The 107284-nt window shown below is 39.8% G+C and overlaps 5 protein-coding genes across 9 annotated transcripts; 2 read left to right on the top strand and 3 right to left on the bottom strand.

Annotated features, from left to right (window-relative positions):
* Positions 1–7909: 7909 nt before the first annotated feature.
* LOC134541007 (E3 ubiquitin-protein ligase NRDP1) lies at positions 7910–25689 on the bottom strand. 2 transcript variants are annotated; one of them, XM_063384129.1, is made up of 6 exons: positions 25441–25689; positions 23985–24085; positions 22294–22436; positions 18016–18304; positions 15262–15408; positions 7910–9206 (listed from the first exon to the last, which is right to left on the bottom strand). In XM_063384129.1, exons 2-6 carry the CDS (start codon positions 24072–24074, stop codon positions 8937–8939), a joined length of 939 nt encoding a protein of 312 aa, XP_063240199.1. In that variant the 5' UTR covers positions 24075–24085; positions 25441–25689; the 3' UTR covers positions 7910–8936. The 2 variants fall into 2 exon arrangements, with proteins under 2 accessions (XP_063240199.1, XP_063240198.1); XM_063384128.1 differs by having other exon boundaries at positions 15253–15408; positions 25441–25688.
* Positions 25690–26029: 340 nt separating this feature from the next.
* On the top strand, positions 26030–36939 carry LOC134541006 (zinc finger CCCH domain-containing protein 3). The gene is made up of 7 exons (XM_063384127.1): positions 26030–26204; positions 27981–30206; positions 31630–31766; positions 32957–33188; positions 34331–34486; positions 35135–35330; positions 36308–36939. Exons 2-7 carry the CDS (start codon positions 28117–28119, stop codon positions 36596–36598), a joined length of 3102 nt encoding a protein of 1033 aa, XP_063240197.1. The 5' UTR covers positions 26030–26204; positions 27981–28116; the 3' UTR covers positions 36599–36939.
* An 11608-nt stretch (positions 36940–48547) lies between these two features.
* LOC134540727 (lipopolysaccharide-induced tumor necrosis factor-alpha factor homolog) lies at positions 48548–51508 on the top strand. The gene is made up of 2 exons (XM_063383624.1): positions 48548–50253; positions 51113–51508. The coding sequence occupies exons 1-2, from the start codon at positions 50123–50125 to the stop codon at positions 51213–51215; spliced, it is 234 nt and encodes a 77-aa protein (XP_063239694.1). The 5' UTR covers positions 48548–50122; the 3' UTR covers positions 51216–51508.
* An 8056-nt stretch (positions 51509–59564) lies between these two features.
* Positions 59565–82014, bottom strand: LOC134540909 (lipopolysaccharide-induced tumor necrosis factor-alpha factor homolog). 4 transcript variants are annotated; one of them, XM_063383978.1, is made up of 4 exons: positions 81363–82014; positions 67476–67603; positions 62458–62599; positions 59565–61380 (listed from the first exon to the last, which is right to left on the bottom strand). In XM_063383978.1, the coding sequence occupies exons 2-4, from the start codon at positions 67600–67602 to the stop codon at positions 61278–61280; spliced, it is 372 nt and encodes a 123-aa protein (XP_063240048.1). In that variant the 5' UTR covers position 67603; positions 81363–82014; the 3' UTR covers positions 59565–61277. The 4 variants fall into 4 exon arrangements, with proteins under 4 accessions (XP_063240048.1, XP_063240050.1, XP_063240052.1 ...); XM_063383980.1 differs by lacking the exon at positions 81363–82014 and adding an exon at positions 75327–75418; XM_063383982.1 differs by lacking the exon at positions 81363–82014 and adding an exon at positions 75336–75360.
* Positions 82015–87402: 5388 nt separating this feature from the next.
* LOC134540910 (lipopolysaccharide-induced tumor necrosis factor-alpha factor homolog) lies at positions 87403–106231 on the bottom strand. The gene is made up of 4 exons (XM_063383983.1): positions 106129–106231; positions 95474–95556; positions 90185–90326; positions 87403–88814 (listed from the first exon to the last, which is right to left on the bottom strand). The coding sequence occupies exons 2-4, from the start codon at positions 95553–95555 to the stop codon at positions 88712–88714; spliced, it is 327 nt and encodes a 108-aa protein (XP_063240053.1). The 5' UTR covers position 95556; positions 106129–106231; the 3' UTR covers positions 87403–88711.
* Between the last annotated feature and the right edge of the window lie 1053 nt (positions 106232–107284).

Genomic DNA, 107284 nt, shown 5'->3' with positions numbered 1-107284 from the left:
TGTTCCCATGTGTGCTTGAAATGATTGTCATGTATTGTTAGCCAGCAGTTACACATGTTTTACACGTGCTCATTTTAATCTGAAAAAAAATTCAAAATAATGATAGAAAAATCACATCCAATAAAGTATAGAGCCAGCATAATTTCAGTGTTGCAGATTTTCAATCCAGTTCACAGGTCGGAAAATATCTGACCGTATGACAAGAATGCTTGCTCGCTGTCCACACTTGAAACTGTACGCACGGCACTGTGGACGTTTGTGGCACAAAGTTGCCGTGTGCAGTTTGCAATCCGTGCAAGACCTGGCAGACATCAGCAGAGACCCTTCTTTCAAAACATTGCAAACTTGCATCAGCAGTGCAAGATAACCTTTTAGAAATACTTTGTTGGTAACAGTGTTGATGAGAAGAAGATGGTTTGCCGTTGAGAAATGCTTGTCACATTATTGCCTACAATGTTTCGAGCAGCAAACAGTGTCCCAACAGTGAAAAGAAATTAATTTCACGTTGTAGTTTGGACTATGACAGACATTTTAAGAATCTACGAGTCCTACCGCAGTTGAAACACTGTATGCATACTTACCAGATACATATTCTTGAAGCTAAGCACGGACTCCTGGCATGTTGGCATCTAGCAACATGTTGGTGATGTACACGAGTGCTTGTTTATTTCCGTGCCGCTCCGTCTGTGTTCAGTCGCACTGACAACGCTGGGATGGTCGCGGGCGTGTTTAGTTTTATTATCTGTTGTTGCTTGATGTATGTGCTATTATTTAAAAACTGTAAAAAGAATTAAAATTGTAAGATACAAGGTGTATGAACTGAACCCACTCACTTGATAGTACCATGATTAAATTTGAATGAACAAGAAACGAGATAAAGTAAAAGTTCTTTCATGCCACACATTTAACTTACAAAGTTCCTGCTGTACACACACAAATGAAGCTGTAATAAAATGTGTGGAAACCAATTTTATTTCATTTTTGCTGCTGAATTTTCTTCTAGTGAATGAAGAACAAAACCTTTTTCTCTGCGCAGAAAATTAAAATCTATTACTTGTAGTAATCAAATGAATAAATTGATATTCAATAATTATTTCCAGGAGCCTGAACTATGTTCCTCCTCCCGACCCAGTAGCCCGCCGAGTCAGGGCTCCTACGTAGTCAGCGGCGGCCAATCAGGTGGTCCGCCAAGCGCGGCTACAACCCTGACCACAGCGAGTGTGCCCAAAATATAGTTATTCCTGCCAAAAAAATAAAAAATTTGAAAACAGTGGTGAAAGTGGTTCTATTCCTCCCCCCCTCATGGAGCAAGGACTGCCAGTGGAGTCTGGCTGCGTGCATGCGGACATCAGTGATAGTCGAAGCTGAACCTTAACGACACCCAGGTAAGAATCCAGGCTGCATGTGAGATTCACTCCCCGAGACGTCAGAGGGGTCTCTGCCTTGTGGCAGCGTCCAGGACCTCGTTGTTAAACCCAGGAGGCACGGCAGTCATGTTCTGCCCATGTTTAAACACACAGTGGAAGACTGCAGGGCTAAGAACCTAATTCAGGCAAGTTACTGCCTTGATTAAAGTTTTAAATAACTGGTTGGCGTCCCTAAATGTTTTCGGCATTATTTAATAGCAGATTAATTGGAGAACATCTTCTTAACTTATGACTCCCTGGTAGAATGAGAATGAAATAGCTGAATTTAAGGCTCTGTTCTTATCAAGTAAGTGCTGCCATCTGTTGAGCATATTGGAACTAACAGCCACCTCTTACTTGCTCATAACTCCCTGGTAGAACAGGGGCAAAAATGGCTGAATTAGTGGATCGGTTTTTAGCAAGTGCTGCCATCTATTGAGCACTATTGGAACTAACAGCCACCTCTTACTTGCTCATAACTCCCTGGTAGAACAGGGGAAAAAATGGCTGAATTAGTGGCTCGGTTTTTAGCAAGTGCTGCCATCTATTGAGTACTATTGGAACTAACAGTCACCTCTTACTTGCTCATAACTCCCTGGTAGAACAGGGGAAAAAATGGCTGAATTAGTGGATCGGTTTTTAGCAAGTGCTGCCATCTATTGAGCACTATTGGAACTAACAGCCACCTCTTACTTGCTCATAACTCCCTGGTAGAACAGGGAAAAAATGGCTGAATTAGTGGCTCGGTTTTTAGCAAGTACTGCCATCTATTGAGCGCTATGCAACTAACAACTACCTCTTTCTTGGTCATAACTTCCTGGTAGAAGGAGGCGAAAATGGCGGACATTGAATTCTGTCTCTCTCTGGCAGAAGCTTTTGTCTCTTTCAGGCTAGTGCTGCCATCTATTGAGCACGATTGGAACTAGCAGCCACCTCTTACTCGCTCATAACTCCCTGGTAGAACAGGGGAAAAAATGGCTGAATTAGTGGCTCCATTTTTATCAAGTGCTGCCATCTATTGAGTGCTATGTAATTAACAGCTCTCTCTCTGGGGCTAGTGTTGCTATCTGTTGTGCGCTATGCAACTAACTAAAAGTTAATGGAATTGCTATTTTTATACAGATGCTGTGTTATTTCTGCATTCATCTGACGTTTTTTTTTGCACATTAAAATAAATAAAAATTACTTATTTACAAGTTTATTAATAAGATGGAATCATTATAGTTGGCATTAATAAACGCACTTCCAACTGCCAAAAAATTGCTAAATTTAATGACTGTAAGCATTGGAAAAAAAAATTAAAAATAGGTAAACAATCTAAATCTATTTTTAAAGCTACATATTTACTTAACTATTAATCCTATGATAAAGCGCAATAGATAGCAATTATTACTCTATTTTATATTCGCGTCACACTTAGTTTTAAATTAATTATAAGTTGATTGAAAATCTAAATAATTTGATGTTACCTAAAATGACAAACGAAAAATTAGAATATATTTTAGATTGTAATTTTTATTTTTAAAAATTTTTTTGCAAACACAATTTGTATTTTTATTTAACCATTCATATAATTAAAAATTATTTTATATATAATAAATTTAAACTATCTGTTTGGTCCAGGCCAGAGTTAAAGAGAAAACTGAACTAGGTCCTTGTCGATTTATTCACGTGTACTTATGACGGAACATGAAGGATGAAACACCTCCCCGTCAGAGCGGAGTGGCCTGCCCGCAGGTGCACTACGGCTACAACCTGGGCTCGGGCCCCGCGCTGCTGACCAGCCCCGGCCGCTACGACGACGGCGCCTGGCACACGGTGGAGCTGGCACGGCAGCAGCTGCACGGCACGCTGTCCCTGGATGGTGCGGTCGTGGCCAAGGGAGACTCCAAGGCCCCGGCCAAGACCCTGAACCTGGTCAGCCCCTTCTACCTGGGCAGCGCGCCCCCCAGCGGCAACCTCAGCCTCGTGGCCAAGATCCACATGAAGGTGAGGCCCCGTCTTCATTACCTGCACTTGTGGTTCGTAGGCAAGTGCGCTGGAGAAACTTGTGTCAGCAAATTTTCTTGCAACCAGGGGCGTAGCCAGGGGGTTTTTTTTTTTAGGGGTTCCCCCCCCCCCCCCCCCCCCCTTTGCACCAAATCTTTAATTAATTTCTTATTCATCACTGAATATTAAAATTAATAAAATTTTTACCATTACAATATTTAAATTTAAGTACCGGAAACTGCTAAAATAGCACTATATTACACCTTAAAATCCAAATTTTTCCCGGGGGAGGACCCCCGGACCCCCCGCTTTAATACGGACGGTGGGGGGGGGGGGGGGATGCTTCTTAACACCCCCCATACACAAATCCTGGCTACGCCACTGCTTGCAACTACTTATGTGTTAATCATAAAGACGTATTGAGTAATGTATTTTTAACATTTAGATGTTTCAATTAAATGGTCTCTAACCAAAAATTTTATTGGACTGCAAACATGGCCGGTAAATACCAACAGCAGACAAGAATAATATTAGATAATTCACTATAATCGCTAATCAACAGGGAAGTGGTCCCTGGAGCAACACGGAACGCCCAGGTTGCGGCTGGAAGCCGTGTGTCTGACTGTCGCAGGGCATCAACGGCACGTTCGAGGGCTGCATGAAGGACGTGAGGCTGGGCGGGGAGCCAATAGGCGAGCCCACCTCCTCGCACGGCGTGGTGCCGTGCTCGGACCGCGTGGAGCCCGGCGCGTACTTCTCCGAGCAGGGCGGCTACGTCAAGGCCTGTGAGTGCCGTCGGCCGGCCCCCGCCTCTGGCAGGTCTAGTAGTCTCCTGTCCGTTTTCACGAGTGTGATTGTGAGGTTATGTTCCCGTATGTATAGTTTATTTGCATTACAAAATATTACATTACTAATAAATAAATTAGAATAAGCATTAAGCATTTTTTTTCATTTTCACTAATAATTAAAATTTCTCTCAAGTTATCTTACTTAATCAAGGAATAAAAAAAAATTATTCCAGTCCTTTTATTAATTTATTTGTATAAAATTTTTGCACAAAAATACTTCAAGAAAGTATAACTTCTAATTTGCGTACATAAGTAAATGCACACATTTTTTTAAGGTGTGTTAATGTATGTACTAAATATTAAAAAAATTCATTTTAACTTTATTTGAATTATAAAAATTGTAATGAAATTTTTATAATAGTTTTGTTATGCAAAAACTTGTTATTGCAAAGCGGCAAAACTATGGTCCCTCCAGGTTTGTAATTGAGGTTTGACTGCAGGTGCGTGTAGAAAATTGGATTACCCCATGAAAATAATTTTCTCATAAACTTGTGCCTTGTGTCTAGTCCACTATTTGTCTTGCATGGTATTTATAGCGGCAAGATTATCTGGTGAATCAAAATACCACGACACGGAAATGGAAGTTAATTTACCACATTGCACTGAAATGCAAGTTATATAAGGGAACTAAGCAGCGTTTAACCAATACTTAATTCAAAACATTAAGAAATAAATAAATAAATAAATAAATAAATAAATAAATAAATAAAAACCTTTTCATGTTTGAAATTCGAGGAATGTCATTATTTCCAGACAAAATGATTGTACGAAAGTGCATAGACCAGAAAAATTAATTTTAATTTGTTGTATTTTGCATTTCTTACTGAATCACTTGTAAACAACAAATGTTCGCTGATATATTTTTGTTTGAATACGTATATCTGTTTTAGACAGCTTTGTTACATATTATTTTATCATAAAAAAAATTGCAAAATAAAATGTCTTCTATACGCTTTACCTAATCATATACATTATGATTGTACAGATATTATGCATTCGCTTCATTAATTTTTTTGCCACATACGTATATATAATTCAAAGTAATAAAAATACTTTTCTCATAAACAATAATTAACAAAAAGAACATGCACAATCGTAACGTAATATAATTTTACAAAAGTTCAATAACTGAATATAGGGAAATTTTACCTTACTATTTACAATTATCACTGTAAATAATTAAGAATATATAATAACACTTAAATCTATGTACGTATTGAAAAACTGTGATAAATAATTATCTGATGTAAATTGGTTCATGTTACCGAGGTAATGCAAGTAGGGTATTAACGATGAAATCCCTATGTTATAAAAATAAGCCCCTTGATTTATGCATCCACTTAAAAGGACTGACTTTGTAGTTGAATTGTAGGTTATAGAGGGAATTAGCTGTAATTTTATATTATGTTACCACAGGTATGTCATGTGACACCTAGGCTATAGTGATGGAGGTCACACTTTAACTTTAAACTCTCTGCGACATTGAATGCCTCAAACAAGTGTCAGCAATTCCACAGACTATGATTATTTAATTGAAGGTGTATAAGGGGTTTACATGAAAGTTATGACATAAGCTGTATGAATTCAGCAGTTCCCCCGCCACCACACTTTACATGTCATGGCTAGAGACCTGTAAAATTCGCGGATTCATTTCGCGATAGGATAGAGTCCAAATACTTTTGACATTATTTTGCTTCAGTGATTGGGCCACAGTTTATCTGAAAGACTCTGGGCCAATGAAAAATCTTTAACAGAAGAATTAGCGAATCACGATCATTCCAGTCGACAGGTGTTACGAGTCGGTAACCAATCAACAGATGTAATTTGCAAGAGTGCGTAGAGGATCATGAGTCTAACCTTTAGGGATTTGAAATCGCGAATTTTATAGGTCTCTCATCTAAAGCTATGAATTTATTTTCAAATTTTTATTACTGGAAAACTGGAACATTCACCTCATATAACATGCTGGAAAATATGGTAAATTTTCAACCAGAGACAGTAAATGATGGTTAATAAGCCCTATCATTAAAAAAAGCAACCGGAAATAAAGAAAAAAAAAAAAAACCTTGCCAGGTATGAATTAAAATGTCTGTAAAATAAAAATAATAAAAATATCCTCATATATTTAAAAAAAAAAAATAACATAAGAACAAAACATAAAATTTTGGCAATAGCGAATGAACAATAACATGAATCATGTATCACAAATGGTGCACAAAATACCTTATCACTTAGGGTATGGAATCACATTAATAAAACAAAACTTGAAAACAAACAACATATTAGAAACAGTTCGTGGCAAGCAGTGATTTGCTTTACACTTTAATTTTTTTTTTGCAAATAGTTTCTTTGTTTTGGAATCACAGAACATAACTTCAGACTTAAATACATATCCATATATATTTTTCCACAAATGAAAACAGAAGGAAGTTGTGATTCTCAATACAGAAGCAAGTTAATCACACCGAAGCAGTCCCCACATTCATGTCCCGAACACAAAGAAATGTTTGCAGCACTTGAACAGCGAAGTGCCCAGAGCAGTCTGAATCTGGAGTCGCAATGCCACGACGAACACCACGTGGCAAATCACAGCGTTAATAGCGTAGGGTCATATTTCCAAGCCAAATGTGTTTATAAAATGCAGTATAGAATGTGCGACAAACAGAATATAATTGAAAAAGAACATGCTTTTTATTTATTTTATTTTTATTTGGCTGATTTCTGTAGTCCTTCAACCCAATGTCACGCAAAATACCACCAGCCGGAACTGTATTGACTAAGTTCTTCCCTGAAATCATCCATTCTTAAATTAAAATCTGGACCAATGTACGACGTAAACACTGAACATGAGCACGGGCAGACGAAGGCACGCTACAAATGTGAAAGTGTACCCCACACGTGAAACAAAAAATTTTGCATATCATCATGAAGATTTGCCAAGTAGGTCAATATTTTTTGACGTCAGGTTTTGAAAGGTTTCCGTTTGGCAAGACGCGACAAAATTAGAAACACAATCTATTCCTCGGGGGCCGCCGGGGTGGATATTTTGTCTGGATGACGAAACTGCTACTTGTATTTCATTGGCTGCTCCGAGTGTGGCATTGTGACCCCCGCTCAAGACATTTGACGACATCCCTGACACCACGACACAGCGCAACTCGCCGGTGATTCGGGCGCTCGCGCAGTGCAGTTTGTGAGGAACCACCGCTCCCTTCACGCAGAGAGCAAACAGACTGGTGAGGCCAGGCGTCGCAGTCAGTCTGACGAGCGCTCGCTGCACCTCCGACCCCACGAGGTGAACCAACGCCCGACGTGCCGCGAGCGTCGTCTTGACGAGACGAGGCATCTCAGCGATGGATGCCAAGCACTGTAGCACTGCTGCTCGATTCTGTAGCGTGACTCATCCTTGGATTGCAGTGTGCATTCTGATGCATGACATATACTATTAGCGCTGTCCTTAGTTTAAGTCTGCTCTGTTGCCAGATATTTCCAAACAGCACAAAAGTTTTAGACACAACTTCATAATGTATTGTAAATTTAAAAAAAAAGTATATAAATATATATTTTTTAAAGAAAATTTGGAATGAGCATTTAAGAAAAATTAACTAAAGATTCCATTTTAATTAGTTTTCCAACCAATTTTTTTATACCATTTAATATTAAAACTTTTTATTTTTTTTTGTTGAGAAAATAACATTATTTATTGAAATGCTTTTTTATTAGGAATGGGCCAGTTAAATCCTCAAATACCATCACATCAAATCGAATCAATAGTATTCAAAAGATTCAATATTCAAGGAATATGTATTTAAAGGAAAAATAAACTAAAGGAAATAAAGTAACTTTAAAAATTCAACAATATTATCTGAAGTTTACTAGGTCAGTTTTTTTTCTTCATACCTAACCTGTTACCATTCCCCAAAAAATTGCACTTTTAACACGTAATTATATAAATACAATTACAATTTGTACTGATTCACAAAACTCAGTTTGTCAAACAACCATTTAAAGGGTAGAATGTTTAACAACATAGTTTTTTTTTTTTGACCATTGACACCTAAATTTGGATCTGAGGATATATTGGAGGTACTCTTCGGGGATTCAAAAATTCGAGAAAAACTAAAAATTCGACTCATCACCACCTCTTACTAATACTGACCAACTGAAACATAATAGTTACTCTTGTGAAATAACAATCGGTGTTCAGCATTGAATTATTATTTTCTCAGAATGACTTCAAAAGTAATAATGCTGTTAATAGACATTATTTTATGGTCTGAGAAACATCGTCATGTAGCGAAAATTAAAAAAAAATATTACAACTTATTTAATGTTAACACGCTGAGTGGCCTTTGCTCTGAGCTGCAATCCAAGCACGAGACGGGCTACAGGTGCAAAGGTGAAACCTGGAGTCGGAAAACAAGGGTGGCACGGCTATTGTTTCACGGATGACTCAAAGCCGTGCACAAAGACGGTGACGAGGCACGTCGTAACCACGCGGTACTCGCTGCACCGTGGTTCGTTCATCATTCGTAGCAGCGACCCGACAAAGCAGTCGAACGGGCCGGGAGTCCACTCGAGGTGACGAGGCCCGACAATGGCTCGGCACGTCGCACCACGCGGTTCGTTCGTAGCAATGACCCAACACGCTGAGCGTTAGGAAATCGTCCACACGCATCGCGACACCGGGCGCTCACTCGATGCCGTGCGCGAAGATCATGACGAGCCCCGGCTCCACCATCATGTCGTCGCTCATGTGCGTGTTGTCGCAGTGCAGCACCACCACCGCCTGCTTGCCGGGAACGCGCTTGCACACGTAGTTCTCGTACTGGCGCCGGTTGTTCTGGCGCGTCTCCAGGGAGCACAGCCCCGGGGGCCAGCGCCGCTCATGAGCGTTCTCCATGAGGTCGTCCACGATGTGCGGCGGGCAGCCCGACTCGGACAGCGTCCGCTTGATCACCGCCTGCAACACCGCGCGCGCACGGCCGTGAGACGCCACCCGGGTCCCACCCAGGAGTCCCCAGCGGGGTCACAACGTTCCCTCGGGGCAGACGTTACCGCGAGCCGGTGGGCTTCCGGAGACAGCAAAGACAAAGATCCTGAATGGTACTGAATACCTCGGAGTTACCGGGGTAGTATCCTACATTACGTTGCTTCAACTGGTGTTCTTTTATCCCACATGATTTTATAAATAAATGCATAACATAACCACACTTAGATTTTTTTTTCATAAAAGGTTTACTAAACAAGTCCTTTATGGACATAAAGGAACATTACTATGTCAGTCCTAGCATGTACCTACTAAAAGCATGAAAGATTTTGAATGGTATGGAATACCTCAAAGTTGACGGGGTAGTATCCTACATTACATTGCTTCAATTTGTGTTCTTTTTTCCCACATGATTTTATAAATAAATGCATAACATAACCACACTTAAAATTTTTTTTATAAAAGGTCTACTAAAAAAGTCCTTCATTAAAGGGTTTTTACGGACATAAAGGGACAATTACTATGTCAGTCCTAGCATGTACCTACTAAAAGCATGAAAGATTTTGAATGGTATGGAATACCTTGGTATTAAAGGGATATGTAGTATCCTACATTACACTCCAAATGATGTCTTTCCCTCCCCCCCCCCCCCCCCACAAGATTATAAATAAATCCATAACATAACAACATAAATTTTTTTTTATAAAAGGTCTACTAAACAATTTTACGAACATTAAGGTTTTTTTGAACATATAAAGGAACATTATTATGTCAGTCCTAGCATGTACTAAAAGCATGAAATCGTGTGATATTTAGTTTTTGATTGACACATTTTTTTATAGCCATGGTTTTGTGAAAATCAAAATTTTTTATTGATTCAATTAATGATATGCTAATAATAAACATAAAAAAAAATTTGATATGGAGGCTACCTACGAACTGTCAATGAAAAAAGTGGATTTCATGCTTTCAGTAACTGCTAACACTTCATAAAGATGCGTCTTTAAGTTCATAACAAACCATTATTTTAAACAAACGTGGATATATTAAGTTTATTTTAGATCATATTCAAAAACACAAAAATATTAGAACCTAAATAATTAAATGGGAAGTCCCAAAATTTGAAAAATTATAGGCTCTAAAATGCTATTTCAATGCATTTGACATACATATTTAAAAATTTTGTTATTGTAGCTATGAAGTAGTTGTCTGTTTTCTCTACAGTTTTTTTTTTTTAAATTCAAGGGGGTTTTGTAGGGAAAAGGAGGAAAGGGGGCCGAACCCATTCATTTCATTGAAGCATTATCATTGTATCATCATCATCATCATCATCATCATCATCATCATCATCATCATCATCATCATTTCACAGGGCCACAGCAGAAGCAACTACATAACGACCGACCACTAGCTACTGGTTCTCTGAACCTCTGCTACCACCAATATTAAGGTTTTCAATATTTTTTTAAAACACGCAATTTTTAATTTTTTAAGATACTAGATGCTCTGCTTGCCATATACATTTACTACTTCCAACTTTTTTTTTGCCACACATGCATTGAAGTTAACACTAATGACTTAGTGTGATTATTACAATGTCTGCACTCGCTTGCATAACATAGTGATATTCTCCCGGTGTTCTTACATGCTCAAGTCCATTAAATTAATACCACATTAGAGCATTGTTAATTAGATTATAAATATTTGATGTATGCTTTGCCATTCCAATAAAGTATAAGCAATTTAGAATAGTAATCATGACATAGAATGATACCTGATAATGGTATCGGGTATCAGTTCTAAGCTGATACCAAGGTATAAGAGTTATTTAAAAAAGTATTCTCAGAACTTTGATTTTTTTTAATAATGTTTGACTTAGGTTTAAAAATAATTTTTATATTTTTTTTTTGGCATTTTTAACTAAATTTTAAAAATCAAATCATAAATATTAAGAACTTCGGCACTGTTTTGCTACAAGTAAATATAAATGATGTTTATCTAAAAAAAAAATCAGTGAAGCACAATTTTCAATAAACTTGCTTTGAAATTTAGGTTTCGGTACATTCTCTAACATTTTCATAAAAAATTGTGTTTCCATTATTTATTCATGTAGTCTCTAGTCTGGCCAACAATTGTAAAGGTTGATTGCACTGTGAGGTATCTGGGCATCTGGGATTGGTATTGGAAAAGGAGGTATAGATCAAGATGTATGATCTCTCTCGAAGTCTCGTGATGGGATGGTGATGTCAAGATGGAGCTCTAGGCAGGGAAAACTCACTGGAAACTCCGCCAATTTCCTCGTGCCGAGAATGAAACCTGGGTCCAGGCGGGATGCCAGTGACATCACGTCTCTGCTGCAGTCTACCAACAAATACTGGTTTTGTAACATTGTTGCACGATTCGGCGTGTCCGAGTATGAATTACTACACGCCCAAGCCAACTGTGATCCAGAGGAGGGGAGTGACGGGAGCGCTAGTGTCGCAGTGAGAGAGGGGTGGGGAATGAGGAGGGGTTGGCAGTAGGGGAATACGGTTAGCTGTGGAAGCAAGGAGTAAACACATGCGTTCATAAGTGTACGCTACATGAAAGCATGATTACCTGGATGAAACGATGGTCGTAAAGCGCAGTCGTGCAGTAAGAAATGTTGTGATAAGCTGAAGGTACAGTCGTATGAAACAGCGAAACACAGTGTCTACGAAGATGTCACAGTGTGTACCAAAGTGTGTCACAGCATCACATCGTACCATTTGTGTTATAATAATTATTTCACTTAGCACCATATTTAACATACATGTCGGTATACATTTGCCTATAATCAAAGAAAATATTGTTTGTGTGATTAATTAATGAAAAAAATGCAAGAAACATTTCAACACAGTTTCGTGCATAGTGCACGTAACAAACGCCCACTCAGCCATTTAGTTCTTCAATTCCTGATATGTTACCATTGGAATATGTGCTGCTGTTGTCCGAAAAGTCCCATTCACTGTCTGAGCTGGACTCGCCAAAGTTAACAACAATTATCTCAATTTCGTGCTCCATTAGACAGTCACCTGTCCAGTACTCTGCTTTTGTATGTTTTACATGTAAAATAGCATTTTGCCATTCTTCTTTGGTGATGCTATTGATTGCTTCTGTTGTGATGTTTTCAATGGTACGTGATGATTGAGCGACATTTTTTTCAGCAACACGTGATTTCACAATGTTCCATACATACTCAATAGCATTAAGCTCACAGCGGTATGGTGGTAATCTTATTACTTCATGCCCATGTTCTTCTAACATCTCATCTATGCAAAACCTGGGAGGTGGACGTCGACCACGAACGAGCTGGAGGAGTTCACATTTTGTCATATCATTGTCATGCGGAATGTTGTTGTTCTGTAACCATTGGATGATATCTTGTTTTCTTGTACCGGCTGTTGGTGGCTTATTTAACTGAACGGAATGATAAGGGGCATTATCCATTACAACCAATGAATTAGCAGGCATATTTGGAATAAGCTTGTCTTGCACCCATCTGGAAAAGTAACCGGCTATGTAACTGGCTATGTATAGTTTTTTTGTTTTGTTGTACTGCCCGATGCCATTTGTCAATACACGTTATATTACAGTCACGCACGCTTCGAAACCTTGCTCCGCTTTCAAAGGATCCGTGAAATACTTGAACAGCGATACGTATCAGCGCACTGTGTCGTGACTTAGGATAACAACTCTACTTGCCGTCCCACCCGCGACATGACGCGCTTCGAACCTTGAGGCGGACTAGGGAAAGGGAGGGGACAGTGTGGTGGAAGGGATGACGGCGGAGGGAGGGGTCTGTCTGACCTTGGGTAGTTCACATTTTTCCCGGGACCACAGTTGGGTTGGGCGTGTAGTACATATTTATTCCTATTAAAAAAAAAAAAAAAACCTTTCGTAACACATGATATACGTACCGTATTTACCTGAATAAAATATTATCTTTGAAAGATTTGTGCAATGGGAGTGCATGACTTGATGTAAGCTTTTGGACATATGCCATTGCTGAGCAATGGCGTATGTCCAAAAGCTTACATCAAGTTACCTGAATATGATGCTATGAATTTTGCCAAAACTGTGGAAACCGAAAGTAGGGGTTGCATTACAATCAAACTCTTGTATCTTGCCACTGGGAACAACTTAGCTCTGCCTGTGAACTGCGTCACTTGTGCCACTCTAGCCCGGGCACAGGCGTGACAGAGGAGAGACGCAGGACGAAGGAGAGTGTCGCTGGGTTCTCCCTGCATCTCCTCCCGTAGCTCAATTAAAGTTACAATTTACAAGCATGTCTTAAAGACAACATACCATGCAGGAAAATTATGTCATGACAATTTTTTTTTTACTTTTAAAAGTAAAAATTGGTTAGTATTTAACCTGAGTTGACCCAAGAAATATTGTTACTTTTTATGTAATGTACTTTTAAAAAAAAAAAAACCTTGTACTAGAGGTGGGGAAATTCCGCGCGTTCATTTGGTCGCAAGCTAGATGCTAACCTTCACGCTCTCGCAACGGTTCATGTGATTGGACCGCAGTTTCTTCGACACATCCCTCCACGACTGTGAACTAATGATTTCCCGGCTCAGAAGGAAGCTAGCCAATCGGGTAGTGCCGATTATCAAGAACAAAAAAAAAAATTTATCTCGCTGAGAAATCATAGCCAATGTTTGAATTTAAACATAAGGCTTTTAATTTTAGCCATGCTCCAAACGAATTCGCGAAATTTCCAGGTCTCTAACCCTTATGCAAGAGGAATTCTGACAGAAGAATTTGAGTCCAAACAAAGCAACAGCCCTGAGGAAAGTATGTGTACAATAATACATACTACAAAAAAAATTGAAAAGTACATGAAAAAATACATAAAACAATAGAGAATGAACAAAAAAATGTATATTAAATTTTTCCATGTTGGTCTTCATCAAGAATACACAAGACAATTAAATTGTTCACAATTTTTTTTGCATACTGTTTCTAGTGTGTTAGTGTTTTTTTTTCTTTTTCTTTTTTCTTTCTTTCTTTCTATAAAGAATGGCATACAAACGAAATTCTGCATGACTTGATGTAAGCTTTTGGACATACGCCATTACTAAGCACATGTATGTATGTAGAAGAAAACTACAAAACACCCAAAAGACAAAAACACAAATTAAGCAAAAAATTGCTGTTGTCAACAGGATATAAACACCACATAATATTCCATAACAGGAATATGGTCAACAAACAAAGAAAAACAAAGAAAAATGGACTAACAGAACAAAAAAAACCTCACAAACGTCACAGAACAAAAATATTGAACCCAAAAAAAAAAATTCAGCACAACAGTTGAAACGAGACAAAAACATGACAAAACGAAAAAACCACACAAATGATAACAGCACAAATATATTTAACCCAAAAAAAATTCAGAACAGTTGAAACGAGACAAAAACACGACAAAACGAAAAGACGAAACAAACACAGGTGGAGCATATAGCAGTTCCCGAAACGTCGCTTCTTTCTGTTTTGGAAAACTATTGTTTGTTTCGTCTTTTCTTTTTGTTGTGTTTTTGTCTCGTTCCAACTGTTGTGCTGAATTTTTTTTTTGGAGTTCAATATTTTTGTGCTGTCATCATTTGTGAGGTTTTTTTTTGTTCTGTTAGTCCATTTTTCTTTGTTTTTCTTTATTTGTTGACCATATTCCTGTTATGGAATATTATGTGGTGTTTATATCCTGTTGACAACAGCAATTTTTTGCTTAATTTGTGTTTTTGTCTTTTGGGGTTTTTTCTAGTTTTCTTCGACAGACATACATGTGCTTAGCAATGGCGTATGTCCAAAAGCTTACATCAAGTCATGCACTCCCATTGCACAAATCTTTCAAAGATAATATGAAATTCTGCAAGGTTTTATTTTTAGCCCCCCCCCCTTAATGGTGTGAAGGCAGATAACAGGTCTGATGTATAGTACACAGGGCACACAGGCAGCTAGAGAGAGTGCAGAGTGCGGCAGCCAGCGGGCCTACCTGCAATACCTCGTCCGGCGTGGAGATCATGCCCCCCCAGCGCGTGACCCTGGCCCGGGGCAGCGAGCTGGACCAGCGCAGCACCTCGTCGCGCTCCATCTGGTCCGCGATGGCGCGCATGGCCGGGTTCGAGGTGCGCATGGCGCGCATGAAGTCCTGCCGGGGGCACACACGCCGGGGTCACCCTCGTCTCCCCAGGGCCATTAAGAAATTTAGAAATTTTCTAACTACTCTAAATTAAGTATACCTAGGCTTACACCGCGTCCACAAGGGAAACAAATATATCATACCAACTTAGGCAAGAAAAAAGTACTAGATTCGAAAAAAAAATCACTGAGAAATTCAAATTAAAAAAAAACAAACTACTAAACTATAATTTATTATGGTTTTTAAACGATTTAGGAAGTTATTATGACATTGCAATGCCCGAACTTAAATATCGCACCACACACACACACATATGTTCCATAGTTTTTTTAAAAAATAATCGGACGTAGTTATGCAAAAAAGGAACCAACCCACATGAAACCTGTTCTGAGTATTTTGAAGTTAAAGTTAATCATAAATTGTGATTCTCGTATAACATAATGTGGGTATAATTTCAATGGTCTAGTATAAATGCTGATATGATAATAGCAACGACGGTACGATCAACCTTGTACTATTTTAATTTATTTTCAAATAAAATATAACAAAATTGTGGGTTGGTTCCTTTTTGCATAACTACGTCCAATTACGCTTAATGATAAAACATGTTGGAGTTACTATAATATTATTACGTATATTAAAGAAAAATGTACTAGATCTGAGCGTAAATGTACAGTGAGCATAATTTTGAGTGGGGAAATGTAATGCTCTAATCTACCATCGTCCAGACTGTGACAGAATGTACGGGCCTTCGGTGGAGACCATGTTTTGTTATTTCGTTATCAATCCAATTTTGTCTTCAAAAACAGAAAAACTGAATTTTGTTTTTGTCTTCAAAACATAAACCTTTAAAAAAACACCCTTTAATTTACATTGAGTTATGTATTATGTAATTAATTAGCATGCACTGCGCTCAAGTAGTCAAGACGCTAGAGCTAGAGTAACCACACGAGAGGTCGTTGGTTCATTACTGCGCTGATGCATTCACATTAATAGAAGAACGTTTTTTTGAGCAGTTAAAAGTTTAACTTTATAAATTATGTTTTGCAACACTTTATTTCACCAATATTGTGTAATGTCGACATGCTGCAGTTTTGTGATGATAAATTTTTATTTATTTTTCATAATATCATCTAAAACTCATACTTCAGTACGATAAAAATAAATGAATGAGCATTTGTACTTTAAAAGTGATTCATTGTAAGAGAAGCACAATGAAACTAATTAAATTAATTTTTCTGATTGTTGATTACTATACAGTGCCGTGTGTTTGGTCCGTGGAGAAAATGTAGGAAAAGTTTTTTTTTGGTTCCCGAGAAATACAAGTTGACGAACTACGTGTAATGGATTGTTACATATTGTAATGTTTTATTGGCATGCAATAAAAAATTTTGGTCAAACATCATGGCTTAGCATAGTGGTTTTCAAAACTTTTTGAAGTCGGATAAATTTAAAATTAGTGATGAGTTGAATCCCAATTTTCTCTAATCCAAATCTCGAATCCACCCCTTGAATACAAATCTAGGTTTCAAGAGTCAAAATTTGAATAATGTACAAGAAATACAATTTTTTAACAAACATAAAAGAATTCTTCACAGCACCTGTTTGTTTCTGACATTGTTAGCTACATTTAAAACTAGTAATTCATAATGATTTTACAGTATTTTAAATGTCGCTAACCTATAGCAAACCCATGTTACAAAATCACGTAATTAAATTCTTACCTAATTTAAACATTTGATAAAATGTAAAAATTACTTGAATCCCATCTTGCAGAATGATTTGAAAATGTGCCCGGAAATTACGACAATAATGTTTTTTCAAGGTTTCCCCTTCTCTCTCTCCCTCCCCAGAATTACTTTTTTTTACAAAATAAAAAAGGTTTTGGGTTTTAGAAACAATTTCTTAAAATATACATACACCATTTTATAGTGTTTATGACTATTCAATAAAACAATATCCGGAAAAAAAAAAAATGTTCACACAGTTTGGATGATGGTTGATTAAAGCATGACATTTCCCACTCAAAATTACTATCACTGAGAAATTCCAATTTTTACGAATTTCCCGAGATTTCAAGTAAATTCCCTGTCTTTCCCTGACCAAATACAACTTCCCTTGGGACTTTCCCTGACAAATTACAACTTCCCTGACTTTTCCCTGAGCAATTACAACTTCCCTGACTTTTACCTGATCAATTACAACTTCCCTGACTTTTCCCTGACCAATTACAACTTCCTTTGGACATTCCCTGACCAATTACAACTTCCCTTGGGACTTTCCCTGACAAATTACAACTTCCCTGACTTTTCCCTGAGCAATTACAACTTCCCTGACTTTTACCTGATCAATTACAACTTCCCTGACTTTTCCCTGACCAATTACAACTTCCTTTGGACATTCCCTGACCAATTACAACTTCCCTTGGACTTTCCCTGACCAATTACAACTTCCCTGACTTTTCCCTGACCAATTACAACTTCCTTTGGACATTCCCTGACCAATTACAACTTCCCTTGGACATTCCCTGACCAATTACAACTTCTCGGACCAATTACAACTTCCCCGACCAAGCACTGCCTCCCCGACCCTCCAGAACGTGTACGGCGCGGCTACCTTGAGCAGCTGCATCTCGCGCTTCTGCTCGTTGATCTGGAAGCGCTGGTCGGCTATCTCCTGCTGGAAGTCGGCCATCTTCTGCTGCTGGGTGTGTATGAGGGCGCGCAGCTCGCGCACGCAGTTGTGGTCGCGCAGCTCGTCCTTGGGGATGACCAGGCCGCAGCCCTGCTCGCACGGCACGGGCCGCTTGGGGTTGTGCTCGCACTCCACCAGGTGCGACGCCAGCGAGTCCAGCTTCACCACGCAGCCGCAGCCGTGGCCCGCGTTGTCGCACGTGATGCACAGCCTGCCCGGCGCACCCGTGCCATTCAGCGCGGCCCGCTCAGCACACCCCCACAGACGCTCAACTCCCTTCGCTGTGCCTCCTCTCACGACGCCAATTCCCGACACAAGGTTTACATATTCCCATATTGCTACTTTAGATACCACCAGTAGCGTAGCCAGGATTTGTGTATGGGGAGAAGGGGGAGGGGGGGGGTTTAAGAAGCATGGTCCCCCCCCATTAAAGTGGGGGGTCCGGGGGTCCTCCCCTGGAAAAATTTGGATTTTACGGTGTAAAATAGTGCTGTGTGAGCAGTTTTCTGTACTTAACATTAAATATTGTAATGGTAAAAATATTATTTTTTTTAATAAAACAATTGTTTGAGCGATGAACTAAGCAATTAATTAAATATATTTTAATCAATCCACTAACCCACTCAAAATCATAAATCATGCTCGAAGCTCGACAATACAAAAAAAAAAAAGAATAAAAATGGTTGGGTTTCGGCAGAACTGGCCTATTCCCGGAAACGATTAGCTTTAGCTTGAAGAGTTAGCCAGTCACCACCTGCTTATAATTACCGCGCTGGTTAAATACAATAGATGTAAGATATTTGAAAGCTTGGGACCCATCACTGTGTCAGAACCTCATAGCTTCTGCTCGCGACAGGGGTAGGGGAAGGGAAGGAGAATCGGTAGGGCTCGCTCACTCTTCCCCTCCAGTGCAGCGGCCGGTGATAGCAGTGAGACACCCAGGCTTTTAGCTAACCTGCTTTCAGATAATAAAAAAAATATTGGCTAGGGGGGGGGGGGGGGGTTAGAATCCCTAAACCCCCCCCTGGCTTCGCCCCTGGATACCACTACCGACACCAGCACCAATACTTTATACAAGGTTTACATATTTCCATATTCTTACTTTAGACAATTTTCCCCGAGTTTCCCCAGTACAAACAAAAATTTTTTTTCACTCATTAATCAATTTTTAAAAAATAACATAAATATAATAAACTGAAAAAATATGCATCGAAACATGTTTCAGCAACATGTGACACGTCAAAATTGACCATAAAATCATTTCTCCAAACCATGGTGGCCACTCACAGTCACCAAAAATATTCCCTGATTTTTCCCTGATTTCCCTGATTAAAAATTCAAAATTTCCCTGATATTTACAATTACAAAAAAAAACATACTTTTGATGAAAAAATATAATATTATAGAAAGAGATTACTCATATTTTAGCACCCTGCTGTATTTTCTTCATTAAATAGTACATACAGAAGTTCGTTAAATAACAAATACATTTTAAATATGTCACTTTACATTATAGCGTCCCTTTCAATGACCTGCAGTCTGTGTTTTGTTTTATGTCTAGAGACCGGAAAAATTCGCGAATTCATTTCGCGATAGGCTAAAATACAAATAGTTATACCTCAGTGCTGCCTCTGCTATTGGCTCACTACTCATCTGGATGACTCTGGGCCAGTGAGAAACACTCAACCGAAGCTTTATCGAATCTCAGGCTGCTACGTTGAGACGTCTCACAAGACAGCAGCCAATGAGTGGGTGGCATTTGACCGAGAGTACGCAGAACTATGGAGTTCATCCTATAGGTCATTGAACCCGCGAATTTTTCCTGTCCCTAGTAATGGGGTATTTCAGTGGCGAGCGCTCAAACATTTTTTCACACACCTTTTGATAAGTTTTCTTACATTCATTTATTAAGTGTAACATTTCTAGTTGTGAAATATTCTTAGTCTTAGTACTCTCAACAAGGGATAACAGTACAGTGCAAATTTTACCTTGTGTTTGATTTAAAAATGAAACAACTAATAGATAAATCTTCACTGCATTTCAATCAGTACTCCCATCTGTAGCTAAAGCAAATGGTTCACTTACTAAAGATTCAACAGTTTCAATTTAGTTTCACCAGCCATATACTCCACTAAGGCAGATGTTTTTGCTCTCGCACAGCTGTATTTCTGTGCAATTTTTGAGTCCGGAAACATTGCTCTATACAAATTACCCGAATGATCGGCTACTGCTATCGGTAAATTGTGTTCTACCAAAAAACTTTAAAACAATAACTCTGCGTTTGTTACTTTTGTTTCTTCAGATGTAGCGAAAAACGGCGATATAGATTTATTGCTCGCCACGGCTTTAAAATGTTCTGCATGTTTCTTTGATTCAATATGCCGTCTACAGTCATCCCTTCCACCATGTGCAATCGAAAAGTTACACGTGCATACATTACAAAACGCGTGGCGTTCCAAAACATTTGAAGATGAAAAGCATGGCCATTCTTTTGAATAGTTTGGTCGAAAGTTCTGAAGAATAACGTTCTTTTTTTTTTTTTTGCTCCAGATACACATTTTTTCTGTCACACGCTTCATTTCTACAACCGGCACTGAAGAACACAACACTATCGAACAACATAAAATGGTTTCATGTCTGTAGACACGACAAAAACACTTTGATGAAAAAAATGGCTTTCAAGAAAGTAATTAACACAACACAGGTTAGCCAAAGTACCGTAAAAAAATTATTGTGATGTAAGTAGCTAACAAACGAAAAGTCCGAGAATATGTACTATTTGTATCGTACAACGGACGTAATACCGTACCATTTCTATTACAAAACAAAAGAATTAATCTACTTATTTTGACAGTACATGCGCACATTTATTAGTTCCGTTATGTGCGCAACCACGTGATGTATTCGAACTGCGTTCACAAAACTCGCACACCAGAAACGAAATTTTTTTCCGTTACCCAGCAGCACAAAGCCTCCTTTCCGTAATAAACCAGCGATGTGTGTTAAATCTGTAATAATTACGAAAAATCCGTAATGGTTGGCAGCTCTACGGAAATATACATGACACAAAAAATTCCCGGTTATTAAAAAAATTCCCTGAAATTTCCCTGATAATTCCCGATCAACGTGATTTCCCTGATAAATCCTGGTTTTCCCGGTTTTCCCGGTGAGTGGCCACCCTGCCAAACACAATTTTTTGATATTATCGTTCCCAAAGCTATTGCAATGCAACCAACGCTATATGGTTTGTAATATAATACCATTATATTTGTTCAATGATAAGGTCCATTTCAAGAACCATTCCATGTTTCTTTCCTAGACATTCATACTGTTATGATTTACAATGTGGGGAGAACTGGGTTCGTAAGGGATAGCCCAATTAAGTTTTATTACAGTATTTACTCGCATATAGGTAGCGGCAATTTTACCAGATTTGATGGGGGGGAAAATGAAATGCGACCTATATGTGAATAAATTTTTTTTTAAATTTTTGAGAAATTTTTTTTGCAACATTTTGCTTTAAAATGTGAAAAAGAAGTTTATGTTTATAGGTATAGGCAAATTTATTTACAATGTACATATAGTTAATTAACCAAGCGAATTTTCATAACAAGAAATCAAACACACAAAAAAAAAAAAAGGTAAACGAAGGGCTATGTTGCATCTGGATGGCAAACAAGTAGAAAAAGGGAAGGGGAGAAACAATGGTTTCCCCAGCCACTATCTTATCTGTGTCTGAAACTTCCTCACGCGTCAGACCAATCGCACGTTTAAAACGAAAACCGCTGTAGATATAAAAAATCATATCATGCCTTTTTTATTCGTAATTAAATTTACTACAACTTTTATTCTGTGCATTTTTTCAATGCAAAGCATTGTTTTTGAGTTATAGTCTACAATTAAGACATTTTAAGAAGTCAGGAATCTAACTTGACTTCAATTTTCTATATTCGGTTATTACGAGTACTTGTTGTTACAACAATTTATCACGCCATTATCAGCTCTCGTAGAAGCGGAGTTTTACAGTACCCGTTAACTCTTTCGTGCACGGCGCGCTGGCCGTTCGCGTCATTAAATTACCGGTGCGACCTATATGCGAGTAAAATACGGTACATAGTTTGAAGGTGAATGCTGCCTGCGCACGCCCCGGTATTGTTCGTATCGCCAGAGGCACAGAGGAAGAGGGAACGTGTGACGCACCTGGACAGCAGGTTGCGCAGGATCCGGGGAACGGGCCGCAGCTGGGCCGAGGTGATGGGCTGACGGTCCACGGGGCACGTCGGCTGCCGCGAGATCCACTCCTGGATGCAGCCGCGGCAGAAGGCGTGCTCGCACACCGGCGCCTGCAACGCACCGCCACATGCGCTGGTCACATGCGCTCCTGTCGTGTCGGAGCTCCGGCTCGGAAGCGATTCCCGGCGGAGCCCCCCCCCCCTCCTCCAGACCGGTGGTTCTCAAACTGGGGCGGACTAGGAGATTTCCAAGTGCTCCCTGAGGTGTTACCGAGAAATGTATCTGGACACAATAAATTTAATCTAAGAAAAAAGATTGTTTAAAAAAAAAAAAGAATTTATTAAAACGTACTGGAAAGTAAAATAGCATTATTTAAAATACATCATGAACGTAAAATATATAAATTCTTGCAAAATATTTTTTCCCCACGAGCAATCGGCTTTGATCCCCAACTGTAAAGTTTACAGTTTACAAGCTTTATAAATGTTAGAAATATTAAGTGTGTGTAATAAACTGGGTTTGAACTCTGGACTCCATTTTTTTTTTTTTTAATTTTCTATTAAAATTTCATCAAAATATAAGTAAATTTGTAAATAATTTTTTTACATTTTTTTTAAAAAATAATTACTGAATTTAAAGATGGTGGAAACAGTTTTTTTTTTAAAAGTTTTATTCAAATTAATTTTTTTTTATAAATTTTAAAAACTCCCCTGATTTGTTTGGATGATGATGATGATGATGATAATGATTATGATTATGATGATAATAATAATAACAAACAGTTTTTCAAGATGGCGGCCAAAATTTAAAATGGCGAAATCTTGTGTATCAAATAAATTTATTGTCAACATAATTGAACAAGTCTGTAAAAATTTCAGCTCTCTAGTTCAAGTGGAAGTGGTTTGAATTTAACTTGCAAAAATTTAACCAATAAATAGATGAACAACTCTTTTTGTTAACACATCTTCATTGTGTGTTATTTGAATAACTCTACAGGTTTTACTTGAGCAGTGATTTATTTTAGTATTTCTTTTAGTTTAATTGCTCTTTACGGTTTGTAATTAAGCCAGAATAACGAAGGTAATGTTCCATGTAATTTTTTTTTATCACATTAACCCTTTATTGTTATAATTCATTTCTCAGAAATTTACGTATGGTGTGCCTGCAATTTTTTTGTAAGATTTTAAATACACTGAGACATCAAATTCGTTAAAAATGTCAGTTAGGAGGTAGTTTGCTAATCGACGATATACTTAAGTGAGACACTAAAAAATGCAAATTAGTGAAAGAATGCTGGAAAACAAAGATTTGTCACTTTTTCTGCGACTTTCATGACCTACAGATATCCCGGTGATGTTTTGGTGGGAGGCCAGCGACCCACCATGGCTGCAGCAAGAAAGGAACGCACTGAGCCGAGAATTTAATAATGGCTTAGTGCACCACGTCAGCACTCGATCACACTATGCCGTCCATTTTTTTTCTCTTTGGAATACGCCTATATATTTTATGATATTGTTAACAGAAATGTTTCTTTTTATCAACCAATTTGATTTCGTAATAATACTGTGAATAACTTAACCTTCAAATTTCTGTCCGTCCATCCACTTCAACAGTTTCACACGAAAACAATGTGTTTTTCACACAGAAAATGTTCTCACCTGCAAGGGATCTTCCAAAACTCCCGAGCAAATGGAACACACCAGTTCCTCGTCCACTTCTCCTTGGAATCTGTTCAGTTCGAAACCCATTGTCCGTAAACCTGGTGGGAAAGAAACATTTCATTGTAACATCATCACATTTCCATTTCACACAAAAAATAAATTTATAATTTTATGTTTCTACCGAGTAGCATATTAAACAAATAAATTTATCTCTATTGTCTATTGTCTCAACCCTCATAAAAATTTTTATCGGCCAGTACTTAACAGAATTTGCCCAGGCCTATAAAGTGCAACTTTAACAGTTGTTTCTGAAATACCTCATTTACCAATCTTTTATCTGTCAGAGAGTTTAAAAAACCATTTTCATTTTCGAACTATAAATTTTGAACTCTAATTCAATTTATTGTGTCTCACTTTGATTTTAGTATACTTTTTGAGTAAGTAAACTGTACTATTACAATGATTCATGAACAAATGACATGTTCCGCAGTGTTATGGTATATACCATAATCAAAGGCTCAACGGAATAAGTTAATAAAAAAGATAACCAATTAGCCAACAGCTTAAAACTATTACTACTAGTAAGTGCAATATGCCCAAGTATGTATTATGGAACAAAGAGCAAAAATAAGTTTTTTATGTACCAAATTCATAACAATTTGCTATAATTTTGTTTTGCAATTAACTGTTTTTTTTTTTAACAGTATTGTATACACAACAGCTTCCTGTCATTGTAAAAGACCTCAACATTTCTAGCTTCTAACTGCCAAGAATTCTCAAAAATTAATGTAAAGCAAGTTGATATGAAAGAAAGTCTACGAACACTGACTTCAAGAAATAACCAAAGAAACCCAAAAAAATTGACTTTAAATGAAAATAAAAAATAAAAAATTTGGGGGCCTACTCATTCAGAAAGTCTGGCCAACTAGATTTGAACTCACTAACTTTCGAACCAGTCATGGACAAAACGGCCAAAACTGATCGTTGGACTTAAACATGCTCAAAAGCTTGATTAAATATGAGGTTTTTTTTTTTTTTTTTTTTTTTAAATATTATATGTGGCCTACAGCTCTACGCCAAACGGCCAATGGGTCAATTTGTTTCAGTGCAATCATCAATTTCAATGTGTAGGTAATCAAATATCAGCATGTAAATGTCACACCCATGCCTTACCCGGGACTCGAACCCAGGACCCCTCCCACCGTAAGCTGGTGTGCATCCGACTACGTCCGAGTAGTAAATAGAGAATTTTGCTGTGAGATTCTTAGTCTTGCTAACATGTGATATGAAATACAGGTCGGCAAATATCACAGAAATTTAATAGTAATGCAATGAAACTGAAACAGACAAAACTACTACATTTTTACTCATACATACATGACTTTATTTACATTTTACGCTGTAAAACAAATTACTTTCAATAACAAACAGTCAAGAATCGCTTTCGCCTTACCTGTTAGGTTACTGCAATTCTCTACATCCAATACATTTTTCGTGTTGCATTTACTTTAAGAATTTTTGACATACTTTATTTCTTTAAAGTTAAAGATTTTATATCGCAATAGTGTTTCCATTTTTCCGGCACAATTTTGCACCACGCACGAATGTAATGCTTTACTCAACAAAGACTACAGCTGATTCCTGCTTGTAAACATGAAAATTCTTAGTACCCCTAGCTCTCGCAATTGTGACGTTGTGAATGCCAAAGAACAGTACATACGTATATTGTAACCATAGAAAAGAGAATTGTAACCTTAATGAGCTTAACGTTTGGAGTATGAGTGTGTCGATTATTTTGGGTGAGTTTACCAAATAAATAGCTTTTTGCCAGTAAATACAAACTCACTGAATATAATCACACAAACTCAATAATTCGGCGCTCACTTTAATTGACATTCACTGAACCTGTGACGATATCGCTTAGCTATACTAGTAACTCGCTCAACAGCAAACAATATTTTAGCTGATTAGTGTATTCGTACTCTATGCACTTCATCCAAAATAATGTTCTATGGAAGTTTGGAGCAGCCATGATTTGTGTGATTTCTATGATTATCATGTGTTCTTTGATCTTTAATACTAGGAATTTAGAACATTTGTCTCTCTACGGAATGGATTATTGTAACTTGAGTGAATTTTAATTTTCATGTTTTAAGAAATTTGTTTTGTTTAATCATTATGGAGTGGATGCAGATGTTTTTAAAATTTATTTGTGAAGTAAGTCATTCTTTGTTCTTACGTTTAAAATAATTTTAGAGTCAAATGATTTTGTTGAATGTACGTAACTTCTAAATTGAGTTTTCTTTATTGTTGTAGCACAAATGACGTATCTATATAACTTTGTCCTTGCTAGGCCCGTTCTATAATGGCACGTAAACGGATATGAATCTCACGGAACATTTCGCAACCGCATTCGCTGCTTTCACAATTCACGAAAAAGTAAGAATTGACAACCAATGAGATTCCATTTCAAGGTTACAAAATATTGATTTAATTTTAGAAAACTGTTATGATTCGAAACCACAGCACGGGCAGAATTTGCGGTAATTATCGGACGCCGCGGCTTTTTAGAAGGCAAAGAAAAAAAATTCGGAGAACCTAATTTTCACACACTGCCTACGTCCCTGAATTTACCCTGAAGGGATGGTTTCATAATTCCTCCTAGTTTGTGAAAAATAATAGTTTATCACTTTCATTACTTTACCAGCATTGTATGTCGCAGCTTCAGGGAACGAAAAGTAAAAAAAAAAAAATTATGAAAATATGTTTTTCAAGTACTAGAGACATCCCTAAATGTACCCTGAAAACATGGTTTCTTAATTCTTGTTGGTTCGTGAAAAATAACAGTTTAAAGATTACATTACAATACCTGTGTTTTCACGCTGACGCTGCTATCCATTGTTTACCCGCGATTGTGTATCTCTTTGTTTAGCACAACTGTAGCCAACTACAAGAATATTAAAATGTGCTAATTCTTCCATTTCATAAATTGAAGTTTATCCCGGGATCCTGAATGCTTGATCCTGATAGCATGATCGTGTAGGCTTGTTCCTATGGTACATGGTGCTTACTGTTTTAATTCAGTACGCCGAAAGATCCTGTTGGCTTGATCCTGTGGTACATGGTGCTTGCTGTTTTAATTCACTGTCGGAAGATACTGTACCTAAAAAAAAAACTGGCATAAAATAATGAATATGATCGTAAGTTGAATAAAAAAGATTTTTTCGACCTAATCATAATTCTTTTTTATTTTGCAATTTTTTTTTAGAATTAAAATGGAAAACATGTTGCCTAGTACGTAAATTCAGTTTCAAAATTTTAAATTTTGTTAGTAGAAATGTTACTCTGATCTAGAATTACCGTAGTTTGTATTGTTAACGTTTGACTGTAAATACAAACACTGCATGTAAGGAGATTTGTCCTTTGCACTAGCTGTGGTCAGTATTGGAAAGCAGTGTGCCAAAGATTTATAATTAATTACAGGAGAAAAATAATTATTAATGAATGAATGTGCCTTTCCAAGGTCACTCAAGTCAGGCAAGTCACGAAAATGTCTCTAAATAAACAGTAACGGTGCTGGAAGTAACTTTCTAGCAGCTTTCTGCTAACGTGAATTTGGAGTGTGGACGCCTCACTACAGTTTATAGTCTCACATTGAATGCAAATAGACTGTCCACTTAAAATCATCATAGAAAATTATCTGGGAAAATGTTTTAGCTTTGTAACAAAAAAATATTGGTACGTTCCTGCAAACATGTTTCTTATTAAGTTTAATTTTGCTAATTGTATACAAAAATAACCCTGTGATATAAATAAGTTGTAATAAAACTTTATTTGAAGCTCCTGAAATTGATTCACCAGGTATTTGTGGACACACTGGTAATTAACATGCAGTTTTGTAAGTAACTCTAATAATTTTTTTTTTCAAAAATCCCTTCCACTTCACGACTAACGTTGATACAAACTAATGCAATGTGGTTTCTTTTTCTGTAGGTTTGCTGACTTGTTGAGAAGCCTGCAGTGTACCGATGTGGAATCGGTTTTGTTGCTAAATCAAGTTTCTTTGTTTTAAGCCAGTTGGGCATTTGACGTAAATGATTTGTTTGGTGTTTGCGGTAGTGCAGCTACAATGTCGCATAATTTTGTCTTCCCACACGATAAAGGTAGATTTTTCAAAATCAATCACGGAGAAAGTAAAGAGTACCCCAGAAGAGAGAAACCAGATGACGTACACGTGATTGTCTCTGAGGCACATGAAAGTACAGACTTTCTCTCTAGGATCGTGGCGGAGAGAAATAAACTAAATGACTCGGGTGCACATTTGATCCACGTCAACCCTAAGTTCCTCAACTCGAACATGCAGGGGCAGTGCATCCGTGGTGAGAGTAAGCAAAGTGTGCGTGCAGAATCACGGCCTTGTTTCCATCACATCAGTCGAGGTGTTTTGCACGGAAAACCGCAAGGACAAAACCAAAACGTCGCAGTTTCCCAGCCGCAGATCGCCGAGGATAAGATTTCCCTTTGCACTGTGAATTCAGTTAATGGTTCTCGTAAACGTCCCAGTGCCACTCAAACATCGAGCAGTAGGATAAATAATATTTTGGTTCATCCACGCAATAGTGTTGTGGTGACAAAAAGAGATTCAAATAAAAACGTGAATTTAGCTTGTAAGAACCTTCAGTCAAGGTCTGTCCACATAAATCCATATTTTACCCCAGTTCGCCCTGTCCCCGTTGAAGCGCTAAGGGTAGAAACTCGTTTGCAGGAGAACCATGCTACAAAACTCGTTGGCTCTAGCGAAGAAACAAAGATGGTTCATTTTAATCCAAGGTTTCATTATTCTCGAGTAAGATCAGAATCATTTAAATTAGACAATTTAAACCATCTCAAGACCACAGCGGCTGGAAATCTTCAAGCTGGGCGTGCAAACGTTACGCTGGGGCAGAGCACCAAAAAGTGCGTGTACGTGAATCCAAAGTTTGCTATGTTGAAGAAAAGCGACAAACAAAGTTGCCGTGATGAGCGTGTCATTGATCGGGAAAAGATTGGGCTCTTAGTCAAAAAAACAGCTGATGGGAGAGTGCTGCATTTGCCCAACGCGAAGCCGGATATTAGCGACCCATTACCCATTTCAGTACAACTGCAGGAACACACGAAAGGGGCGGACTTTTCATCTGATGGTGGGGAAAAGAGAGACGCCAAGCTTTCAGTTGCACCGCGTGCACAGAGCTTTGGCGTAGTCGCTCCTGCTAGCAGGAACCCCGGCACTAGTTCATTAGTTGTATTGAGCAAAACCAAGTTGATTCGGCGCAGCACCAAGGGTGCCGCCAAAAGTACGTGTGAGGAGCAGCGCACGGTGTTCGTGTCCAACAGCTCCAGGAAGCTCGTGAAGAGGAGGCGAACTCTGAGCTCTGGGTCCAGACTCGCGAGGAGCGTGGAGCAGCCAGCCCCCAGACCGTCGCCTCTTGCCGTGCCTGCCAGGCCACTCAGGACCAAGTACAAGCTTGTCAGGAATGTGGCTGCCCCCATCAACCAGACTTCAGCCTCGAGTGGGCCGGGAAGCTTGGTTCCCCCTTCGTCGAAGCTGGAGAAGCGTAGCTCGGTCTGCGACGTCGCCGGGAAGGACTTCTCCCTCAGGAAGAACGCTCGTCGTAGCTCGCTGGTGCTGCTGAGCAGGACGAAGCTGATTCGCCAGAGCACCAAGAGCCCGAGGAACCGCCAGACGGTGACGATTTCGAACAATGCCAGGAAGCTGGTTCGCAGGCGACGGTCATCGGCGAACGTCACGCCCCGGCCAAACAGCGCCACCCCAGGGCATGTTGGGTCCGTGAAGCTCACTCATCGGTCCGTGGCCGTACCTGCGGCGGTGAGGTTGGCGCGGTCGCTGCGGACCAAGTACAAGTACATCCGCAACTTGTCGGACCAGAAGGGCCGGCAGGTGCCTCAGGCGCCCCACCCCGGCACGAGATCGCGGTTCGTCCCCAGGCCGAGATACGGCGGGGACTGGCGGACAGCAAGAAGGCCCAGAAGGAACTACAGGGGCTACGGCAGGTCGCAGTGGCGGGGGCAGGTCCGAGTCTGCTCCCAGCCGTACCCGAGAAGGGTCGCCCCCCTGCGACTGCCGGCTAGGAGGCCGGGGCAAGCCAGCCTCGTGTGGAGAAACGCCAACTACGTCCAAGCGAGGCGAGTCGCTCGCTCTAACCGGAGACTGGGACAAGTGTAAGAGAAATTATTTATATATTTTTAGCCACGATTATGGTGTAGTTATGTTATCCTAGACATACATTATTCTATTTGGCATGCCCTCAACTTTGTTAAATATTACACAAAGTGTATATTGGTCACTAAAGTCACTAGTATCACCAAAAAAAAGGAACTAAACTAAAGAACTGGTCACTAAAAAGTCCCGAAATGAAACAGCCATGGTACTGAAAGTCGTGAAATTTTAATTTTCTGCAGCATTTCCTAACTTTTACAAGGGGGACCCAAAAGTAACCGGAATCGTAAAGTATCTCATTATGTACTTGTAGCGCCAGTTTTCGCCGCTAGGGAGCTGTTGTAGGAACTCTACCGAGTCAGTCTGCCAAGTGGCGTCACCCGATAACGACGAGTGTTGGTTCCTCTGGCAGTTCTGAGAGTGTCTTTAGCGCACTTTTGACACGGAAAAATGGCTGATTATCACGAACAATGTGCTGCTGTGAAGTTTCCGCTGTGTTCTTGCCAAGTAAAAAACAAAAACTTCACAGCCGCACGTTGTTCGTGAGAATCTGCCATTTATCATTTATTTGTACCATGAGTGCACTAAAGGCAATCTCACAGAACTGCCTGAGGAACCACATTTCACTCATCGTTTTCGGGTGATGCCACTTGGTAGATTGACTCAGGAAAGGGCCAGTAACAGCTCCATAATGGCGAAAACTGGTGATACAAGTATGTGATGCAGAACATTACAATTCCGGCTATTCCCCCCCCCCCCCCCCCCACCAGTGTTTGGTATTTCCGTTGCCTCGCTTCAGTTTACAGTCGCGCATTAAATATAAATAGTTGGAGGCTATGGAAATCATCTCTGAAAAGGATTTATTTTTTAGCGTAAAAATGGGCATGTTTCTGCAAATAGTAGATCTATCTCATAGTTGATTATTGCCTTTTTAAATAACCCTGTGATGTAAAAATGTTAAAAAATTTCCCATTAAATTTTTTCACCCGGTATATGTAGGTAGATACCCTGTTACTCTTCTTGTGCTATGCATACTTAATTTAAAATTGTGAAACGATGTTAGTTCATTAATTTGTTTTCTTTACTTATGAAATCTGTAACTTGAATTTTTTAATATTTAAAACCGTATGTCCTGTGGAGAAACATCCAATTGCAGAAATATTTTTATTAATTTAATACGTTATACAAAATCTTACCTAAAATTCTTTAAAGTGTTTCTGTGTCATACAGTATTTTGGTAGATTATAGCAGGCCTATTTTGGAGATAAAGTAGTGTTTCTGAAAGAGGGTTAATTTAACAAACTAAATATTTTTTTCAGCATCTAATAGCAGCATGTAACCGCAGGGCGATGTGCAACCCGAGAATGTGAAACTGTTTGCTAACTGTGGTTGGTAGCTGTGTCGAGTGCTGCTTGACGGTTACAGCGGCCGGCCGAGGGGCGGGGCGCTGAAGTGCCGTGCCGGCACGCCCAACATGGTGAGGATAGGCGGGGTCCTCTACCGGCGCACCCTCAACAAGCTTACGCGCACCAACAGCGGCGGAGTGGGGGCGGACGCATGCGGTAAGCTACTCTCTCGCTGAGATATATATATTTTTTTTAAGTGAAAACTTATTTTGGCGCACCGCGCACACATTTTTTCGTAGGTAGTAAGTTAGGCTGATCCGTCACGCTCCGGGGTGAAAGGCTCGATCGGGTGAACTGTGGACCGACGAGTGTACCCGAGCGAGAAGGATACAGTCAGCTGCTCTACGCTGTTGTGTCGCTGTGTTTAGTATGTTCAATTGATACGTAATAATTGTCATTATTAATTTAATATTAGTATTGGTACGTAATAATAATTATTTTAACAATTACATATTTGGTTTACATTGTGAGGTTAGTGTGTGTAGTTTAGTGGTTTATCACGCTAATATTATATTTTGAAAAAAACATTATAAACATTGATTGTGATTGCCAATGAAGTTTTCACTTCTGCCGTGCGGTCTTAAGCACACACTCTATTTTTTTAAATTTATTTCCACTTGGTTACTCTGGATTTTATTGCAAGATGGTGTATTGGTTGGGAGTTCAATCAGAAGTTTATATATATATATATATATATATATATATAATATAAACCATTACCATGGTTCGACTTATTGGAAAATTATTATTTAGTTTTTTCGTTTCATGGTCCAAACTCCCCAAAATATATATCACAATTTTGTGGACATGATAACTGTCACAATTTTTCACAAATCATACATAAAATCTAGTAGTGGAAAATCTAGGTCGAGTTCATTAATGGACAAAATCTGACCAAAGGGGTAGAAATAAAGAAAGATTTCTGCAGCTCCCATAGTATGGAAAATATCACATCCGTTTTGATGTAGTAATTATAACTCGTAGGAGTAATACCAAAATCTTTTGTCTGAGTAAGTTTTTGATATGACCAACCATAACTGCAAGGGGTTGAAAAGACGAGGGTCGAAGGACAGAAGAAAAAAAAAATCGTAACTACCTTTGTAGGCTGATTAAAAATCTATTTACACACTTTGTGAAAACGCTTGATTTAGCCCTTCCTTGCTGTACGAAAAAAAAAGTTAATGATGAAACCGTGGAAATTAAACTACAATAGGAAAGTGCAGTGGCTTTTAAATGCCGTTCGTAATTGAAAACCTTTAAGAATTTTTGAGCGGTTTGCGAAAGGCGAGCTTACACCCAGAACTCTGCGTGGCCACCTCGGAACATCTGCACCTGACGTGTTGCAGCGACGTCGCTGCGGGGACGTGTGGTCCACATCCGCGGCAGCAAGTTCCTCATGGAGGCGTCCGGGAAGACCATGCGACGCCTGGAGCCGCCTCGCGGGCCCGGGGCGGGGGCAGGGGGGAGGCGGGGCTCGCCCCCGGTGATGAGGGTCGACATCGGGGGAGTCACCTTCCTGCAGACGTCCCGCAACGTGCTCATCAGGACCGACTACCACCGGGCCCGCAGCATCTTGAGGTGGGGACCCGTGATGCCAGGTTCAGCGAGTATCATCTCGCACGACAGCTGTTTGTTTGCTGAGCAACGCTTATTCTGCCCGAAGCTGTAATGCCCTGGCACTTAATTTTGTTTTTATCACCCCAAACCTTTCTTTAAATTATATTTATCACTAGCTAATGCCTGGTATGCGTTGCAATGCTCAATCAATTTTTTTTTTTGGCGATTATTTTGAAGTAGGACAATAGGACAATAACGTAACTTCCTCAGTCGCCACACAGCACATGAAATACTGTGTAACTAATCTTAAAACCTAGAAATTTTTAAAAACTAGTGATCCAGAATCTGAATTGATTTGGGAATCGAGGTGAGAATCAACATGAGCAACGGAATAAATGAAATTGAAATATTTTGACATTCCTACTTACTACACACAAAAATGACTATGAAATAAAATAGTTTTTGTAAAACTTTATTTAAATTTTTAAAAAATTTTCTGAATTTGAATCAGTGTGTACTAGTTGTAATTAAGAACAAGATTGTACAGGGAATTGCGATAAAGCTGAAATAACACAGAAAATCATATAGCACCATATAACATCGAAACACAACAAAGAATCATGAAATTCATCAGTATTCAGTATATTTAATCAAAACTCAAGATTTTAAAAAAAATATATTATTTAATATATTAAATTCAATGAATGAAAATTATTTAGTCCAAAGTTAGTACCAAAATGTATGTAGCACCCCCCCCCCCCCTTTTTTTTTTCTATTCTTTTTTCTTTCTTTTCTCTTTCTCAACTGTTATTATTGGCTAAATAAAATTTTATATTGTGACAGTGGTACATTTTGCAAACACACGCATACTTGCTGATTTATTTATTGTTCCCGGCAGTTGGACATGATTATTACAAATTATTATGTTGTAGTAGTGCTCATACATCAGTCGAAATGTCGCTGTTTTTGGTAAAGTATATTTGAACAAATAAGCGTATTTATTAAAAAAAATGGTGCTATTTTTTATGAATTAATAAAGTTAAAAAAAAAATCAAAACAATTGCAGTGAAAGCTCTTGTTTGAAAATTGAAATGGGCCTAGATGTTGTCTCTACTTGTAAGTGCCGGTCACCGGTGGGGACGTGTGTGTTGCGTGCCGTGCAGCCAAGCCAAGCAGAGGAGCATCGCCACGCTCACGCAGAAGCTCAAGAAGAACAACCAGCCGTGCGTGTTCTACCAGCGGTTCGGCCGCTGCCCCGGGAAGGACTCTGGCGCCTGCCCGCGCGTACACGACCCCAAGAGGATCGCCTTGTGCAGAAGGTACCCGTCGCCCGTCGGTTCGTTTCGCTCGCGGTGTGTTTGGAGGTCATGACCCATTTGCCCTTGTTCCGCTGAAGGAAATCGCCCTGGCGTGACAGCATCAGGAGTGCTGAGGCTTCTACCACCCAAGGTGTTATCCTGTGTGTGACCGTACTCTTGACACGAGTATCAAGGAATATAACCACCTCTTTGAGGCCTGGTTTGTAAACTATGTAAACATAAGATGCAAAGAAAGTCAATAACGACGTTTTCAAAATCCAGTAAATTAAATTGTCCCGTAAATGCAACACAAGGATTGCCAAACTTTAAACTTCTTGCACTTCCTCCTTCCATATTTAAAGTAAAGTATTTGAAAAACTTTTAAAGGCACAGACATTGTGTGCATATTATATGTTTTCATGATAAATATAAATTATCAAAAGAAGTATTGGGAAGAAATTTATTTCTACTGTTACACAATTTCAAGTTGTAGGGGTGGTGGTTTCTTGCGACTTTCTTGCTTTAAAAAAAAAATTGTGATTTTCTTGCATGTTCCTTTCGTGGCATAGTTTATAAACCTGGCCTAAAGGCTGGCCGTCCTAGTGGGTGACTGCACCGTCGAGGTGTGTGGCGTGACCGTGTCTCGTTGCCATCGCGTGCGCTCGGCAGGTTCCTGCAGGGGCGCTGCGAGCTGGCGGGGTGCCCCCTGTCCCACGACGTGGTCCCAGAGAAGATGGCCACGTGCCGCTTCTTCCTGGAGGGCGTGTGCGTGCGCGACAACTGCCCCTACCTGCACGTCAAGCTCAGCTCCAAGGCCGGCGTGTGTGTGGGCTTCCTCCAAGGGTACTGCCCTCTGGGAGATAAGGTTTGTAGCTGACCATCCATATCCATCTCATTACAGCGAAACGGGACCACTGCCACGCCAGATTATTAAACGCCAGTATAGTTCAAACGGGAATACCAAGTGTAAAAATGTAAAATCTAACCCACTAGAAAATGGTAAACACTACACTGAAACCAATAGTAGTAATAAACTCTGAGCGAACTAAAAACGCCCACAACACAGTAATGTGACTTGCAGATAGTCCCAGATTACAAAATGTGCCGGATCGTAGGATGCTGGATTAAGTCTTTCGCTGAATTTAGTTAGAGGTCTTTTTTTTTCTCCTTTTTTTTTTATTTTACTACAAGAATTTCCGTGTTTTATTACATAGGCATCGCACTTACATAATCGTCACACAGTCATTTTAAGGCGAGGAAATTTGGAAAAATAAATTTCTGCTTAATAGTTGCATGAAGATTTTGGTCTTACTGTTAGATTCCGAGCATTTTGTGCAGGTAGTAAAAATGTCTGGTAGTTGTAATGGGAAAATACAGTAATTACAATTACGGTAAAACTTGTTTAAGATGTACCCGCACGATATGATTACCCATCCAATATGATCATATGTTTCGGTCTCACCATTTTCTCAGTAAGATGTATGTTATTTTTTTTCCACTATTTGATACATCAAAATACTGAAGTTCGAGATAAAAGTGTATTTATTAATATTTCTTTAAACATCATTTTCATGCCAGAGAAGGTTGACTTATCATATGCAAAATGTAAATTTTGGGTTTGCATGTTAGGGATGGGTCATTTTCTAAATTCCAATAAAAGCTACTTTCCAGATAACTGAAGGGTGCTGTAATCGAAAGTTGAGCGTCACTTATAATATTATTATTCAGGTTTTTCTGTTGCGATTGAAGTGTTGTGAGTTCACCCGTACAGTTAATGATAAGAAACGGAGTTGAGGCCTGTCTGCCTGGCGGAGTGAGATGCCCGTGCTGCGTCGTTTGCAGTGCGAGAGGCGCCACGTGAACGTGTGTCCCGAGCTGGACCGCGCGGGGAAGTGCACCAGAGGTAAGTCCTGCCCGTACCCCCACAAGGTAGGTGCCAGGCCCCGGGCGAAGAGGCGCAGCGAGGCCCCGAGTGGCGGCGGCGGCGGGGGGGAGACGCGGGCCCCGCCCATCCGCGCGCCGGCCCCCAGGTACTACGAGGGCTCTGGCCCGGAGGCGCCCCCCCTCGGGGATCCGCCCGTCGCGAAGAGGAGCCGGCTGGGGCCCATGCCGGGGTACATTGCGTTCAAGTAGCAGCGAAACTACGCCCACCACTTCAAAGATGTGTTCATGTGTGTGTATCATTTAGATGTGATTAAATCCCTGAGTGGCATGGGTTTACGTGCTGTTTGTATTAAAATTTGCTCGAGTGATGTGAGTACGAGATCTCAATACTTGTTAAAATATTTCTAAATTTTTTTCCCCCCCAGATAATAGTTTTTCAGAATAGGAACGTTTGCAGCTTTGGCTGAAGATGTTATTTTTTGGAGACTTTTGTGAGTGTACAGTGTTGCAGTTTATTTTTTTGTTTCCTATATTTTGTATTCCAGTTTTGTATTGATATGATTATTTTATCAATAAAAAATTTCTTGCTATGTTGTTTTATTATTTGATAATGTCTCTGTTTCCCACATGCTACACATGGTTCCCACTGACAGGATGAGTCTGAAATTAAAAGTTAACTTTATAACCTGGAAAACACAGGAAAATTATGAATATCTAAATACAATATATCAGTAATTTTTCATGCTGTGCAGTTTCTTAAATTCTTAAAATGGCTTCAACCGGTGGCCTAGATGCATGAAATTTGGAGAAAATATTTTTTGAACACCCTAGGGGTGCACTAAGATACGTAGTGGGAGTACTTGCGAGTGTTGTCTAGGTGTGTGTGTTAGGCATTGTGTTACTGTGCAGTAACTCCACGCAGTTAGCTGGTGGATGCACCAACAATAACAAGGTAGTACCAGAGGGCATCCCAGACAAATTTCAGAATTACACCAACTGTTTTTGACGTGAAGGCGTTTAAGGTTGGTTTTGTAGCCCGGTCAAAATTTATCAATACAACATAAATGATGCGTTTCATGAGATGATAAATCAGCTAAATCCAGTTACCATGTACTTGCAAATATCTGCAGGCAAGGTTTTGGTGGTGGCTGGTGGATGCGGAAGAGACTGAAGTATAGCGACATGCATAACTTTCAAACTTACTCGGAATTGCGTGTGATAGAGGTGTCGGTTGTAAGCCCCAAGGAAGCTCTACTTGAAACATGAAGTGAACAACCAAGATTTAATTAATTTGCATTTTTGAAACGTCCAAATGTGGAAAGAATGTCATAACTATGTATGCGATAAAAATACATCAAGAACGAAAGTGAAAGGCAAGCCGAAGGAAGGGCAGATAGAGGAACTCAATAAGCTCCCTCAGTCCAGGGGGTGGGGGCTATTCACTAAAGCCGGAATTACAAGTCCGTCTGTTAAAAGCGTGGTAACGGTCCAAATTTCTGTGCAAGCATTTTGCGTTTCAAATTTTTGTTAATATTTGCATAATTATTTTTTATATTAGTTTTAAACACTTTTTTAAGGTTTTGTTCTGGAAAAAAAATAAGTTTGAGTCACAAGAGTAAAGTTGGTAGAGTGTATAAAGGAAAATATGTTGGACCGACGGAGTGTGGTAAGTCGCTCAGCGATGGACGGATGTGACGGGCTATTGTAATTGTCTCTTAACTTTAGCCAGTTAACACCAGCCTTAACTTAATTTTCTCTTAACCACCACTGTTTTATGAAATAAAAGTTAAGGTCAGAGCACTTTGCAACACAGCATTTTAGCCTACATAAATATTATATAAAAGTTGGCATGGAATTTAAAAAAAAAATTCTGTTAACAAAGAAATAACATATTCTTTTTTACTTGTAATTTTATTCTTCTTTTGCAATAATTATTTCCTTTTCGTAGCTCAATAAAAGGTACTATTGTTTTGAAACACACCAAGTCAAAAAAAAGTTAATATTTCTTTTGCAAAAACTTGGAAGATTTCTCTTAGTTCATACACTTGATCATTTAACAGTTTATTTTTTTAAACACGGAAATACAAACTACTTTTGTCAAAAATATACTGAACTTGTATGAAAATATTTTTGAAACACCATTATAGCCATTAAAACTTCACACATTAAGCAATTAAATGTACTAGTGTAATTTCTCATGTGATGCGGCCCGGTCTCTTGAGGAGTGCTGAGACATGGCCGACGTCTCTCTGTAGTCCCGACACCAGCACTCTAAGTCAGTGTACCCTCCCACGTGGAAGTGAGTTGCGAACCATTTGAGGCCTGTGTGGCTTACCGAGGGGTGTCACCCTGCTGGAGAATCAAAGCTACGCAGCCGAGCCTGAACCCTCACTGACCCAGATGCTGCAGGCTTGTTGGTATGCCCTTAGCTGGCCTGGACACCGTGCTGCGGCAGCATAACGATCTGAGGTAAACAGTACTCGCACGTCAGTAATAACGTGACTACACTGACTGTGTGATGACTCTGTAATGTGTCAATATGTTGGGAAGTCAAAAGAAAGGTAGTAATAATTTTTTTTGGGCCTGTTTCCTTTACTACTTTTTTACCACAGTATGAAGTACAGTGATACTCAGATATGACAAGAAAATATATGTTAGGTTTATTTAGGGTCCGTGAAACTATAGTTAGAGACTGGAAAAATTTGCGGGTTCATTTCACAATATGCTATAATCCAAACAACTGTATCTATATTTTGCTTCTCTGATTGGCTCACAGTTTACCTGAAAGACAGAGCCAATGAAAAACCTTCAACCAAAAAAAGTATTGAATCGCGAGCATCCCAGTTGACAGGTGTCACGAGTCAGTGGCCAATAAGCAGGTGGCATTTGCCTGAGTGTATAGGGGATTGTGGATTCTATCCTAGAGGTCATCAAAATCGTGAATTTTTCTAGTCCCTAACTATAGTAGGTTACAAGCGTACTCTGTAGGGATTTAAAATGTGCAGAAAAACAAAACAACAAAATAATGGTTAGTCAGGTTTACCTACTCTGTGAAATAAGGTAAACAAATTTATATATCTGTTATTGTGGAGAGAAAATTTGGTAATGGGTGTAGTACACATAAATCACCCTTGTACACATACATACACAGACACTAATACCCTTGAACTTTAGATCATACAGTAATTAAATATTGGATTTAACAAAACAGCTTATCACAACTATACCGGACGTAGCCTGTTAATGGTCTGGAAAGATATTTAATTTAACAAAACAATGCAAAGCATGATTGTAACAGACTTAGCTTGTTAATGGTCTGGAAAGTTATGTTGTGCTCATTTAAATACACCAAAAGTCATGTGTAAAATTACCAATTTCCCTAACTTAAAAGTTATCTAGATTTCATAAATTTGACTATTTTCCAAATGTTATCACTGTCTGCAAATAATCAGTTTTAATACAAGTATAGGAACTGTACTTGGCTAATTATCTGACATCATGACTTTTTAGAACGGAAAGAAAAAACAATAGGAATACACGTTTTACACACACTACACACATCCCTAAATTTACTCCGAAGGGATGGTTTTGTAATTGCTACTAGTTTGTAAGAATAATTAATGTTTTATATATTACATTACAATCCCTGTGCTTTTACACTGCATTTGCTATTCATTATTTAACCATGACAAATAGGAATATTTTTTTTCCATATACTAGAGACGTTCCTGAATTAACCCTGAAGAAAAAAAAACAGTTTACAACTTGCATTACAATACAATTGTATTCACGCAATCAGCGACATTCATTATGATTACGTGTGTGGGTATTTTAAAAAAAAATTTTTGAGAACTTTCGTCAATGTAGGTGATAGTATAATAATGAGATACACGATCGCGGGCATAGAACAATAAGGGATCGCGGGTAAACAGTGAATGGCGGCGGCAGTGTGAAAACATAGATAGGTATTGTTAATGTAAGCTTTGAAAGACTTACTGCGTCTCTCGTTGGTCGAGCACTCCTATTTCACAACTCTTTCTAGAGTTACCCTAGCCTTAACAGTACTACGCATATAAATATTTAAAAATAGCATTTTAAAATGCTTTCTGCTGACAAGAACCTTAGTATCCGTGTAGGATGGAGTCTTGTTTCAGAAGAAAGTTATTTTTCCGAACAATTTAAATGTTTGCAAGTATTTAAATTAAATAATCTGATTGGCCGGCTGAGGCCCAAGCCAACAGACGCCAAGTACAGAAATGCTTAAAACCCAAGGTTAAAACCAGACGTGAATCAACCCAAAGATAAAAAAAATAAATATCCAATTTTAAAACAAAAATAGTTAAAACCAATAAAACAATCAAAATAAGTGTTTGTTAAAATAACATATAACTCAAATGATGCGTAGAATGCGTATTATTCTATAACATCATAGAGTAATGTACTTCAAAGAGCAGTACTGTTTCAAAGTTTTTAAATATATATAAATGAAAAATATTTGCAGACAGAATGTAATTTAAAAGTACATAAACCGTTTTGAATTGATCGCTGTGACTCATTTCGTCACAACGTACAGCTTTAATGCAGCACCCACATGTACTTACAAGTACAACTGCTCAGTACTCCACATACACATCTAGAAAAATGTAATTTATATACTTACTATGGCCCTTGCTCCTGGTTCGAGACGTTGAAGCCGGCACGCATCCATGCCGGTGAATTACGTGGGAAAACAACCGGAGTCTGTCGGTCCCGTGAGGGTGGTGCCAGCTCGCACGCCCTACAGTGTGTGGCGAAGAACTTAGTGGGAAGCAGGGTTAGCCCCATGACCCCAGCCATCATCTTGGATTATGATGCCACAGCTGCAATTTTGGATACGGCCATTTTGTTTCAATAACTTTCGACCATATTGGATTTTGACATCATATTCATCATTTTGTGTTTGTCTGCTGGAGGCCGCCATCTTGATTTCGTCTGCTGTAGGATATAATATTGGAGTATGTCACAGCCGCCATATTGATTTTTCTTCTGGAGGTCACCATCTTGTATAGTGTATCATTTTTTGCTTTTTTTTTTCTATACTAAATACACCGGAAGTGAGATTATACGAACTGTGGAGGTTCTAGATACCCAGCGATCCCCAAGTACAACGACGATAGGAGGTGATGTGCACCATCTTCGCAGTGGCTGGGTTTGACTTAAATCCGCAAAGATATTGCAGATCAACACTTTTCGTGTAAGCCCTTATTACTCGAACACAGCTGACCCACCATACTGTTTATTTTCCATAACAGCCCTATCGCTTGATCTATGCTTCCTCCCTCTATTTTCTATGGCTTAAATAAAGTAGGCCCACATTTTCCATTCAGTGCCTTTAGGTATTAATTTTATGGCATATTCTTTGGTTAGTTTACTTTCTACGATTGTATTGATATTTGGCTATGTAGTAAATTACATTTAATTAAAATTTTAGTTTCTTGCCGATCCCAATATTTTTTGACGGAGGATATCAAAATGGTATATGGTCAAATATTAACATGTGTAAGTCTGGAATTTTAATTAAAGAATTGTTTGGCTTAAAACCGCCAGAATATTTATCCAAAATTATTTATTTAGAAATGTATGTAGGGCTGATTTAGAAATGTATGTATGAACTAGTTAATAAATATCAATACGACATTGGTTTGGAATAAAATTAGAGTTATTTTTATACAAAATTATGCATGTAGGTCTACCTACCTAACTTACAAAGAAAATTCAATTATCGGCAAAGATTTTGTATGTCTACTAACTTTTTTTTCATATCGAAAAGCCATTTTATATCATGGTCCAAATTTATTTTTTGTTTTGACAGATTCAGTGCGGTACGTGAACCTGGGAGACAAGCCCGCCTGCATCAAGTGTCCGGCGTGTGACCGCATGATGCGTACCAACATTAGAACAAAGTTGCATCAGTCCGCACTTGTCGCAGCGGCAGGGTTGTGCCTTGTCGGGTAAATGTAATACCGGTACTGGTTGGGCACAACAATCCACATTTAAAAGCTCGGTGACACTATGAGGCCCATCTACAACAGTCCGAACTGGTAGGCGGTCCGTGTCCTTATCTTAATATGAATAACGTCACACTGTCACATGGGAAACAGCCCTGTCTACACCTGCGATGTCCTATGTCCGAATATTCTGATTTATTAAGTAGGTAGTCACCCGAGTGCAGTAAATATACAGAGCCAAAATATATTTTTTTGTTTACTTGATTATTTGTAAATGTGTATGTGGCTAAGTTTTGAATATTTAGTTAACTTGTGAAATTTGTGGGAGTTAAATAATATTTATTTATTCTGTAAGGCAAAAGTAAACTAATAAATGTCCATTATTTTCTGTTTACATTTTGAAACTGGAATCGGAAACAGCAAATAGCACAAATGTTCATTTTTATATTCTACCGGAAGACACAGATTGGGACAAAAAGTTTAAGTTGACCAATGTTTTATGACCAGTGAGATTCGGACCATCGCCCACACCACGCATGATGTCGGAGGGTCACATGGGCCAATCATTGATTAGTGTCTGTCGGTCACAGGTTAGGACACTGTAATTGTAGTCGGGCCTTTAAAACGCACTGGGGCTAGATATGCCAGCAGAATCATGAGGCGAGTTCTTGCTGGGGAAGAGAGGAGGGAGGCAGCACGAGTCATGTGTAAATGGCGAGTCCGCTACGGGATTCAGGATGAGGTGCGAGGTGCAAGACAATAACCGACAGCCATCTTGGATTTGTGACGTCATTGCAGCCAAAGTTTCCACAAACTTCCTCAAAGGTTATTCAATATGACTAACAAATTTTCCCTATTTCGAAGGAAAAGCTCTCGTTTCAAGATAAAATTTCCCATTTTATTAAAAAAAAAAGTTGGAGGTTGGAAAGAGGCTCAACATTCCTCGAAAATTTTTAATTCAATTCTCAGAGGTCTGATGTTTACCTTAACATCTAACCATATCCTTGAAATGTGAGACCTCGAGTATAATTTAACTCGATTTCAATTTTAGATAATTTATTTAAAAATTTATATATCTAATATAAATTGCTAAAATAAAAAAGGTCTTACATCATTGAATCAGGAGTCCATGGTTCGATTTCCAGCGAAGTCAATTAAAAAACATTAATTTTTCAGTACCTATGAACTTATTTGTCTCAGTCGACTGTTTATGTTCGATTTGTTTTAAATTATATCATAGAAAACCATGGAAAGTGTGTAAATAAATAGTTTTGGGTCTAGGCCTCACAATAATATAAATCTCAAACACATACTGCCATGAAAAGTACTTGAAAATTGCGTGGTGTCAGTAAAAAGTGCCGTAACGACTTTTTAAATATGCCCTACCTTAAGCAGGATACCTTGACCATAATAATTTCGCACACATTTTTTTATTTTATTTTAGATTTTTTTATTTTCCTCTTTTTTTTACACATTGATTACAATTCAGTAAATTAAACAGGAAAATGTAGCATTCACAAAAGCAAGCTTAAGTTTGAGTGCATCTAGTAACTTTATACAATTAACTGTATTTTGACTAATTTAAACATATTAAAAATCGTAAAAATTGACAAATAAATAAATAAAAATAACTTAAGACATCTGACATAGTTAATAAGTATGGGTTAGAATCTCCGTTTTTTTAAAACAAGTTACTTTCATAAAATAAGTCATTTAGAACAATTACCACACTGCAATCACTACACTCCAGCCAATTGTTGGGGCGACTAACAAATATGGCCTCAACAATTAGCTGAAGGAAAAAGAAAGAAAAAAATGGCCACACATACTTACCATGCGGTTACCCCCTGTTTCCGAGGTTAGATGTTTACACATCTCTGGCAAGAATTGGAAGACTAGGGGCGCAGTTACACGGGACCCTGAACTACTTCAGGTGAACATGTTTAAGTAAACACGGTTACAAACGCGAAAGTGTACGGTTACACTGTAGTTGCTGAAAAGTGTGTTCAGCTCTAAAACCGATTGTCTACTGTCAACGAATGATTGTTGTTGATCTTCTCCATTTTGTATCCAGAACACGCGGAATTTTCTCACTTGTTTATACAGTATTATCAGCAGAAATGGAATGAGTTTTCATATTGCTCAATATTTTTTCTTTTACAAATCGGGAATTCAAACAACATGCACATTTAATTTCTTAAACTTATTTTTTATTATTTTTTGAGCGAGAGTACCTATCTGAGTTTTAAGAAAATTAAGGTCAGGATCAATTTAAAAAAATATATAATTACCTATTGATTTTTTTGTTGCATTCGGTAAAATATTACTCGAACTTGTGCCAGTAACACTTTCCATCTTCAATTTCTGTAAAGGACTGTTTATATTCTAAACAGCCAATCAGAGGCTAATGTAGAAGATATGTCGATCTGAACTACTTTGCCAACCTGTTCAAGTTAAATGGGAAATGGCCTCGAACGAAACATGTTCAGACTGTGTGTAACCGCACTCAACAGCTGAACATGTTCACCTGAAGTAGTTCAGACTCCCGTGTAACCGCGCCCTAGCTCACTTTATCTTTTTTTTTTTTCAGTGCGAAATGTTTTTGTTGCAGATGTTTCCCGCTGGCGGCGCTGCAGTGCTGCAGCCCGATAAACTATAAGACGAAGCACTTCTGCAGCCGCTGCGGGAGCCTGGTGGGGTATGGCCGTTGCTGATTAGCCCTCTTGGACCCGAACACGTGCTGCTGCGTGGGTTCAGTGACTAAAATACCTTTCGTTTTCAAACGCGTAAAAAAAACAACACATAAACACAAGCACTGCTACTTATTACTGTATTTCAGGAATCACAATGGAGTGTTTACATCTGAGGTACATGACTCGGTAAATAACAGAAAATTAAAACTTTTTCTTCTTTGATATGCCTACGAGTTTTTACATGATACTAGGAAATTTGCTTGAAATGAATGTACAAACTTGGCAAGAAAAATTATTAAGGGACTTGTGACCGGAAAACACAACCCTACAACGTCACAGACGTGAAACACGCAAATTTGAATTTCGCGTGCAACAGATATGTTAACCCAAGGCGTTGGTGTCTGTCAGTTGAAGTCAAATGCTTCAGATCTCAATACGTAAAACTCTCTGCAAATCGCGGAAATAAATGCTTTTAACGCTCCTAGCGACGGTTGTTTCGTAACTAGCACTGAAACTGACTTGCGACTGTAGTGAAATTTAGAAAATATCAAAAAAATTACATTACACGTTGACACCGTCCTCATTGCCTGTTTTAATTTTGAGAAATTAGATTGTGAAAGTTAGAATTTGATCTCGAGGGTGGGGTTCTTTGCCTCGTGGCTGCAGGCAGGGACGCGTCGACAAAGGACTCCCCGGGCTGTTTAGGCCACCCAGGATGCTGCATGATTAAAATAAAACGTAAATATAACTGGATTTATTAATACGTCACACGGTACATTACGTCACTTGATACAGAACGACGTCGCATAACTGGCCGTATCATCATCTACCTTCTCATCTCCGCACACACAGCCCTCGAATGGCGGTACTGATTCACGTCTTACAGAATTCCTTAGAAATACCCCACCAAGAGTTGCAGGCTACCCAGAGATTCTTAGTAGCGGCGATGAAGGCGCATAGCGCATCTGGGCGTTGCGGTTAGTGATTTACAAAACGGTGAAGCAAAGGAACACTCCAATTAATTAATTAATAAATGACTTAGTTGAACCACTGGAGTTATCCGCACGTGATTGGCTGAGGGCTGAAACCTAATACTAACATTGATACCGGTGGAAAGAGTTTGACCTGGAATTGTCCCGTTGGCTGTAAGAATCTGATACAGGAACACTACTCAGATTAAATTAATATAGTTACCGAGATTCCATCCTCGTGGTGGCGTGGCGCCACGTAATGCTGGGCGCGGGCATGGCGGTACCGGGGCACGGAAACTCACTCACGAACGTGGCAAGTCCCAGGAGCTGATTCGTTAGTAAGTCACAGTTCGCATTTGGCGCAATGCCGCCCTGCGTGGGCAAATTTCAAATCTCCTGACGGAGGTAATATGGCGTGAAGCGCGGGCACCTCGGCGTGCTGCCCAAAACGACAAAATTACGTATTACGCGAAACGACTCATGGCTGAGTCACATATTATTAATGAAAAACCGCACGACACGTCGTACGGTTGATTTAGGGCTGGCCGTGGAGCGGATGAAAACGGATTGCAAGATATACCTATGGAAGCTACAAGTTGGTTTTGGCGCGAAAGTTGAAGGCCCCACGTGCGCGGAGCTGCCGGCCCTGGTGAGTGCTGGAAGGCTACTGACGATTCTCCCAGGCAACCCGGCCAGGGAGGGGATGATTTCCCACGGAAAGATACGGAGCGCGGGAAGATGTTTACGGCCAGTTTTATGACACAAAAGTATTTGCGTTAACATGAATTAATTATTTAGGAAGATTAATTACATAAAAAGTGTTAGTTACTTTTCTTAACAATAATTGCATGTGTACTGTGTTATGATTGCGCATTGCCACACCCGGCCGGGCGCTCGTGCAACACAGTCGGCCGTGACTTGCATCATGTTGTTTGGTGCACTGCTCTACCCTACTCTACTTGGCACGTGTTGGCGTGTTCATTACACTTGCACTAATTTGAGGTGTTGAGGACATATAACGGCCTGTGCTCTCAGAGGGAGCACCGACAGGCGGCGTCAACGTGTTTAAACTGATTTGTAAAACTGGTTTCCGACTTCATAAGGTCTGGTGCAGAGTAAAGAAAAATGTGTTATTTGTAGCCAGTTGCGAACACGCGTGTGTTTTTGTGTGTGTCACGATGATTTAAAATTTACATTAAAATCAGTTGGGATATCTTAAATGAACCATTTGTTACGGAAGATCAGACAAAAAGTACAATTTATGGCTTTTATAATCATCGCGTCTAAAAGAATTCGTTATCCATTTACTGTGTCGTGAAAATGTCTTGTCGTGTGTTAGTACTAGAAACACTTTTCTATGACGGCTGTGTATAATAAAAAGATTCCATGATGAATAGAAAATACATATAGTTTGGTAGGATAAATAGTAGGTAATAGGTTATGTGACATCGCTGTAGCTATATGATTCTAGTATGTCTAAGAGGTTATGAATGTTATAAATAGTTTGGTTAATTTTCTGCACACACAACGTTTAACAACAATATAAATCAACAATACAATTCTTTCAAAGATAATAACAACAATATATTTCATAGTTATAAGTACATTTTTGTTTTACTTGCAAATAGACTTTTATCGAAAATGTTGGAGATATTATAATGTAGATTGCTGAATTAGTTTGTTATTAGCCTTCAATACGTACTTTATAATTAAATTGATTTTTTGGTACATTGTTTCACTGAGAAACGCACATCCTTACAATGATAGCTGTGAAAAACAATAATAAACATGTTATTGCAGTATTTTAGTTCATAACTTTTATTCCAATTCTTAATCGTGAAACTAAGATCCAAATGCTTAATGTTTTGAGAGTAACAAAACCTATTAATTATTATCTGTAGTAAAATGTGACCCGTACAAAATATATTTTTAGAATGTACTAACGGTTTAGGGCGGTATTCCAAGACATTTCAGTAAGGTAGCGAATATGCACTGCCTTGTTGGGCAATTTATTTATAAATATTTGATGGATCTCACCTTTTTATATAATCTCTATTTTAAAAGGTAAGTTTTGCAGTGTGTTCTTCCACTGTTTGAGTAAGATGTCAAATACCTGAACCCTCCAGTTTTACAGGCGGGAATATATCTTGTTTATATTGAAATAAAAATAATCGGATGTCATAGATCTTGAACATTTCGATATTGACATAAAAAACTCGTCAGAAGGTTTACCAATTTATACATAAATTACCTTTTCCACCTGCTATAAAGTACTTCTTACAGTTGCTCTGGGTGTCGATAATTGTGGTTTTAAAAAGAACCTCGTTTTTGGTTCTTGTAAATATATGCCAACTAGATAACAAACTACCCAGTGTCATGCTTTAAAACACAATTAGTGGGGAGTATTACCATTGCAAAGATTGCACACAAACTCCCTTTCTTCTTACCTCCATGATTAAACCACTCACTTTTCTTCACCTGGGTTTCTGTGCATAGACGCATTTAACATTTTACACACTGCAAATGCATTTATACTCTATGGATTAGAGTGTGTTTACAAATATGGATAGAAAGGTTAAAATCCCTTCATAGTTATTCAGCAAACCCTTCATCACCTACTCACCATGCGTAAGTTGACGATTGAAAGTATTCCAATTTATAATATTTTAACAATACATTAAAAGGGTTTTTATTTTACAATTAATAATTTCGAGCCTACATGTTAAAACAAAGTATCATCGCTTTTTTTTTCGTGATCGGTTCAGTTTCTACTGTTGGCAACCGGTTCACAGCCACTCAGTGTGGAAACGAACTTTATAGTTGTCTGCTGTAGGGGTGCCACTATAAAAATAAAGGAAAACTCCCAAAAATTGATTTATTCAGTTCCTTTTTTTTTATAAGTAATGATTTTGTCGACGCGCATTCAGATATTTTCAAGAAATTCACATGTAATTAGCTAGCATTTTATGTTCGACTGAGCTGTGTCTCGGTTAAGGTAAATGGTTAGAGGTGTTTTCGGGTTGAGATGGTAGAAATTTATTTTAATCGTTACCTGTAATTTAAATATAGTGGTATAAATTTGTTTTATGCTTTAATTGCTTAGCTGAGTCTGTTTCCAACGATATATATACCTGATCCTGTTGACGCTGCCTTACTGTTTACTTGATACTAACTGCGACATGATCATGTGATGCTCCAGCGATCGTTAGGGATATTCAATGTCAGTAGTTTATGGCCAGGGCCTAGACTGTTTTCCACCCTAGTTACAAGTATATATTACTAGATATTGTTCAATATTCACTTGAAATGGAAAACCAATTAGGATGGAAAACAGTCTTGGCTCTGACCGTAACATACCTGCATTAAGGTCTCTGTTTTTTATAAATCAGTCTCGGCTTCGCTGTATCCCTAAGTATTTCTGGAGAACCACAATATCACGTTGTAGCTAGTATCAAGTAAACTGTAGTGCGGTGACAACATGATCAGAGATATTTCATGGTGAAAACAGCAAAAATTTACGTCCCTACATTTACATTAAAGGTAATATGTCCAATAATTTTACACTACCCTTTAAACCAAAAATGCTATTTTTCACATGTGGCTGGAATGGTAGTAGTAGTAGTATTCAACATTTGCCTGGACTCAACATGGCGGTGGCCTAGTCACCGCGCAGGAAAACACAGCATGCTGCCATCTGTGGCAGATGGCGCGAACAACATTTCGCAAAAGACAGAGAGAAACTTTATAGTATTAACTGTTTAATGAATTTGATCAAGATGGGCAGTATTTGAATAAAACTCCAACAAAATGACAACGGTTCCGAAGCAGGGATGCATTAGTGAATGCGAGTGTCGCATCCCTAGAAATCTCGAGTCAAGTTGACGTAATGGAAATCCCTCGTGAGAATTCGGAAGCAACACAAAGATGGCCGCATCCACTACGATGCACGTCTAGAGGATCCTTTAGCTGAGGGATCCATTAGGCTGGCATCTGGATGCAGCTGAAATCTTTCCTGCGGCACTGGCAAGTGGCTTCCGAAGGAATCCCCCGTGAAGGCGGAGGGCGTTGTGTCTGTGAGCCACTTTGTTGTTGTGGCCGTGGCGCTGCGAAGCGGAGTACGTGATGTTCGTGCACCTGGGCGAGTGGCCGGTGGTGTTGGAGTGCCCCGTGTGCGAGCGACGCGTGACGACGCGTGTGTCCAGGAGCATCAGAATGTCCACGCACCTCATGGCGCTCTGCTGCTGCGTCATCGGGTGAGCCCGCCCTCTAGCGGCGCTGCTTCCACGCACACACACACACACATACACACACACGTACTAGCAGATCCTTAACAGACGTTGTCCTGCCATTGTTTTCTTAGCTACCCCGAGAGTTTTGCATGTAAGGGTTAACTGACACGTCATCTCTGACTACGGTACTTGTATGTTGTATACTGCTCATATTTTTGGCCTGCATGCATGCAATAAGCAGAACCCATTAATGTGTACAGAAAGCTTCCCATAAAACACAGTTTTGACTTTTACGTAACAATCACATTTCACAGTCCCAATTTTTAAAGCGCAAACGGGCCCCCTCAGTGAGGGGTTTCTTAAGACCCCTGTCTGCCCAGAAACACACACGGTGCGCAGAGCTTCAGGAAAAACAATGTGGTTCGAAAAGTACTCAAGATATCCGAGTGGGGTCTGCTTACCAAAAGCATTTAAGTTTTCGTTGAGAGCCGAAAAGTAGTTTTAATTTGGCGGGTTAAGTTTTTAAACTGTGTTTTTAGACGAGGGAAAATGGCTGAAAGGCTTTTTTTTTTCGAGGTAATTTTTGGGTGTAAAACAACCGGTGCAGATTGTTGAAAGCACTCAAGAGACTTGCACTACACATTTATCTTCATTTCTCCGCCATGTGATGTCACGGTCACCACTCAATGCATGACGAGAAGACTGCGCGCCAGTCCAGAAGAGACACCGCGCTAAAAGCACCAGCTAGTCCCGCCTCATCCCGACCAAGGGGGTCCCCGCCCCTGGGGATCCACGTCCATGGCGTAGACCAATGGTGGCGCTATGCCCGTGGAAATGTTTTAGATGACGACCGGACGGTAAGAAGGTGCGACACGTGCGGCAGGTGCTTCCCGCTGGCCGTGCTGCCGTACTGCCTGGGGGGCAGCTACAGGGTGCGCCACTACTGCCCACTCTGCGGCGCGCTGCTGGGCCACGCCTGGGACTAGCGCAGCCTCTCAACCAATCACGAGCCGCGGATCACCGCTCCACTGCAAAACAACAATAAACACGGCTCTTCAAACTACTTCGCCCGCCTCTGGATCATTACTCTGCAAAATGTTTTTCATGTCACTGGAACAAAAAAAGATAGTTTCTGCAGTAATACTGGGTTCTGATTCTTACCCGGGCATGTATTATTTGTGCTCAGAGTTATTTGTAAACCGTTCCTTGAATAGCTTTCCAGTATTAACTGCACACACTAATAAGCCTGATAAATAAAATAAAGTCAAATTATTGAATATTTCACGATCTCCTCATGTTTTAGTGAAACATCAATCAAAATATAATATATTGCGCCAATTTTCGTAAGAAATACTCAGTATTATCTCGAAAAACGTATTTAATATATGTAAAAAAAAACATAGGCATGTGTTGTAGAATTACAAACTATGTCTTTGCAAATGATTTCCAAAGGAATCTTCTATATAAGTACAGTGTGGGTAGGGATTTGAAATTTTGCACTATTATCTGGCCAGAGTCTAAGACTTCAAATGCCTTCAAATGCCTGAACCACTGAATGCAGACCCGGAAATTTCACGGATTCATCGGATGTCAGTCTAAAATTCACATTTCTGTGTGTACTCCACCCACATATGCTTCACCCTTGGCTGATTCCCTACTGTGCAAACCTCCCATTTCTTTGGAATGGGTCGATGTGTTTGGCCACTCCCCTGCTGGCCGTTACAATTGCCTGGTCCGCAGTCGCGGAGATACAATCATCAGAGCCACACAGAGGTATACATGCTTGCAGTTTAATTTGCGATCAGAACAATCCGTGATATTTCCGTCTCAATTTGTGTCTCAATGAATGACCACTGTCATTGGATAACTGCCTAGTTCACACATCTTGGATGAATAGAAGCCAATGGAAAATTCATTGCCGAAGAATGTGTGACCCATAGGCGTCGCCAGGGGGGTAGGGGGGGCAGTTGCCCCCCCCCCCCCCCAGAGCACTAGAGATCCCCCCCCCCCCCCCCAGAGCACTAGAGATTCAAAAAAATGTAGCCAAATGCAAAGAAATACATACTTTTCCCACAACTTGCCCCCCCCCCTCCCCCTAGGCCATCGACTGGCCATCGGCTGGCGACGCCCTTGGTGTGACCTGTAGAAGATGTTAACTGCGACAGTAGCAAATCCTCATCTGAGAATGACTTGCTGACACAAACACTATTCGATCCTAACTTGGTGATAAAAATTAACACGAACTTTGCATGTCCTGATCGCTGCACATTTCGTTGCGCACTGATGAGGCATCGTCTCTACTTACCCTACCGGCTGTAGTGAAATTTCACTTCAAAACAGAATATCTTGAAATTCTTACACATTTTATCCCCGCACAGCATGTCACAGGCAGATTTTTTCCTTGATTTCGTAAAGACGTACCATGAGTGAAAATATGTCCAGATTTTGTTACATTTAGACCAGAGATTGGGGAAATATACAATTCGTGGTTAAGGGCCGATTCAGGGTTTTAGGAATTGGGGGGCGGGGGGGGAGGGGTTTAAGCCCAAAGGTGAGAGGGGTTTAGTGACTTACACGAACCAATATAGGGGCCATTTTACCTGGTTTAATTTTAAACTTCAGTTACAGTATAGGATGTTTAATTTATTTGGAAGATGTGCCGTAATTGAAATAATTGGCACAAATTTATTTTTCACCTAAAACCTCTAATATTAACTTTGATTTGATTAGTTACATACCAAGCACCCAAACGAAAAAGAAGTTATACAAACCTGGAAAAAAAATAATAATTCAGGTGGAATTAAAAATTACATAATATAATATATAAAACTTCCATTTAAAACTTGTCAATAATGGGCTCATTTACTACTAACGCTGTTAGTTACAGGCCACCGCCAGCTTCACTAAGCAGATGATACATGCCAAGGCAAAGGATAGGAAGTTGCTAGACCTAGCTTTATAACCATGGTGTTTTTACACCTAAAGGCCTTATGTATTTAACTACGATAACTGTGATTAATTAGGTCAAGCCTTAAAATAAATAAATATATAGTTTGTATTTTTAAAATCACAGATGGCTGAAATACTCTTTTAATTTTGTTTAAAAAATTTTTAATCTTAGCCACCACCAAAATATTATGCGTAAGTTACTGTTTCGAAGCCAGAATTAATTTTAGTTTAGAAAAAACTTATTGCAACAATTGTTTAGGTTTTTTTTTCAAGGTTAAGGTTATAAAAGCTTGCCATATTTGTTAAGCTGAACTCAAAATGATCCATCTCATTCCTCCGTCAGTCACGTGAACTTCAGCTAATCAGAAGGCCAGAAAAAATTCCATTTGTCAGTCCGTCAAAACCTTGCCAAACTTTCTCTGTCGACCGACGGATGAAATTACAACCCCAAAAATGCCTGAAAGGCATTGTCTTCTTATCAAAAAGTTTTTTTTTTTAAATTCAAGCTGCTTCCGTATTATGTTTTTAACTCGTTTGTGAAAAAGTTTTATATTTTATATTTGAAATATATATATCTGAGACAGAAAAGTAATTAATATAGTGCAGGATAACTCGAAAATATATTAAAATAAATATTTAGAGTTTGTTTAATCATTTATAATTTCTTAGCATGCATGATCGTCAAAGTGTTAAACATTTACAAGGGAAATTCCCTCGAAAAATTTAAGCCTTAATAGTTGTTGGCAGCATTCGAGTATAATGACGAACGTACGAAGTGTTGCGACGGATGAAAAGATGGCGGACGGACACGTGACGGATATTTCAGAAAATATTTTACTCGGTCACTGAAACCACGAGTATCTTCTCATCCCACATGGACAGCCATGCTTGGTGACGACGTGGCTTGTTGGTGTGTTCGTCGGTCGGTGAAGCCGACAAGGTGCGGTACGTGCACATCGGGGACAACCCGGTCCTGGTGCAGTGTCCCGTCTGCGGGAGGAGGATGTACACCCGGGTGTGGAAGAAGATAGACCCTTCCGCCCACCTCATGGCCTTCATGTTCTGCATGTTCGGGTGAGAGGCGCACATCACAGCGAACAACGAGCGGGGGGTTAGAGTTAGCGGTGGGGGGAAGGTCAGGGCCGGCGCGTCCACTCGGGCGAACCAGGCAACCGCCTAGGGCGCCAAGTAGCTGGGGGCGGCGCAGCACGACACACAACAGCTCATATAACATGTTTAACGATTATTGAAACCAGATGAAAACAGTTTGGAATGTTTATATTGATATAAGTAATTATTTAAAGTCCACGGTGACCTGTTCATGATTTGTATTAAGTAAAAAAGTAAAAAAAAAAAAGCCTGCTTACATTTGATTGTTGACAAAATCTTAGACTTACCTGATGTATTTTGAGGCAAGGAAATTTTTTTTTGGTGTCCGGCCGGGAAGGGGGGGGGGGGGGGGGGGGGCATTACGGTTTTTCGCCTAGGGCGCCAATTTACCTTGCACCGGCCCTGGGGTATGTTAAAGCTTCAGGGTCCCCACATGGCCGGTGCTACCGTTGCTATGGCAACGGGGCCCATGGGTCTAGGGGGCCCGCGAAGGAAAGAAAAAACTTAAAACCAAAAAAGTAGACAATTTTAAATAAATCATAGAAAACAATTAAACAGTAAGGCCTAAATTTAGTTACAGATTAAATATTACACCAGAGTAATATTATTCGGAATATGCTGTGCATACAGAAGAACGTGTCTGAATCTACAACTGTGAGTAACAAAACCACCACCAATTGATGTGACACCATGTTGACAGTGCAGATCACGTACACTTATTTATTTGCCATTATTCAAAATAAATTTACGTTGACAATCCAAACACTGACTTAAAACTAGTTTTAATGTGTTTTAAAAATAATTGTGAAAAGGTTAAAACAAGTATATAACTAAAACAATTTACATAAAGGGAAAAAAAACATTTTTTTAAATCTCTGTTAGAAAAAAAAAGGGGGGGGGGGCATCATGACTTCTAGCAACGGGGCCCACAGAATGATGTGGGGGGCCTGGACAGCTTACACTTACTTCTTCAGTAGGCGTGGACATGCATTTTTCACACGAAACTACTTCTTTCAGATAAACATGTACTCTCAGCAAACCAATCACAGTGATTCAGTGCGGAAGCGAGGCAGCGACTTCTCTCGAAGACGGCCGCCAGTCACAAGGAAGAAACCGCTGGTGCGGGTATACCTTTTATTGCAGTCTAATGGGCGTTCAGAATTTTTTCGTTAAAAATGCCTGCCTTTATAAATATACGAGGAGTGTAAATTAAGTATTGAGGCATTTGATCTGGCAACACTGGGGACTTGACACTTGGAGGGGCGACAGGTGCTTTTGGTTTACTGTTATTTTGGAGGACACTGGGCCATTTTAGGGACACTCAATCGAAAACAGATCGAATCACTAGTCACATGGTAGGAACGCCTCTCAAGTCAGCAGCCAATGAACAGCCAAAGGTTGTACTAATATGCAGAAGATCATGGAGTCTATCCTAGAGGTCACTGAACTAGCGAATTATCCAGTCTCTACCGATATGGCGTTCCCCATAACTATGGGCTGGCAAAATTAGCGGGTTCAGTGGCCTCAAGTGTGGACTACACATCTACATATACTCGGGCAGAGGTCACCCACTCATTGGCTGCTGTCTTGTAAGTTATCTTAACGTAGTAGCCTGTGTGATTTGATACAGCTTTGGTTGAGTGCTTCTCATTGGCCCAGAGTCCTCACAATGAGATGTGAGCCCGTATCAGATGCAGCAGCAAGCCATAACTATTTGAATCTTAGCTTATCGCAAATTCATCCGCGAATTGTTCCCTTCTCTTCCCATAAAAAGGAACCAGTGTATCTCGCTGTTAACGGTAATGGCTCTATTGAAATATACATGTATTTTGCGAATATAGTTCTTGTCGAGGTATTTCACAAAACAACGTAGCTTTTTCTTAGAGTTATGGCGAATGGTGATCGTGCAGCAGTATGGAACTCGCATTCTCATTGGCCCATCAAGTGCGGGAGATCACCTCTCATCGACAACAGCCTTTCAATGAAAATAATTCAATTCATCTGTCCTCCTACATATATTTTAGTTTTCTAGCACTACGATATTCAAGTAAATATCTATAGTAATAACTACTCCGGCAGTTTAGCTCCCAGGGCATAAGTCCCATCTCCCTCCCTTTTCTAGTTACGTCCCTGAATACCTTGACACGAAATGTATCCGCAGAGTACAGGTGCCCCTATCTATTGTTAACTAAAGCATGAACAATGATCACAGACGGATATTTTTTCCTCATCTAACTAATTTAGAAATGGTCTGGGTCAGTGAAGACTCCAAGTGCATCTCAGGCCGAAACCTTTACGGTTCCAGCCATGCAGAAAGGGTGGCGTGTATCATGTGTAGAGACCTGTAAAATTCGCGGATTCATTTCGCGATAGGATAGAGTCCAAATACTTTTGACATTATTTTGCTTCAGTGATTGGGTTACAGTTTATCTGAAGGACTCTGGGCCAATGAAAAATCTTTAACAGAAGAATCTGCTAATCACGATCATTCCAGTCAGCAGGTGTTACGAGTCGGTAACCAATCAGCAGATGTAATTTGCACGAGTGCGTAGAGGATCATGGAGTCTATCCTTTAGGGATTTTAAATCGCGAATTTTACAGGTCTCTAATCATGTGCTTTGTTCGGGGATTGGCCAGCCATTGGACTGACTCCCCTGTCTTAACTAGTTAAGTCGGGCCCAGGCGAAACCTGCATGGACGCAGTCGAGTGGGGGTTGAATAGTGCAGGCAGGTCCGGTAGAGGACAAGAAGGATGTTCCAGGGCCGTGCTGGGATCGGGAGCTAGGTCTGTTCGCTCCACGTGATCCACGTGGTGGGGGGTACAGCTGCCTGTGCTGCCTGCGGCAGGTGCTTCCCGCTGGCCGTGCTGCCGTACTGCCTGGGGGACAACTACATGGTGAAGCACTACTGCTCGCACTGCGGCGCGCTGGTGGGATACGGCGGCGACTGAGGCGACCTGCCATTGGTCGCCCGCAGCTTCGACCGGGTCCCACAGATCGCCGCTCCAAGAACCAGCTCAGTGTTTCCATTGTCACTATAATAACTAGAATACAGTATAAACTATTTAACATGTTTTTTTCAATTATGCCTAAATCACAAGAAAATTCGCGTACATCACCTTGTCGACTAGGGACTGGATTAAAAAAATTCCGGTTTTACTCATTTACACGATAGACTTCACGATCCTCTGCATGTTTAGGGAAAAGTCTCTCGTTCATTGGCTGCTGACTTGTGAGGCGTCTAAAATGAATGAATCGCAATATCTATGATGACAATACAGTTTGCGGCACACTGTGTCGCAGTGTTGTCTGTTTAAGCAAACAGTCTGAGCCACCAACTGAATGAATTTTAGCAAGATGTTTATTCGGAAATTTTTTCCTGTCTTCAGCCTTTACCCATGAAGCTTTAATTCCTCAATATTCCTCTTATGAACCTTTGTGAGTTATGCATTGTGTCCACAATCTGGAAGGTCAGAGAAAAATCAGGGAAAAGTAAGGGAATTTGGAATTGTTTAGGAAATGTCAGGGATGCTGGATTTTTCAGGAAAAGTCAGAAAAGTGGGAAATGTTCATGGAATGTCAATGAGGTTTTAACTGTCAAGGAAAGTCTGGGAAGTTTTAATTGGTAAGGGCAGTCATTTTTTGCGAAAAAAATCTGACCGCCTATTAGACTGCAACAAAGTATACCCGCACCAGCGGTTTTTTCCTCGTGATGGGCGACCGTCCGCGAGAGAAGTCGTTGCTTTGTTTGACCGAGCCACTCAGGACGCGTTTGCTTCCGCACTGGATTACTGGTGATTGGTGATGTAACAGTTGATGTGTACCTGAAAGAAACTCACCCAATCACTAAACACAGACGAGGGTACAGTGTTTTAACTTTCATTAGGTATCGGAATCTTTTCACGAAATATGCATGCCCCTATGCATCAGGAACATAAGCATCAGGGACTGTGTTGGGTGTGCAGCAGACGTGTGAGCAGTGTAAGGCAGGGTGCTGGGACAGAGGTGCACGGTAAGAGACCAGCAGTTGTGAGAGCCACTGTGTTGCCCAATGGGAGTAAATTGTGGACCTTATTAAAGATCGATCAATTTTGTGGCTAGACAATTTAACTGTTATTACTAAAGTATTAGGTGATAAAACAGAACTGTAAATAATTAACTGGTTTATATTTTTAGAACATGTTTGCCTACACGAAACATTAGAAACGTCCTTGCACATAATTATTAATCCTTATACGAGATGCAATAAAAAAGGCGACTGAAATTTTATAACAGCAAATGCTGAATCTACATCTATTTAAAGTAATAAGCCAGATAGCCTGATCCGTCGAGACAGTCAGTGTCAGGTCTGAACAAGTCGTGACTTGTCAGTCGGCTTCCAGAGCCGGAAGAGTGAGGTCGTGTTTACTGTGTCTGTCACGCGTCATGAATTGATTTCGAATAACTTGTTAACATTAAGTTTTGTTTGTGAAATGGGAACCAGAAAAATGAGGCGTGCTAAGAGGGAAACGTTTTGACACCATTGCCCGACATCGAAAGGGCCATGGCGGAGCAGTTGAAGGCTCTCCCAGAAGTAGGCCTACTTCCAGTCAATCAACATTGGGGCAAGTGCGCATCGCTAGCTAAGGAGAGTGTTTTAAAGGAGATTAGTTTAAAATTTGATGTAAGATTATTACTTTGTTCGTAATAAAATTATTCGCAGTATTTTTTATCACACCTCCTATTTTGACTGTTGTTGCTTCCGGGTTTTTAAACTACGCTAGAAACGCAAGTAATGCAAGCCGCAGAAATTTTCAACGAAGAATTTTTCAGATAGTTACCCATTTATAAACTACGCAAGACATATAAACCCAACGCAAGCATCGGCCAATTTTCAACCTCTTGAGTTTCGGCTCGCATTTCCGCCGTCCATGTTTGAAGTGAAGTATTCCTAAAACCTTTAAAGATGCAGACGTTGTGTGCACAAAATGCTATAATATTGGTTTTTATTATATGCATCTAGTTATCGCGTGTTTAACTGTGAAAGAAAATAACACTTCTTATACACGATTTCATTTTTTTTTCACGATGTAAACTAATCAACAAAATTAACTTGTGAAGAAACTCATTTTTACTGTTTTACATTTTCAAGTTGTCTAGTGGCTGTCGTGCTTTGCAAACGACCGTGGTTTTCTTGCTTCGGCTGCGTGATACGTTTTCGCAACATTGCGTTCCTTGCGTAGTTAATAAACTAGGTATTATGGTTGAATTGAGGGACTTGAGTCAAACACATCTATATCCAAGTTGAAATATAATTTATTTTACTGCATTTTTATTACATTATATATATACATATATAAGCTTAATACACCTTTTAGTAATTTGAAACCACACATCACCTCATCATATGTTCATGTTATTGTTGTCCACACTCTGTATGTACACCAGTCTTCCTTGCTTGAAGAAGCTGGAGTTGCAAGCACACAGCGAGTGACCTCACGCGAAACAACCCAAAGCACCCAGACTCCAACAGGACATGGCCGGCCGAGATATTACTACAGGCCTGTCAGACGCTCGTTATTTTCCGGTGCCAGGTTAGATTGCACAAAAAGTGTGCATACTCTAGACAGTAGCAGGTGTTTCATTCGCTGCTGTCACAGTTCACTTCCCCTCGTGTTCACACTTGATGAGTAGCGACTGGAAAAAATCGCGGGTTCAATTTCCTCCAGGAAGGACACCACGATCCTCTGCACACTCGGGCGAACGTCGCCTGTTCATTGGCTGGTGACTTGTGATGCGTCTTCGCTGGTTGGTTTCTGGTCCGACACTCCTCTGCTCGAAGGTTCTTTTACCGACCCACGAAGTTGCTCATGAACTGTGAACCAATAGCAGACCATACACAATGGTAACTATAGGTATTTTAACTACAGCCCATTACGGAATCAATCCCCCAATTTTTCCGGTCTTTAATGTTTTAAGTATTATGACATTAGCTTCCAGCCCTTCAGCTTCAGTGGCATCGAGTGACCAGAGCTCCAATGACAAGGGGCACTCAATAAATTGACTTTGCAATCAAGACTTTCACTAAATGAAATGAACTAATTCGAATTGGCAGGTTGCAAGCCTTTTCCGTCTTGCCGCGAAGGACTTTATAGCGTTCGCATAAAACTACTTCACACATCACACCCCCAGATTCGTCGATGCTGCCAACACAACAATTTGCGGTCGACATGGAGCAACGGAACGGGATATATTTTGACAGTAAGCCACAAAATGCACCAAGTCTATATTTACAAAAAAAAAGTTCGGTATTGTGTTGGGTGTGTCTGTGAAGGTAACTAGGGACCGATTGAGACCGATAATATTTAATTGGGGGGGGGGGGGGGAGGGTGGATTTTGTACACTCACTATACTGCAATAATGCATGCCCGCGGCAGCGATGTCTTCCATGTGATTGGCGGCCGTCTGTAGGAGAAGCCATCGCCATTAAAGACTTGAGTGTTTCCGCACTGAGTGGCTGCGATTGGTGTGGAGCTGAGAGAAACTCGACCCCAATAACGAAACACAGACCGATGTTTCAGTGTTTCAACACACTGCTAAGTGTGACATCCATAATGATAAATAAACAGAGATCGGAAAAAAAATTCTTGGGTCCATTTCGTGACATGCCAAAACTCAAATTGTGGTGCTTCTGTCACTGGTTCACTGTCAATATGGAGTACTCTGGGGCAATTAGTGACCCTCAATCAAAGAAGCGTCGAATCACGAGACACCTGGTAGAGACGCCTCACGAGTCAGCGGCCAGTGAACAGGTGGCGTTTTGCCCGGGAGTGCAGAGGATCGTGGAGTCCATCCTGGAGGCCCATACTTCTAGTCCGCACTCATGAACACCAGACCCTGGTTCAAAACAATGACGAAGGTGAATAGTGCGGCAGGGACCGCCGCCCCGGGGGGTTGTTCCGCGAGATGGTGGTTCACTTCTCGCTCGCCGGAGGGCACCACGGGAGCCGCTCAGTTGGCGTACGCGCCCAGGAATGCCCCGCAGCTGGGGCAGTAGTGCGTGGCGTTCTGGCAGGACTCTGTGCAGTAGGGGATCACCGCGCACGGCCAGCACCTACGCAACACATTCATGCAAGGGCGTAACACAACTCTTCCCTGATTACTGATACTTTGAGTTTAGTCATAACTGTCAGTCATTGAAACCATTTTTCTCAATCAGCTTACGTCCGAAATGTTTCTCAAGAACTCAAGACAGCAGTAAAGACCATATACTTGTATATTCTCTTCTGCGTCGAGTAGATGCACACAGATGTTGCCGTTCCTGTGCTTAACATAGTTAATTAATTAGTAATTGAATCTTTAGATGTTAAATTTGTGTTGGTGCACCTCTAGCAATCAGTATTTTAAAAATGAAGTGTAACACTTTAGTGAAATATTTTCTAGAAACACTTAAAAATTAATGATAATGCTGGTTTGATCTTTAATTTTTTTTAACATTGTGTTTGTTCTCACACAATATTTGAGAGGCGTACACGGTCTGTCTTCAGGATGTGAATGTAGGGTCCTTTTTTTTAAATGAAAATTTACAGTTTCCCATGCTTTTTGAGATGATACGGAAAGGATGAACGAAGCTTTCTTAAAATATGTAACTAAAATTCCTACTGTATGTTTTTACTCAGCTGTTTTATGGCTCTTGTTTAATTCATAAAAAAAAAAACAATATTGACGCAGCTAGAGTATAAGATGTTTATTAAAATCGTATACCACAAATACGTAGGTTACTGCTGAAAAATGTTTAAAATTTTTATAACATATGTGTAGGATTTGTATTTTGCAATTAATAATCAATTTATAAGCAGTAAGTAAACTAAACCTGATGCAAACAATATCGATAAACAATAGGAAAACAAGAGCCTATTAATAATACACTGAAGCTTTCAAGCATTAATCGAAAAAGAAATAACTTCCTGTTGTCAGGCAATTCGATAAAAATACATCTTTATTATTTTAGATATAATCAAATTGTTATTTCATGGGATTAATAACATTGGACAAAGATCATGTTTAGGCAAAAAAAAAAGTTTATTTGAGGATTTGTTAACTTCGGTTGGCGCCATCCACCACCGAATGCCGTGTGCCGAGAGCTAAGGTGTCGCGCGTGAGAGACCATGTCTGCGGTCGAGACACTCACCCCACAAGGCAGAGCAGCAGCGCCATGAGGTGGGTGCGGGTGCTGGTCTCGAACTGCACCCTGGTCTGCACCGTGGCCCTGCAGGAGGGACACTGCACCGTGGTGGACGCGTTCCCCAGCAGCGAGGCATTGCTCACCACCACTGTCGCACACCGCACACACCACACTCCCTAGCAACGTGATGTTGCTCACCACCACTGCCACAAACTGTGCACACCACACTGCCTAGCAGTGAGGCATCGCTCACCACCACTGCCACACACCGCACCCACCATGTTCTCCAGAAGCGAGGCGTTGCTCACCACTACTGTCACACACCGCACACACCACACTCCCCAGCAACATGATGTTGCTCACCACCACTGCCACAAACTGTACACACCACACTCCCTAGCAGTGAGGCATCGCTCACCACCACTGCCACACACCGCACCCACCATGTTCCCCAGCAGCGAGGCATCGCTGACCACCACTGCCACACACCGCACCCACCATGTTCCCCAGCAGCAAGGCATTGCTCACCACTACTGTCACACACTGCACACACCCAGTGGCGTAGCTAAGGTGACTGGCGCCCCTGGCCAGAACTGAAAATGGCGGCCCCTTCTTGGATTAAAAGAGAGTTGGGGGGGGGGGGGGTTCAGTAACGCGAAACCGTCGCGGTGCCCCCCCCCCCCCCCTCCTCTGCTCCGGCACCCCTGGCGGGGGCCATTCCTGTCACCCGATTGCTACGCCTTCGCATACACCACACTCCCTAGCAGTGAGGCATTGCTCACAACCATTGCCACACACCATACACACCACATTCCCCAGAAGTAAGGTATTGCTCACCACTACTGCCACCAACTACACATAGCACATATCATGAGCCCACTGAGCTGGTGCCTGTCATCACATGGACGAGAGCCACACCCCAACGGTTCCGAAGTTCTCCGAAGTTCGCAGATGGCTCTTGAAAGATCGACATATTGCAAGAATTTATATAATTTATACTATTTATATAATCTGCTGAGTGTGCTACAATTTTCGAGTATTACGAAAATTCCGATCGTAAGAGGAGAACAGTTAGGTACATGGTGGGGGAACCGGTAGAGGAAGGATAAGAGTGCATCAGTGGCGATACCACTCCAACACCTGCACTAGCGGTCGATGGGATTATGGTAAAAGGGGGGAGGATATGTTCGTAGCATAGCACGCTATATGCTAGTTTAATAGCCTTAAGGGAGATGGCAGAGGAGAGGTAGAAATGGCACAGCAGTGATGCTACGTAATTCTCGTAACGCTGCTTGTGTTTGTCTATTCCTCAGTTTTCGTAAAGGCTAATGATTGATGCTACCATATTTATTTTATTTTATTTTAAATATCTAAAATTGATTTGTGTAATTCAATTAATAAGCATCGTTAATTTTTGTGTGAATAGTGTGACTGAAAATGTAAAAAAGACATTTAGATTTAAGAAGTTAGCTTTATAAGTGTAATTTATTTTTGGTATGTTAACACTGCGATTGGAAATTTCAAAAGGACTTTAAGACATGATTTAACATAATGCCTGAAAATAATAAAAAGACAGAAGCAGATAAAAGGTATTGTCAAAGGAAATGTCGGAATAAACCACCAAAAGAGGCAGCAAAAAGTGTCATTGAACAGATGCGAGAGTACAGAGCACGAAAAAGGGCAAATTTTTCATTTGAGATCACGCACACATTCTTACTATTATCAATTATTATCTCTTGTTAAAAAAATATAATTTATACTTCCTTATAAGCAATCAATTTCACTTTAGTCATGCGTGGACTCGTCGCACACAATTTTTTTAAGTAATGGTAACCTAACCAGCCTTTTATTTAAGTAATGATAACCTGCCCTCCAGAAAAAAATAAATAACCATTATTTATTACACTGACATAAGCTGTTTTACTTCGGTAAACTTCGGAACTATTCGGGTTGTGGTTGTAGCTTTCATTCTTGTGTAGTGTAAGCTATTCATGTCTGTTATCAAGCCTGATGTCACCCTGTTTGGTAATTGGTTAGCAGAACAAATCACATTATGTGTGCATGAAGCCTTTTTCCCCCCTTCAGTTGCGCCATATTGGTTAGACACCCAGAACATTGCGAAAACAGTTTAGAAGAATTTTTTTTTTTTTTAAGAAAGGGACTTTTTTTACGATGGGGATTCTGTTTCATGCAAAGTAACCATCATCAGATGTGATTAAGCACCATTTCCACAATGTTTCGGGCGGAACAATATGGCGATGGCGAGGTTTAAAAGTGACATCTACTACATCACAGCATGCCGTAAAATATTGTCAACTGACTGTATTATTGAAGCTGTTGTTATTCTGACAGAAAAAAATAAATTAAATGTTAAAGATCCAATTATAATTTCACAGGATAAACTATTTGTAACAGTCAGTCACTATTAAAACAAGTAATTCCATTAAAATATATGCAATACTGAAAAGAACCAAACTTCTTTAAATTAAAATAATGGTATAAACAAAATGTTTAAAAAACAGGTTGAAAGCAACTGGCGTATTTCAAATTACATCTTATTAGAAACAAAAAAAAAAAAGAAGGTACTTCTCAGACTGTGATCTTAATGCAGTACACCAGGAAAACGTATTTCCACAATTCTCATCCCAAATATTGCCTTAAAAAAATACAATTTTTTCCCCGACACATTAAACAATTTTTCTTTATTTTAAAATGTTCTGTCTGAAATCTTTGCGCTCTATGGCGTACACATGGCAACAGAGCACACGGAAACAATGGCAGCGCTAATAGCAGATACCGCGCATTGCAATCTAAGGAAGAAACGCCTGTAGCGGTGGCAGCCTCTCTCTCCCGACACTATCATTGCGGTGTTGAGTCACCGGCTCTCGGAAGGGTTATCATGAGCCGATAACGACCGACAGCGGGGCGATAAGACCGCCCCGACTGCTAATGGGACTGGTTTTTCCCCCCCCCCCCCCCTCCCCCCAAGTGGTACCGGCCGTAGTTCGCAATAGCACAAGGAATAAGTCACAATTCCACAACGATTACAGTGCGTCTCATCCTTAGATAGTAGCGTGCATTTTAATGGGCATTTACTTTCTCTTTCAAACAAAGGCGTAGGAACCGGGGGGGGGGGGGGGGGGGGGCAGGGGGGACGTGTCCCCCTGAACTTTTTGGGTGGAGGGGACTGTCCCTCCCAACTTTCTAGACCGTGATATTTTTATTATATAATATTATTCTGCCCAAATTTATTTGTAATTTATTCACTCATCAAATTTTATCTTAAGGAAACAATAATAATTTTAACATCGATGTATCCAGTGGTTAGATACACAAACTGCTTAAAAAGTGCTATTTTGCACTTTTAAAATCAAAATTTTCCGGTGGAGGACCCCCGGACCCCCCGTCTTAGTAAGAGGGGAATCGGTTTACATGACATCAAAATCATTATTTGTCCCCCCCCCCCCCCAACTTTATGAACACAGCTACGCCAATGCTTTCAAATGCCCAATATCTTGGATTAGCGCTGTGCTTGTTCAAGGGAGGTATGTTGCCAGATTTAGGCAAAGAGCAAAAACATTCTAGATACAACTTAAAGAAAAAATTAATATTTTAAGAATAAAATTTGTTTTATGAGATTTTTTTTTTTTTTTTTTTTTTTTTGTGAAATACAGTCTCTTGTATTTCATCAACAGCATCATCTGAAAATATTAAATTCTCTCTTCTAAGAAAATTTTTCAGAAAGATGCCTTTTTGATTTCAACCATTTATGTCATTAATTTTATTTAATATATTTCCATATTAAAAAAAAATGTGAGCTCTTATCGACCATAGAAATCAGTACATGGAATGCCTTGCTATCACTTGAATGCCTTGTTACAAATAGTTTCTCCTATAAAATAATAATGGGTGTTTAGAATAGATTTTTTCCTTCCATAATGTACCAATACAACTGAAATAACTATCAAATTACATTATTTTATTGCCTTAAAATCAACAAAAAAATAAAATTTTTAATATACTAAAACTTATCATAATTATCAATAATATAGGTGCAATTAAATATGATAATGTTAAAGAGCTGACTATGAATCTGGCAACAATGTGCTCTATACTGCAATATTACAACTTCGGCTGCAGATTTATCACACACACAAAATCACAGGAAAAATTTCGCTGATTATTTTCGTGAAATGTTTAAGTTCAAATAATTGTACCATTGTGCTGCTTCTGCTATTGGTTCACTATTTATCTGAAGGACTGTGGGGGCTAATAAGAGACCCTCAGTCAAAGAAGTATTGACCCACGAGTCACCCAGTTGAGAATCCTCACAAGTCAGCAGCCAATGAGCATGTGATGTTTGCCTGATGACCTTGGAATCAATCCTGGAAGCCATCGAACCCACGAATTTTTTCCAGTCCTTAATTATAAAATTTTATCCGATACATTTATTTTTCAGTGATAAAATAACGTTAAGGGACCCGCCTCGTCAGGTGTGTATCTGTGTTAGAGAGGCTCGCTGGTGCTTCTAGCACGGTGTCTCCTCCACAAAGCACCTTTGTCTTAATTTCTCTGCCATATAATGTCACGGTCACCGCTCAAATTTCACATTTATCCTGTGACGACGAGAAGACTGCGCGTCAGTTCAGAGCTTTGCGCTTAGAGGCGATACCGCGCTAGAAATACCAGCGAGCGTCGCGCTTATCATCCCGCCTCACTAAAACACACACACCCCTGACGAGGCGGGCCCCATAAGTGCTTTCAAGAATCTATACCGGTTGTTTTACGCCTAAAAATTACTCTGAAAACATGCATTTTGGCCATTTTAACACTTCTAAAAAAAAAAATACTGTTTAAAAACACAATCCGAAATCAAAAGTACTTTTCCGGCCCTCAGCGAACTCTCAAATGCTTCTCGTAAGCAGACCCTACTCGGATATCAAAAGTAGTTCTTCCTGAAGCTCTGCGCACCGCGTGTGTGCCCGGGTGGGCGGGGGCAGTTCCAGTGGAGCAGGCCTACGTACCGACGGTCGACTGGGGCGGCACGATCGTGGGCGGCGGCGGGGGCGGGTACATGCCGTAGGGGGGCGGCGGGCCCTGGTGGGGCGGCTGGTAGTCGCCCCCTGGCTTCGGGTACTCCGGTTGGCTCATGCTGGAACACAAGGGCCGTCAACGTGCAGCGACCAGCGACCCAGTGACGTGATGGAAACATAAAATACTTCTAATCAGGAATTTATCACATCCAACATTTATGTCGCATTTACATTGTAGATGTGTCAACATGATTGGTTATATCTCTTCGTATCGTCTCTGAAATACTATTATTGACAATTTCTTGTGTTCATGATAAATGTGAATTATCAAAAGATGCCAGGGAAATAAATTTTTTCACAATTTTACAATTTCAGGTTGTTGGTTCGGTGACAAATTGTGACTTGTGTGCTACACACACCGACTGTGATTTTCTTTTGTTGGTTGCGTGTTACACTGTTGCGTGGTTTGTAAACCCGTTTTTTAAAAATGGTTACATACTTCCAAAGAATTATTTCTTTGTTTTTGGTGCTGGATGGTCTACTCGCAGATAGACCTGTCACACACGTTTGTCATGGCTGTCATGTTTTCGAGGACGCACAACCTCATAATGTTTCGTTATGGACGAAGCCAGCTTTGGCCAGGGGTTCCAGGATTTAAAGGAGGAAAAAAAACCCAGTGAAGACAGAATGAGAAAACTGCAGAAATTCAGCTAGACAAGGCTACAGAAGATTTATTTTGGAAGCCATAACTTTTAACTCAACAGATTGCTCAAGCCAACAGTGAATCTCCATTTTCAAAATAATTGTTATTCCCAATAATGACACCTGACCCCTCTATACGAACGACTGCATGTTAAATGTGTCCAGAAAAAAGATTTAAGTAAAATATACTGATAGAAAGTGCATGATTTCAAAAGCATAACTTTATGAAAGTTCGTAAATGAACCGATGGAACAGACCTGCAAAATTTGCGTCATTATTTGGCGACAGTCTATACTGCAAATACCTGTGCACTGAAATATACCTGTCATAGGAACACATGTTACTTGACACACCATGAAGGAATAGAAGCCCAGAAAAACACCTAAAAATATAACCGAATCATACGCGATCAAGAGAGAAAGTGAACTGTTGTAGCAGCCAAAGAACACTTATGAATGTCTTATGCGCATGTTTGTGGAATCCAACCTGACACCAAAATATTTTGTAGGTTCTACCACATGGCATAGAAGAAGTGTTTCGATTTAAAACTCCCACAAACCAAAGCTATGTAGGCAATCACATTTCATTACAGGCAGGCTAGTGCAATTCTGACAATGTTATATTTCAGTGAGTGTTATCACTGTTCCGAAAAGATCATCTGAGAACGTGCAATTGATTTTTACAACTGTCCACATAGCGAGTTCTAAGTTCCGTAATTTTTAAAAAAATACTTACACTAACGTATTTTTTGACTGCGCGTTTCTCTTGCGACTCTTCAACTGTGTAAGTTATCAGTTGCGACGCAGAACATGAAAGACTGAAGGATTTGCTGTATTAGTCAGACAAAGTCTCTGCTTATCTCTGCTGATATCGTTGCTAATATCAGGAAAGAAAAAAAAAATATTGTTATCACTATACGCACATGCCAGTTTTTCACCTAAATAAATTTCATCCAAGTTAAGAATCATGAAACTCAGCAATACTATCGATATAACTTGAATAATTGCACTGAATTGTTTGAAGTAGGTAAATTTTTAAACAAGAAATTTCGGACTAGTCTCAAGTCATGATTGCCTTCCCGAAAATATTCCAAAATTGTCCCGATTTTGCTTCTTATATACGTAGTGTTATAGCATTCATTCAGCGGTTATATGTTGTAGGAGGGAAAGGGAAGGGAAAACAAATTGTTAGTCTTTTTTCGTTTATTTATTTGGTGATTCTTTGTTTAGTGACATGTCCTGTGCCAAGAAATGTTTGACGTGAGATTAGGTTGCGCAATGCCAAGTCACCAGTAACTTCATTGTTCTTCAAGAGCGTGCTTCCAAGACCACCTACACATGTGCGCAGGGCTGACCAAAAGAGTTGGGGGGGGGGGGGGGCAGAAGGGGCAGATTGCCCAGGGCCAGAAAATATTCAACTGTAAAGGGGGCCACATCTAAAGAGAAATAAAAAAAGGAAGACTAACTGTTAATTAACTGAAACTAACACTATTGTGTTATGCTATAATTTAATTTTAAAAGCTATCAAATGAAAATTTGAATATAATTGTTTAGTTTTAAACATTTTTTTCAGCACTCAAGTTAGTGATATTAATTTTTTTTTAATGTTGTCATCTCTTTTTTTATTTGTCTTGAAACAGTAACTATTATCAATCCAATGCATTTTTTTTAAAAACTAACTACATACAGGTCTGGTGGTACAGTCCTATCGACAGAGGTAGACACTAGGCCCCAGGTTTCTCTTCCTCAGTTTCTGGCGAATAGTGTGTAAATGGAAAATTTGGGCCAATGGAGTACAAAAACTATTTTTTTAGGGGAGGGGGCCACAAACCCAAAACTCTGCCCGGGCCACGTTATGTCTGCATGTGGGCCCTGCATGTGGACAGTGTGTTGAGAGTGACTCCACATTCGCAACTAGACACTGAATGTGAGGGAGTGGGAAGGGACTAACTGCTAGAAGTGAATCTTCTTTACAGCCGGTCGGGAATTTGAGGTGATGACTCATCAGGGCATTGAAAAAACAAAAACAACTATTTTTCAATGCTCAGGAGTGGGATGCTCGATGGGTGAAGGGGCAAGTGCAAGGGGAATAATAAATAAGTTAGAGATCAGACAACAGCGATGCTGTGAATGCGAGCGAGAAGAGGGAACAGTGGCATCTGGATACAAAGGACAAGAGGCGACTGCCTTTAGTGTATAGGTGATATGAGTTCGCTGGCAGAAATCGATGTAAATTTTAGGCTAACAAATAAAGATATAGCTTAATCAATAAAGATATCTCTCTTTCAGTAATAGGAGCGAGGGATCCTGTATCACTTCAAAGTCACACTCACCACACCCTTTCCCTCACCATGACTCCACTCATCCCCAGCTCTAATTACCCTCCTCATTTTACCCCAGAATGCAATTTGAGGATTTCCCAATCTTAACCATCCCCATACACCTTCACATTGAACCAAATTTCTTCACAATCCCTATTTAGCTCCATTAGTCATTCGTCTATTAATTATGTATTCAAAGGAGGTGTATGTACTAAGTTCTCTCCTCCTAAATTCCTCACCCCCACCCCTTCAGGGGCCCAACATCCCTGCCTGCTTCCATCCACAACATAGTTCTAAAAGTGGTATGTGTTGCTAGTGTCATCCTCGTCGATCAGCTTGGATGACATCATTGGCGATTCTGAAGTTAGCTGCTAGTTATCGTTAGCGTCGTATGCCGTTGTCGGCCGTGTTATTGTATGATATCAAGGTCGCCATCTTAGTTCAAATGTTTGATGGTAGGTAGAGCTAAAATAATTTTAAAATTATTTATTTTAAGTTTTTTTAAAAATATAAATCCCGATTGTGGTGTGTTGCCCTTGTAAAAGGGACGGTAGTAAGGGCTGAGGAAGAGAAAGGAAGGAGGGGTGGGGAGGGTGTTACCTTGAAGTGATCCAGAATGCCCTCGCTCCCCCTACTTTCTTTCCCTTTCCAAAGGTCGTGACAGTACGGTTTGAATTCCTTTTGATCTCGCTTGGTGCGAACCCCGGATCGAGTGTGAAAATGGCAGTTCCTGTCAATAGCAATGACTAGAGACCGGGAAAATTCGCGGTTTCATTTCGCGATAGGCTAGAATCCAAATGCGTTCGACCTTTTGCTGTTTCAGTGATTGGCCTAACAGGTTGTCTGAATGACTCAGAGCCAATGGATAGTCCTCAACGAAAGGAGTATCGAATCAAAAGCATCCTAGTTAACAGTTGTCACGAGTCAGTGGCCAATGAGCGGATGTAATTTGTCCGAGTGCATAGAGGATCTTGGAGTCTATCCTGTGGGTCATTGAATTAACGAATTATTCCTGTCAGCAGCAATGGGCCCGAGCCAGTGAGCGGGGCCAGTGGACAGCCCTGGGGCGAGGTCACGTGACATGCATGCCCCCGGCCCCCCTCCCCCCCCCCGGCTTGTAATCTGCCGCCGCCATCTCGCGACACGCGACGCGACACAACGCGACGCGACAGCCGCGGTCGACCGCGCGGAACCACCGACTTCATACCGGGGGGCGCACCACAACGCCGAAATGCCACAACGCCGAACGTACAATAACGCCGAAAACCATAACGCCGAATGCCAAATCGACTACAACGCCGACAGCTAGAAAACTGCTGTGTACCACAACGTCGAATTACCACAACGCCGAAGTACATTAAGGGGCCCGCCTCGTCAGGGGTGTATGTGTGCTAGCGAGGCGGGATGATAAGCGCGACGCTCGCTGGTGCTTCTAGCGCGGTGTCTCCTCTGGACTGGCGCGCAGTCTTCTCGTCGTCACAGGATAACTGTGAAATTTGAGCGGTGACCGCAACATTATATGGCCGATAAATGAAGATGAAGGTGTAATGCAAGTCCCTTAAGTGCTTTTAATAATCTGTACTGGTTGTTTTACGCCTAAAAATTACTCTGAAAACACACGTTTTAGTCATTTTAACTCTTCTAGAAATACAGTTTAAAAACATGAACCAAAATTAAAAGTTCTTTTCGGGCCTCAGCGAACTCTTAAATGCTTTTCGTAAACATACTCCACTCGGATATCTTGAGTAGTTATGAAATCGCGTTGTTTTTCCTGAAGTTCTGCGCACCGTCTGTGTGACCAGGTAGGCGGAACCCTTAACGCCGAAAAATGTCATTGCAGGACTGCCACAAAGGTTAGGTTAGGTTAGGTAAGGTTGGGTTAGGTTAGGCTAGGTTAGGCTAGCCTAGGTTAGGTAAGGTTGTGGTATTTCGGCGTTAAGATACATTTAAGAAACACACACAAATTCATTCAGTTGTTTTTAATTTTGTTCGTGTGCCCCCCATCCCCCTCCCCGCAGCAACATTTTTCGGCGTTACTGTATTTCGGCGTTGTGGTACACAGCAGTTTTCGAGCTGTTGGCGTTGCGGTCAATTTGGCATTCGGCGTTATGGTATTCGGCGTTATTGTACGTTCGGCGTTGTGGTAACGACCCGTTCAGAAACATGCAATGACTCTTAAATGATATTCGTAATCAGACACTTTTAACAAATATTTGAGCGGGTTTTGAATGGCGCGTCAACACCTCTTCTACCTGTCCAGGATACTTTTTCCCTCCTAACCTCACTTAAAGCTACGAGTGTGCGGGAGGGGTCTGGGTAGGGAAGACTCTAAGTGAGTATCAGGCCGAAGCCTATACGCCCTACACATGCAGGGTGCTAGCCATGCATCATGTGCTAGGAGGGGATTGGCCAGCCACGGCTGCGATTGGCGCCATGACTAACTCCCCTCACCGACTATCCTAGACTAAAAAACCAGATAAGTTATGGCCTGGTAAAACCCTGCATAGACACAGGGGAAATCCTGGGCGCCTTCATGCGGGTTTGCGACGGGAAACAGAAGTATGGTTCAGGAAGAAGAGTTGGAGAGAGGAGAAAGAGACCACTACAATAAAGGAAAAGGGGGGGGGGGGGTAGGGGCAGGCATTTTTCGCGAATAAATCTGAACGCCTATTAGACTGCAACAAGCTATACCCGCACCAGCGGTTCCTTCCTTGTGATTGGCGGCCGTCTGTGAGAGAAGTCGTTGCCTTTTTTGACCGAGCCACTCAGGACGCGTTTTTCTTTCGCACTGAAGTAATCTGATTGGTTGTTGTATCAATCGACATGCACCTGAAAGAAATTCACCCAATCACGAAACACAGACGGTGCTACAGTGTTTCAACTTATAACTAGTCTCTCGGAATCTTTTCGCGAAACATGCATGGCCCTAGGGGGGAGGTGGTCTGTGCGCTTGGTAGCTAGGGCGCACCTTGCTCGCCACCCACAGTAGCAGACCGCTCTGCTAACCAGAGTCTCCATTGGCGCTTACGCAGGCCAATTACCACCTTCTGGTCGTGCAAGCGAGCGCTGAGTAGGGTCTTTGAATATATATACTGTATAGAAGTCGCCAGCCCAGGTTCAAACTTCTAATACGGTTTTGAGGTAGTTGGTTAATTCACCGCCGCAATCGCCACCATCTCTAGGGCATCGACTTGTGGTGGTCCCTGGCGGACAAGTGTCGAACTCTTACAAACACCCCTTCCCCCTCCCCCTGAACGAACTTGAGTTGCAGTGAATGATAGGTGGGTGGTGCGGGGAATGACAACGGGCGACAGGGCTGCGCTCTAACGTGTAAATAACAACCTAAGACGATACAGGGCGTTACGGCAGCGCACTGCAGCGGTGAAGTTCCCAAGCTGCTCATCTTACGCTTTTGAAAAACGTAGAGTAAATCCTATGCACTCGCGACTTCTATACAGTATATATATTCAAAGGTAGGGTCGAAGACTCTTTCTCTCTCTCTCTCTCTCTCTTTCTCTATCTCTCTCTCTCGGAGCAGCGCCGTCGGACTGTAGCTACCCTGCCACGTCGTCGAATCTTCTCTCCCAACAACTTCCAACACGACGTTGTGTCGAAATAAAGTTGCAGGGTTACGACGTCACCGACAAACCGTCTCTAGCGCACGCCATGTTTGTTTGGCAAGTTGGATGAATATTGAAAGTCCATAAAATATTCTGCACACAGGACTGGTTCTGAAACAAATTCGATGTTGAAGTAGCTTGGCTTCTGGGTTGTAGCCGCGTCCTTGGCGAATAATTCACCGACGTTTCAGTCGACATTGCAGTCACCATCATCAGGGAGCAGTTACCTACAAGTTATTCTGCCTTTATATACTCTCGCTTGAGGGGAAGGTGCTTCCTGATTGGCTGCAGCTGTGGGCCAATCAGAGCCTTCCTTTCTTCTTATTGGCTTAGCTGTTTTGCCATTCAGGGCCGATCTGTCTGATGTTTTATGTGGAAGCCTGCGAACATTATTAAGTTCGATGTTTGATGCGATCCGATCGACCAATCGAAATCGTGCCCAGCGAATAACGGAAATGACATCCTTTTCCGCCTCAACGATTCTTCAAAATGGCGAAGAGCATATGGCCGATTTAAGACGTTATAAAAGTTATGTAACTAAGATAATGTTAACATGAACGTCGCATGCGAAAACATTTAATTGCGTAACAAAAATATTACTGTGATTTAAATTTATTCAAGTTCAAATAATTAAAAAAAAACACAAACACAAAAACAAATTAAAAAAAAATCCATCCAGCATTGTGTTGTATTATTTAAATCCAAAATTGAGAAGAAAAAAAAAGGTTTGAGATAGCTCAGACCAAAAATTACCTTTTTTAGTGTGACATGAATTAAAAAATATTTGAGGTTATATGTTCAAATATATTTGATGGCGAAAAGTGGAAGCCATTTTCCGTCCAATACTTCCCCTCCAACTCTAGTGTCGATACATCGGAAACAAATATTTGACAGTGTGCTATAAGTAGGGACCGGAAAAATTCGCGGGTTCCATGACCTCTAGGATGAACTTTATAGTTCTACGTACACTCGGTAAAATGTCACCCTCTCATTGGCTGCTGTCTTGAGGAGGTGTCCCAACGTAGCAGCCTGTGATTCGATACAGCTTCGGTCGAGTGTTTCTCACTGGCCCGGAGTCGTCCAGGTGAGTTGTGAGCCAATAGCAGAGGCAGCACTGAGGAGTAAACTATTTGAATTTCAGGCTGTCGTGAAATGGATCCGCGAATTTTTCCGGTCTCTAACTACAAGCGATGCCCTCACATAACGAACGCTTAGCTCTGAAGAATCCTTGGGCGATGCCGACTGCCCGTGGCGGAACTCGGGAACTTGCAGAACTGCACAAGGATGTGGCCTGGCGCATGCGGAGTTTTGATAAGAGTTGTGTTTGTCTGAGATAACTGTCTGCAAGAGGGAAAGGGGGGGGGGGAGAATTATGCTTACTTCTCCAGGCACGTAGCGCCGTATCTTGGAACAAACACCGTGTCTGCTTCGGAGCTGTGCCACAAGAAACTCATAGCTTTTTTTTTGTTAAAAAATAGGGGGGTTGTCTGTAAAGTCGGTTTACGGACGATAGTTTAACGTGACAACGTCATAACAAAACATTGATGAAATGAATGCATACTTTTATGAATAAAATTGAATCATTTTTTATTGAATTATCACTATTTTGTATGGATACAAAGAACGAGTGAAATGAAATCTTCAATTTAATTGATAATTGTACTTTTATTTGCACTCATTAATTCAAACATATTTATTACTTTAACGAAGAGATTATTTTAACTATAACTTTTATACATGTTTGCTATTTAACTTCTTCCAATCTGTGTTATTCTGTTAAGGATAGGAAAAATAGGAAACGAATGGGAGTGTTTCAAGTTTAATTCGACCCAAAAAAGTCAAATCGATGGTTGTTCCAATCGAGTGGAAGAGAGATAGATGCGGCGCAAACGTACAATGAGCGTAACGGGACACATCGTAACGGGATAGTGTGCGTAACGGGACACTTTTTCGTGCGTGCAGCCGGCGTTCATCGATTTATTATTATTAGACGTTGTCACGTCAAAAATAGGGGGGTTGTCTGTAAAGTCGGTTTGCGGACGATAATTTTACGTGATAACGTCATACGAAAACATTTGATGAAAAAATTGCATACTTTTTTTTAATTTTCAAATATTATTTTACAGTTTTTGCAAATTTAAATTTAAATAATTTGTTTAAATATAATCGCGAACGATTAGTTAAAAAAAAGCCCGCCTTAACCTGTTTGATATTATAGAAGATTTTCTCGCACGGTGGTTGGCCGGTTCTTGCACGCTCGGCTCAGGCGAAATGTGTTAATGAGTCATGCTTTTTCGTGCGTGCAGCCGGCGTGCATCGATTTATAAGACGTTATCACGTCAAAAAAAAAAAAAAGAAAAAAAAGAACCAGCGATTTTCCACGAAATCGTGCTGAAGATTCATGCTCACCCAAAACCACAACAGTAGATAGAGCCCATTCTACGATATCAAATACTCGCTGGATTCGATTTCCATCAATTCAGCTCTCAAAATTTTGATTAAATGAACATTGCGTCAGCTGTATTTCACACATTTTTCTAGTCCTGGAGTAACTACTTATCTGCTTCCTTTCAAAGATTGCTTTCCAAAGCTAAGATTTCTCGAGGGAGAAATTACTTCATAACTACTTCGTTACCGTGAAAATTAAATAATTAAATTTTACGCTTCGTAGTCTTCGGTTGCAAAGGTTCTTTTATTTGACAAAATGTGGACTAAATTCATTTCTTAAAAAAAATATATTATTATTTGGTACAGGCACAATCACCGCGAAGGTTCTAATGTAATTTTAAATTACGAATGGAAACTCACATCATAAATGTATTTGCAATATGAACACTCATGCATTTGCTCATTGCCGATATTAGATGTTACTCATCTCTGGCGAGTTACTGGAAGACTTGCTTAATTTTTTTTTTTTAATTTATGAAGGGAAGAGGGGTTACTGCTCCCCTCATGACACCCTCCCCCTGGATACGCCCTTGCATGGTTCGACTCTTAGTTGGAGTTCAGATCAGTGGCGGATCCAGAGGTTCACTCTAGGATTTCAGAACAGCCAGAGAAAAAAAAATGTCTTAAAATTACTAAATTTGTATTTAATCTACTCACACTACACATAACATCCAACCGCCAGATTTTATGATTCTATTAATTCATTAATATTATATTAAAGTATTTTAATTGGTTTCAGAAACAATCAATTTTGTCGGAAATATTAATGTAGCAGACAAATTGTTTTTTCTGGGGGGGGGGGGGCACTTGCCCCTGGTGCCCCCCCCCCCCCAGGATCCACCACTGGTTCAGATCCATTTTATCTTCGCCGCTGTCGAGTCCTTTCCTTCGTGACGCATCCGTGAGGGGATAGAAGCACCTGCAGTTGATGCGGGCGTATCTCGCGATAACACGTGTTTGCCCTGATAGGAGCTGATAGGAGCTGATAGGAGCTGATAGGAGCTGACAGAGCTGGCCCGAACGACCGAGACTGCCGCATGCACAGAGCAAGTACAGGCACAGACCCGTCACCTCCCACGCTGGCGAAACTTCCTCGTTGGAGATAAGTCTTTTTTTGGGCGAAGACTGGAAACAAAATCAAATTTTATATATGTAGATACTAGCTCAGTGATGTGTAACCTCTAACATCAGTAACGAGTAAATCTGCGAAACTCGAACACGAAATATAACGTGGAATTCTTTAAAAATGATGTCGCAGCGTGATAAATATACACGCAAATTGTGTTTTCAACTGCATTTCTGGACGCGAACCACACGTAGTTTCCGCGACCGCCGCTAGGATTCGCTGCCGGAGCGGCCACGTCGATTAGTCGAAGCATTCGATCTGCAGAACCGAAGTTTTAAACTATGTGACGAAACTGCTCCGATAAAAGCGAAAAAAAAAAAAAAAAAAAAAAAAAAGACTTGGGAAAAAAATTAATCCCGGCTTTGGACATGATTTTCGACAAGGAAATTGATTAAAATACGGTCCATCTTTTTAAAATTCGCTGAACAGTTAACTCTATAAAGTTTCCATTTGGCTTTGTGAACTTTGTTTCGCGCCATCCGCATCAGATGGCAGCATCGTTTTTTTTACACATTTTCGTTCCACGTGACTTCCGTTCCATTCACGAAATGACTCCTACCGAATGCGTCCGGTCCTTGACCCTACCTCACTACGGGCCTTGTTGTATCCACAGAATTATTTGAATTTTCCCGGTACGCCGCGTTTCAGAAGCTTTATTTAGTTATATACTACTCTGCAATATTAACGTTTCAAGATTTCTTCCGTCAAGAAATATATTAGCTTTCACGTAGCCAAGAGCGTAGCCAAGTGAAAATATAAAAAGGTCAAAATGTTGGGGGGGGGGGGGGGGGGAATTTTTAAAAATTATAAGTCCTCCATAGGGAAGGAGGATCATGGAGAAATATAATACTAAAAAATAACTAATTGAAGAACGTCATTGATCAGAAATAATTATTTTATTCAATAGTTTGTAAAGATTCGTTTGAATTTTTTAAAAACTAAAAATCCGTTCAAGCTTCGGAAGCATAAAGGATGGAGACACTACCCCCTTCCCCTTGCCATCCTTGGAAACACCCATGACTAGGCTTATTTAAACTGCAATGGCTAACGAAAAATGGAATATTGCAACGGTATTGAAATTGCAAAAAAAAAAAAAAAAAAAAAAAAAAAAAAAAAAAAAAAAAAATCAGATGAAGTTATATATATATATATATATATATATATATATATATAAACAAATCTCTCTATTCTAATGTAAATGTAAGCTATTGAAGTCGAAACTTTAAAACTGCCTAGCGTAAAATGAAGCAAAATATCATAAAATGTAATTTGCATTAAAATATAGGTAATTTATATTCTAACGAATAAAATATGGATACTTAACACAACAACAAATCTTTTTAGGTTGTTTCACGTACAGCCTAGCTTCGCAAGTGTATTTTTTTTTTAACTAATCACCAACGAACTTGAAGCGTTTTACGTTAAGGATGATTTGCTCAACCCCAGCTCATAAGATTTAAAGCCAACACTTCTTATTTTAAATACACGTTCGTATATTCCCTCTTAAAAATATTTGTCATGTGAAAAATTTTCAATGCAATAAAATTTCTCGCAAGTGACAATTTTTTTAAACTCAAAATTTGTTGGATTTATTTAAATACGAAAGGTGCAGTACAAAACGGGAAATGTGTGTTATTGCAACAATGCAGTGAGGGGAATATACTTTTAGGGCCCCCGGGAAGACTGAACGATCAACTCACAGAGGCAGGGCCGGTGCAAGGTAAATTGGCGCCCTAGGTAAAAAAACCTTAACCCCCCCCCCCCCCCCCCCCCCCCCGGACACTCCAAAATTTTTTTTTCCTCGCCTCAAAATACATCACGTAAGCCTAATATTTTGTCAACAATCAATATTGTAAGCAGGCTTGTGTTTTTGTTTTTACTTTTTTACTTATTACAAATCATAAACAGGTCACCGTGGACTTTAAATAATTACTTATGTCAATATAAACATTCCAAACTGTTACAAAAATCCATTTTCATCTAGTTTCAATAATCGTTAAAACATGTTGTATGAGCTGTTGTGTGTCGTGCTGCGCCACCCCCAGCTACTTGGCGCCCTGGGCGGTCGCCTGGTTCGCCCATATAGTCGCGCCGGCCCTGCTCAGAGGAAAAGACGTTCAGGAATAATTTTAAAACTAAAACTCATTTAAAGATCTGGAGTTTCTTGGCTTCTGGGTGCAGGTAACTGCTCCCTGACGATGTCGACTGCAACGTCCAACCGAAACGTCGGCGATATCTTCTCCGACGCGGCCACAGCCCAGAATCCAAGCGACTCCATGCAACGGCCGAGAAAGCCTGCGATCTTTACTCTTTCGAACACAATTTCTAAAGCCAACCTGGAGCTTACATTTCTATAATAAGTTTTGCTTATTCGGCTCGAGGATATTAAATATTATTTCCTGATTAATAGACACCAGAAAAATTCGCGGGTTCATTTCGTGTTATGCTAAAATTCAAATAATTATACCTCAGTGCTGCTTCTGTCGTTGGTTCACTGTTAATCTGGAGGACTGAGGGCCAATTAGATACACTCACTCATAGAAGTGTCGAATCACAGGCCACCCGGTCGAGACGACTCACAAGTCAGCAGCCAATGAACAGTTGGCATTTGCCCGAGTGTGTAGATGATGTTGGTGACGATCCTGGAGGTCATTGAACCCGCGAATTTTTCCGGTCTCTAGCTCAAGCTAGTTCAAGAACTAACCTGAGTATAATTAATCTCTGTTGGAATCGCGTCATTATACGAGGCAGGGGTGGAATCTGTAGGATTATCAAGTTTTGCACTTAGGGATAACAGACACGTTCTATCTGGATGAGGTTACCGTATGCTGTACAACGGCCCATATTTTGGCCTGCAGGCATGCAATAAGCAGAAAACTTTATAAGCTACAAAAAGTTTTCCATAAGACAATTTTGACATGAAACCCGATTGCAGATGCATGCAGGCAGACAGACCCATGACATGGAAGTTATTTCTTATACGAAATATTGGAAAACCGATTTAAATCTAAAGGTATTGACTAGCACATAAAATAACATACTCGTTACAATTTAATTTTTTTTTGACGTGACAACGTCTAATAAATCGATGAACGCCGGCTGTACGCACGAAAAAGTGTCCCGTAACTCACATTGTCCCGTTACGCTCATTGTACGCTTGCGCCGCATCTAGCTCTCTTCCACTCGATTGGAACAACCATCGATTTGACTTTTTAGAGGCACATTAAACTTGAAACACTCCCATTCGTTTCCTACTTTTCCTATCATCGTCCTATCCTTAACAGAATAACACAAATTGGAAAAAGTTAAATAGCAAACATGTATAAAAGTTATAGTTAAAATAATCTCTTCGTTAAAGTAATAAACATATTTGAATTAATGAGTGCAAATAAAAGTAAATGTATCAATTAAATTGTAGATTTCATTTCACTCCTTCTTTGTATCCATACAAAATAGTGATAATTCAATAAAAATGATTCAATTTTATTCATAAAAGTATGCAATAATTTCATAAATGTTTTGTTATGACGTTGTCACGTTAAACTATCGTCCGTAAACCGACTTTACAGACAACCAATTTTTTCACACGAAACTAGACCAGTCAGGGAAATGACTTGTCGGCGAAATGGTCTCGGCTTGCCTGTGTGGAAACTAGTGTTTACCTTGCGTAACACAACGCTGCGCTGCACGTCTCGTGATACTTGACACTGCGCCGCTGGAGACGTCTGCGTCACTGAGGCGCCGCCAGTCCGCGCTGCAGTGATCCGCGGGGGGCGGGCGGCGAGAGTCGATACCGAGGATCGATAGCGGCGCAGGTCGAACAGACGTCTGCGCTACTGAGGCCGCCGCCAGTCCGCGCTGCAGTGGTCCGCGAGGCGCGGGCGCCGAGAGTCGATACCGAGGATCGATAGCGGCGCAGGTCGACGGAGCGATATGACTGAAGGTGGGTCGTTACCAAAACGCCGAATGTCAAAATTGACCACAACGCCGACAGCTAGAAAACTGCTGTGTACCACAACGCCGAAATAACAACTGAATGTATTTGTGTGTGTTTCTTAAATGTACCTTAACGCCGAAATACCACAATCAAACCTAACCTTACCTAACCTAAGCTAGCGTAATATAACTTAGCCTAACTTAACCTAGCCTATCCTAGCGTAAACTAGTCTAACCTAACCTAACCTTTGTGGCAGTCCTGCAATGACATTTTTCGGCGTTGTGGTATATTTCGGCGTTGTGGTGGGTCCCCACTGAGTGTTTGTTAGGTCTCTTTTACAATGGCCTGAACGGAGACGGATCTCATGGAACATTTCACTATCGTGTCACTGCTTCCACAGTGCATGGCAACGTAACAAACGACAATGAGATTGTATTAAAAGGTTACTAAATATTAATTAAATTTAGAAATATACGTTCTTCAAGATCATAGCACGAGCAGAATTTACACGTTTAGTAAAAATAAACGACCAAGAAATGATAGCATACTACTCGTAGATATTCTTGTACTTGAAACAGTTTTTAACGTATTTAGAACATAAACAAACATGGCTACCACCACAGTCAAGTACTCGGCTGCTATTGGTCGCACGGAGCGACGTAAACGGTAAGAGCTCATCCGTGTCTGCTTACGTAATCCGTCTCCGTTTCCGTGTCAGTGAAGAACGGGGCCTAAGTACACGGCTATACAGAACGCCGTAATACTTCAGGTGAACGGTTTAAGTTAACACGGCAGTTGGCATGAAGAGTGTTCTAACTCCAAAATCGATTTGTCTACTGTCAGAAATGAATGTGTTGTAGATCCTATTTATTTGAGCAAGTGTATACCTCTGTTAGAGAATTAAGACCAGCATTATTTTTAAAACAATAAAATATTTACCTTTCGATCTTTTACGTTGTAGACGGTAAACTATTACACGGAATTGTGCCAGGAACATTCTTCATCTTGCGCTTTTTTTTTTGAGCAAAGGACTGTTTATACTTTCAACACTCAACAATCAGAGGCGTGTGTAGAAGAGACATCGTCCGAGCTACTATTCCAACCTTGTTTATGGTGAATTAAAAATGACCTCATACGAAACATGTTGAGACTGTGTGTAACCGGACGCTAAAGTTGAACATGTTTAACTCGAAGTTGCCCTATGCACTATTAGTAGAGACCGATTAAAGTCGCGGGTTCAATGACCTCCAGGATAGACTCCAATATCCTCTACACACTCGGGCAAATGCCAACTGTTCATTGGCTGCTGACTTGTGAGTCGTCTCGACTGGGTGGCCTGTGATTCGACACTTCTATGAGTGAGGGTCTCTAATTGGCCCTCATTACTCCAGATTAACAGTGAACCAATGACAGAAGCAGCACTAAGGTATAATTATTTGAATTTTAGCATTACACGAAATGAACCCGCGGATTTTTCATGTCTCTAACGATTAGAAGCACTGCCTTGCGCTCACAGGCAACAATGGGCCAGAAGCACCAGTAAAGCTGGACTCACAAGCATCCGTCAACCTTCAGTCCGTCAAATCACGTGACCTGCAGCAGCCAATCAGGCGGCTCCGAAAATTCCACCCGTCCGCCCGTCAAACCCTTCCCCAAGCTTTAACTTTCAACGGACAGACATATGACACAACCTCCAAACTGTCAGCAAGATACCTCATGCCGGCGACCTTTACTGTCTTATAAGGTTTCTCAGTACATTTAATCATTTAGCTACTTCCATTAAATGCTATTAACACACGTTTGAACAATTTTTTTTTAACAACTGAAAATATTTTAATAAATATCAGAGCGAAAAAAAATTAAATTTTAATTATTTATTAAGTGATTAAATTTCATGATCGTCACTGTAATATATCTGCACAAAATACATTTTCACCAGTATTTAAGATTTTTGGTCTGTTGGCAGTATTAAAGTGAAAACGTATTTGATGGACGTGAGGACGATTGTGACGGGTTACGGACGGCTGACGGATGGTTGACGGACGGGTTACGGACGGCTGACGGATGGTTGACGGACGGATGCGACGGATCATTGTGAGTCCAGCTTAGGAATCACATTAATCATCCCGCCTTACTGGCTGCTTCACGCTCATGAAGTCTCACAACCTTGAACAACACATGTCGCTATAGTTTGTCCCCAACGACCTAGAGATATATAGACTGCTTATCACCCTGCTTTCAGCGCCAATTGCTGCTGTCGACGGCATACTGGGGAACTACAATCCGAGCGAGAGAGACAGAGAGCTGATTTGACAGAATGGTGGGCAAAACATGGCTGTAAAAGCATTGGTTCTTATGGGAGAAAGATGCAAGTTGCTAGTAAATTCCCTAAAAATGTAGGTTTTTCGCCATTTTACAGTTTTTGCGGGTAATGCTTAAAGATGGAACGAGTGAAATATAATATTAAATACAGTTTCAACGTAGTACGATGTGTAAGTATGACAATAAATGCGCTAGAAAATAGCTAACCCTTCTTCGACCCAATGTTTGTGACCAAAATGTAGATCAGTTATTGAACCTATTATATATGTATTTCGGGTGGGTAATTTGATACAGTACATTGAATTTTTCTCAGTAATAAGTACTATTAATTTGAAATAATCGACTGCAATGGAATAATGACCACTTTTAAATGATTTGTGTGGGTTTGTTATTTGTGTTATTTGTTATCTGTTCATTTGTCACATAATTTTACATAATGAACATAATTCATCCCGTAATATTACATAATTAACTTAGTACACTGCTTTTTTTCTGCTGTCAACGTACGTCGTCTGCTAACAAATCATTGTTTGCCCACCATTCTGTCAAATTCAATTGGAATCAAAGATGGCCTCCCAATAGCAGTCTATATATATCTAGGTGGTTGTTTGTCCCTCTCTCAGATTGCAAATTGCGCCCTCTGCTGCCAAACAGGAACTGCCCAGCTTGTGAACATTAAATCTCGTACAGTCATAACACAGTTTAGCATAATTTTTTATTTTACTATACGTTGATTTTTTCTAAGACAATGTGATTCTGTCTTTTGATGGTATTATACAGATCTATACAATTTGGAAAAAGGGTATGAGTTGGGGGGGGGGGGGGGGAATTTAATTCTCAACACTTAATATTATTATTAATTATTCTCAGGAGAAAATTTTTGTAGCAGTCTGTCACTACATATAAAAAAAGCATTACATTAATTATGTTCTATGGTCAAACGACCAAAATTTTTAATATTAAACAATATTTAAAAAAATTAATAAAAAAGTTGAATCAAATATGTCATTCTGTTACATAGTTACATATGCTTAGAAGTAAGAATTGAATATTAACAAGTGATGTTCTTGAAAAAATACGACAAATTATGTTTATAAAATTCTCAATCAAAATTTTTCATTTAAAAATAATTTTTTTAAGTACTTTTAAAAATATTTCTTTTTAAATTTAAAGTTTTGCATAGCATTTTTGTGCTCCTGTGATGTATCTGGCATCAGAGAACACTGGAAAAAAGGACAGTGCTAATAGCAGGTATTGTGCATTGGAAAGAGACAGTAAATGCTGATTAAACTGCACACTGCAATCTAAGAATGAGACGTGGTATAGTTATGGTCATTCATGGATGTTCAGTAGATCAGTACATGCAGTCTCACTGGTCCAGTCAAGTACCTCTCAAGACTACAGTCAATACTTTAAAAAAAATTGAAACATAAACACAGTGTTTCTAATGAAATAGAATTGTCACTAGCAAAAAGTCACAACTGATACATTTCCCAGCATCCGTTATTTTTGCTGTCGGAGTGTTAGTCTATTAAGATTTTGTTGGTACATTATTCCAAAAAAACTTTAAATTTCATTTCAAGAATAACTAAACCTATTCAATTAAAGCAATTATAAATAGTTTATTTATTTATTTTAAAAATTATCGAACAAATGATGATATTTTTATGAGTACAAAACTTCCATATATATAAAATCTAAATTGTAAAATACATATGCAATAAATCACATATAAATAATATTTTTATAATGTAAGACTTAATTTTCACTAAAATTAAAAAAAAATTAATTAGCTACATGTTATATATATATACATAACATGTATAAAACATATATGTTTATAACTTATGTGGGTATATACACATACATGCATACAGACTAAGCACTAATTATTTTTACAGTATTCAAGTGGTATACTTAAAAATACAGGCTCAAAATAGAGACTCTAAAAAATCATAATCACAAATTTAAGAAATTGGGTTCAACATTAAATGTGTTTTGTCACATTTTGTAGCAATTAGGTACCTAAATAATATATATGTATATATAAACAATTAAAACCAATATACAGCAACAATCCTCACTAAATTAAAATCATAGCTTGAGTAACAAAAAATAGTATACGGACAAGTGTTTCTCACACATATTTGTTTCTAATACACAAAATTTGTAAGACCTATGCTAAAGAAATAGCAGAATGTTCTACGAAAGTTTTGTGATATGTAAACAACATCAAAAGAGAGAAGAAAGACAATAGCAAAGACAAGCAAAAGAAAAAAAAAATTGTACACATATTTGCTGTAAGACAACTAATGTTTGTTCTTCCTTCTCAAATATTTGTAAGTGAAACATTTAACGAAATAGCAGTGAAGAACAAAGTTTGAAGAATAGCACTAAAATAGTTTTATGCTAGTTCTGTAAGAGATTCTCTCAGAATGAGATTTTAATGAAACCAATAAGTTTAGCTACCCATAATTACTCAATGTTGTAAGCTATAGCTAAAACATTTATTATATATAGTTGTAGTAGTTAACAATTTAAATTTAAAAAAAAAATTCAAATAATAGGGGTTTGTTATGAAGAAACACTTGTATGTATATTTAATATCTAAAGTGTATATATATATATATATACATACATATATATATATATATACATATATATATATATATATATATATATATATATATATATGTATATATATATATATACATATTTTCATTTGTTATCTCTGATAGTTCAGAATTGACAGAAAATGTGACAACCTTCTTCCACTAGGCACTTGAGTTAAAAAAAAAAAAAGTAAGTAAAATTAAAATGCATTAGTAAAGATCTCAAGCTTTTGCGGCCATTGTCTGGATTTGCTAGGCTTCAGGGTTGTTGCGTCGAGGGCGAAGATATCACCGACGTTTCGGTCGGCGTTGCAGTCACCATCATCACGGAGCAGTCACCTAAATAAGGCCCTTGTTTTCAAATTGTTAAGTTTCAGAACAAAGATGCGGGTGGGACGGTGACAGTGGTAACCCATGTGTTTGTCTGCGGGTTTTTTCCAGCCACTCTGTCCTTCAGCCAGTCTCAATATTCACCAGTCAGCGACTGTCCCAGCTTCGAGTTTTGGCCAGGGCGAATGGTCAGAGAGTTTCAGGCGTTATGGCATACTCCAAATTAAAAGTCTAACGTAACATTTCCTATATCTTGAAAAGTCATGGGGTACCAAAACTAAGTTTTATCTGAATTTAAAGAGTACTTGGTTTTTTTTTTTAAATACACTCAGTACAGAAGAATTATGAAATGTAAAATGATAAATTTTTACACACAAAAAAATTGAACCGACTTCACAGGATAAGAGCAGACTGACGTAGATTACTTTTAGGGATACTATGGGACCTCCTCTGTCACCAGTAAAGCTAAATTAAATTCTGGGTACAGTACTGAACGCCCAATCAGTGCGACAACCAAGATTTTATTTTGGGAAGCGCTTTCTTCAAAGATCACTACTCCCACTTCTGCCTGTCTACATGCCTGCATCAATCAAGTTGTAACTTAAACTTAAACTGTAACAGCTTTCATACGTGAAATATCACATTTCGAAGAAGAAAAAAAAGTGTTATACAATTACGTATCTAAGTTGATCCTTTGATCCTGTACTATACATTACTCCAGCGGTACATGACGTTTGCTGTTTTAATTTAGTACCTACGTCAAAAGTTCTTGGACATGACAAAAACCCAAATATCACAATACAGACTAATTATGCGAGGTTTTTTTTTCTTTTGTATACATTTTGCGATCATAATTCATTGTTGCATCACAAGTTTTTGTTATGTCCAGAATCTTTCGCCGTACTAAATTGAAACAGCATGTATTATGTACTACAGTATCATACCGTTACGATCAACGGATGAACTTGTATATGTGATACGGAACTTTTACCAACAATAGTTTAAAGCTGCAATACCACACCCTAATTTCATAAATAATTCATTTTAAGCAACAATATATTAAAAATCACAAATAGCTGCCAATTTTAAATACAATATCATCGTTTCAAAAGATTGCAAAAATTCTGCTGTTTAAAGCTGCAATATAGTATTTTTGGAAACATCACATTAGAATCAAACATTTTGCATGACAATGGCATTTCCTGGAAACATTCAGGCATAAGCCATTCTGAGGCTGTTTTGATTTAAAAATTTAAAAACAGATCTGTGTACATACTTTACATACACGTATTTTCTGGCAACGCTACAAGCATCGACAGAACCTTATTATCGCATTATTTATTTATTTATTTTTTTCACAGCTCACCAATACTTGAAAAGTTAAAAATAATGTGTAAGGGATTCCAGACAAAAAAAGTCTTCAACATTTACAACTCAACATCATTAAATTAGATAATGAAGATTTGCAAAAGGAACAAAAAAAAAGCACATAAACTAGCTTAACGCTGTAAATAACATCACATATCGTAATACGACAATACGGGAAACTCTGGCCAATGAATGTTGGCGAAGCGCCAGACACTTCAAGCTGTTTTCACTTTAAGCCGCTAGATGTCACTACTCTCGCGCACTAAATCTAACGTAGTTACACTCCACGCCGCCAGGTTCGCTGACAACAATTGTCTCGCGTATTCCTGAAGAGTTTCCCGTATCGTCCCTGTCGAAATATTTGGAGCATTGCGGCAGTACGCGGACATCTCATCCAGGGCACCTCCTGTCGTGCTCTGCAAGGCGGACTGGTCTCTTGTCTTCAGTTGGCGTACGCGCCGACGTAGGCGCCGCAGCTGGGGCAGTAGTGGTTGGCACCCTTGCACGAGTCAATGCAGTAAGGGAACAAGCAGCACGGCCAACAGCTGCGGACAAAAATACATACAATGTTATATGCGTTGCCCCCACAAGGGTGGGGCTTGATGGACCCCTGGGCACAGCCCTGTTTATTTTTAAATGTTTAAAAATTAAATTTTTTTACAAACTAGAAAAAAAACACAGTGAATATTTGATAGATAAAGCTTAGTTTTGGACTTATAAAATAGTAACCATGAGTGTTGATAAGAAATAACCATGCAATTATAATGTAGCACGTGACAGTAAAATTGGGGAGAGGAGTCTTCGATCCTGGGTCCAGGGCCCGTAATCGGATGTGGGGGCCATGATTTTATGTCATCTGCTTCCGCCCTGCACGGCGGTTGGTTACTTTTTTATTTTTGATATGTATATTGTTTGTAAGTTGTTATTGACATTCATTTCTTTAGTTTCTTAGTTTTTTTATTAGAATAAAAGTTAAGAATAGAATTTAGTTTACGAGAATACAGTTAGTGTTTTGAAATGTAGTGAATTTGGATTTTTCTAGAGTTAGTTTGAGTTTACTGTAGCCAGTGATAGTTTTGAATGTAATGGAGTTATTGTTAGTTTAATTAGAAGGTTCGGCTAGGTCTTTAAAATTAAGGACAGTAATAATAAAAATAATTATTTAGGCTTGTAGTAAATGTGGACAAGAAAGATGGCTGCCGACGAGCAAAAGAATTTAATGGCGTTCCTGTCTGAAATGAGAGAAGAAATGAAGAATAGAATTGATAATGGCCAGGAAGGTCAGTGCGGGAGCTCGCGTCCCTGGCCACAAGGTCCAGAAGTGATGAATAGAGACCGGAAAAATTGGCGGATTCATTTCACTTCAGCCTAAAATTCAAATAGTTACACCTCAGTGCTGCCTCTGCTATTGGCTCACAACTCACCTGGACGACTCCAGGCCAGTGAGAAACACTCGACTGAAGCACAGGCCGCTACATTGGGACACCTTCACAAGACGGCAGCCAAATGAAAGGGTGACATTTGACCGAGTGTACATAGAACCAGGGGCACAACAACAGGGGTATTTTGCCCCCCCTCTGAAACCTTGAAGTGGGGGCAAACAGGGGCAAAGAAAGTGCTGTGTAATCAATTTTTACATAATAAAACTGCTTAAAAAGCACCATTTTCCACCTTGAAATACAAATTTTCCCGGGGGAGGACCCCCCCGCTTCAATAGGGGGGATCGATGATTCTTTATAAAAAGGTATATTCCCCCCCCCCTTTTGGAAATTTAGTTGTTGCGCCCCTGCATGGAACTATGAAGTTCATCCTAGAGGTCATTGAACCCGCGAACTTTTCCGGTCCCTAGTGATGGAACGTCAGAGCGGACCACGAGTCCGAGCGCACGGCGTCCAACTGCTCGTGCAGGACTCACACGAAGAGGCACATGACGAGCGCTATGAGGTGTGTCCTGGTGGTGGCCTCGCGCTCCACCCGGGTCTTCACGGTGGCGTGGCACGAGGGACACTGGATGGTGGTGGAGGCGGACCCCAGGCCTGCCCCGCCGCCCACGATCACTGCAAGCACACCGTCCATTTTGTTTTCCCTTCCTAACCTCACTTAAAGCTACGAGTGCCCGTGAGAGGTCTGGGCAGGGAGATCAGGCCGAAGCCCATACGCTCTATATCATCTTTGAATATATATATATATATACTGTATAGAAGTCGCGAGCGGAAAGGATTTACTCTACGTTTTTCAGAAGCGTATGATGAGCAGCTTGGGAACTTCACCGCTGCAAGTGCGCTGCCGTAACGCCCTGCATCGTCTTAGGTTGTTATTTACACGTTAGAGCGCAGCACTGTCGCCCGCTGTCATTCCCCCCGCACCACCCCAACCCAACATTCACTGCAGCTCAAGGTCGTTCAACAGGAGGGGGAAGGGGTGTTTGAAGAGTTCGACACTTGTCCGCTAGGGACCACCACAAGTCGATGCCCTAGAGGTGGTGGCGATTGCGGCGGTGAATTAACCAACTACCTCAAACCGTATTAGAAATTTTAACCTGGGGCAATAGGCGTGCGCATGGTAGGTGCCACAGGTGCCTTGGCACCACCATTAGGGTTAACGTTATTTGGTTTTTACAAGCAGAAATAATACATACTTACAAAAATCCGTATTATTTCCAACAAAAAAATATGTTTTCCAATCGTGTCGAGTTACAGATATGTGCTCATAACACTATCAGTATATCAATTATCAATCGAACCAACTATACACACGGAAACAAGCCAGGTGCAATTACTTGTGTTGTACACGCGGGCCGCGGCTACGAAACTTCTGAAATGTAAATACTTCTCCTAGTTCTCCTCGAATTACATAGAATGCGCGCTCGGTGTCCACTGTTCACTCCACTCGGCAGGCGCACGGAATAATAGCCGCCGTCCGCCAGGTAGCACTACTGTGTAGTGTTTACTCTTACTGTTTACTCATCAGTTTACTGTTCTAATTAGTACATGAGTACACGAGTACAGCCTGTGTTTGTTACGTGGATCACTCATTAATTAATTATCATTTTATTTTCACTAGTTGACAGTTGTTATCGTTCGTTAATTGCTGTATATATCTGTATGTATGATGTATAAATGGGTGATTAAAATTAAAAAGCCGGATCCCGAAAAGGATTACTCGATGACTTATATGCTGTCGCCGACAAAACATTTTTGTTGTATTCCAAAAGTTAAAACTTTTGCCCACTCTTATTTGTGTATTTTTATTATTTCAATATTTTACATATTTGAGGTATGTTACAAAAACTCCCTTGATTTGTTGATTTTAAAATTTAACATTTGAGAATGTATTTTCTAACATTTATTTGGCGTCTTCAGAAAACATGTAAGTACGGTTTTTCAAAGCCACCAGCATGAATTCCGTGCAAACAATTTGTGCAATTTACTTTATGGCTCAACAAAGCTAAAAACTGTAAATAGTTCAGTAGCTTTCCTGGCGATTAATACGTTCAAAGCCATAATTTGTGATAAAAAATGTTAAATTTTTTACATCTGTGGATTTAATGTTTTTGTTCGGAAACACCTTAAATAGCAACATTTTGCGCTTTCAAATCCAAATTTTTCAGGGGGAGGACCCCCGGACCGCCCGCTTTAGGCTCGGGTCCATGAATGATAGGGCTGTTGTGTAATCTGGCACCACCAATAATGAAGTCCTGCGCACGCCTATGACCTGGGCTGGCGACTTCTATACAGTATATATATTCAAAGATATCATGCAGGGTGTTAGCGTCCATTTGTTTTCCTTCACACGGTACTCCTTTTCTTTCCCTTCCTAACCTCACTTAAAGCTACGAGTGTGCGGGAGGGGTCTGGGTAGGGAAGACTCTAAGTGAGTATCAGGCCGAAGCCTATACGCTCTATTTCATGCAGGGTGCTAGCCATGCATCATGTGCTAGGAGGGGGATTGGCCAGACTCCCCTCACCGACTATTCTAGACTTAAAGTTGGGCCCAGGGAAAAGCCCTGGACTCTTTCACGCGGGGTGCAAAATTATCATGCATTATGCGTACAGTCCACGGTTCCTGCGCCTCCTTTGGTGTTCTTCGAAACTTCTCCATTTGTCTTGCATTGGGTAAGGACACTTGAAGGTCTTCGGATTTCACCACAAGAGTCGAGGGCGTCTGTGTCGGGGCTGTATCTGTGCTGGCGAGGCGGGATGATAAGCGCGACGCTCGCTGGTGCTTCTAGCGCGGTGTCTCCTCTGGACTGGCGCGCAGTCTTCTCCCAGTGCATCGAGCGGTGACCGTGACATCACACAGCGGAGAAATGAAGATAAAGATGTAATGCGAGGCCCACGTTTTAGCTTTTTTTTTAAACTCTTCTACAAACACAGTTTAAAAACTTAAATCCGAAATCAAAAGGACTTTTCGGTCCTCAGCGAATTAGACAAAAAAAAAAATAAAAGGCCCCGCCTATCTGGGCACACATGCGGTGTGCAGAGCTTCAGAAAAAAAAAACTCGATTTGAAAACTGCTCAAGACATCCGGGTGGCCCTTTATCTTCATTTCTCCGCCGTGTGATGTTACGGTCACCGCTCGATGCACGACGAGAAGACTGCGCGCCAGTCCAGAGGAGACACCGCGCTAGAAGCACCAGCGAGCGTCGCGCTTATCATCCCGCCTCTCTAACACATAAACGTAATGGATAAATGCGGGTATTTCAATATTTGTGTCAGACTTTGCAGAAAACAACTCTTTGCGCATGCACAGTACAATTGGCGGATTTCGGGAGTAATGGTTAAATTTATTAAATTTAAAAAAAAAAAATGAATTCAATTTCATTGTTACAGGCACTCACTAACGACTAGGCATTCCATGAAAGTATGTGCAATGCTGAAAAGAGCCAAACTTCTTACAATCAAATGATGTACCGGTAATCTAAATGTGAACATAACCAGTTGAAACCAAGATGGCATCTTTCAATTATATATCCTTAGAAATGAAAAAAAAAAAAAATGAAAATTATCTGAGATTATGCTTTTGATGAAATACACCAAATAAAATGTATTCCCATAATTCTTATTCCAAATTTTACCTTACAAAATACAATTTTTTTCCGATATATTTGTGTGTTTGTGTAGGTTGGTAGTTTTTCGTTATTTTTTTTATATTTTTATATTTAGTAATTCAAATGAGATAAAATTTATTTAATTTAGCCTCAATACTAACTTTCTTGCCTGAAAGCGATTCCTTTATTGTTGCATTTTGTTTTTATCATTATAGACAAAAAAACATGTAGTTTTCATCAAACATGTACGTTTAAATTAAAACTAGTGTAAAAAAAAAAGGGTGGTTAGATCACTCACGTATCTTCAAGGCGGTCCCGGATCGATTCCCGGCGGGATCCAACATGGCGGACGAGGGTTTTCTCGGGGCACTCCCTTTTACCCCCACCAGTTAATTCCGCCGCTGCTCCAAACCCTAGCTCATCTCAGCTCATGCATCCCCCAGGCTGGCCGGAGCGACAGGTCTGTCTCTCTGGTAGTACAGCCGGCTCCTGTGAGTTTCAGCCCCGGTCCATTCTTACAGACCCTGCCCCGGACCGGGAAACTACACGTCTATTCTCATTTTCACAGAGTGTACCCTTACCGTTTGTTTTCCTTCCACCTTAGTGTTTGCCGTTTTCCAGCAGGTTACATTTCACGAGGACATCACTGTAGTTTATTTTTTGACGTGACGTCTAATAAATCGATGAACGCCGGCTGCACGCACGAAAAAGGATGACTCATTGTCCCGTTACGCTCATTGTCCCGTTACGCTCATTGTACGAATGCGCCGCATCTATCTCTCTTCCACTCGATTGGAACAACCATCGATTTGACTTTTTCGAGGCACATTAAACTTGAAACACTCCCATTCGTTTCCTACTTTTCCTATCATCGTCCTATCATTAACATAATAACACAGATTGGAAGAAGTTAAATAGCAAACATGTATAAAAGTTATAGTTAAAATAATCTCTTCGTTAAAATAATAAACATATAAGAATTTATGAGTGCAAATAAAAGTAAATTTATCAATTAAATTGTAGATTTCATTTCACTACTTCTTTGTATCCATATACAAAATAGTGATAATTCAATAAAAATGATTCAATTTTATTCATAAAAGTATGCAATCATTTCATCAATGTTTTGTTATGACGTCACGTTAAACTATCGTCCCTAAACCGACTTTACAGACAACCAATTTTTTTGATGTGTAACGTATCACCTCTCGGTACACGGCATTTGCCATCTGTGGCGGATTACGCGAACTAAATAGTTCACAAAGCCAAAGGGAAACTTTAGAGTTTTAACTGTTTCATAAATTTTAACAAGATCTATGGTGTTATAATAAAATCAACCAGCCACTACTTTAAAGTATTTTTTGATGTAGCTTAACAATGCTCTAATTTCTCCGCCGCTAAAGCCCATGAAAGACGATCTCTACATCTTTCCCGCCAGTTTTTTTTTAATCTCGTGATACATGCTACTGTTATCGAATTCACGAGAGAAGGCGGCGGGATTGCGGCGGGATTTCGGCGGACTTCGGCGAACTTCGGAAGTGCTCGGGTTGCAGCCTCCCTGGTTCCAGAACACGACAACTCCATACTCCGCGCAATGGCGGCTTCAGGAACACCTCTCGGGCAGGGCTCTCACACACAGGAGGATGAAGTTAATAATCGTGACATTGCCCTTGGGATATTCACCAAATATACGGTCTCAAATACTGAAATTTAGTATTTTCGTACAAATTATGATCGAAAGAAGAGTTTAGCACATTAACGAAGGTATTTAAGTTAACATTGATATTCGCTACAAAGAAATAAGAAGGGGCTATCGGCCCCTGCGCCCTTCCTCTGGAGCCGCGCTTGGTACAGCATCACAACTTAGAAACACACAACTTAGAAAGATCATAACTTAGAAACACGTAACTTAGAAACACGCAACGCAGAACCATACGACTTAGAAACGTCATAACGTAGAAAATCACAACTTAGAAACACACAACTTAGAACTGTCATAACTTCGAAACACGTAACTTAGAAACACACAACGCAGAACCACACAACTTAGAAACCTCCTAACGTAGAAAGTCATAACTTAGAACGGCCATAACTTAGAAAATTCTAAGTTGTGTGTTTCTAAGTTATGACAGCACCCCCGCGCAGAGTACTGACCGACTGTTGGCTGTTGAGGCGGAGGCGGGTGCATTCCGTACGGCGGCGGTGCGTTCTGGTGCGGGTAGCCGGGCTGGCTCATTCTGCAACACGAACACAACACACCCTGTAGCGTCTTGTTCCTGGTGCTCTCTCTTACCAACCTTCCTTGTCCCTGTGTGCCCCGTTGCCAGATGTACGTCATAGAGCGCAACATGTTTAAACACAAATTTATTTTCAAATTTTTTGGAAACATATTTTGTATCATTTAATATATTTTTTTTACTCTGTTTGAGCATAGTACGTAATTTCATGCCATGTTTCTCGTGTGAAATAATTTAGATGTTTAGAATATAATTTTTTTTTGGTCAGAATTACTACAGCAGTAATAATTAGGGACAGGAAAAATTCGCGACTTCAATGAACTATAGGATGAACTCCATAATTTTACGTACACTCGGTCAAATGCCACCCTCTCATTGGCTGCTGTCTTGTGAGGCGTCCCAAATAAAGCAGCCTGTGATTCGATAATGCTTTGGTCGGGTGTTTCTCATTGGCTCAGTCATCCAGGTGAGTTGTGAGCCAATAGCAGAGGCAGCACTGAGGTATAATGATTTGTATTTTAGTCTATCGCGAAATGAATTCGCGAATTTTTCCGGTCTCTAGTAACAATTCATCAATATACATCAATTAACGGTCTCATAAAAATCAGCAAATAGTAAAATTAAAATAAATATTAATCTTTATTATAATTAATGGTGAAATACAACATAAGGTTATTAATATTAAAAAGCCGGGTAGCACCAATCTTGCAAAAGTGGGCGCCATTTGTTTTGTGCTACAATCTAAGGCTGATTCTAGCTCACTTAAAAAAAATTATATCAAACTGTGCAGTTTTTATGTAAAATATCCAAACTATTTTACGTCATATTTCAAACTATTTTATCAAATTTGGGGATTTCCCCCCTCCCCAAAAAATTTCAAGTATTTGATCAAATTTCAAAATTTTTCTATTAAATTTCATATGTGTTGAATAAAATATAATGTCATAATTATGGAAAGACGTAATATATAATTTTATAATTTGGAATAATTTTAGAACTTATCATTAACATTTTAAACATACATGAATATGATACATATCGTCATTATAGAAACATTTTTTTTTATTTGTAGGTTTGATTGAATGGAGCTTTAATCAAGTTTATGAATTTTTATAAATTACGAATTCATTTAGCTGTTTTCAACCAATTATTTTTAATTTACATTTTTGTTAGTACAAGTTTTCAGTTGAAAATAAAGATTAATATTAGATTCATAAATAGTTTTAAATTTGATTGAAAATTATTGAAATGTGGTTGGAATTTGATCTGAACCTAAAACAATGACGAAAAAAAAAACTTAATTGGGTGAGCGAGAAACTGCATATATGCAGTTCTGATTCCCCCTGGAATCAAAAAGCCTGAGTGCTTGCAAAATCGTAATTGTGAAATGGGAACGACAAAATTTATCACGTGTCCCGCCCTTGGATGACTATATGTAGAGACCGGAAAAATTCGCGGTTTCATTTCGCGATATGCTAGAATACAAATGTGTTTAACCTTTTGCTGATTCAGTGATTGGACAACAGGTTGTGTGAAGGAATCACAGCCAATGAATAATTAACGAAATAAGTATCGAATCAAAACATCCTAGTTAACAGTTGTTCACGAGTCAGTGGCCAATGAGCGGATGTAATTTGTCCGAGTGCATAGAGGATCTTGGAGTCTATCCTGTAGGTCGAGTTCGCGAATTTTTGCGGTCCCCAAATATAGATTTTTGCCCATGCGTGGACTACTGACACATTAACACTATACAGCTGACGTGGACTACTGACACATTAACACTATACAACTGAGTAACCCCCCCCTCCCTTTTTCCTTCCTAGCTGGTTCTTTGCTCCCGTCATGTGTCCAATGCACTGCCTGACCCGACTACATGGGGAAATGAAACTAAATTTCAACTGGAACTAGTCCGTGAAACTGCAATCACGCATGTCGAGGAGTCCACATTCTGGAAAGTAACGGGAAATCAGGGGGGGGGGGGGGAAGTCAGGGAAGCAGGAAATTTGGTCATGGAAAGTCAGGGAATTTCTTTGAAACCTCGGAAAAAATCGTGCAAATTCCACTGTGAGAGGGAAAGGGGGGGAAGGGGGGTGTTATGCTCCAGTCTGCCGTCACACGGACTTCCGAAACCATTTTTTCTTCTTCCAGATGGTGTTTTGGTGTGCAGTCATACACATTATAAAACGGCGTTCGTAAGTTGTTTTTTTTTGTAATAAAGACAGTGGGGAAAGTACTAGGCCAGGGGTTTCTTTATTTCTTTTAGAAAATTTCATTACTGGTCAATTACTGAAAAATATAGGTAAATATATTTGACAATTTTTGGTCAGGCAAAAGTTAGAATAAATTGACATTTTGGTCAGGTAAAAGTCAGGGAAAAATGACATTTTGTTCAGGGAAAAGTCAGGAGAATTCGACAGCTTGATCAGGGAAAAGTCAGGGAAATATGAAAATTTTTTTTCAGGCCAAAGTCAGGAGTAGAATTCGACAGTTTGGTCAGTGAAAAGTCGGGGGAAATTTATTACAGAATTGTGTGTGGACAACCTGCCCTTGAAAACAACATACAAGCGACCTTGTCCGGGTAGACTTTCACCTGCAAGAGGCATTCACCCGTGACCTCCTGCCAAGGTCGTCTTGCGTCACCAAGAACATGAAAAGGCAAAGTAATGCTTGCAGAGATGAATGTGGCTTGGTGAACGCTAAGGGAGTAATGTAAGGCCCTGCCACGCTGTCCAACATCTTCCAGAATGTTCTAGCAAGATAATGTTTAAGGGTGTTGCGTACAAACTAGGTTGAAAATGGGGTGTAGGAAGTTCGAGTTGTTGGGGACACTGAACATTCAAATATGCCGTAACCGGGCGCCATTTTTGTTCCTCGCGTGGAACGTGGCGTGAGTTCGGTTGCGAGTTGGAAACATTACGGAAAACAATGGGTAGGGACCGGAAAAATTCGCGGTTTCGATGGCCTTCAGGATATTTTGCACATTCTCCTGTACACTTGGGCAAATAACTCAAGTTCAATGGCTGCCGACTTGTAAGTCGTGTCTCAGCTGGTTTGTCCGTGATTCGATCCTTTTTTGATTGAGGGTTTATAACTGTTTGAGATTCGTCCAGATGAACAGTAAGCCAATAGCAAAAATCATATATAAAGGGTATATGTGTTTGAATTATAGCCTATCGCCGAATGAATCTGCGAATTTTTCCGGTCTCTAACAATGGGTGTGTCGTGCGCACAATTCTGGGTTTTGGAATGCAGAACTGGCGTTGTGACGTGTTGTGGACAATCCCTTCGGTTCGAAACTACATCGCAATTGGGGTGGATAGCGGCTCAACGTTGTGCGAACAAAAGAACTGCGCCGTGCAACGGCAAACAAAGGGTTACGACGTTACCGATAGCGTCACTAGCGTGGCCGTGTTTGACAAGTTATACGTATAACCTGTTTTTTGACGTGACAACGTCTAATAAATCGATGAACGCCGGCTGCACACACTAAAAAGTGTCCCGTTACGCACATTGTCCCGTTACGCTGTGTCCCGTCACGCTCATTGTACGCTTGCGCCGCATCTATCTCTCTTCCACTCGATTGGAAAAACCACCGTTTTGACTTATTCGAGGCACATTAAACTTGAAACACTCCCATTCGTTTCCTACTTTTCTTATCACCGTCCTATCCTTAACAGAATAACACAGATTGGAAGAAGTTAAACAGCAAACATGTATAAAAGTTATAGTTAAAATAATCTCATGCGTTAAAGTAATAAAAATATTTGAATTAATGAGTGCAAATAAAAGTAAATTATCAATTAAATTGTAGATTTCATTTCACTCCTTCTTTGTATCCATACAAAATAGTGATAATTCAATAAAAATGATTCAATTTTATTCATAAAAGTATGCAATCATTTCATCAATGTTTTGTTATGACGTTGTCACGTTAAACTATCGTCCGTAAACCGACTTTATAGACAACCAATTTTTTCCATAAAATATTTTCAAATAGGAAGGTTCTAAAATATGTTGGATGCTGTCCAATAATCAGCCAATCAGAATCGTGTTTGCCGAAAACGGAAATGGTGTCTTTTTCCGTCACAACCGGATCTTTAAAATGGCAAGTTTATGAAAGTGGAGAACCTAGAATAATGTTAATGTGAATGTCACGTGCAAAATAATTTTATGTAAGAAGCAAAAATGAACATTATTTTATTTTTTATGTAACTAGTAGATATATCAAAGTGAGTCAAATTGAGATGTTTGAAAAAATTACACAAAAACCATAACTCGTCTAAAAGTTCCATCCGGCACTGTGATGCATGATTTTATGTCAACAAAATGAGATTAAAATTGGTAAGCTTGAGATTGCTCAACCTAAAAAAAAATTCCAGTGTGTGACATGATTCAGAACATATATGGTTGTTTCTGTTGTGACGCCTTATTTCATTTAATACTACAATTAATATAATTCACAACCATATCAAAGGTAAGTTTAATAATAAGCCAGATGGTACAACCTTTAACTTGTTAATTTCCTGGATTTACGTTGGACATGGCTTAATCAAAGTCCTTAGGTTAGTGATATTGTATGTCTGAATAATAGTAATAAATAATATATTTTATTTTTCTATGTCCAGTTTTTTTCTAGCTCAGGGGAAAAAAAATTTGAAACTCTTTAATCTAACCTCTGGGTATGAGACGATTTATGTTGTGATTATTATTGATAAAAAAATATCAATAACTTCAATTCCTTTTTGCGTCAAGAATGTGTATGCCATTAATTTACGAACCGACATTATAATATGTAAATTTAACTCTCATTCTAATTAAAAACAAATAATATCTGTACACTTACTTAAATATCCATCAAATCGTCCTCCCTCTCTTTTCTATGTCCTATAGACATGGCCTTCCAAAAACTCTGTCCTTCTTTTTGAAGTCATTATATTATTCCTTTTCCATAGAGGTGTCTAGCTTATAGCACAGAAACAACGATAAAAAAAATTAAATGCTGAGAGAAATACGACAAAGATAAAATAAATAAATGAAATAAACACATACTGCACAGATATGCAGTAACGACTGTGATGGTGACGTCACAGTGTTCAACTTTGATGGGAATAATTGCAAGCAATTATTCGTACCCTACCCTACCCCTCCAACTCTACGCCAAATACAGCTGGAGACAAATTTTTGACAGTGTGGCAGAACCTTAACAGGTATAAAAATGTAGCTTCAGTGCCGTGCGTAAAGATAACTCTTGTTGATGCCATCGACGTAATGATATGTGTGCAGAACATTCTAAAACATAAAATGAATTGGATTTACAGCTTGAGACGCATCCAAGTGACAGACTGTACCGACGTTTCGCTATGCATTGCAGGAGTCATCTTCAATGAGCTTACAAGGTGGTAAGGGGGTCTTACTCAGGCGGCCAATCACGTGGGGCCTCTTCCTATTGGCTCAGTTGTTACACAATCAGGTAACGGCATTCTGTACCGAAAGCTACGCTTTTTATTAGTAGCCTACTAAAAAAAATTTCTAAAATTGAGAGTTTAGCGTTGCATATTACGAGTTGCCAAAGTATAAGAAAGCATGTAAACGTTTACAAAAGTCTTGGGAAGTAAACGAAACCATACGATGCTACTGCCGTCAGTAACCTGCTGTAATGATTTTTCAATTCAACATTTTGACGTGACGTCTAATAAAACGATGAACGCCGGCTGCACGCACGAAAAAGTGTCCCGTAACGCACATTGTCCCGTTACGCTGTGTCCCGTTACGCTCATTGTACGCTTGCACCGCATCTATCTCGCTTCCACTCGATTGGAACAACCATCGATTTGACTTTTTCGAGGCACATTAAACTTGAAACACTCCCATTCGTTTCCTACTTTTCCTATCATCGTCCTATCCTTAACAGAATAACACAGATTGGAAGAAGTTAAATAGCAAACATGTATAAAACTTATAGTTAAAATCATCTCTTCGTTATAGTAATAAACATATTTGAATCAATGAGTGCAAATAAAAGTAAATTTATCAATTAAATTGTAGATTTAATTTCACTCCTTCTTTTATCCATACAAAATAGTGATAATTCAATAAAAATGAATCAATTTTATTCATAAAAGTATGCAATCATTTCATCAATGTTTTGTTATGACGTTGTCACGTTAAACTATCGTCCGTAAACCGACTTTACAGACAACCAATTTTTTTTTTTTTTTTTTTTTTTTTAACCCCGCGCCAACGAGCAAATTTTGTTACATGCGTCAACTACGTTACCTACTCACTTCCGTTACCCTGTGATCCCGAAATTATTCTACCTGCAGGAAAGAAGTTTCACTTTGAAAAAGAAAAGTCTAGTAGATCCGTCTGGTCGTTTCGCTTCCCGTAACGGACGCAAGGTCAAGTTCCAGCCGACACTTTCTTTTGTTTAAAACGATCACGCGACCTAATTGTTGACCGAGGCAGAACTCCGTCAGTGCATCCATGCGTGTTGGGAGCGAAGTTACGCCAAAGCATGCGCAACAATGCGCAGCCCACGTCATTCCACTATCCCACTTCCTGTTCCGGCAGGGGTCGCTCAACAACAGCTGGAGGACAAGGTGACGTCACGAGAAGATGGCGACACGACAATCAATTCAGCTAACAACACAACGCAATGACTATTTTGGAAAATTTTGATTGTTGATAAGGGTTACCAGACGTCCTCTTTAACACCGAAATTCCCTCTTTTTATAATCTTTCGCCAGTACAAGAGAAAGGAAAAAAAATTGGTTGCCTGTAAAGTAGGTTTACGGACGATAGTTTAACGTGACGTCATAACAAAACATTGATGAAATGATTGCATACTTTTATGAATGAAATTGAATCATTTTTATTGAATTATCACTATTTTGTATATGGATACAAAGACGTAGTGAAATGAAATCTCCAATTTAATTGATAAATTTACTTTTATTAGCAATCATTAATTCAAATATGTTTATTACTTTAACGAAAAGATTATTTTAACTATAACTTTTATACATGTTTGCTATTTAACTTCTTCCAATCTGTGTTATTCTGTTAAGGATAGGACGATGATAGGAAAAGTAGGAAACGAATGGGAGTGTTTCAAGTTTGATGTGCCTCGAAAAAGTCAAATCGATGGTTGTTCCAATCGAGTGGAAGAGAGATAGATGCGGCGCAAGCGTACAATGAGCGTAAAGGGACACAGCGCAACGGGACACAGCGCAACGGGACAATGTGCGCAACGGGACACTTTTTAGTGCGTGCAGCCGGCGTTCATCGATTTATTAGACGTTGTCACGTCAAAGAAGGATCATATTTTCATTATGCATTTGCTTTTCAACTTTGGTATAATAAAGCTTTTTATTTTTTTATTTGTTATTTCTTCTCTCCAGGGGAAACCCATTTACTGACCCTGAGTCGAGACGCCCGAATAATCTACATTCGTGCACACATGTATACGTATGTATTTGTGTGTATTCGTGTGACTCAGGCCCCGATTTACAAACGGGCTAGCGGGCATTTTCCCTCAGCGCAAACTGTTGAGGTGCAGAAGTGTTTATGGCACGGAAAAAAATAGGACAAAAAATCTGAGGGACGGGAAAAATAATGTTATTAACGTACGGTAATTATTTGATTTTCAAAATACATGTTAAGGGAAAAAATTAGCTTATACTAAGTGTTGCAGTGCGCTTAAAGATATTAGGCCTTAAATCAAATACTTTAGAAAAAAGATTTAAAACACGTTCAACAATATACAGAATACAATAACTAATTTGTATTATGATAATTGTAACAGTCTATGTCTTTGAACAATCGCAGTATTTTTGGTTGCATAATGCACTGTTTAAAAATGATGACAAATAAGCTTGAATTTGTAATATTGTATGATGTATGGAGGGAACTGGAAAAGGAAAGGAGGTTGCTAAAGATTATCGGTACAGAGCGCAAGCTGCCTGAAATCTGGGCCTGGCAGTGACCTATTCTAGTAAACGAGTAAATGTTTTTGCTTTTAACAATAGTGGACGTGTTTGCGCGATATTTACACGTCTCTCTGGCGGTTTTTTTTTCTCCCTTGTTTCCCTCCCGCATGTCCGCCAGATGCCAAGGGCTTTTATTTAGCACAGCTCCAGAGCAACTAGACGAATAGAAAACAGGGTACTGGAAACTAAGTGCAGGAAATGCGACGTTAATGCAAGATCGTTTTGAACTCACAGTTAGACAGGTTTTCTTTAAACTTCGCAAGACGCAAAAACGCAACGCATCTTCCTGCGTTTCGGCTGAGCGTTTGTGTCGTTCATTTTGAAGTAAAGTGTCTCGAAAATCTTTAACTACGCAGACTATAAGAGCATAGAAGACTATGGTGCTTTTTTTGTTTTGTTTATTATATGCATTTACGTTTTTAAACTCGTCAATCTTACGCTCAGTGGAAGAAAATAACACATGGTTGTTACACTCTCATGAAATTAAAAATTAAAGACTTTTTACTTCATCGCCTTCGCCACTAATAAAGAGAAAATATCACATTGCTATTGTCCAATCATGTGGCACGAAATTCTACAATTGCACTGCACTTGTGCAAAGCATAGGGTGACCAAACGTCCCGTAAAAACGGGATTGTCCCGTTTTTTAATGATCGTACACGGGGTCCCGAAAAAGTCTCCCGGGACGCCTAAATGTACCGTATTTACGTTGGGTTGATGATACACTTTTGTCGCGCCTCTCCTCGGACCGTCTTCCCCTCTCCTCGACAGTTGAACTCGCCCATTTTAGTTACCTTGTTTAATTATGTTTTTAAGTATTAATACTTATAATAAATAAGTATTCACTGCAAAATTTTTGCTTTTATTTATTATACGTCTCACAATTTAAATTAAATTACATATTAATAGGTAAATTGAAAAAGATTTATAGGTCTCAAATTAGCAAAAAAAGAGCATGTTTCAATGATTACGTCTCGTTTATCTGGAAGGTATCGCCCCCAAACCCTCCTTGGATGTGTCCCGTTTTTTCAAGTTCATGATTTGGTCACCCTAGCAAAGCATAGTTTTCTGCCAAGTCGGAAACAAAAGAGCATTAAAATACCCGCATTTATTAATTACTTGCATGCTATCGGTCTTTATTAATGAGTTTTTTTAAGGATTGTCCATAGGACCATTGTGAAATTTGAGCGGTGACCATAACATTTTATGGCGAAGAAATGAAGATAAAGGTGTAATGCAAGTCCCTTGAGTGCTTTCAAGAATCTGTACCGGTTGTTTTACGCATAAAAATTACTTTGAAAACACGCCTTTTAGCCATTTTAACGTTTCTAAAAATACTGCTTAAAACCTTGATCCGAAATCAAAAGTACTTTTCGGCCCTCAGCTAATTCTTACATGCTTTCCGTAAGCAGACCCCACTCGGATATCTCGAGCAGTTTTGAAATCGCGCTGTTTTTCCTGAAGCTCTGCGCACCGTGTGTGTGCCCGGGTAGGCGGAGCCCATAAGGGGCCTCATTCAATTAAAGACAAATTAAGGCCATTTCAAGGACATTTTGAGGAGACGCACGAACCTCGTAAAACACATCATTGAAAAGTTCACTTGTTTTCATGATGAAAAAGAATCACGAAAAGAATCCGCGAGAAGAAACTATAATTTTCTACAGTTTTACGATTTCAAGTTGTAAATTTGGCGACGCCTTGCGACTTTCGTGTCTTATAGACGACCGTTAATGTTTATGCGTCTGTTGCGTTACTGGCGTGTCTTTCGAAGGTTATAAATCTTATAGCCTTGCTAGAAGCGGCTTGATATGTGTTTGAAAAGGGCGTGGTTTAGGAAAAGGGGGGGGGGGGGGGAATTAAAAGGGCCGTATGTACTTGATGCCCCACCCAGCTGTAACGTCACTGCATATAGCCATAACCAAAAATATAAGTGCGAAGGTTTTTTTTTCCTTTAAAAAAGGAGGGGCAGGGGAATAGCAGTATGTGGTTAGAAAAAAAAATTCATTAAGCCTAATAACGTCACAAAACGTACCTAACTTAAATTACATCAAAGTTTTTGGCTTTGACTTTCGGTCCATACTGCAAGGTCACATGACGTTAGCAGCCATATGTCGCTCGTTTCACGTTGACAAACGTCAGCGCAGACGTGCAGTTGACAGCACATCACCAGTTTCAAAAAAAAAAAAAAAACTCCTGCAACTAGAATAGCCTACTTACTTGCCTTGATCACAGCAGAGGTGTCGTGTGCTACACAGAAAATACTACTCATTCAAACTAACGTTTTTTTTTTTTTCCGAATTCCTAGCACTGACACAAAACTACGTGTATTTTAATGTTGTCAGTAGGAATGTTTATAAAATAAGATATTTTTTTTTCTAAATTGAAATCAGTGAAGTAGTTGAATATTGCGATTAGCTGGAATGCAGTAAACTTATAAAACAAAAAAAAATAATTAATTCTCTCAGGACTCAGCTGTCTACAGAAACGTGTTAACATTTTTACGCGCGATTATTATTCTGTGGGACATTTTTCACCAAGATGCGGAGCAACAATAAGAGTTGGCGTGTGGTAATAAGAAGCTCACCTGGCGGTTGCGACGCTGGTAGACTCGGCCGAGGTTGGCACCACTGATCCTGCCGACGCGGCGGTTTCTGACAGACTGCCTCGCCGCGCATCGGGCGGTTGGTTTGAACGACTCCTCGGGTAGATGGGGGGGGGGGGGGGAGAGGCAGACAGACCGGCTGTTGCCCGGGAGAGTTGACCAGGGGGGGAGAAGTGGTGTGTGGTGAGTAACCTTCCACGTCACAGACCGGTCCGCTCACGTGCCGCGTGCAAGGCCGTGTTCGCCGAAGTTGACGTCATTCAGCTGCTTTCAGCTGGCTTCTTAAAATTACTAGAGAGACCGGAAAAATTCGCGGATTCATTTCACGATATGCCACAATCCAAACAACTGTACAATTATTATATTGCTTCTGTGATTGGCTCGCAGTTTACCTGAAGGACTTTGAGCCAGTTAAAAACCTTCAACCAAAAAAGTATCGAATCGCAAGCGTCCCAGTTTGACAAGTGTCACGAGTCAATAGCCAAAGAGAAAGTGGCAATTTGCCTGAGTATTTAGAGGGTTGTGGAGTCTATCCTAGAGGTCATTGAAAGCGCCAATTTTTCCAGTCTCTAGAAATACATATACATACTCGCTGTGGTTATTTTAAAGTGAAATAATTTTTATAAATAAAGCTTAGTTTAGACCCTGCATTTTCAGGTTAAATAAAATTCTAAAAAGAGTGTAGGTAAGAAATAAGAATAACAATGAAATTATAATGTAGCACGTGACTATAAAATTGCTGGGGGGAAGGGGGTCGTCTCTGATCCTAGAGATTCAGGGGCCGTAATCGAATGTGGGGGCCGTGGCTAGAATCCAAACTCGTTCACCTTCATGCTGCTGCGGTGATTGGTAGAGACCCGCAAAATTCGCGGTTTCGATGGCCTTCAGGTTAGACTGCACATACCCCTGTACACTCGGGCAAATAACGCAAGTTCATTGGCTGCCGACTTTTAGGTCGTCTCAGCTGGTTCGTCTGTGATTCGATCCTTCTTTGGTTGAGGGTTCATAACTGGTTGAGATTCGTCCAGATGAACAGTAAGCCAATAGCAAAATTATCTAAGAGGTATATGTGTTTGAATTCTAGCCTATCACCGAATGAATCCGCAAAATTTGCAGGTCTCTAGTGATTGGTAGAGAC

The sequence above is a fragment of the Bacillus rossius genome, chromosome 17, assembly GCF_032445375.1.
Source record: "Bacillus rossius redtenbacheri isolate Brsri chromosome 17, Brsri_v3, whole genome shotgun sequence".
In the NCBI taxonomy this organism is placed as follows: Eukaryota; Metazoa; Arthropoda; class Insecta; order Phasmatodea; family Bacillidae; genus Bacillus; species Bacillus rossius.
The sequence above is the reverse complement of the archived record's forward strand: the minus strand, read 5'-3'. Positions and strand labels throughout refer to the sequence as shown.

Coding starts and splice junctions, on each gene's coding strand:
- LOC134541007 (XM_063384128.1), bottom strand. CDS start 24,074: ATGGGTTTCGAACTGAACAGATTCCAAGGAGAAGTGGACGAGGAACTG. Junction 22,437..23,984: donor TTTTGGAAGATCCCTTGCAG/GTGAGAACATTT, acceptor GGTGCGTTGCAG/GCGCCGGTGTGCGAGCACGC. Junction 9,207..15,252: donor CGCCGGACGAGGTATTGCAG/GTAGGCCCGCTG, acceptor GCGGTGTTGCAG/GCGGTGATCAAGCGGACGCT.
- LOC134541006 (XM_063384127.1), top strand. CDS start 28,117: ATGTCGCATAATTTTGTCTTCCCACACGATAAAGGTAGATTTTTCAAA. Junction 31,767..32,956: donor AGTGGGGGCGGACGCATGCG/GTAAGCTACTCT, acceptor GACGTGTTGCAG/CGACGTCGCTGCGGGGACGT. Junction 33,189..34,330: donor CGGGCCCGCAGCATCTTGAG/GTGGGGACCCGT, acceptor CGTGCCGTGCAG/CCAAGCCAAGCAGAGGAGCA.
- LOC134540727 (XM_063383624.1), top strand. CDS start 50,123: ATGTTCGTGCACCTGGGCGAGTGGCCGGTGGTGTTGGAGTGCCCCGTG. Junction 50,254..51,112: donor CTCTGCTGCTGCGTCATCGG/GTGAGCCCGCCC, acceptor CACGTGCGGCAG/GTGCTTCCCGCTGGCCGTGC.
- LOC134540909 (XM_063383978.1), bottom strand. CDS start 67,602: ATGAGCCAACCGGAGTACCCGAAGCCAGGGGGCGACTACCAGCCGCCC. Junction 62,600..67,475: donor GCCGCCCCAGTCGACCGTCG/GTACGTAGGCCT, acceptor GGTGTGCGACAG/TGGTGGTGAGCAATGCCTCG. Junction 61,381..62,457: donor CTGCTGCTCTGCCTTGTGGG/GTGAGTGTCTCG, acceptor TGTGTTGCGTAG/GTGCTGGCCGTGCGCGGTGA.
- LOC134540910 (XM_063383983.1), bottom strand. CDS start 95,555: ATGAGCCAGCCCGGCTACCCGCACCAGAACGCACCGCCGCCGTACGGA. Junction 90,327..95,473: donor GCCTCAACAGCCAACAGTCG/GTCAGTACTCTG, acceptor GTGTGCTTGCAG/TGATCGTGGGCGGCGGGGCA. Junction 88,815..90,184: donor CTCGTCATGTGCCTCTTCGT/GTGAGTCCTGCA, acceptor TTTTGTCCGCAG/CTGTTGGCCGTGCTGCTTGT.